General features: G+C 41.3%; 8 protein-coding genes across 29 annotated transcripts; 5 read left to right on the top strand and 3 right to left on the bottom strand.

The window, feature by feature from the left end:
• Positions 1–6,974: 6,974 nt before the first annotated feature.
• trip13 (thyroid hormone receptor interactor 13) lies at positions 6,975–14,698 on the bottom strand. Its single transcript, XM_064347553.1, has 13 exons — positions 14,471–14,698; positions 13,454–13,604; positions 12,995–13,121; positions 12,617–12,672; positions 12,410–12,500; positions 11,448–11,520; positions 11,270–11,333; positions 11,099–11,185; positions 9,822–9,928; positions 8,989–9,142; positions 8,524–8,636; positions 8,346–8,415; positions 6,975–8,191 (listed from the first exon to the last, which is right to left on the bottom strand). The coding sequence occupies exons 1-13, from the start codon at positions 14,569–14,571 to the stop codon at positions 8,096–8,098; spliced, it is 1,290 nt and encodes a 429-aa protein (XP_064203623.1). The 5' UTR covers positions 14,572–14,698; the 3' UTR covers positions 6,975–8,095.
• On the top strand, positions 13,898–25,194 carry brd9 (bromodomain containing 9). Of its 6 annotated transcripts, none has more exons than XM_064347515.1 (17): positions 13,898–13,925; positions 15,606–15,826; positions 16,216–16,305; positions 16,890–17,031; positions 17,328–17,385; positions 17,537–17,681; positions 18,030–18,140; positions 19,075–19,244; positions 19,710–19,842; positions 20,813–20,888; positions 21,737–21,832; positions 22,121–22,253; positions 22,528–22,639; positions 22,911–22,967; positions 23,197–23,320; positions 23,744–23,914; positions 24,734–25,194. In XM_064347515.1, the coding sequence occupies exons 1-17, from the start codon at positions 13,913–13,915 to the stop codon at positions 24,832–24,834; spliced, it is 1,953 nt and encodes a 650-aa protein (XP_064203585.1). In that variant the 5' UTR covers positions 13,898–13,912; the 3' UTR covers positions 24,835–25,194. The 6 variants fall into 6 exon arrangements, with proteins under 6 accessions (XP_064203585.1, XP_064203601.1, XP_064203592.1 ...); XM_064347531.1 differs by lacking the exon at positions 13,898–13,925 and adding an exon at positions 14,709–14,898 and having other exon boundaries at positions 19,138–19,244; XM_064347522.1 differs by lacking the exon at positions 13,898–13,925 and adding an exon at positions 14,709–14,898 and having other exon boundaries at positions 19,135–19,244.
• A 2,800-nt stretch (positions 25,195–27,994) lies between these two features.
• On the top strand, positions 27,995–40,404 carry zdhhc11 (zinc finger DHHC-type containing 11). 3 transcript variants are annotated; one of them, XM_064347367.1, is made up of 11 exons: positions 27,995–28,151; positions 33,082–33,303; positions 35,124–35,302; positions 35,529–35,630; positions 35,915–36,039; positions 36,309–36,464; positions 36,796–36,911; positions 36,996–37,054; positions 38,584–38,647; positions 38,805–38,886; positions 39,283–40,404. In XM_064347367.1, exons 2-11 carry the CDS (start codon positions 33,082–33,084, stop codon positions 39,408–39,410), a joined length of 1,233 nt encoding a protein of 410 aa, XP_064203437.1. In that variant the 5' UTR covers positions 27,995–28,151; the 3' UTR covers positions 39,411–40,404. The 3 variants fall into 3 exon arrangements, with proteins under 3 accessions (XP_064203437.1, XP_064203429.1, XP_064203420.1); XM_064347359.1 differs by lacking the exon at positions 27,995–28,151 and adding an exon at positions 28,158–28,467; XM_064347350.1 differs by lacking the exon at positions 27,995–28,151 and adding an exon at positions 31,083–31,390.
• Positions 40,405–41,244: 840 nt separating this feature from the next.
• Positions 41,245–63,004, top strand: LOC135261264 (tubulin polymerization-promoting protein). Of its 4 annotated transcripts, none has more exons than XM_064347401.1 (5): positions 41,245–41,710; positions 50,138–50,218; positions 51,514–51,840; positions 56,737–56,890; positions 57,679–63,004. In XM_064347401.1, exons 3-5 carry the CDS (start codon positions 51,518–51,520, stop codon positions 57,871–57,873), a joined length of 672 nt encoding a protein of 223 aa, XP_064203471.1. In that variant the 5' UTR covers positions 41,245–41,710; positions 50,138–50,218; positions 51,514–51,517; the 3' UTR covers positions 57,874–63,004. The 4 variants fall into 4 exon arrangements, with proteins under 4 accessions (XP_064203471.1, XP_064203461.1, XP_064203480.1 ...); XM_064347391.1 differs by having other exon boundaries at positions 41,246–41,710; positions 50,135–50,218; XM_064347410.1 differs by lacking the exon at positions 41,245–41,710 and adding an exon at positions 48,357–48,698 and having other exon boundaries at positions 50,135–50,218.
• A 674-nt stretch (positions 63,005–63,678) lies between these two features.
• Positions 63,679–72,448, bottom strand: cep72 (centrosomal protein 72). Of its 5 annotated transcripts, none has more exons than XM_064347304.1 (14): positions 72,239–72,448; positions 71,574–71,701; positions 71,043–71,235; positions 70,528–70,642; positions 69,883–70,061; positions 69,566–69,618; positions 69,276–69,321; positions 67,960–68,148; positions 67,660–67,871; positions 67,316–67,424; positions 66,907–67,085; positions 66,208–66,334; positions 65,502–65,634; positions 63,679–64,607 (listed from the first exon to the last, which is right to left on the bottom strand). In XM_064347304.1, the coding sequence occupies exons 1-14, from the start codon at positions 72,327–72,329 to the stop codon at positions 64,415–64,417; spliced, it is 1,947 nt and encodes a 648-aa protein (XP_064203374.1). In that variant the 5' UTR covers positions 72,330–72,448; the 3' UTR covers positions 63,679–64,414. The 5 variants fall into 5 exon arrangements, with proteins under 5 accessions (XP_064203374.1, XP_064203382.1, XP_064203390.1 ...); XM_064347312.1 differs by having other exon boundaries at positions 71,574–71,745; positions 72,239–72,423; XM_064347320.1 differs by having other exon boundaries at positions 72,264–72,423.
• LOC135261283 (uncharacterized) lies at positions 72,382–75,862 on the top strand. 8 transcript variants are annotated; one of them, XM_064347428.1, is made up of 4 exons: positions 72,382–72,522; positions 73,158–73,207; positions 73,452–73,557; positions 73,886–75,862. In XM_064347428.1, exons 3-4 carry the CDS (start codon positions 73,468–73,470, stop codon positions 74,411–74,413), a joined length of 618 nt encoding a protein of 205 aa, XP_064203498.1. In that variant the 5' UTR covers positions 72,382–72,522; positions 73,158–73,207; positions 73,452–73,467; the 3' UTR covers positions 74,414–75,862. The 8 variants fall into 8 exon arrangements, with proteins under 8 accessions (XP_064203498.1, XP_064203517.1, XP_064203526.1 ...); XM_064347447.1 differs by having other exon boundaries at positions 73,158–73,211; XM_064347456.1 differs by having other exon boundaries at positions 73,158–73,215.
• A 127-nt stretch (positions 75,863–75,989) lies between these two features.
• Positions 75,990–93,525, top strand: si:ch211-257p13.3 (kinesin-like protein KIFC3). Its single transcript, XM_064347279.1, has 19 exons — positions 75,990–77,522; positions 77,919–78,018; positions 78,174–78,337; positions 78,766–79,018; positions 82,593–82,765; positions 83,145–83,210; positions 83,465–83,602; positions 84,850–85,047; positions 85,949–86,122; positions 86,299–86,446; positions 86,771–86,901; positions 87,112–87,223; positions 87,522–87,703; positions 88,196–88,300; positions 88,437–88,567; positions 88,675–88,795; positions 89,419–89,548; positions 89,887–90,116; positions 90,718–93,525. The coding sequence occupies exons 1-19, from the start codon at positions 77,421–77,423 to the stop codon at positions 90,847–90,849; spliced, it is 2,790 nt and encodes a 929-aa protein (XP_064203349.1). The 5' UTR covers positions 75,990–77,420; the 3' UTR covers positions 90,850–93,525.
• On the bottom strand, positions 93,451–103,474 carry ccdc12 (coiled-coil domain containing 12). Its single transcript, XM_064347292.1, has 7 exons — positions 103,270–103,474; positions 100,392–100,465; positions 97,097–97,176; positions 96,362–96,423; positions 95,959–95,993; positions 95,512–95,588; positions 93,451–93,957 (listed from the first exon to the last, which is right to left on the bottom strand). The coding sequence occupies exons 1-7, from the start codon at positions 103,351–103,353 to the stop codon at positions 93,878–93,880; spliced, it is 492 nt and encodes a 163-aa protein (XP_064203362.1). The 5' UTR covers positions 103,354–103,474; the 3' UTR covers positions 93,451–93,877.
• Between the last annotated feature and the right edge of the window lie 5,336 nt (positions 103,475–108,810).

Here is a 108,810-nt window from a genome sequence, read left to right as displayed (position 1 = left end):
AGTACCATATTTCCATCTCCTACTCTTTACCTCTCAGGTTTCTTTCCCATGCATGGTTCAGATCTAAAAGGCTTTTTAAAGACATGGTAAATATGCAGGACGTGAAGCAGTAAGCAATCTAAGGCAAACAGTAACAGCAGCTGTTTCATCCAGGGAACACATGTGCAATTTAAAATAGCAACGAAACAGGGTCTGAGGCTTCATAGAGATGAAATACTAACTGGAGTATCAAAGCAGATGCTGTGCAGTAGATGACAGGTAAAAGCAGCACAACTGCTGGTGGAGATTCAGACACTAATCCTTTCTCTGGCTGAGAATGGGATGGGAAATTGAGCCGTCAGACTCACTTTGTATTAGAACGCATATTCAGTATAAGTGCAATACGTTTTGAACTTTACTCTAAGCAAAAGCTATATTTTCTTTATTTATGTCTCATACAAGCATCTCACATTCAACAGTCACCAAATTCAACAAAAAATGTTGAGAAATAATTAAAACGACATTTTAAAATATGTGTTACTAAAATCAAGCAAGGTGTGGTTAAATTGAAAAGAGGTCAACAGCAAGTTGCAGTTACAATGTATACATGTTACATAGTACTGGTCATGGTTATTTCTGTTTGCAACTTGTCAGATTAAATATACTTTTAAGTCAGCAGTTTATGGAAGTAACCAGTTTAGGTTACCATTAATTACAATTGTATCGATCACAGGAATAGCCTGCTAGAATTGCCTGTGAAATGTGCAACCTTTAGCAAAAAGATAATAACCCTGTATTTATTGAAAATATTACATAGTAGTTAAAAAAGCTTTTGAGATACTTCATGCAGGGTAGTTCTAATTAACTCTATAACATTCTGTACAGTCACATAAAACCATTTACAGAGACAAAGGGCTTTTAAGGCCAGTGTGCACAGCCTTCTGGGCATTTAGCATTCCAAAGAAAATTGAGGTTTTTGGTGCATACCTGCCTGTTTGTTGTTGACACACTGTGACCCTGAGAATGACAGCATCACAGACCAGCCAGACCAAAAAGTCTTGTGAATAAAAAAAACAAACAATTGTTACTGTGTAAAATACTGACACAAATATACAAATATTCTGATAACAGAAGACAATGTTGCAGGCAACAAGTAACTCGTGGTTTTCTTGTATCAAGAACATGTCATTACAGTATTTAAATTAACATACTGTACATGTTGTGCAGTTGCTATCACAACTTAAGTGTACGATAAACCAAACATTTATTTATATTAACACGTTGTACATGTTGTGCAGTTGCTATTCCAATTTAAGTATACAATAAACCCATTAATACAATAATCAATCTGATTAAATTAACACCGACCCATTCTTTGATTTAAATGTCATACACGGTAATTACAGCTACCAGGACAGTTAGTTCTATGACTTCTTAAGACAAAATAGAAAATGTAGCTTAGACACAACACACAGAACTTCTTTCTACATGGCAGATTGTGTAGACATATCACCCAGGCACCTAAGTCCACTGTATGACCGTTCCGAAGTGTTACTTCAACATGCGTAGTGGAAGCACCACACCACAGTTTTATGATCCATACAGAAAATAAGATAGATTACTTATGACAGATGAGAAAATCTGAAGCATTACGCAATTAGACAGGTTAATGTCTCAATGTTGAAATAATGAATGTGCCTACTTGAAATGAAAAATGGCTTCAGTCAAACATTTTCAGGCCAGACATTTTGTGCTGCAGGGCAAGCCAACATTGTTACCTTCCCGCACATTTGTTTCAGTGTGTAGACCAATCTGTCAGGGATGTAGGCTCTCAATGCTCCTTTTGTAAGACTTTAGATTATGTAACATTTTAAACAAAGAGGGATTCATTTTTGCGAAATCTTCTATGTCTCAGAAAACCTCAGTTGAATGTCATATGCTGTATAATTTACATTCAATGTGCCCAAAATATGATTTCCCTGGCCATTAAATCCAATTTTGGCTTGCATTTGGCATAAACATTGTTGCTCTATTTCTGCAGGACATGTACCTGAAAAGGTGAGGAAATGATAAATGCCACACTGTTTGCTTTGTTAAAGGTTATTTTACTAATAACTCTGAATGGTGATGGTAGAGCTCTGCAACAATGAGGCTTTTCAGTTATTTTTTATTTTATTTCTTTCGCTGATTGGCGCCTAATTTAGGACGAAACGGAAAAGGGCCTCCAGACATGATAATTACGCCTCTATTTATCAAAGCTAATTTCTGCTCCAGACACCGCTCCCCGTGTCCTCTATTCCTCCTCTTCCTCTGACAGTTTCTTTTAACCGTTAATCAAATTAGTGGAGAGGAGTGCTGATATGCAGATGGTTTGCAGGTGTTTACTTACAATTGCAGCTACACTCTCCAGCAGAAACACAACAGTAACGGAAAACACTTGGGGCCAAGGACGGAATTTGAGATAATTGCTGTTATTTGTACTGGAACAAGATTAATGTCTTTTGATACGCCTCCATCCACTCCTTAGCTTTTTTACATTGTGCATTTGGAGCACCAACTTTTGCTTAAAGGATATGTAATTATACATATTTATATTTGAAAATCAAAATATAGAACCAATAATTCAGCTTGTATTTTTGCTGTTATTATGTACATGACCATTGAGCAGAAAACAAAAAGGGTGAGAAGAATGTACAGAAACTGAGATGACACAGTGAGAAACAGAGAGAGAGAGAGAGAGAGGAGAAGGAAAGAGCAGAAAGGGGAGGCCAGCAGACAATGGATAAGCAGAGACAACAGACATACAAACATTCATATACAGCATTTTACATAATAATTTCATTTAAAAAAACATTTCCATTCGTTTAACTCTTCCTGTTAAATAACACATTGAAAAACATGAATCAATTTATCCATCAATGTTGCATAATATTTTTGTTAACCAGAAATAGCCCAGTGAGGGGGAAAAAAACATTTTTGTTTAAGTTGCAAATGTAAAAATTCCTGATTGATAGTCAGTGGTCATTGGAGGATAAACTGGGGGTGCAGAAAACTCATCCTTTGCCTGTTTTGATCGTTTTATATAAATGCTATAAATTAATTTGAATTTTGAGTTGGAATGGAGTCAGACTCACCCATTACCACATAACTGCATATAATGGTGGTACTCTGCCTTTTTGTGCTTCAAATGTACCATTTCATGAGTAACCACAAAGTAGCTATAAAGCTAAAGATGGTTTCCGTTATCTTTGTGTAACAGAAAACATATCTGAAGTACAGAGCACATTAGGAACAATTAGGTGAAAGGAAACAAGGAAATCAACTCTCCCTGGATGATCCTTCGTCAAGAAAAATTGCTGAGCTTGTCAATCACGAAAAACAGGTTTTGAATCCTTATCGGTTTAAAGACAAGTTTTTTGCTTCAATGACAGCTCACTGGGCACTACTGTTGGTTAGTTTCATTTTTATAGAGGCAAAGACAAATTGATTGCAGTACAGCAGCTGTCCTATAAGCAAAAGGAAATCTGTATATGAGGAAAAGCGAAAGCTGGTACACAGTGCCCAAACTAGAAATGAGGCTAGTTTGAGTGGAACCCTAAAACTGGAGTAATTTCTTTTTCTTACTGGTACTCCACACGTATCTTGGATGGTAGGATAATCAGTAGAGTAGTACAAGGCAGTGTTTTCATTCACACTTCAAATTAGTGCAGGTCTGATTGAGGTCTTGGAATTTGATCTCTATAATTCTTGTGCGAAAAACATATGTTCTTAATAGTGTTTATACTGTTATCGCCCTCTACCATCTGTACCACCCTGTATCTTCACCCTTACCTATATAATTCTCCAACAGACTGGCATCCCTGTTAAGCAATCCAAAATCCTGATTAGTATTCAGTTAACACCTTAATTAAACCAAATAAATCCTGTGAATCTGAGATTCTGATTATTAAAGCTTTGCGTTCCAGAAGACTAACGGCAAAACTGTAGATTTACCTTCCAAAAAATCTCCCCCAGAAAAGTATTTTCTCCAACAAAGGCAGAACAACACGTGCATATTCTATTTTCCATTACGAAATAGAAAGATTACACAAGTTGTACATTTTCCAGATGTGGGTTATATTTAATGTGAAATTGCAAACAGGAGAGACATGAGGAAGTGTGCAGCACACAGGCTGGGCTTTTGAGGATGACAGTCTGAAGGCATGTAGGGGCGGTGTTGCTGAGTGTATACTGTCTGTAGGTTTTGAAATATGCAAGCTGAAACCGGCAGCTAGTGACATGATATGAGGAGAGATGTGGAACAAGAGGAGGGAGGAAGCCAGTGGGGCAGGAGAACTGTGGATCACTTGGAGGGACCAGTTGCCTAAACCTTTATGCAAGTATTATATCTGTTGTTGAAGGGAACACTTTCACTAGAACTTTGCGGAGCTATAATGAAACTTTTTCATCAAAATTGAATGCATTGATTTCATTACGCATTTTGATTAGGAGAATGACGGACATTTGAGTGTAAACGTACCAGTGGAATTACTCTGATCAACCCTCTCAGAACACCCACTTTGCTGTTACACTGGCTTTATGCTCCCATGTACTGCAGTCACACAAGATAAACACCCACCGCTTCCAAAGGAGTCACAGCAGGCATGTACACACTACCAAAAAATAATGGTCGACACTACACCCAACATGCTTTTTTTATAGAATTGTGAAAGTTATATCACCTCTAATTGGTAATTAGGGTATCTACATCCATCCCATCCATCCATTATCTATACCCGCTTATCCAGGGCAGGGTTTGCAAGTGACACGTTAAATTCAGTTGGATTACTTAGTACTGTGGACTGCAGCATTTTTAAATGTTGTACTGGGGCATAGTAGGTTTTGTTAGAAGCAGTGGGAAATGGCCACATTAAAAATGAGAGCAGTAATATGACATTTACTTCAAAAGATTAATGAACTAAATATATGATTCAATTACCTAATCATGGTCTTCAATCAAGACTGTAAGTAGAATCAGGTGCTGGGCTAAAACAAAAATCTGCACCCACACCGGCCATTTTCGCATAAGATTGGACACCCCTGCTTTATATTAATGCATTTCTCTTTTCGCTGCAGTAATTCTTAATCCTGGTCCTGGAGAGCCACAGAGTCTGAAGGTTTTCATTTTTTCCTTAAGATCAGCAATTCAGATGCAAGAAACCAGATGACCTGAGTTTACTGTGTAATCAACAGTATTTTTAAAATATATACACATCAATGTATGTCCTTGTTTAAAAGGTAGAACACAATCATTTAAATTTCTATTATGACTATTGTTACCACGCATATGGTATGGGGAACAGAAATTGCGTATTAAAAGACACCTATTCAAATAGCATTTTCATTTAGTTTATAAAACTCCATAAAAAAGCTACTTTTCATAATAATGAAAGGTACATGTTCCTTTTCATTTTACTGACTAAATGTGTGCAGTTGGGGAACATAAACACTAAACAAGTTTGCTATAGCCTAACCAATTGCTGATAAGATTCCTGCTTTTACAGAAACAAAGGCTATGTTTACACCACAGGTCTTCATACCCAGTTCCGATCTTTTTGCCTATATCTTATTTTTTTCACCGCCTGTTTACATCTACTTCTAAAAGTGACCATTATCAGATACCTGCTCTCACAGTTTACACTGGAAACAACCCGTATACGTACACGAGGGTTTGGTTACCGATGCGAAAGTAAACCACACCGCCACGGTCATAACACCATCTGCAATGGACACAAAACGAGACGAGCTTGAAATAATAATTCAAGCCTTTTGAAGCATCTTAGGTCCGCAACGAACATCGCCTGTATTTTGGCCTATCCCGATGCTTCGCCCACGTAGCCTACTTAAAAGGCACACAACCTGGGTATTCGACACTGGATTTACCATTAAACTTATTTCTCCGTTATAGGTGGAGTGGTTGCGCATGTAATATACGTTACGCGTTATTCAAATGCGAAAAAAGTATGAGAATATCGCATTTTGAATGACTTGCGAATCGCAATGAGCGGGAAATTCCGATCAATGAGTTAAGATGACAGTCGCATTGGCAGATATCCGATTCCTATCGGATTTATTTTCACATGAATGTGGCCCAAAACGGATCTGAAAATATCCGATTCCATGCGTTCTTTTTCCTGTTTATTTCATGGTGCAAAGGTAACCAAAACGTCAGTTTGGTAGAGAAACGTTTTGATTCGCGACTGTTCTTATTTAAAATTCTTCATGTCAATATCTCCGGTCTACCTCCACTCAAGACTGCAGTAGTATTTCGTGGAATGAGGTGTGCGCGTATTCTGCATTACTACGACATCTAGCGGTGAAGTATTTTTAATAACGGTCTACAGTGTTGTTCTTTGCACTCTTTTCCTCACATACACCATATCTGTCAACACACACTAAAATTTCATCATTAATATTTCAATATTTCATACTGACTCACTCTCAGCCTGAGACAAGCCCTCTTTTACAGAAAAACAGTTTTATCTGTAAAAAGTCATGCATCAGTACTAATCAAAATGAGAAAGTGCGAATTCAGTATAAGCTCTTGCTGACAGAGGCATTCAAATTGATTAAAGTTTTTTTTTCCTTCATGGAAAGAGCAGAGGATTGCAAATACCAATACAATGGCTCAAAATGAGGCTGGCTCATTCTATTATTTCATGCCAACTTCTGCTATTAAGGATTTAAATAGTACAATAATTAATTTGATCTGACTATTTACATAAAGTCACAAGCAACGGCTGCAGACATTCCACTGGTGAAAATACTTTTACTGTGGTCCAACACAGGAATAAACCACAACTTAAAAAAATTAGGTCAGAATAATTGGTTACACCTGTCCCGCTCGACTGGATTCATGCACTCTGGTTAGAAGGCATTAACATACATAGGACTATGTATTAGTGCAGACCACTTTACAAAAACAAGAAAGAAAAAAACAATCAGTCAATCCCAAATATATGACTGCATTTCATTTTTCAAATCCAACATTTTATATAAACACAAAGACCAATGGTACACAGCAACATCCTGAGTAATGCCTACATGAAGGACTGAGTGTTCATATAATATTCCAAAAAGGTTCACATATGGAATAAACAGAAAACCACAAAATTCATGTGAGATATAAATAGAATTTCTTCTGAAATAAGACAGATACCTCCATTTTACATTTTCTCATCCCTCTTCCTGTAATATGTATTTGGGATGCATTTAACCTTGGCAAAATATTAAACTATCACAACATTGATGACATTCAAATAATTTTACAATTACACAGAAAACCTATATGCACATCCTGACAATTACGACTGCAACATTTTCAGTTGCAACCTGACAAACCTGGATTTTAAATGTATATTAACACTGAATGAGGAAACAGCCTTGTAGTGGAGGCTTTCTCTTCCTGAACATGGGTGTAAGAAAATCACAGCACAACATGCACAAGGAAGAGCAAAAAGACCAGACAAATGCTATGGATTCATGAAAACCTGACAGTAAACAAACAGCAATCACCAAAAATTATGGAATGCCAGTTAAACAAATTAAGAGTTGTGATCTACGCAATTTGAAGGAGCTGACCAAAACAGCAAAAGCCATGAAAAGCACATACCGTTCAAAAGAGTGGCCTTTGTGTTCTCAGATAGCTCCGAGTCCTATGGCCAGAATGACAGGAGGGAGTGGGAGGCATTTAGCTCCATTATTTACCATGATTAGAAAAGAAAACACAAATATTGTGCCATTGGAGTGCTTTGTGCTAGATGGTACATAGCTGGTGTAAAGGTCCCTATGATCTGCCAGGCCGTCTGGAACCACCGTGGTCAACGGTAGGTTACATTTTAACCACTTTTGGATAAAACTGGTATGAGCGTCAACTGGAGAATCAGGTTGATGTTCATTCACTTCCAGCAGGTCCGTGGCCCTAGAGGTGCCGTTCAACCGTGTGGTTCAAACCAGCAGATCTCCGGTGGACACGAGCATCGTAGAGCAGCGGTGGCAGGACGCAGCCCACTGGCCGATGGGCAGGGCGTGGAGGGGAGGGGAGTGGCGGGGCAGGGCAGTACTGGGTCAAATCTCCTCACACACAGTTAACCAGGTGAGCATTGTCAGAGATCTGTTTGTCAACTGCTTGGTCCATAGCCTCCATAAACCTCTCAAGGGTCACCGTTGGGGTCTGGGGACAGAAGGAACACTGGCGTCAGGCAGACAAAACAAGGCAACACTGTTTAAAAAATGTTTAAAAAAACAAAGGGCTAAACAAAAAAGCATATCAAATGAGCTTTTGGTCTGTGTCAACAATCAGTCGACCATCCCTGAGTGGAGCCTACCTTGACAAAGAGGGCGTGGGCCAAAAATGGCAGTTTCCTCAGTGCTCTACCACTGAAGCCTTTGCTCTTCCTGTAAAACAAAATCTGCTGTTATGCATGAAGCACATGCTGTCACTACTCCACAAGGTTGTGGCCTTGTTGGTGATGTGGAGGCAGGGCCTGACTGACGGACACTCACACTGCGATGTCCCTGAGCGCAAGGCTGAGCTCAGAGACGTTGCTCTCCAGGAAGCCCATGGTCTGCAGTTCAAACATGGTCAGCAGCTGTTGTCGAGGGTAGATAATCTGGCACTAAGCAGAGAAAGAATGACAATGGCAGTAAGACCTGATATCCATGTTGAAAATTCACCCAAACAGACCAAAAAAAAAGCTAAGATTAAATTAATTATATTTCATAATATTCAACTACAGTATGTCTGCCATAGATTTTGTACAGCTGGTGCAAGTGTAAGTAGCATGACTGTTTCCCCCAATGCATTCAACTTCATTTAGCTGGTGTTACTGTTAAAGACCCATTTGGGTGTCAGGAAGATATGAGAGAATTACATTACTGCGTGTGCATTTGCTCAGAACTCCTATGAAGCCACTGACTTGGCATTTGAGGCATAAACACAGCTGTGCTTCTCCCCAGAGCAGGCCAAACCTTCATCAGCTCCTCCAGACAGGAATGGTAGATGTTAAAGATGGCTTCGGTGGAGGGAGGGCCAATGTACTGCTTTATATCAGCCCTGTCCACAAACGCCAAGTCAATCTTCTCCGTCACGTTGGAGGTGGTGAGGATCACCACGTTCGGGTGCCTGGGGACATTGGAGAAGAGGAGATAAGCCAACAAGCAAACCATCACAGTCCGAAAAAACATGAGTGCGGACCTGAGAAATGATTTTTGAAAGAAATATGATTGATAATAAGCATCAAATAATTCTATGAATAAGCATGAAACACCAGGTTTTGTAAACACAGAGCCTGACTCTATGAAATAACCTGACCTTACACCAGCCAGTTTTTCATTATACGTCAGGAAAAAAACCATGCTGGAAAAAGTTGCTTTCAGTGGATAAGCAACACATTTCAAAGCAATCGGTGGACATATTAATGTGCAGTTTGTCCACTGGGACAATTTCAGTTAAGAAATTTAAAGCTACACATCTTAAGGAGTAAAAAGAAACGAGGAAGGAGATGAGAGGTCAACTTTATAGATCTTGATATGCATTATGACTAATCAAATCATGATGTTTGAACCTACAAGACTGGTAATAATTATTTTTTTAAAAAGCCAATGAGCATACTGCACCTCTTTTGGGAAAACTACTTGAAACAAAGAAACTCCCAGAATCATAGCCATCACTTATAAATAATCAGCATTTTAAAATATGCTTAATCTGCTATTGACAGAAGAACAGAGCAATGATTGTCTGAAGCCACGCTTTACAATTTTAGATTTTTAAAAAATAATAAAAATTGGAGGGTTTCGCTAACCGTTTGATCTGGTCGAGCTGTGTGAGGACCGAGTTGACGACTCGGATGGCGTCCGACGGCTCGGTGCCTGCCTGGGCAGCATTCCGGGCTGCCGTGAGACTCTCCACCTAGGGGGAACACCAACGCCAAAGGCAAACATGATGCCATAGAACACAGCACAAAATGAAATGCAGTAAAATGCATTACACTTAATGCAAGTCATGCACCAATCAACTCAAAGTGCATTAATAATTTCAGTACGAACTATCATTACCACATTGCCATTTATTGGTCTAGTCCAGTGCCGTAAACTGGGAAATTCTAAAGACGAGGTCCTTTTTTCTGCCATTTTGCTGCATTTCCACATTTGTAAACTCTGTTTAATTAATTCTGACAGCGCAGAGAACCTAAGCTTTTTAGGAATCAGATCATTTACACAGATCATAAAGGTTATGGAAAATTTGTTTGAGTAGGACTGCCACACAGCATACTAACAAACAGAAAGAGTAATGTAATCCAATCTACGAATTACACAACCAGAATGAAGAATTCCGCAACATAGCAAACCTAATTTATCTTCCTTATTCCTTTGTAATACTTTCTTGTGTTGCAGAAAGTTACAAGATTTTTAAGTGTTTTAACGAAACCAAATCTGACATAGCAATCATTTCTGAGACTTGGTTTAGTAACACTTCATATGACAGTCTTTAAGGCCATTCGACAACATACTGCTCTGTGGACTTCAACAATCAGCACAAGTTAACCACAAGTGACCACAGATTTCAGTAAAGCTTTTGATTGTATCTGCCATACCAGATGGTTACAGCTTGGGTCATACACCTTGAATATACCTTACAAGGTCTAAATTAGTCCCGGACAAATCCTAATTCCTTTTAGTAATGACTTTAAAGGTAGACCCTGGGACATGACATAGAACCAAAATGAGCGGGAAAACTATGCCAGAGATTTTATGCATTTTGCGATAGATTTGTATTGTGTGCAGCATCCCTTTTGTTTTATGCTGTGCTCTTTAAGCGAAAGACTACTTCCCTTTGTACAGTTTAATTCATGCATTAGCTAGTTATTATCATTGTAAATTCAGTAAATGCAACTACGGCTTGCTACCAAGCTAGTTCAAAATTGAAATGAAAATGCTTATTATAGCCAGCTTGTTATTTCTTTGTTGACATTTACAAACAATTCAGCATTGGTGCTGCAATTTGTACACTGCTGTCCTGAGAAATAACTAATAATTTGCTCTACACTACAAAAAAAGGGTAAAAATGTATATTCATTACCTCATCAATCAGAACAAAAACCAGAGCTTCTTTATCATCGATCAACTGCTGGATCTTCTGGAACATCTTGGTGACAAGTTTACCGCTCTGCAACAAAATATGCAAATCTACTTTAAGTACGATAATGCATCCCTAGATAAAAAGCATAAAGGTAAATCAAATCAAATTTACCTCTGAAAACCACTTGGAGAACAAACTATGGCTATTGATCTCCACAAACTGGCCATACGTGTACCTACAAAAAGAGTGACAGATTGTCTACGTTATTAGGAGGGAGAGGGGAGAATTTGGTAGGCACTTATTTCCTAATCCAGTGTCTCAACCGATCTTGGTCAAAGCACACACTCACCTGTTTGAAAGTCTGATGGAAAGTTTCTGGGCCAAAGCCTTACACAGAGAGGTCTTCCCAGTGCCCGGGGGCCCTGCATGGGACAGATTATAATAAAATTCACACTCCTTTTCTAATATGATTTGAAATAAAAATGTTTAACTCAATGTTGCCAAATAAGACATCATTCATATCTGAATTACTTTTTTCCAAGTGTTTATTTCAATGTTTTAAAATTAAGGTCTAAATACACAGCCAAAGAAAAACATCAGGCCCTTCATTACAAATTCAAATGACTCAATGCATACTATGCAGGATTTTTAAGCATGAAAATATAATAAAATAACCATGCTAAGGCATATCTATGATGCACTGGTAACCTCTGTCTTTACACACGTTTGTGGAATTCCCATACCTTTACCTGCAATTATTATTCTAAAATGTGTTTGGGGTGTTTCTAAGTGTGGTACTGTTTTCTCTGTGGGGAGGGGTGGGTGTAGCTGCAGAGCTAGCTAGCGAAGAAGTCCAGGTACAGGGAAGCAAAAAGACAAACTTACAGGGCTTGTTCAAGAACTACAGTTAACCTTGGAATTGCTTTTCAGCTGAAGTTCGCCAAGGGGATTTAAAGTGTTCTGTTGGACCTGCAAGTAATGTTATCGGCAGTCTGAAGGTAGCAACAATAAGGACTTTCAAGAGGGTCTGAAATTTTCGAATTTTAAGGTCCAACGATAAAACCACTATTCAATGTAATGGAAGTACTTAATCGAATCTGCCTTTTTACTGTTGCTCATGGTCGCTCATTTCACGATATTAACGTCCCTTCCAGCTATTCGGCTAGCTGCTTTAGTTTGGGTAACTTAATTGGTGTGAGAGGGTAGGGTCCAAGAGGGAGGAGAAGACTTATTTTCTTGTAAACACAGGCTAAGAAATCCTGCACAGTATGCCTTTAAACAGCTTCACACCAGTCATGTTCTGGCCCTCACCATGAAGCAGGACAACCCGGTTCCATGATATCAGGTTGCTGTTCACGCTCTTGTCCGAGAAGAATATCGTTGTTGAAACATAATCCAAGAGCTGCAAAATAATATTTTAAGGTTCATAAAATTCACAAAAAACAAAGACATGACTGAATCCAAACATTCATTATAAACAACAAAACTGGAGTCTATGAAACAATTGAGAAGTTTTACTTGAGTTTTAACTCCATCCTCGTAGACCAAGCTTTCCCAAATGCCATGAAATTCAGCTGTGAAAAGAACAGAAAACCATTAACAAGCAATCTGGCACACTGGCTAATGCGCTTGGCTGGCACATGCGCTGACATTCTTAAACAAGGTACGAAACTTCAACTGGTTAGTAAATATCCAGCTGTGTATGTGGATAGTACACAAAATTGCTGCTCTACAAGATATGCTGGATCAAGGCTGTCTAATAAGAAGGTTTTGATACTTCTGTTCATGATTGTGAGGAGCTCACCCCACCACTGAGGAGTAATAGATAGAAAAAAGCAATAGCTGTAGAATACACAAATAATTGCTCTGCATGGTACAAAGTCCTGTTCCACCCACCTGCTGGTAACAGCCAGTGATTGGCAGCAGATAGGTCCTCCTCCTCCTCCAGGTTTAGGGTGCTGGGCCCCTCATCATTGAGGGAGAAGATATGAATGGATAGACAGCAGCTTTTCAGATCAATGGGCTGAGGGGAAAACAGGATCACTGCCACTGAATTTTCCATCACAATTACAATCTATCAGGTTGTTTTTGTATGAACACATTCAGTAGCCAGGAAAACAGTATATTTTCCATTAAACATTGTGAATTTGACTCTTCCCACTTACTTAAAACAATGGTAGTCTTCTCACTTAGTTTAAATGAAACCACCAGTCAATATATTATCTTATGAGACCCACAACAAAGAAAACAATACAACCATAACTGGGGTAAGTGAACATTACAGTTGAACAACCACATTTAATTTTGTTGCAGTAAGTGATAAGTGATACGGATTCTGGAGTCGACTGTTTTTACCTGTCGCTCTGCATCCACAATGGCCACCGATTCCACGTGTTTGATTAGGAAGTCTTCATCGAACTCGACCCACTTGTAATCCCCGAACACCACGCGGTGACGGTTGAGCAGTGCCAGCACGTGCACCTTAATGTCATCTCTTCTCGCAGTGCTGTAATGAACGAATCCTAAGGTTAGAATAGCATTAAATAGCATTTATTTTATATTTGATTTAACCAGAAAGGCCAGATTAATAAGTACTTTAATCAATTTAAAGAGTGGCGCCTTTTACAGCATAATGTCTTTCACAACACAGTTGGCGATTTCGTCCGGCCTGGAGTGTGCCCTTACAGACTCGCGTTATTGACCCATAAGCACCACTTCCACTAAAGCAACAACCCGATTTTTCCAAGAAGAGGTAACGTTAACGTTATCCCACCGAAGTACTAACAGAGCCTCGCTTAATGAACTAGCAGATGGATGGAAGTATCCTGTGAGTCATTGTGTTGTCTTTGCCAAATTAAATGTATGTTGTGTTCCTGAAGTTCAACCAGTTTCAGTCAATAAAAATATAAACGTAGTGCATCTACTTTAATTAGCAAGCTTCTAACTATTCTAAAAACTGTAATGTTAAGTTACACCAAATCAAATGTAATGGAACAGTTGATCCGTATTAGCTTTAAAATCAACTGTCATTCTGGTCTTTGACATTTAACGCTAACATTTAATGTAGCTAGATAACTAGTCTCAACAGTTATTGCAAATTGTAACATCAATTCAATTGACAATTGGTAGAATACCTGCTTGACGTTACCGGTAACCTTAACCAGCAACACGACTTCGAAAATCGTTTTAGTCTATTCAAACTGGAAAAACTGTTATATTAGCTAGCTTGTCAACTGCAGTTCGCTAGATATCAGCTATCGTAGATAGGTTATTGATAATGCTTGGCTTGCCAAGGTAACCAGCTAGTTCAGCGTTTGGCAGTCAACCAAAACAGACACAGTAGCTAAAGTTATTACCCAACTAGCAAAATACCTGTGAGATTTAACGTGAACTTCAACATGCACATTGGTGGCACTTATGTCATTTGGAGCATGCTTGAGATCCCCAACCACGTCCATTTTGTCGCCGTCCATGGTGCCAATCGTTAATGTTTAAGATAGCTAAATATACTATAGCTAACTATTAGCAAATCACACAAATGTACAAGAGATTGAACTTGGCGCGCAGCTTTAAGTCACCCGGAAGTAAACATTATTATTTGGGAGGTTCGAAATAAACACTTCCGGTATAACCTGGTTTTATTGAACACTGGAATACAATATCGCAGCTAGCCTACTAGCTCCCTATATAGCCATTTTGAAGACAATGGAGTAGACGTTGTAATTATACAGTTCTAAAGATATTTTTAAATATGGGAAAAAAACACAAAAAGCATAAGCCGGAATGGAGAACTGTTGACGGTGAGGCAGCAAAATCGTCCTGGAGAGACGGCTTGGGAGACTGGAGCTTGATACCTGCTTCCCACCGTCTGTTTTGATTCGCAATACCTGGTTGTTGATTGGACGAAATAGTTGTAACAGAATGGATTGTCTTGAGTTTCCGATGTTTTTTCTGGCCAACTGTATTTTCAGTGCATCATATGTATATTCGCATTCACGTTTTAAATGCATGTTTCTATTAACCTACTATGTAACTTCACATCGATTTGTTTGCCAGCTTAAGCTAGAACCGCTAGATAGATCCGTTTTTTACACGAGGAATCTAAATCTGAGTAACCTAAGCGATTTACTAAATGTGCATTTAACATAGCAGAATACCACCAGGTCTATATACGGATAAACCTACACTGAAAATAGTTATACGATCACACACGCGCATATGTGGTCATGCGCATACATGTAACTATATGTTGTAAATTGTTCAGGTGTGTGGGGATTCATGGCTGGGTCTGACCGAGGAGGAGAGAGAAGGAACAAGAATATTTTAAATTTGTAGGATCTCTGCTCATTCATGCTCAGCTTTCACTGTCACATAATGCATGACAAGGATCGGTGTGATTTTGGAATGTCAGTTCCGTTTAATCACTATACTCTACTGCTGCTGTGTTTCACGGTTGTATATGGAAATCCGGTGCGTAAGACGTTTGACTGTGTTTGTGTGTTTTCAGGCTATGAGGACAAACCTCTTGAAAAGCCCCTGAAGCTGGTACTGAAAGTGGGAGGAAATGAAGTGACAGAACGGTCAGGCTCTGGGCATGACTCAAGTTACTATGACGAGAGGTCCGACCATGAGCGTGAGCGCCACAAGGAAAAGAAGAAGAAGAAAAAGAAGAAATCAGAGAAGGAGAAGGATAAGCATGGAGATGATGAGGAGAGGAGGAGAAGGAAGGTGAGTGAGCTGAATTACACCCAAGCTGAGAAGAGATGGTGATGGGGACTGGGTTTATAGACCGAAGGCTGTGGCATTGTGTGGTAAAATATCTAGGGTAATAAACTGGTAATTTGGTAAATGCAAGCCATTCATTTAGTTTCTTTCAGAGAGTCTACAAAACAGATAATGGGTAATATAAACTATTGCATGACCATGACTGTCGTACTGCACTAGCTACAACTAGGTTGTGGGTTTTACTACCAGGTTGGGCACTGCTGTTGTATTCTTGAGCAAAGTACTTACCAAAAATTGCTTCAGTAGATATCCTGCTGTAAATATTGTCTGTGAAGGACGTAAATGAGTTGCTCTGGATAAGAGTGTCTACTAAATGTAACCATCTCTTTTAGGAGGAGAAGAAGAAGAAGCGAGAAAGGGAGCTGTGTGAAAGTGAGGCTGCAGTTCCAGTAGAGCCTTTCTCTTTACCAAAAAATGTGGAGGTGAGCTTCTCATGACAGCTACATAGAATGGTTCTTTTGGAGTGATCCAAACCATATGCTTTGCATAGATTAACTCAAGGAAAGGTTATCAAACTGCCTGAATATTGGGTTCCTGTTGATGGACTTGCTTGGCATTAGGTGAGAGAAGTACCAGCCAGCCAGGTGCTGAAGAAGTTTTTATTTAACTTGGTGTGAAAGAGGAGGCCTGTGTTACTTTGCATAGGTTAAAGGGTTTAGAAGCCAGGGTTCAATCAGTCTGCCGCATGCAAAGCGCAGTGTGACTCTGGCACAGTGCATGAGACCATGGCTTATGTTTCCACGACATCAGATGCGCGTGCATTCAAGCGGCGCCTGTTTCCATTGAGCCTGTTGTTATTTTTCCTCATTAATTCTTGAGAGGCCATTCTGCCTCTTGAAACAAAGCCATAGAGTAACAGGTCCCACATGAGCCGTAGGTGAGACTCTCCTCCTAAGTAACATCTAGGTTTGGCTGTAGATAATCTGAAGAGGGCAGACAAGTGTGTTTTGGGGGATGTTGAGGGAGAGCGGACGTGGGTAGAAGGCCGTGTATGTGCCTGTTTCAGCCGCTGGAGGAGAAGAAAAGGAAGCGGGAGAAGGTGGCTGAGACGGAAGCAGAAACGGAGGAGTTCCACCCCAGGGTGAAGGTGGAGGTGGAGCAGCAGCAGCTGGCAGACAGACCCATCCGGGCCTGCAGGACCCAGCAGGGTAGGGGACCCCACGGGCCACTCAGTGTCCACTCTGGACTGGGTGATTAGTTATTATTCAGTTTTTGTTGCTTCTTCATAAGCAGGAATTCAATTTGAAGGAATTGTAAGATCTGTTGGCAGTGAATGGGTGACCCTATATAGTCTTACATGCTGTGTGTGTGTGTGTGTGTATGCGTGTGCGTGCGTGCGTGCGTGTGTGTGTGTGCGTGTGCGTGTGCGTGCGTGTGTCTGCGTGTGTGTGTCTGCGTGCGTGTGCACGTGCACGTGCATGTGTCTATGCTTTTAATTCTTCAGAGAATGAGTGCACGCCAAGGCAGCAGCTCCTAGAACACTTCCTGCGACAGCTACAAAGGTGAGACATTAGCATAATGAACCCAGAAGTGTGGCTGTGTGGACAGTGTATTGCCCTCTGAGTGTGAGTGTCCTGGGCAAGGTAAGTAATGAGTGAAATTCAGTACTACATTGCCTTTATTTACACTGGCAGCTGGTCTGTCATTTTGTAGGAAGGATCCTAATGGCTTCTTCGCATGGCCAGTCACGGACGCCATTGCTCCTGGCTACTCCATGATTATCAAACACCCCATGGACTTCAGCACCATGAAAGACAAGATCACAACCAACGAGTATAAAACTGTCACCGAATTCAAGGTAATACATTTACCTTCCGGGGGGGGGTTATCTCTTTGTGGTTTTGTGTTACTGATTACAAGCCAGACATCTGTGGCCTCAATTGTCAATTTTAAGATGATCAGCAAACTGTGAGAATGATGCACATTTGCCTACATGTTGGGAGTCTGTTGTGTGGTTTAGCTGCTGTTATAGAAGAGATAGCATTCCTTACGAAGAAACTATAATCTCAATAAGAGTATTTACAATGGAAGGAGATATATTATGTAGAACATGTAGTTTACTCTGGCAAGCTTTCCTTTTTTAAAAAGTGTCTGTGTAGAGGAGGCGCTTTTCTTACGTGTGTTTTTTTCTCTGTGTGCCTCACAGGCAGACTTCAAGCTGATGTGTGACAATGCCATGGTCTACAACCGTCCGGAGACGGTCTACTACAAGGCAGCTAAGAAACTGCTCCACACTGGGTTTAAGATGATGAGCAAAGTAAGGATCTTCTCATGCAAAGAACACAGGAAACTCTAATTCATCTGCTGCTGCTGTTTTTTTTATTAGTTTACACAGTCCACTCTTTCATTAGTATTTCTAATGTGGTCCAGAGCTGTGTTGAGGGCTGGTGGAATGTAAAGTCTAAACCAAAGGTTTTTTCCCCTCCATCTCTGGACTTCAACTCCCAGCATTCACAAAATGATTTGATAGAATGATTTGTTTCTCTCAGCTAGTTGTGCTAGAACGCTTTGTGCACAGTGTTTCAGTTACAGAGACATTTACTCCAGTGGTGCATGTCTTCCTCCTGTGCTTGCTGAGGAGCCCCATACTATATGAACTACTCACATTAGGGCTCAGAAAACTATTTATTTCAATTTGATGGGCATGTCTTTTAAACTTACGCCAAGTTGAGAAATTGTAGTAATTTGTCAAAATATAAGTTGATATGCCACTCGAGCGAAGATTACGAGCTGGTCTTTGTCTGGCAGCTGTGATTAGGGATTTAGTCTTGTAACTAAAGGGTTGCAAGCTCAAAAATCCTAGATGCAGTACTGCTGATGTACACCTGGGATAGGTACGTAACCTTAATTGACCCTTTAAATAACGTGCTGGATATCATTCTGCATCCAATTGTAGTGTGGGTGCAGGAAGGCTCCCTTGGATTATTAATAATAGTAATAATAAGAATATGATAATACGTGATGACAATAAGGAAAATGAGTAAATTATAAATCTGCTGGCAAGTACTTATAAGTACTAATTTCTCCAATAATTAATTGCATGATTGTGATATTTTGACCACTTAATTCCAGCACCATCTCCACCCCCATCCCATCCCATCCCATCCCATTGGCTGTCATGGTGACTCCTGCTTGTTTGCAGGAAGCGTTAAGTGCCCACTTTGGGGCTCTTATCTCTGCTCTGTTTGCAGGAGCGGCTGTTAGCTCTGAAGCGCAGCATGTCTTTCATGCAGGACATGGATTTTTCTCAGCAGGCGGCCATTTTGGGTGACGAGGACATTGCCTCTGAAGAGCCCCCTCCTGAGGTCATACCTGTACCAGTCGAGTCTGCCAAAAAGTCCAAAAAACAGCCCCCCATCAGGTAAATGGGATTATCAACCTGGATCTGGACCTCGGGTTCTAAACTAGTCAAGTCATTAGTGGTTTAAGTGCAGGTTATTTGAAGATTATGGTTTGCATTACTCTCCAGACATGAAGGATGGCTTAATCAAGAGGGGAATGATGCTTATTGAACTTCATGATGGTTGGAGCTGTAATGGACTGTTAACTTGCTGAATTGTACCAATAATTACTTTGCTACAAAGATCTGTTTTTTTATTTTTATGATGATGCTGATTTAATTCCATTTGCTCCGGAATCATGAAGCACAGTTTTTCTGGCAGGCTCATGAGTTGGTCTGTGATTACTAGCCTAAAATTAGTGCACCCTAGTTTTGGAAATAGCCGAGTAGTGGAATGAGTTGACGTTTGAAGTTTGCTTTTAATATCCTGAAAGCAACAAAACTGCACTACAGATGTGAGTGACTGTCTCTCTGGTGCTTCCACAGTGACCCGTATGAGCCCGAGGGGAACGCCTGCAGCCTCACTGACAGCACGGCAGAGGAGCACGTCCTGGCCTTGGTGGAGCACGCCGCCGACGAGGCCCGCGATCGCATCAGCCGCTTCATGCCCAGCTCCAAAGTACTCCTCCTGCCTGGAGCATTCCATCCCCTCACAGCTCTGTTTTATTATGAATAAGGGAGGCCATTTTATTTTTTATAACATTTAAGCGGCCAAAATGCTTTTTAGGAGTGAAGCCCAGGGCTTCCTTGTTCTTTGAGATCTACTGTCATGTAGGTTTTCATTTCAACCCTAATTTGGCACACCTGATTCTACTAATTAGCATCTCTATCTTGTTGAACTTCTAATTGAATGAGGTGTGCTTTGTTAGGGTTGAACTGAAAACCTTCAGGAGGATATATCTACAGGAGCAGGGCTGGGCAATTCTGAGCTTGGCTTTTTTTTGTTCCTCTTGTAAAAATTATTTCACTCATTTTTTGGGGTATTGGAATTGCATTAGGATTATCTGTAGCATGGGGACTTGGGGAAAATATTGCCATTCTTAATAATCGTGTTGAGACTGACATTTTTCTGCAGCAGAATGATGAGTATGAATGGCAGTGTTTCCAGAGAGTTTATCACCTGCAGTGTGCACTTCTGTAACATTACCGTAATGAGTGAAAAGGTGTCATTAACCCACAGCAGAGTCTCTGCTTACAGCTCATGACACATGACATGCTTTATGCCAGTCACTCAGATATGACATTTCATAGGCAGGAAATTTGTCAGAAACAAGAATTCTGGCACCAGCCACACATGTACACTCAACTGAAGCAATAATAGACCTCAGAAAATAGTTCCTCCTAACACATTTGCCCTTTTCCCTGTGAGGCCTGCCTCCATATCAAATTCAGCATACAGATTTATAGGTTTAATTAACCTTGAAGTACAGACTAAATATTATCTTTGGTTTTCGTGATATGATTTATAAGTGAAACCCAATTTATTTATTTTTTTTAAGAATTACATTTGTCCTCATTGTACTCACACGGTCAACATGGCTGCCTTGGTGCAGGGGTTTCCCTGAGAGTTTGTGTCTGTGTTTTGTCAGATAGGGTACCTGAGAAAGGAGACCGATGGCTCTCTGGTCTACACTGTGGTGAATCAGCAGGACCCAGATGCAGAAGGTAGGCTTAAAATGAAAATGATGAACTAACTTTACTTTGATCATCTTTCATCCCTTGAAGGAGCTTAAAATGTTTTACAATGTCAGGGGGAACTGCATATTTTAACCACATTTACACCATGTGTAGAACCCACAGACGCCATTTCTCTTTTGAGCTCTGTGCTGAGAGTCAGCAGGGCTAGCATCGTTCTCTGGGAAATTAATCAGACTTTAATAGGCAATTGCCATTTAACAGATATATCTGTTTGGCACTTGAAAGTAGTTGTGCTGCACCAAGTGTACATAAAGAATTGCACAGGAAAGCAGTTTTTGAAATTTGATTTGGAAGTCTGAGTAAAAGGTCTCCTTTGGTTGTATTTTCTCATACAACTATTCTGTTCTGTTTAAGACCTTAGCCAGTTGTCTGGGTTTAAAGTTTTGTTTTGGGGTGTCCATATTTTGTTGCATTTTGTCACAGCTGTATGTTCTACCAAAAGTACAACTGAAATTTAAAAAAAGAGCAGACAGGAAATGGTGTAAATTCCATACAAACATATCTCTGCATATAAGAAGTGCCTGAAAATGTATTCTTCCTGCTGTTCATGAGAGATATTCATATTCCTCTAATTCTTAGGAGCTTATCACTTTTTCACTTCCCCCAAAATATCTGTGCTGGCTGTAGATATTCATTTACATTTCCCATCACGGACCCCAGCACCGTCATCATCAAAGCTTCTGTTTGAAAACAAATGGATGCGTTCGCTCTTCTGTTGTCACGGCATTGCCTGTAGCTGTGCTAGTTTCCATTCATTTTCCACTGTTAAGCTTATGTGGAATGAAGCTCACTCATTCATATCTTATGTGAAACAGAGGAGGAAACTCACCCAGTGGATCTGAGCACTCTGTCTACTAAGCTCTTGCCTGGTCTAACTACCCTGGGCTTCAAAGATGACCGAAGGAATAAAGGTAGGAAGTGTACATAATTTGTGCACCTTCAGTTGGGCCATGGTACAAACTGGCATGTCTTTTTAAATATTTTATTTGAGGCATAGATTTATATTAAACCCCAGTCTAAAATGGTGAAGCATATGTAATGTGTAGAGTAGGCAGGTTCAAAGACGATAAATGGGTCAGTTTGCATTTGAAAGAATAGTCATCACTAATTTGAGTTTAGATGCTGTTAATAATTGTATTGGTCATATTTGTTTGCGTTTGAATAGCGGTCATGAATGTTTTCTTTCTCTCCTGTTGTAGTGACATTCCTCAACAGTGCATATAACACACAGACCCTCCAGAACAACACAGTGTACCCAGACCTGCTCCCTGAGGAGATGGAGTTGCTTTATTCTGCTTATGGGGATGAGACTGGGGTCCAGTGTGCACTCAGGTAAGGGAGTCAGACAGAGACACTGTTTACTTATGTGATGTAGAGTGTTCTAAAGTATGTGGTGCAGCTTGGGGAAGTGGGTGTGGGGCTGGAGTGTGGACTAAAGTGAAAGGAAGGGTATTTTTCAGGGTTTGTCTTTTCAGGTGTAATACTAAAATACATACAAGTGATTTAGTATTAGCTGAGATGTGTCATCCACTTCGGTCCGTTTGTATTTAGTGGCCAGCATTGTTTCCTGTAGGTCGTTTGTAATCCAGGCTTGTGTGTCTTCCAGTCTGCAGGAGTTTGTAAAGGGCTGTGGGGGCTTCACCAAGACGCTGGTGGACGGACTGCTGGACAAAATGACAGGAGGCGATCACTCCAAATCCGTCTTCCAAATTCGACAGGTAGCGTGTTTGTGCGTCTGTGTTGAGTGTTGTGTGTGGTGTGTTGTGTGCTGTGTGTGTATGCGTGTGTTTGTGTTTCTGTGTGTGTCTGTGTGTGTGGCTGGAAGATTTATATGAAGACAAACAAAAATTCTTTCAGCTGATGAGAAACTTTTGCCCAGCATAATTCTTATCAGTGGTTAGTTTAAATTTAAGTTCATTTTATAGTAGACAGATTGCACTTGGAGAAATGTTGTAAAATAAATAAATAGAAAACTTCCCTTTTCTTCAGAAAAGAAACATGGTGATCAAACCTGATGAGATCAAGTCCAGTCTGTGTGACATGCAGGTAAACTACATTTTTTCCAGACACTCTAGTTTGTTGAAAGTCTTCTTTAACTTGATTTTAAAATTATTTGTTTTAAGTTTCACTTTTATAGTAAGTCACTGTGGATAAGATCGTCTGCGCAATGGCAGTAATGTAACATAATGTAATTGTCAATGTGGTTATGGTTTAGTGGTGCTTTGTAGTGAAGTTTACAGCAGTCTGCATTGTGCACATGCATTTACTGACCCAGCTCCTGGACTCTCAGGTGGGAGATGGGAGTGGCATGTCAGGAGAGAACAGTTCTGTTCTGGATTTCATGTCCATAAAGACCTACTCAGACATGTCCCTGGATATGTCACTGTTGAACAATCTGGGTAAGGCTTTTTGTCCATAAACGTATGTCATACACAACGTTTTAATGAAATGAAATGTCTTGCATTTTAAGATTATTGATCATCAGATCGTTATGTTAAAGCATAATGTCAGTATCTCCCTTATGATGAAAAATTACTTGCACTATTTCACAATTTTTCTGCCAAAATACAAATTCCTATAGATGAGTAATCTTGTGCTGGAGAACTGTGTATTCTACAATGTAAAAGCAGCAGTTATCCTATACACTTATTTTTATGGTAAATAAATGTGATCTGCAGAAATTAGAATATATTTTTAGTGTGGCCTCTTGCTGAGATGATACAAATCTGTTTATAGCGCAGGTTTTTATCTGTGTACGTATCTCCTGTCAGCTAAGCCAGTATTATCAGCAGGCTCACCGGTAGCGTTGTGATCATCTCCAGGTAAAACGGTAAAGAAGGAGTCGGAGCACGACGACGGGCACCTGCACTTCGACGAGACCGCAAAACTGCTGCAGGACCTCCAGGAGGCGCAGGCGGACAGGGTGGGGTCGCGACCCTCCTCCAATCTCTCCTCGCTGTCCAATGCATCGGAGAGAGACCAGCACCATCTGGGTGAGGACCGAAAAACTTTGACTGCCCCTCGCAGCTCATGGCAGAACCGTTGCAGGCCCTGAACAATGACTGATCTTATCAAACGGCAATTATCTTTAGAGGACCTTTACTGGAAGAAGTGTGCAGCCAGTACTCTCCATGCATTCTGTGGAACTGTTGGCCTGAATCCATAATGGTCTTTTTTCCAGCTGTATCAGATCTTAGAATAATAGTCTAATGGGGTACTTAATTGTACTATGTATTAGTAATAATGATTTCATTTAGATGTAAGGCATTTAAGGACATTTTATGCCCTCCCAAATGTTTGTTCATGCTGTTTTAGGCTCACTGAAATGCAATGTCATTTTCAAGACATAACATAACCTGGCTTTTCCTACTTACAAACGAAATAAAAATGCTAGGTGTTTTTTAAATGATATTTTTATATGCAAGAAGGTACTGAGATTAAATCTCAGTCAAGGGCCTTTCTGAATTTACATGTTCTCCACGTGGCTGAGTGGGTTTCCTCCCACAGGCCAAAGACATGTACTGTAGGTTAGCTCACTGTAATTGGAGTCTGAATTGCCCTTGGGGTATGAGTGTTTGAGTGTGTGCGCCCTGTGGTTGATTGGTAACCTGTCCAAGTTGTATTTTCTATTTTTTTTTCTGTTCTATATAAAACCAACTCCAAAATCGGTGCCCTAAGGAACATTTTTAGGAACTAACCGAAGGCATTTGTCTGAACTGTTACTTTGTAAATGCTGAGGGTTATGGTAATATGTCATTAGTGTGTCAATAAATCATAGGTTGATGCACCCATTTCTTGTTTTGTCCTTCCAGGGAGCCCATCCCATCTGGGTGTTGGGGACCAGGCTGAAATGGTTCATGACCCATATGAGTTTCTTCAGTCTCCAGAACCCGGGTCCACAGCCAACAGCTGATTCTCTCCCATGAGAGCCCCCTCCCCTTGTAGTAGTGAGAGCAGGAGGTTTCATGAACCCCATGTGTGGAACTGATAGTTCCCAACTCAAACCAGATCTAATGTGGTATTTTTTTACTTTATTTTTAATGTATATCATTGTTTCTGCCACGTCACACATCTCCCGCCATTTTGGGATTCTTAAAGCCTTGAAACCCCACCGCCAGTCAAGAAACTAGACCTGTAATGTACGTGTCATTTATAGGGAGGAAACTTCACTATGTTCTTGGTGTGAAAGCTGATTATGTGTTCAGCTAACTGTGATTGTTCTGTCAAGTTTTTGAGAATAAATGTCTCCAAGATCGTTGGTTTTTATACATTGCCAGTGTTTCTGTGGGTTTCTTTTTCTCTTCTTCGGACTTTCAAGTGTAGTCAGACCACATTCGCTGGTCTTTATTTGCATCTTCGTAGCATTCAGCTGCCAACTATAAACCTTGAAAAAGCTGTTTACTGAAGTAGTTGCCTGATAAAGTTGTGATGTATCTCCCTCCTCCCATTCCTAAACCCTGGCAGCTGTACTTGCTTACTAGCTAATTGCCTGCCCTGAACATTTTGTATCAACCTTTCTACAAACTGGGTTAATGTATACAGGAAGGCTGAGCAGTCGAAAGCAGTGCGACTTTCTCCCAGTCAATCTGTGTGCTGTAGTCTTCTCTCATCTCTTAAAGGCCATGTGAGTAATGAATAATACTCCTTTCAGTGGTCCAAGCATACACTTTATCTCAGGTAAGTGGTTTTTACTGAACTATAACTGAAGCTCTAAACAATACAAGACGGTTGTCTGATTACAAAATAGAGGGTCTGTTGTACAAAGCTAACTTATCTGAACACCAGTGCTGTTGTTACCTCATTGATCAGAGCTATAGTATAGGGACAGTCTGTCATTCTTTTTTAGCATTATTTTTTAGAACAGATGGTTGCCTGCCCTACGGACTCAATTTGGGTTTTTTGCTCAGGTCCAGATGAACTCCAGTGAACCCAGCAGTTCTGCTAATTAGGAAGTATGACAACATTAACCCATTAAAAAGAATGTGTAAATAGCAAAACTACTGGCATTGCAACACAGATTAGTTTCACTTTAGGTAGAATTAGTTGTAAACACTCCCAGTTGCCCTTTTAAAATGTGGTCTCAGTGATTTTCACAGCAACCAGTTCAGACCTGTTTCAAGTTACTGTAGTGTGAAGTGAGCATAATATGTCCATCCTAAGCAGGCTTAAAGTAATATGCCCTTAAAACCTAGGGTGACCGGTTTAATTTGGTACACCTCTGCTCTGTAAATCCTTGTAAATGCTTTCCTTAAGGCTTGTGTTCAAGTGCATGTTGTTCCCCAAGAAAAACTGGAAGTTAATTTAATTGATGATAGGTAAGTGACTATGTTCAAAGACAACTGTTGGTTCCCTATGAAAGCATGTGTGTGATCACTGAAGGTGAGATGTGTCAAGCATACTACACCATCAGCAATCACCAATCCCCCCCCCGACACACGCACACATGCACACACACACACACACACACTCACACACCACACACCACACAAACACATTCAGTGATGACATAAAAGTAAACATTTGGAATGGGCCAGTATCCTGGCCGGTATTTCACTCTCTGGCCTTCTGCAAAGGATTGGTCACATTTGCAATGAGAACCTCAAAGGCCCTTGACACTCTGTGGGGCGTTTACTACAACAATAGGCACCATGTTTACAACAGCTGTCTTGTGTTTACCAGAATATCACAAGTGTACACTCATTTAAGCCCAGATTGCCCTGTGAAAGGCAGGCTAGATAAATCCATGTTTGTATTACTCCCCAACACCAAGCACAGTTCTGTAAACTGGCTGGCTCAGTCAGAGCCCTAGGGACAAGCCAAAAGGAAACAAAGTAAATGTAAATATTGTTAAATAATCTTAAATGAAGTGTGAATTGTATCTGTAATATACTGTATAACATGTATGCATTGCTATATAGTAGCAATATGAAAAGTGAGGTGGCATTGGAAAAAAGCTATGCACTTTCTTCCTGTAACAGACATTTCACAATATGTGTACATGCTAAATTTATGGCTAAGCGAGGTAAACAAAATATAATGTGGAATGCTCTATTTCCACAGGTGCACAGTCAAAAACAGGTAACTAAAGGCCAGGGAATGCATCTTTTGAAAGAAACAATTGAAATGATTGAAAGCATTTCCCTTCCTCCTATCCATTAACTGTAGTTCAGGCTTCTATTCTTTATTAAATTATATCCTGACATTATAACCATTTGAGGACACATAACTGAAGTTGCATAGAATGCACAAATATAGATGTCAGAACTGTTCATTTTTTAACAGGTCATTTTTCCTTGTTTTCTAGAAATTTGCTGAACCTAACTGAGTGTGACATCCTGTTTGAACCTAGCCAGGTCAGTGACTTTCTCAATTTCCTCTGACCAGAAATATTCTGAAGGCTGTCCAGGACGAGACCAGAAATGTGTAGCGACCTTTGTGCACCAAAGGAATGGGGGTCACAGCAGAGATGTGTGAGCTTGGATCAGTGCTATGAGCAGTAGGTGCAAGGCTGGTTTATTCTCAGCCTGCTGGTTCACAAACAGCTTGTTTACGGTTCTGTGTCCTCCAGGTGTAAGCATGCCTTTCCCCTGTGAGGGACAGGATTTTCAGTGCTCAGCAAGAGTTGTTCTGCCTAATTTATCAGGTGCCATTTGCTTTTGTTATGTTTTCCATATCCATCTCAAATCATGACAACAGTCAGCTGACCTTACAGAGCAGCCTGTCTGATGAGCTCTACATGTGTCAAAAGGGCCCAGGAATACATTTAAAATGAGAGTGCTATTTAGTATTTCAGATTTCAAGTTGTTGTTGTGCTATTGTGTCAAATTGTGCTTGTTGTCCTATAACAAAAGCCTCCACGCACGCACACACGCGCGCGCACACACCCACGCTGTCTAACCGGTTCAAAAGCATGAAATGTCAAACTACATCCCTTTATACGCTGTTCCTCCTATGCTAAATTTACAGAGATCATGCACCATCCATAAGTGGACATAAAGTACCATCCTAATAGTTACATGAGCTGTTGACCTGCGTATTGTGATATTGTTTTTATTTAGCCTATATTACTCCATGAAAGAACATGGAGAAATGTTATAATGTTTTCATTTGATGAGGTTCGCAATGCCGATTAATGCAGGTGCATGCTGAACATATAAGCTCAAGTAAACCAGTTGGATACGGGAAAAGACGCGCTCTAAGACCTTGGGGACTAACTGCGGTTTTCCCAAGGTCAGTTTCCATAGCAGTGCTGCACGAGATAAGTTCTAACTGATCATCGGACGGGCGTGAAACAAGTTCTCAGTTGTACACCATAGTAATGGTGTGCATTTCTTTTTTAAACTTTGACTGAAAGTATACGTTAGTTTTACGGACAGAATGCCTTACGGCTGGTCTTTCTTTTACAGCTTAGGCCTATATGTGTGTTGGTTTTCACTAATCTTATTTCAGTTCTGAATGGCCCCTTGGCTGAAAAATTCACCTGCAGAACTGATTAGGTAGTTATAGGAAACTCTTTTTGTAGCAGGGACGGCATGACAAAGTGAATGTAAGTAGTCTCTTATTATAAGATCAGATGTGTTTGTAACAGGCCTGTTGAATTTTAGATTACTGTGTGGACGTGAATTCACTTTGTCGCTCCGATAGACAGCTAACTTTTTTTTTCATTTTATAAATAGGCTATTACTTAGCAGTGGACATCTGTTTGTAATGGTTTAACTATAAATGGGAGTCAAATTTCAGAGTACTTTTAGATGACATTATTAAATGTTCGTGTTGAATTCATTTAATGTAGACCAGTTAGTTTACGATTAAATATTTTTTTAAGTTACCGAAACGAATTCGCTTCCAAGCTATACTTAACCAATTGTAGCCTACTGCGAATATTTTGCACAGACTATTGTTCAGTATTAATGATTACGTGTCATCATGCAGAACTTGAAAGAACATAATACGGATCTGTATATTTCATATCTATAGTTGTGGAAACCATGGCAGCATTATTTGTTAAACAAAACAGAACGCGCGATGAACTCATTTGTCAGATAGGAGCGCAAATAAGAAACCTGGGATTCATGAATTATTTTGCTAGGCAACCGGTTTTCACTCACTGTCATTTCAACAAGAGACGCACAGGAGTGTGTGTATAGTCGAGGAAACATAGTAGGTAATCATTGTACTGTACAGCATGCAATGATTAGCTACTACCAACAAAACAAACGCGAATAAAGGATGACAATTTGGTACGGCGGCTGAGATGTCAAAATCTTTCTTTCTGTTTGTAAAAAGTGACCTACGTATTAAGTTTCGTACTAAGCTGAAACAGTCCATGCAGTCTGTATTTATGCTTCAGGTCAGTGCTTCTGTTCTCTTTTTAAGCAGATTATTATGTATGTTGAAATATGCATGTTGATATTTTACAAATGTATAAAAATGTTTTAACCAGAACTGAAATGGGAAAACTCTTAATATGACTCCCCAAAGACAATACATATCAATTTTAAGTAATTGTGGTGGGTTGATTTAAGTTTGTGTTGTAGTTCTGTCAGCCTTAGGATGACTCTCTTATCTTTCCCCTGGGGGCAGACTTGAGTCAATTTAAACAGAGATGAGATATGTAAGATACTGAGAATTGTGGTTTGGTGACTCCTGGAAGTGTCTGAAAATGATCTGACCAACAGAACTGTTAACCAGAGCTTGTGTGTTCAGGAAAGTGACACAAAGGAAGGTTCCTTGCTCCATGGCTTTGTGGTGATGTCATCATCAATAAGGAGGTGGGAGGGAAAGACACAGAGGAAAAAATCAGACAATGAAACGTTGTTCTGCTCTCCAGCAAAGGCCAGTGTGTTCTGTGTGAAGAATCACCTACATAGTGTGTTGTTGTTGATCTTATGGGTAAAATATAATGGCTGGTTTGCCCTCGCTAGCTTGTGGCCCGAGCCGGCTCCACCCAATAAGCGATATAAGCTGCCACTTAGGACCCCTGCGACTGCCGGGGTCTCCCTGATTATTCTAATATATACATTTTTATATATTTTTTTGTCGTTTCCTTAATTTGACCTATCCCATAGCAATGAAGTGCAGCTATACTCAGCAATAAGTTTTTAAATGCATAACTTTGCTTTGTAATGTAGCAGAAAGTCACAGGTGAATGTAAGGCCATTTCAGAAGAAATGGTGCTTGGGGAAGACTTTGTCAATAACAACTGGTTTGATGTCAGCTTCCCCACCCCTGATTGTAAATCATTGTAGCAGCAATGATCGCGCTGATCTTCTGTAGCACTTCTGGGTACCCTAAACCCATAATTGCAGCTCTGGTACATCTCCTCCTCTTCAGTGAATGTACAACTTTGTAAATGTATATGTAATGCCTGCATGAGCAAGTCTGCCAAAGTGAATCAAAACAATAATATGAAATTTATTGTACAGATGGATTTAACCTTGAGTTGTCAAGCTCATAGTACTTAAGGTACTCTCATAATTCCACATCACTCAGCCAATGATCTGTTTCGCTGATACATGTTTCACATTGTGGCCCTCCTCTGACAGATGGGCCTCTTTGCACCGTCTCCACTCCTGTAGCCCGTATCAGTGTGTACACTAGACCATTATGGGCACTGACATCACCTCCCAGTGTCATTTTAAACAGTTCGTATTAAACATAGATTTGTTCCCAGTGTCATGACCTCAAGCCAGTAAACTTGTTATGTTGCAGTTTGGGAAGATATTCTGTATGGTTGTGTAAGTGGCATGTGTGAACCATGCTTGGACCACACAGTGTCTGTTCCTTTCCATCCCATAGATATGGACGGAGAAACTGTACATTACTAGAGTGTTATTTCTGCAAAGGTAGTAACAGAGGGCTAGGTAGATTGTAGAGATATTGGCAGTTTTTTTTTTTAAACGATCAAATAACATTAATTACGAGATTGCTTTTTGGCTAACCAAAGCTGGAGATAATAGATATATACAACGGCATGATATGAAATAGTTGAATTACGAAAGCTTTTTATGAAAGCTTTTTATGAAAAGAGAAAACTGTTGTCCTGAATAGTCATGTGTCGCAAGATGAGGTAGGAACCAGCCCAGTTCGCTCTAAACCACATCCTCCTCTTCGTAGCTTCTGCTTTCCCCGGTGCTTGAGTCTGGAGAAAAGGAAGTGGCTTTATTTGTGATCTGTACCACGGAGTAAAAAAGAAAGAAAGAGGCCTCTGGGTATTTGTCTACAACATGGCGTCTCTGTGGAGTATTCACTTCGACTGCAGTTAGGCTGAGTTTCTAAAGGTCAACGTAATGGTTTGGGACCCTCCAGACATGTCTGTGTCACAGTCCTCCACGTGTTTCAGCAATAATAGTGGTGCCGGCAGCCGGCAGTATACCTTCTCGAAGGGGCGTAGGGTCTACTCCACACAACACTATGAGGAGAGCAAGCAGCCACAATACGTCCAGTGCTGCTGTGCGGTGCTACACTGGGTGAGTGTCATAGCAGAATGAAAGTTTGGTTTGCTTCAGTGTTATTATGTTAGTAGGACTGATCTCTATGTGTATTTGATGGGCACAAATGCACATACTGTATAATAGAGGACAGATATGTATATTTTGTTTGCCATGTGTTCTTCTGTATCTGATGTTGCTGCTTATATGTGGCAGTTGTAGTTACTTTGAGCAAAGATGAGATCGTCACAATTAAGAGTTTGCCTCAGCAATCAGCTGAAAAAAATGCTAACTAGGCTAATAAAAATGGCTTGATGGCTATCACACTGACTAGTTATGTTTATCTGCGTCGTACCATGATTCCTGTGGAATTTACTTAAGCTTGCTAAATTTAATGAATGGAGCACGCCAAGACTAGTGCTATTTTTTGGATTCATTAGTTATGGTTGTGCTTTCCTGCAGAGAGAACTTGAATGCACTCCAGTTACGTTTTGTGCAACAGTCACCATGAAACCAGACCTTGTACCTTTTTATTAAAGCATTTTGATCCTATATCAATGGAATTCTGAGCTGTTTGTTGGCAAGCAACCAAACTAGCAGTTGCTCTTGGAAAGTTCCTTCTTTCTCTGTCGTCATGCATTTTCAGTTACAGCAGTTAGTTGCGCAGTAAAACTGCAAATGGCTGAAACTTGGCTAACATTAGTAAATTGAGTATTTTAAATATAGAACCATCACTTCTGTCTTCCCTACACAAAAGATAAAATTTCTGCGATTTGGTCGAACTCCCCAGGGATCCAATAAGCAATGGAGCTAGCACATAGACAGTTTGAAATGTTTAATATATTTAAGTTTGTGCTGGCCCAGTGCCATTGTTATTTTTACCTCTCAGAGCCTGCTCTAGCACATTAATGCCAAGTTAACAGACTACCCAGCAGCCCCACAGGAGAGCATATCATTGACTTAAGTGTTGCTCAGGAAGGGTGCATGCTGTCTGCCTGTACCAACTGCACATGCAATGTGCCCATCCAGTGCAATCAACCAGCTGACTGCACACCTCACCTGGTGGACTGTGGGGTAATGGGAGCTGGCAGCATATGTGCTTTTCTATGCGTAAATTGACAGAAATTCCTCACCTTGTGTGGAAGTCTTGGGCTTTTCCTTCAACTGCATTGAGGCTGAGAGGGGACTGACATTTCTGCATTTACACCTTTTGCAGTACATCAAGGAGGAAGTAGAAGGCAACAAGCTTGGTATTTTTCTTTGTGTTTTCATCGTGTATACCATAAAATGTACAAATGTTTTGTATTGAAATGGACTCATTTTGGTATGGTTAACCACTGAGCCAAAATTCCACATTATAAATCATTTGGGGTGAGTCTAATTGAAATATTGTCTTCTGATTCTTACATTGTCAACAAGATGTATGTAGGTGAATGGGCCTGAATATAGAGGCTTCAGGCTTGTATTGTGTTGAAATACTTTGCTGTTCTTTGTTTTCTCCCTTGCGTTTGTGAGAGGGTAGCACTAGGGCTGCTGTGGGTGTTAGGAGTGTTACACAGCACAGCTGAGGAGTCCTTCATGCTGGCTCATTTTACTGTCAAATAGACTTATCTGCTGTATGTGGATCTATACTGATAGTCAGGTATGTCTGAAAGCTGGTTTTCAGCTGTGTGTGAGGTCTTAACTCCATTTGTCACACCCCTCCCTTCCTCTGTCACCTATATTTCCAGATGAACTGCTTTCAGAGGCAACTGCGACGCACAGCCCCCATGCGAGGGGGCAGCCGGAATGAGCTGGTGACCCCCCCGCTTCGCTCAAGGGTAAACGGGTGGTCCATTCCTCTTCATGCCTTTCAGCTGGTCGGCTGGCTGATCTACAGCTACATGGCTGTGGTTGGCTTTGGCGTCTACATTCCACTTCTGCCCCCTCCATGGAGTTATGCTGCATACTGTGTATCCTTTGTATGTATGTATGTATGTATGTATGTGTGCGTGTGTGTGTGTGTGGGTGTGTGAGAACGAGAGAGAGAGAGAGAGAAAATAACGACTCAACGCACGCAGACCACCGAAATATAAAAAGAGTGTAAAGGTTTTTATGGTCATTGGGATGACAAAGAGTAATCTCTTAATGCCTTTAATGCAATGATAAATTCACATTCACCAGTTAGAGTAACACTCAAATGTGGTCTGTGGGAAATGGAGTTGTGAAGCAGCTGTCTTATGACTTTTGCCAGTTAAATGCACACATGACTTCCAAAGAAATATATTATAATACATTATGACACACCCAGCTAGCAGGTTTGGTATTTTAATGCACATAATGAAAGGTAGTGGCTGCCGGCAACACATGCAAGGTGACAAAAACTTGTCTGTTCTCTCTTGTGATGGAGACTACAGTTATCAGCACTGGTTATTGATAGTTTTAAATGAATCTAAATCTAAAGGAAATTAGTATGGGGGACAGTGCTAGATCACAGCCTGCTCTTAGGGACACAAAGTGTGATGTTGGTGCACATTGGGTCTCTTCTTTTACCACCAACCTCATAATAACCTGCACTTTGCTTTTTTTTCCAAGCAAACCTTTACTGTGTTTCTCCTGTGATGCTGGTTTTTATGATGATTTTACAGTGGCTGTAATGGAGAGGAGTGTGGTGACAAGCAAGAGCCTTTAAGTATGACTCTGCACGCTAGCGTGTCGGGATTGATGTGCTGCGTAGTCTCAAGCACACGTACTCTCCCGGGCCACCCCCACCACTGCGCTGTGTTGAATCCGTTGCTGCGTAACGTCAGTGCTCACCCATTCCAGAAGGTTAATGACACTGACATAAAGGGTTGATTTATAGAGGTCTGATACTCCTCGCCTTGCTAAGAGGCATTTATAGATAGCAGCAGTACTCTTCAGAGGCCTGTTTCCCTGTCGCATGGCTCCTTTTGTTTATAAACCAACCTGAAAATGTCTAAAAGGAATTTTGGGCCCTGTTCCACAATCATTTGTCATAGCCACATTCAAAATGGAGAAACGTCTCTTTGCTCCCTATTGTGTGAACACACAGTGACTGTTCCTAGGGGTTCTGTAAAGTGAGTTTACTGCATGTTTTTTGACACTTTGCATTCCAAAGGGAATGTTGCTATGTACAGAAGATGGTCTAAATCCTTGATTGGTTATCTGTACTTCCAATACCATTGCTCCCAGTGGCCCTAAAAGAAATGTATGACTGTCCGTGTTCTGCAATGGCTTCTGCTTTCAGAAGGATGCACACTAGTATGCTTGCTTTCAGCCGGCACATCTTCTCACTGAAATCCACCTGCTGAGCTGTTCAGTTATTGCCAGGATAACTGTACAGCTGGTGCAGGTAGACCATTGGAACTTCTACAGATTCATTCCATTTGTGCAGCAAACCTGCATAATGGTAGTGTCCATGCATTTTAAATGTCTTTTTATCATTTAGTCTTCCTCAGACCTTCTTTAGATTTTCTTTAATAGCAGTGCTTGTGGGTTTAGATAGGAAGACCTTATATTGAGTCACACATGCACTGCATCGATTGTATTTGCCTTAATGAATGTGTTGGAAATTCTTAGACTGTAAAATCCATCATATCTACAACATGTGTTTCCATTAAGTTGAGGCACATATTTTCAGTTCTGTCAGATAAGCTGTGTCAACAATTGTAGTGGTATTTAATGTCAGCATCCACAGTGCTGTGTCTCTGTGATGCCCTGGGTAGGGTGCCAACCTGTACTGTTTTGGCCCTTGACCCTGGCACCCATGCAGGTGATCGGCACAGTGTTCCTATTGCACATGGTTGCCCATCTGGCAGCTGTGTCTATTGACCCAGCTGACTTGAGTGTCCTTGCAAGGAAGAACTACTCCAACCCCATGCCTGTCCTGGACAAGAAGAAACATCCGCATGTCATCCACAACTTGCACTGCTACCTCTGTGAGGTTGATGTGTATGTCCCTATTTTTAGACCAAATTGCAGATAATGCCAGGTTGCTACGCTATATTTTTCATGGTAATTCAGCAAGTCTTTGACTGAAAGTATTTATTTTTAAATGGACCTTCATACTTTCTTGTGTACTTCCTGTCTAAAGCCTGCATTCAGTTTCTTTCTTTCTCATTACTTTCTCACCTTACACTTTCACAAGCTGTCCCTCTATATATTTATCTGTCATCAGGGGCCCCAAAGTGAAACACTGCAGTAGCTGCAATAAGTGCATTGCAGACTTTGACCACCACTGCAAATGGCTCAACAACTGTGTGGGTGGGAGGAACTACTGGTAAGAGAGAACTCATAGTGGGATGGACCTGTACCTTTTACTTTCTGTCATTGAATTGGTGCTTTCCAGCATGAGTTGTTTCAGGCCACTGCAGAATATGTAGGTTATTTGTCCATTGATTGCTTTTACATTACCCCTAGGAAGCTCAGATGCTTTTGCTCCTATAACTAGGTCATTCCGTCAGTTATAGAAAAACACCTAAATGAAAGAGTATAAATATGAGGTAAAAATAGAAACATTTTAGTTTGCATAAATTAGTTGACTTTCCTGTTTTGTTTTTGCAGGTTTTTCTTTGTCACTGTTGTGTCTGCTGTCCTGGGAGTTTTGCTGCTTGTTTTCATCATCCTCTTTGTCTTCATTGAGCACTTTTTGAACCCCAGCGTTCTGCGAACTGCACCACAGTTTCAGAGTAAGAGGTTAAAAAACAGCACTCCTGCAAATAGACACATTCAGTGGTCATTATTTTCCTCATATATATCCTACATACATGGCTGTGCCTTACTGCAGTCATCTTTGTTCTTGTTTCGTGCATGTGCATGTTTGGGCGGTTTGTTTGTGTGGCTACATATATTAATTAAATCTTGCCTGATTCCACTGTGAATGCCAGTACATGAAGTTTACATTGCATTTGCCTTTGGTCCCCTCCTGTCCTTCATCTTGATTGACATGTCTGCACAGGTGTGCGAGAGAATGGGACGTGGCTGGCCTTCCTGCCGCTGGCGCCCATGGAGATGAGCTCGGCCGGGATCCTCACCCTCGCCTTCATCACCGTCATGCTGGGCGTGGCCTCCCTGCTGCTACTCAGCCACCTGCTGGGCTTCCATATCTACCTGTGTGAGTTCTCATCGCGTGCGGCGGTCCCTTGAAGCTAATGATCCAAGAAACCCAGCTGAGGGAATTAATTGCTTTGATCTCCCCTCCCCATACAGTACATGAACCTAACTTAACTGGGGACTGTAATCAGATCCTGCCAACATCTGCTTTCCTAGTGCCCAGTCTATTTTACAATTTCAATATTGGAATATGGAAATGTGTCACTTGCATTATTATATAGCTTTATAATAACTGCATAATGAATATGTTTTATATTACATGACAGAAGCATTGCTAAATGTTCACAATGACAGTCCGCTCTTCCTTTGGCTTGTGCATTGCCTGCACACAGTGATGAAGAAGATGAGCACATATGAGTACGTTGTGAGACAGCGTCACGTGCAAAGCGTTCGAGAACTGGAGGGAGGGGCCAAACAGTCCGTCACCACCAATGGAACGTCCTCACAGGTAACATTGCGCTGCTTTACGGGTAACACCCCTTGTTTTAAATGTAAAAAATTGTTTTTTAAAATGATGTTGCTTTGTTTGTAGAACATGCCCTCTGTGGAGACATCTGTTGAATGTGATGCACCACTGTCTGGAAGGTCAAGGTAAGAGCCAGCCACAGGCTTGGAATTGTCATGTCACCACCTTGCCTTAAGGGGTATACTACGAAAGAAGCTTAACATACCCAGGGTTTCTTTGTGTTAACTGGCTTCACAAAACCTAACAAGCACAATCGGGCTTAAACAATATCACAAATTTCTAATGCTTTGCTTGTCTGGAACATGAAGGTGGTTTTCAGCTTGCTGAGTGAATACATGCTTTGTTAATCAAGCTTTGTGCGCGTTCCCATAATAGTGGCAGTGTCTGCAAAAATGAGCCAGTAGCGGAACAGCATGGACTGTGCTCGAGCAGTGCATTTCTCACCTGAGGAAAAAAGATTGATATGAACAGACATGATGGACAGATATGAAGAACATAAAACAATCATGTCAAAGAGTAACACCATTGCTGCCAACAAAATCACACAGTAAAATGTCCAGTTTTAATTCAACTCTAACAGTGTTAATTAAACTCTGACCAATAACTTTTGAATTCTTAGGTTTGTAATTTATCCAGTGAAGGATCTTTTAGAAAAATTCTATCTTTGAACAACTGAATATGTCTTTGAGAAGGGAAAATAAGAGACTCTCCTGCTCCACAATAAGATAACTTTGTTTTAGATTGGACAGCTACATAAACCTTCATAAAAGGTTATACATTCCGTTCCATGCCAACCCATCCCGCTTCTTTCAGTGTTTATGAGGGATTACTTTTCTACAGGATGTAAAAGTGTTGTCCTCTAACAGTAGTGCTGAATACTGAATAAATACTGCAGCACTGTTAATTCAAATGAAAGATGTTTTAAAGTGTCCAAACTGAAATGGGTTCCATGCTGTATTTGTGGTACTCAGTGTGTGGTACATTTTGTTTGGCATGGAGTTCAAAGTGGTATCCAGACTACCCAGTGTGTGAGAATGGGCTGTACTCTAGTACTGTATGAAGCCAAATAACCTCCTTTCCGGGTACTACCTGCTGCACTTTGAGTGTTTTGAAGATGGTCAGAGGAAAACAGATGAAAAGAATGTCAAAAATGTAGAATAAATTAGCGCATTCCACATGATTAAGAATAGTTTTTGATTTGTAATCAACAGTAGTAAATTAAACTTGAAATATTTTACATGCCAGTGTTGCCAAATGAGAAAATTCCATGTAAGCCCAGTTTTGCAGAGGGTGTATATGCAGCACTGTTACAGATATATAAATATAATTACAGTACTTTGTCTTCAGGAATATCTCTGCCTCGACTTGCAGGCAGTCACCCCACTCTGAGCAGACTTCCTCATTCAGTGTGTATGTCATGTGTGAACTGTATGTGGTGCAATGAAAAAGCAATAATTATCTTCTCTGACTCCTGCTATACTGCTGTACAGTGAAAACAGGGTATATGGATGTGGGTTCTTTTCAAGATTAGTTTGTTGTTGGATTAAGATATAAAAATGACACACACAATTTTTTTTTTTAATTATATGAAACCTTAAATAAAATGTTGGTTCCACTGGCTGATGCCAATCTGTTATGTCCTCTTGAACCACAGTGCCTTAAAGTATCAGGACAGAGGACAAATCGGCAGTCGACTCTCTGGAGCCATCTGTACGGAGGTGACCATCTACAATTATGTTCACATCATCATCATCAGATCATCATCATGCTTTACCACAATCGTTTCTTGAAATCTTACTAAAAAGGATTTGGCTTCTGACTTGCATGTTAACTTCAAACACAGGCACAATTTGAAAGGAAATGTTTTCTTTTCAGATGGACAGTTTTAAACAAACAACTGGCGATGCAGAGGAAAATCTATACTATGAGTCAAAAGTGCCAAAACCGACACTACCTGGTGAGCTTACTGTCTGTTTTATTTCATATAAAATTAAAGAAAACATTGACATCCAATTTAAACCACCAAAATGTAGTCTTCAAGCTCATTCTAAGGCCATTTGCATGTACTGTCATGATCTGAAACTTAGTGGCTTCATTATGTGCTATGACGTATTATTAAGGAACAGGAAAGAGGGTTGGCTGTTGGATACCCAGTTTGGATGTGACTATTATATCCTTAAACCAGGTACTTATCCTGAATTGATAACCAGCTGTATCCATGGATGGTATACACAGTAAAACATCACCTATATCATTTGCCGAATAATGAGAAAATACCTGAGTACTGAGCTTTACTTTTATTTTGTTACTTCAACCACTGCTTATGGTAACTGACATTGGTGTCCTTTTAAAGATGAAGCTGTAATGGCCGACCCAGCAGGGGGAGGGGAGAAGGCTCCCAACACGTCTGCAGAGGGCGTCCCCATCGCCCAGAACCAGCTTGGGAGCTCCGTCACCTCACTCACGGTCCAGCGTCCATAGATGTCCTTTCAGAGCACACGGGGGGTATCCCCAAACGCTCTCCAGCAGTCAGAGGCTCCAGTGGGACCCCGCTGAAGACAGCCAGTGAGCGGGAGCTCCTGCCGTGGGTGACTGCGGCCCAGTCCTACAGCGTGGAACTCGGAACCCTCTGTGGGGGAACTTGAATGCGCTGTGATTTTGTCTCCTCACACAGCAGCTCCTCTAACCTCTGGATCAAAATGTGTTCAGTGAGCGTAAAGAGGAGTCCTTTAGTGTGCAGGAGGCCACTGACTTATCATTATGCGCTGAACTCAGTCTCCTCCTCACACCTGCTGGTTGACTGTGATCTTAACAGAAGCGGCAGTGAAGAAATTTGTCAGAACATTCTTTATTGCCATATTTTTACCACTTGTATTTTATATTGTTTAAAAATATGAATGTCACAAACCGAAGGGAATGACATCACAAAATGTACAGTAGGCTGTTTTTTCACTGTATGTTTTACTGATATTTATGTTCTTTTCAGTGTTTTATCATGAGGCTCATTGGATATCTTTTAGGTTTTGTAATAAAATACCCAAAATGAGTGAAACACGTTTACGATAAAATGTTTACGATTTTGATGTGCAATGAACACTGTTCGCCACTGGGAGGAGATATCGAGACTCTACTGTACATTATGAATGCGTTTACTTTATAATGTTGATTTTGGTCAACAGTTTGAGACCACCATTCATTATCAGAGCATGACTATTGTCCTTCGGAGTTAAACTGAAATCGGCACTTTTCTTCTTCTTACGGCTCGCTACTATTATACTTAATAAGTGCAAGCGCTGTCAAATTACCGTGGTCGCTTTATTATAATGTCCGTGACAAATTAGCCTACTACCTCCCACAGAGGTTGTGTAGCACAATGCTTCTCTGTTCTGAACGTCAGTGTCCAGAGGAGACAAAGTAAAGGTTGTAAGTCAATAAATATTATTTATTGCTTTAAGAACTGCACATTCAAACTAAATGTCGTATGCATTTTTATACACTGTTGTGTATCTGCTTCAGAAAACGTTTCTATCTAGAATGATCCCTTCAAAATCTTTTATGGTGAAACTGTAATGAAAAAATGCAAAGGGGCTTATTATTGAGGTGGCAATCTTATTACCCCCATTGTAGGCTAACCAGTTAATGACTTTAGGTTTGAAGACACATGTTCTGAACTGATCTTGAAAATTGAAAGTCTCGTCAATCCTTATAGTCCATGTAACTCCAAATATTTCCGGTTTATAGAGTCGGACCTTTAATTAGTCTTAATCTGTCTTTAAGCCAAAATGAGAATTCTCAAGAGAAAGAGACCAGTACTGACCGAGCCGGAGAACACATCCTGTTCTCAGAACAGAGCCAGATTGCATTTCCTTTCAAATTTTGATTCACAAACTGCTTGTTTGTCTTTTTAAAAGTCTGTTTATAAGTCGTCTATGTTCCGTTTCAGTGCGCACTATTAAAAACGAGTAGCCTTATACACATCGCGTTACCAACTCCAGAAATTTTTGTTGCCAACATCATGCAGCTGATTTATACCAGCGCAGGGTAAAATAGCAAAAACAACAAACTACTGTAAATTAAATAAAATAAAATACGCGATGATGACCAAACAAAAAGACGGAACACGTTTTTATAACATTGCAAATCGATTACAGGTAGAGTAATGGATTTAACGGTTGCCTTAATACAATGAACATATTGTAAATAAACTACGGTGCTTAATAGGTTAGTGTGTATTCTCCGCAGGTCGGGTGCCTATACAGTACAGGTATGGAAAGATTTGCATTCGTTGTGATAGATCTAATCTAAAAATAATAATCTAACCTCGTGTGTAAAACAACTGTTTATTAGTGGTAGCTCACTCAACATACACGCTAAAGGTTTCGGAATGCACAAACCGTTAACTTGAAGACTTGCAAATGCTTCTGTTTCATGAGGAGGGAGTAAGGAAAGAAACAGACGCGACACCAAATAGAATTTCAATCCGTTTGGCGGTAAACGAAAATATTGTGTCTGGTCGTGCAAACGTTACATCATTAGCCTACACATTAGAACATGTAGCCTGCAGTCACTGCTCACCCATCATCAACTGACAAGACCACAGCCAATGAGAGCGCGAAATGTCTTTGGGCATCTTCCAGGGGTTTCCATCCTACCGTCAGACTCGAATTCTAGCAGCGCGACCAAAGTGAACGTTAACGACGTGTCTCTGATGCGCTGCACTGTGCGCTGTTATTCACGTTGATTCTGGATTGATTTAAGGCGACACAGTGAGCAAAAAACAGGTAATCAAATAATCTGTCATGTTTCAGGAATTTGTCATGTTTTATATTTGTGGCGGTTGTATTGCTGTCTACATGCGCTATTTATAGGGCCTGTTGCGAATGTTTTTGTTTATTTGTGTTTTGGCATGTCGTGGTAGTGTTTTATGTACTTGTGCGTTTCGCTTTCACTTGGCGCTAAAATATCAGGAAGCAGCTTTTTCAGTGTCAAATTCGATTATTTGTTGTCCTTTCTTTGCTTTGCATTGTCTGTTAACACCCATCTGGTTATATACAAGTGAATCTTTTTTCTTGTTTTGGTATTGATCAGGTTTTCCTTTCTTCAAAACGCAGTCATTTTCTGCCCACGCTCCCCTACAAAACGCGCTGAATACAGTGCTTCGATGAAACACCATTGGAGCGCTGGCCTCTGTAGCCGAAACGCGTTGAACAATAACAATGATCACGTGGACTCATTTTCCTCATCGTTCGGACAGATTCATTGCAATAGTCCAGTTTACGTAACTGGTCTTGCTCTGTTGTCTAACAGTCGCTTAACAACACGTTTCTGTGCGTTCCGTTTCGTGACAGAGGGCTTGTTTTAAACTACAGACAGAGAAAATAATCAATGACTCATTTTATTGTAATCGTTCCCTGGGTTATGTATACGTGCATGCATATTGCGTCTGACAGCGGAATGATTTCACCTGGAATACAGTGGTACTGAGATACAGTGGTCATGTATAGCCTATCGTATTCTCAAGCTCAGCGCAGCTGTGCAGTAAACATGGGTTGGTGCATGGAGTTAGTGTTTTTGGAAGATGCAGTTGCCTAGTGAAGATCCCTGGACTTGGGCCAAAACAAAGAGCAGCAGGTCTGCATTTCGAAGGAGTCTAAAAGTATCGCCCTCAACAAGTATCTGTTTCCTTTGCCCTGTGCTAAGCTAATGTCACATATGATGTGTGTGTGTGTGAGTGTATGTGTGTGTGTGTGTGTGTGCGTATGCGTGTGAGTGTGTGTGTGTTCGTCGTGCATGCACATAGTTATTTTCTGTGTTTAGTAATGGGGCGATATAGCTCAGGAGGTAAGCCCGATTGTCTGGCAGTCGGAGGGTTGCCGGTTCAAACCCTGCCCTGGGCATGTCGAAGTGTCCTTGAGCAAGACACCTAACCTCTAACTGCTCTGGTGAATGAGAGGCATCAATTGTAAAGCGCTTTAGATAAAAGCGCTATATAAATGCAGTCCATTTACCATTTAGTAATGGCATAGAAGCTACAGTACATGTCTTCTATACAGTTAATTATTTTTGGGTTCATTTTTAGACCTGGCTCTGTAAATGAATGCATGTGTATGTTCAATGCATTGGTTGACTAATATGTGGGGCTGGAGAACAATACTTGGATACTATCTGTCTTTATATCTTTTCTTTCTGTATCACCATGCCTCTTATACTCTGTAACACATTACTCACTAGGAAATTAAAATATCGAGTATTCATTGAATACTGAAGTACCCCCTGGGAAAATGTATTCTATTTTACTGATAAGTTCTGAAATATTTGTTGCATAATACATTTCTGAGAGGACTCTGTGCCAGGGAGGCAAGAGCTACCAATGGCCTAAAATCAGTTAGGCCAGCTCTGTCATTGATACAGGAAGTATTGTCTGATACTTTGATACTCCCCAGTTTTTCGTCATTATTTTCATGAGGAGTCCAGGCATATTCTAAAAGGCGCGCTACTTACACATGTGTTGTCAAGTATGATGGCCTCGAATGAATGTCAGTAGGACATTAGGGCAAGGGCTTCTGGTAAAAGTCAATGGGATAGTATCTACAGTAGTTAGGGGAAGGGTTGAATTCCTATGGATCATTACATTATCATTGTTGGCAGTGGACACACTTACTTGGGAAAAAGTCTCCAGTGTTGGAATACTGGAATGGAATACTGCTGCCCCCAGACATGATATTTTTGGGATTTTACTGTTATTTTTCTTTTAACTCTTGAGGAAGAGAGAGAGGTGAGGACATGTCTGAGTAGTTATAATAATTTAGATTCCCCCCATATGTTCATATTAAATTAGTTACACATGAAAAGAGAATGCAGTTACTCACTGAATTTGCCCCAGATTTCTTTGAGCCGGTGCAGAAGCCACTGGCTCCTGTCATGACCGATTACGCTCAGGATGTAAATTAGTGTATTTTGCCCATTCTTACTATAATATGCAAGTGCGGGTGCTTTTATCTGACCTACAACTAAAAGGTTACTTCTGACTTCAAAAGGTACCTTGGCTTCTATCTATTAACCAGAGGAAATTCAGTGATATCATGACCTGGGGCCCTGGAGCAAAGACACGGTATATGAATGGAAAGAAAAAGCTGTGTAGTAAAATGATAGACAGTCAGGTCACTCTGCAGAATTTGCAATGTCCTTTTCATGGGAAGTTACTTTTAAGATTAAAACTACAATAACACCTGCTTTTGATAATTTAACATGCTGCATTCTCCAAGAAATCAGCAAATCACCAAGACTTGCTGGATAGTTGGTACATTCTGATAGCTCCAGGTTGTGAATAACTACGTCCACAGTGAACAACAAGTTTTGATTTTATGTACAACTGACAAGAACAAAACAAATATAGGTTTGGTTAGTAGTAGTTAGGCGTATTCTTGTCCACGGTATGTCAAATTTACCTGCTGATGAACGTGGTATTGGTAAGCCAGTAGAGGATTCTCTGCTTTCTGAACCAAGTTTACCAAATCTCTTGTGTGCCATCTTTCACATGGCATGTTAAATGTACATCCTGACTTATTATACAGCATTTACTGTGTCCTGGTTAATCTGGCTCTCTGATATACTCCCTTCCAAGGACACATGTATAGGTTACTGAGAGGGGTATTTTAAGCATTGTACATTTCCCACAGAGGAAACAAGGCCCTGAGTGGAATTAGTTCAGATACGTGATACAACCAGTGTGGAAGGATAAGGAGCTGGTCCAGGGAACTCCAAAGACTAAAACTGTAGTGATGACATTGTTTTACTTGTGCAGTAGTTAGATTTGAAGGAAAAGGCATGTTACCATTGATGGATTTGTAAGTCATTAACTGTGTTAGGATCTGGCAAGAAAATGAATGAATTAACTAAAGAAAAATGGATTAACTGAATTAGGGAGTTATTTTTGGAAGTCAGATTAGGTGCATTGCAAAGTATGTAGCCTATCTGCTGATGAGCAACTGGAAGTAACAACCATCAACGGCCATACATAACCTGTATGTTGATGTGTCTGTGAAGCTTTGTAACATGCTCCCCTTTTACTGGAGCCCTGCGTGGTTTTTGAACATACGGAAGGATCTGTGAGTGTGAGCCAGTTTAAAATGTTCATGCTGCAGTTGATGTGTAAGTATTCCACATGTACCTGGGCCCCTGTATCAGCCTCCTTTGACATTAAAAAACTTTGCTTGCAGAGGCTGCTCCCAGGAGACGGGTCTTGTACTGCATGCATTCTTGCCTTAATTGAGGCGCAGTGTAGTGAATGCCTTAAGATCCTGTTGCCTGCTTACCATTTCTTTGGAAAACAAAAATGGAGAAAAAAAGGTGGAGAGCAGATTGTGTGAGTGAATATGTTCCAGCCTTCCAATATTTGGAACAGAAAGCTCATCCAAAGGTGGGCTGATGGGCTAAGTACACTGCAAGAAAGTCTGTTTTTATGAGTGTTTTTGTCTTGTAGTGAGACTTAAAATCTTATTTCTTTTACTCAAGTAGAAAATATTAGCATGTTTGAAGTTACGTGAAATTGTATTACCCCATTTACAAGTTTTGTAATGAGCCAAACTGTCTCACCTGTGCTTTATCCTCTCTGCAAAAATGTCAGAGAGCTCAAGTACAAAGTAGGGTTTCACATCCCATTGACTGTTTTCTAACATTCAATCCTGGAAGCCACTGAATATTTGAATGCCAAATTTTGAAAAATGACACTTCATTTCAAAATCCATGGCGCTCAAATACATAATAATAGCTACACTGTGTATGACATACTATAGGGGCTGTGGATTACGTAAGGCACTGTGGATTCCGCTGAGCTAGCAGTGTGATGCAATATGAGGAGATAGTGTGGAAGTGATCAGGAGATGACTTGAGGATAGCCTGTTACAGCACGCCCTTCTCAGCAGTGTGTGAACTGTTCTTCTGCTAGACCACAGACGGGCATGCTCTGGCATAGAGAGCCTGTAGTCCTGTTGGTATGACTGTGGCAGAAGTAAGTGGTATGTGTGAAAGCTGGGTACTGTAGTGAAGTTTACCACTCTTTACGCTGTTCTCTCTCACTGTGAAAGACCCTGGAGACTAATTTATGCTGCCACATTATATTGCTGCTCAGCAGATGCCTGTTTCCAAGGCTACTGTGGTAACAATTTTTTCCATGCCCTCCACTTACACTGCGGGATACAGTTACAACTTAAGTGCCTTGTATAAGAGTACACCAGCAGTCCATGCAAACTATGCATGTAGTGTGCTCAAGAGAATCACACCAAGCAGGGATTTGAACCCACTGGGGCCATAAGGAGTGCATGAGTGATGATGTCATCAGAGCTGCATAGGGAGCGGGGGGTGGGGCCTGATGGTTCTGGTGCTGCAAGATTGAGCATTTATGGCCTGAAGGCAGGAAGGCATTCCTGCACAAGGCCCGAGACGTCAGACAGGACCATGGAGAGAGCTGGGAACAGATGGGCGCACTGTATGCCAAGGGATCCTGGCACTGTGGGATGGGATTCATTCTCCGAGAGCTTCCCTGACCGTCGTGGGGTTTGGTTCTCACCCAGTCTTCTGCAATATTCAGCGTCAGTCTTGTTATTATTTGTACCTTGTGCTCGTGTATTCTAAAGGACGCATACGGCGTCGAATACTTCAGATCTAAAAATAAAATGAGTGGAAAGTAGGCCGATTATTATCCAAGCGCTGGACGGCACCGCACGTTTCCGCCCCCCAGGCAAAACATGCAAACATGCACTCATCTGCTCAGTTTGTTCTCCTGAGACTCACAAATCACTTCTCCTTCCTCCGCAGCTTATAAAACAGGCTCAGTGAACTAAACAAAACAGCAGAGCAATTTGTGCAAAAGCAGAGGATCTGCCAATATTATTCTTTTTTTATTCATGGAGAGGAAATAAAAAATGCATCAAATAATTTTAACTGCAAAATGAAATCATACATATGTATTTTAAATGTAATATATACAAAAATAATTTATTGTAATATAAATATATTACATATGCAAATATCAGAGTACACATGTAGTTTGATACAGTATACTCTGAAACCATAATCCTGGAGTCACTGATTATTAGTGAACATGAGAAAATATGGCAATGACATTATCAAGGTTCCAGGTGTTTTCTGAGAGGTTTGATTGAAGACTGTATGGATACTGAACATTCTATAGTCAATCATGGGGGGTAATGTTCGGCTGCAGCATGTGTCAGTCAAGGTAAACATGGTCTGGTTTTGGATTTGGTGTGAGTTGTACTGAATGCTTGTAACAGTTCCTGGGGCACTAAGGCAATGATTAGAGAGAGCATTGGAGTGCTTGACTGTAAAACAATGACTATGAAGAGAGGCCTTTGTCCTGGACAAAGGACAGAGGCTGTGCACTCTCCAGAACACAAAGGACTCCAAAGACGCCCCTTTTAAAGAGACAAGGGTGTCACAGTAAATAAACACAGCATTACAGAAACCTCCCCTGCATACTAAAGAGACACACATCTTCTGTATTTCACAAGAGCTTTCAATATTTTGATGCTTTGGTGAAAGAAATGAGCAGCGTGGCATAATTTGACAGAGTGCTTCTAGCATTAGGAAAACAATCACTCCTGTATCTAACTTGAAAAAAGCTGTCTGTTCTGGAATTATGTTTTTATGCCCCTTTACAGTCCTTTATATGGTTGTTCATGATAATTGAGAAAAATTTCAGAAAAATGAACATGAACATTACATCTTGTCAGTGAAAGCCTTCAGTTCTGTAGTTGCTTGTGAGTAACTAGCAAAGATTGTGGTTAGCAGAAAACCATGAAACATTTTAACTAGCTTACATTTTCAAGATGCCCAAAAATGTTAATAATTGATTTAAGGACATGAGACATCTCTCTTCTGTTAAAAAAAGAATACATTATCTTACTCTGACCCCTGTGTTGTAGTTGTAGTAATTCTGTGTGTAAGCCACAGCAGCCCTTGCACAGCATGTGACCTACTTCCTGATTCATGCTCTTACTCATAATGTGGTGTAGCCTGTGTGCATGATGTCAGCTTTGGGCTTGATTGCCTTTATAAGCCGTACATATTCTCCGGCTTTTTTTGTGACAGCTGCCATTCCTGCCTCTATGAATTCATCATGTTCGAATGCGCACCCCCCCCCCCCCCCTCCCTATGGTGACACTCTGCGATGTCACACTGCGCTGTTTGGGGGAACGGAGGGGACACCAGACAAAGCTGACACTTCACCGCACAATAGGGTCCCTGTGTCCCCACTCCTGAATGGGTATATTGACAGTGATTTATTATCTTTTGTTTGTTTTTGAATGAGAAACAATATATAAGTGTGTTCAATGAGTGACCACGTGTGTGCTTTTGTGTGCCCCATTCAGGGGTTCTGACAATAATGCCTGAAATTGATTCTTCTTTCTAAAATGGGAAATGTCCTATTGCTAACTCGAGTTCCACCCAAGTAGAGAGCGAAGGGGTGGGCTGTGTTTGCTGAATAAAAAAGATTGTCACAGATAAGAAAGCATGGGCCTCATTTGTACAAGAGAATGAGGGAAATAGTTTGCCTTACGGTGGTGTTGTGACAGCACTATTTCTGGTGTGAGCTTCATCAGTGAATCTGAGGTCAGTGGAGGTCTTGGTCTCGGTCTTTGGCACATGGACGGCTGCAGTCCAGCGGCAGGACAGAAGACTTCACGGCAGAAGGGGGAACTGCCCTTAGGCAGCCAGCTGGCTCTGACTGGAAGCCAGTGACTGAGACTTGTAAGTTTTACCATGGCAACACCGGCTCTGTGAGGCTACGGTCACGGTCTGGCCTGTACGATGGGAACGGTTGAAAGGTGAGCTTGGTTGGATTGATGTACGGTTGGAAATCCCACAATAAATTAGCAGGATATTTTGTTGCTCGTGGTTTGCTGTGTTGAGTATTGAGCGTGGGGAAGTGGGTTCAGTGAAGGGATCTTGCTGGCTCATCTCTCCTACATGGGTAGGGGGACATTGTTGGTATACCTAAAGGCAAAGTATTCAACCTATTTTATAACTGAGCTTCAAAAACACTTTCTGGAATGGGTATCTTCATTGAGTACCAATCAAAATATGAGTATATTAGCAAGTAGTGAAAATGCTTATTTGGGAATCAGTATACGGAAATGAAATGGTCTGTAGAATCTGTAACTCAGTGTGGAGTTGTGGTCGGAACTGGACCTGTTGTCTGAAGGTTACTGCTGTGACTCGGGTGAAGTGCTGCTTTTGTACCCTTATGGTTCCTCAGAAAGCATCCAGCTGTGTATAAACTATCTGGCAATGTTGACTATGTAAGTCACCATCGATATGAATAATATCATGTGCTACCAAGTGGCTTCTCAAAACCTGAACAGGCCTAAAGTAGGGTTCTATGAAGTAAGTTTGTTACATGAATATACAGTAGCCTATGTCTTGATATGCACTTCCTGTACTGTACGTTGCTTTGAAATAAAGGCACCTGCTAAGTGACTAAAATGTACTGTAAATATATCCTGTCTGCACAGCAATGTCCAACAGGAAGCAGAAGTCTTTTTATGGGGTTGTTGTCACAAATATTGCCTGTTACTAAAAGTTTTTGTATATAAGCTGCAGATCTATTTGGAATTTCATACAACTAAGATGATAAACAGCAGCCTTATTACTTCTCCATATAATAAAGGCCCCATTCATTGCATGCAGTACGTGAGTAGCCAAAGCCCGCTCCAGTGCTTACCAACTGCATGTGTATTAATTTATAGCTTAATTTGTTGGCAGGTCCATTTGTAACTAAAAGGGCAAGCCCTCAGTATTCTCAGGACTTGTTCTTGCAAATGCAGCACAGTTCCTTAACTTGGAAATTTATTCTGAAGTCTCTAACATGGCTGATAATTGAAGTCAGTTCAGGCCACTGCAGGTTTAGTGCTTGGGCTATGTGCCAGGCAGATAGAGACACCTGTATCAACGCATAAATAATGTGTCATAAATATTGTGATGTTGCAGTAGGGGAGGTATGAGTAGGATTATTTAAGTGAAAGTGAGAATACCAGATACTTTGTACTTTGGTTTCAGTGCATGCACATTCTCTCACTCACCCTCTGCCTTTCATTTTCTCTGTAACCTCTTACTTTCTCTCACATTCACAGACACGTGCTCACCTGTCTTCTCACGCTTATTACGGTTTGTCTCCGTTTCTTCAGCAGTGCAACGAGAAAGTGTAAAAGACCAGCAGTGAACAGTGAGGTGGGACAAACAGACGGCTGGACGGACACGGCGGGGCCACAGTGAGTATGCTAGTTGTGGTTATGCTGTATAGTAGTAGCACAGTGTCATTTTGTTAAGAGGTGCACAGTGAGTATGCTAGTTGTGGTTATGCTGTATAGTAGTAGTAGCACAGTGTCGTTTTGTTAAGAGGGCCACAGTGAGTATGCTGTTTGTGGCTATGCTGTATAGTAGTAGCACAGTGTCATTTTGTTAAGAGGTGCACAGTGAGTATGCTAGTTGTGGTTATGCTTTGTAGAAGTAGCAGCACATTGTGTCATTGTGTTAAGTGGGCCACACATGAGCATGGTGTTTACAAGTAGTAATGAATTGTAGTACAGTGTGATGGGTTGTGTTGATAAGGGAGTATCTGTAGTAGAACTGTATAGTAGTACAGCGTAGACTGTTGGTAAGTTATTATGGTGTCTACATTGGTGTAGCCTATTGATAAAGGGGCCACATTGAGTACAGTGTCTACAGTAGTGCTATATACCGTACATTATTCAGCATATAATGTTGTTAATTAACTGGGTTTGTAAGTACTGCTGTTAAACCTTTCAGTAAATAGATAATATTTCAGTGAATGGGTGCTGAAAAGATGATAAGTAACTTGCCTTGGATAAGTGTGTCTGCATTCTGACTATGACTCTGGAAAGAACCTGGCAGTTCATTCAAGTGCAGTTCTCACGTGGTTTCTCTTTCTGTCTGTCTCAACTCAGTACAGTTATTCAGAGCAGATCAGAGCTTAAGACAAGCACATTGCCGCTGGAGGTATCTGGTTCTTGGGATCTGCTCACACTAAAGAGTTCTACATAAAGAGATAGATTGGCAGAACAGTTTATACAGCATTTCTCTGTGTTCTGTGTGTGAAAGCAGCTAGAGAGAGGCAGCTAGAGAGAGCTGGAACTTCCTGGGGTCAGGGTAACCTGCTGTTTGTGCTGTCTTGGGCTGCTCTTTGCAGATGAGCCTGAGTTGGAGTTTGAGCTATAATCAAGAACGAAGTTATCCACAATAATTAGTCCTGTGTATCAATCACATACGAGAATGGAGAATGGGAATTTCTGGAATTACCGATCTGTTAACACAAGCTTTCTTTATGTATTTATGTTGTTATCTTCTTATGATCCAGGACAGCATAGTGTATGTTCCAGTTGAGAGTATATCTGTGCTAGTCTGGGTTTTATTTGCACTCATTAGTCAGGGTGGGTCCTTATAACAGATCAGGATTTTTGTCTAAAACACAGTTCACACTAGCTAAGTCAGACTGCATTGTTTCCTGGCGTGCGATATCACACTCTGCTGTTGTTTCTCCTCCCAGCGAAATGGCGGAGTTTAAAGTCCAAATGGCGAAACACCCCCAGCAGTCACCCCTCCGGGCCCCCAGCGAGCACTCCAGGGACCGGTCGACGAAGAGGCTCTCCTCCGAGTCCAACGGGACCAGCGAGGGCGGGGCGGGGGCTGCCACGCCCGTGGAGCTGACGGCGCTGGAGGAATCCTTCCGCCGCTTCGCCATCCACGGGGACACGCGCGCCACCGGCAAGGAGCTGCACGGCAAGAACTGGTCCAAGCTGTGCAAGGACTGCGGCGTCATCGACGGGAAATCCATCACGCTCACCGACGTCGACATCGTCTTCACCAAAGTGAAGTATGCCCGCTCGTCTTTACTTCCTGTTGGTTTAGGAGGAGCCAGGAGGGTGTAGTGAATGGGAAGCTAAGCTTCTGTTAAGGCCGTGATACACGGGCAGTATTATAGATGGTCAATATTACGTGTAAGAAGGACTGAGATAAGCACAAAAGTCAAAGAGGATAACATAGCAGGCACCAAGAAATTCACTTATGGTGAAAAAATACTATTGGTCACTGTTGGTGCTCAATATCTGTCATTATCAATATTTGATACTGACATTTAACGAAAACCTGTTCTATTAATGAAGTGATAATTGCAAATGGAGTACATGAATCAGTGTTTCCCATATTTCCCAATTTACTCAGTATAAGAAACCAGAGGTGACCTCACAAGGCTCAGAACAGTGTTTGTAGTATTGGGTTCTGTGACAACATGATATTAATTCACAATAACCAACAATTGCGTTTAATAGTGCACATTGCATGAATTATTTTGGGAGATCCATGTTTTTTGTAATGGGACAAGCTGTCACCTCTTGTATTATGGGGGATGTGCTCTGGTTGCAGGAACAGTTTAAACATATCTCAGCTTCTCTAAAACTGATCCAAGGTTAGTGTGTTTAAATACAAATGGTAGAGAGCTAATAGAACATTAATGAATAAGCAACTGTCAGTGGTTACTTTAAGAACAGCAGTGAGTTGTGATCTTCTTTGTCTTGTGTATTTTTACACACTGCCTCCGCTCAGGTCTATAAAGCAGCAGTGAAACACATAGATTTGTTTCTTCCCTGGCTGAGCTTTAAATAAAGATTATTCTGCATGACGGCATCAGAACAGCGAGGCCTGGAGAGAAAGGTCAGGCCTTTTGCTCTGGGCCAGTGACTGCGGCTTATTGCACTCGGGGAGATTATTTAATGCATATTAATTTATGTGAAGAAATTAACTTGAAATACTGCTTGGATGTCAAAGAAAGGTTCTGAATTGGCATGCATTCCTTGTCTACGAGGCCCTCGCTTTCCCACACAGCCTCCAAACTGAAGTTCCTCTGTGGATGTTTTACTTAAGATAGCTGTGATTGGCATATACAGTAATGTGGTCGTACCTGAATTACAGAGCCCATGCAGTGTCACTGTGGGCTGATCAATAAGTACTGAAGGGATTTCTTTGACAGTGGAGTCAAATTCACCAAGAAACTGGAGGAAAATATAATCAAACTGAGGAGGGTATTAGCAAACAGTGTGGGATGGTGTGGGAGATGGCACTTATTATAAAGGTATGCAAACAGGGTTGTTGGTGGTACACCCACCTAAATCATTCTCATTGGGGCAGAGGGCTTCCCTTTTCAAGAGAAACAGGTAACACTTCCTTTTATTGTCTCCTAAGTACTAGGTATTTACCAGGGAAATATATGGTAAGGATAGCACATAATTTGGTAATTAGCTTTGGTAAAAAAAAAAAAAAAAGGTTAATTTTTTCAAACTCTAAAAAATGCTGCCTTTCCATGGAATGCAAATCTGCATCGACTGGGACACAATATTTCAATGGAAGTCATGTGACCTCACTATGTCAAGAAAGAGCATTAAAGAGCCCACAGGCCCAAGGTCTATTTTTGATTTACATATTTGGCAGACATCCTAATCCAAAGGCACATTGAGAGCCTGTCTTACATTGCTTTCATTTCATGTTCTCCCTCTCCTATTCTGTGCCTTTATTAATTATAACAGATGTAGTTTTGCATTTATTCATCAGTAATTGTGTGTCAACAGGGATTTCAACCCATGCCCTTAAGGCACAAATCCATTGACCTACTGCTTTGAGTTTCTTCCTTTCGCACCCAAGCATTGTGAGGTTATTTCTCTGGGCAGTAGGACAGTAGGATCCTAACAAAGCCATGTACGTTACAGAGCCGGGATTCAGAGAGAGGCAGGATTCTTGTGGGGGAGGGGAGGCGCTATAAACTGTTTCTTTTGCTGAGCGTGAGCAGTAGAGTGGGCGGCATTGTAGACTTTCAAATATGCTCCTTCTTTTAAATCAGAGTTTTAGATCTACACATTTTCATTGCCAAAATGAATGTCCGTCTAGGTGAGGCAGCAGTGTTGATTTTACCTCTGCTACGTATATAAGCCTTGTGCTTTTTGGGATACAGATGCGTACCCTTGAAATGCTTGCCCTGTGCTGTTTTTTCTGGCATCACATTTTTTGATGTGATTGCCATGTTTTTTAATGAATCAATGTATTGTACGATAATACAATAAACAAATTCATTAGTGAAGGATGTATAACAATTCTCTTGACTACATTACAGTTACCTTGAAAAATGTGATCATTTAATAGTCCAATATAGGAAGATTCATTTGGAGGATTCACCTGATTGATACTCATATAATGACATTTTATTAGTGGATGACAGTGTGCTGCAACAGTTGTGGAACTGAGCATGCCTAATCATCCATAGATTGTTAAATGTAAAAATAATGATGTCTTCATAATATTTATTTTTAAATTTTATTGTACAGTATATTTCAGTAGAAAGAGTATAGAATACTCATACTGTGAATGTGGCTTCACCCATTTAAGGGTTCATGAAGCCTCTGTACCATCATTTCTCTGCATCTTCGACTCCATGTCTGACTGCATACGTGGTACTCTACTCAGACAAAAGGGACAAGGGCAGAAGATGATGCTGCTTCTTAAATGAGAACTTTCTAAACTGTCTTACATGCTATATCATAAGCAGTGTCCGTATACTGTTAACTCTACTGCATTTAAATGTCAAATGTGTGTTTTTGCACTTCAATGTGTAAGTGAATTTGTGCACAGAACTGCGCTAAAGCACACAGCTGGTCACGTCCAGCTGAGCCCTCTTCATTGTGCAGGTTCACTCATCCTTATATTATATGGATGTATTACATGGAGAGCCTGCCTTCCCAATCCAGACTATCCAGATGATATAATAATCTTCAGACCTGCACAGCGCCTGGTCTGAAGGACAGCATGTGAAAAAGCAGATAAAATCTCCACCATCGTATCTCAAAAATGGAGAATGAGCTGCTGGGTGGCTCATCCTGTTAATACACAGGTCCACTATGGATTCAGCTCCAGACTGTGCCAGTGCTGACTGTGTCTCACATTATTGCACCGCGTAGTTGCAAATAGTATCACCCAGGGAGGGTGGGTTTAAGTGAGAGGAGTTGTCTCTGTCTGATCACAGACCAGCAACCTCAGAAACCCTCTGATCAGTCGGGTGCCTGCAGTCTGCCTGCACCAGATGAGCAGGAAGTGCCACTTTCTGACACAGTGTGTGGTTGGCTCAAATGGTGGACTGTGGAACGAGGAGATAACTTGCTTTTCAGCAAACTCCAAAGATTTACTGGAGTTTGCAGTTATGAGATCAAGAAGTACAACTGTGTTAGGGTTAAAATGTGATTCCTGTTTTTTTTAATGAATCAATGTAGTGCATAAGTGAGTGAGTAATAAGTGAGTAAATTATAAAATATAGACACAATAAATGAGAGATTTGAAGATAAGATATTACAGAACATTACACATAGGTAGAGGTGAGCAATTGCATTCTTCTGCTGGGGAGAGATAGTATTGGTAAAACCAGTCTGGAGTCTAGGTTCTCTGTATTTCTGGATATCATCCCTGTGAGTGTTCACTCTTTCAATTATACTGCAATGATTCTCAGGATTTTGAATGCCACTGGCTCGCAGTAGAACTGGGGGATACCACTCCAGACCAAACTGGACAGTAAACATTTTTTTTTTTTAGGGACTGTCTGGTCTGTCTAGCTTTCGTGCAATAAAACAATAAAGGCAAATCAACTGCAGAACCTGCAGTAAAATTGTATTTGGAGATTGTGTTTGCTTTTAGAATGATCATGGTCGTCCATGATGTTTGATTCGTAAATAGTTGTGATGCCTTGGCATTCACCTCAGAATGCAATTTAAGGAAGCGGATTTACAGTAGAGGCAAACACGTCCTGATATCCAGCTTGCCAGCTGAAAGTATTAGAATTTCACATCTGACACTGCACAGTGTGGAACAGAGCAAGAGGAGTGCGCCTCTAAAGGGTTCAACACCAAGCGATCGCCCAAACAAAACCAGTCACTGAAGAAGTCAAATTAATAATAAACCCAAACAGGCGTGTTTACCACGGCGTGTTGCTATGACAGCCGGTAACCCAGGGTAACAGCAGGCGCAGTGGACTTTTGTTTAGGTGATTTATCTCCACGGCAATGGCTGTTTGTATTTGTGTTACTATGCGATTTTTTAAACATAGACATGAAGTGTCGCACAGACAGACTCAATAGATTTATGTCCCCTTGATGTGAGAAATGTCTTTGATTGGAGTGTGGCTGAACTTTAAGCCGAAGAGGCATTGGGGAGAACAGCAGGACACAGAATACAGAGCGCTGGCAGTCATTTACCCCAGCAGGACAGGCTTAAGAAATAAAGTACTGATGAGCACAGTCACCTTTTAAAACAACTGTCCATACAACATTCCAGCAATGGCTGAATCCCAATGCTGAATATGAGCAAACGATTGTTTTTTCGGACTTAAATATGCTTTTGAGGAGTTTGTCAGATCACACATGGGCACGAGTACAATACAGTCAGTGCTCACAAACATCGCTGGGAAAGTCAGCTCTTATGAGAAGCTGCTCTGAAGTGGCCTATTGGCTAATTCTAAACCAAATAGGTCATAGTGTGGTTTTGATGTTTGTGTTCTGCCTGAAAGGTTTTGTGATAAGGTTTGAGAGTAAATATAAAAAAGTAAAAAATTCATATTTTTGTTCCAATCAAGCCCATAACATTTGTGTATGCAATGGCGTGTAAAGTGTACCATGTTGACTTGGCTTTTGTTTGCGTCCTTGTTAATCCTATCTAATCTCTGGTCCTTGTCACTTTTCAGGAATAAATCCTGTCGCACCATTACTTATGACCAGTTCAAGGAGGCGCTTGCGGAGCTGGCCAGGAAACGATTTAAGGACAAGACTGGAGAGGAGGCTGCTGAGGAGGTCTTCAAGATGGTGGAGGGGAAATCGCCCATTATAGCAGGAGTCACGGTAAAGTCCTGTACCTTATTTCATCATATTAGATTTACATAGTATACTTAGTCGTTCTTTTATTGATTTTGCAATTAAGTCTTTTCTATGCATCCTTAATATATTATTGGTAAAATATATTACAGGAAAATACATCAAGCTTTGCATCAGATTATGGAGCTGAGACTTACATCTAGAGACTATGGTTGCACTTCCAACAATTCTGATTAGCTACAGTATCTGACTACAATTGGTGATTACATTTATTTTAATGTCTATGAAGACAGGCTATTTATTATGTATATTCCAAATGCATGTTTTTAGAATATGGCTGACCCATAATGGTCAGAATGCCCTGATTCAGTGCAGTGATGGGAATATTGCTTCCACCATGTGGTGAGCATTACGACTTGATCAGATCTTCACTAGAATGGTTATTCTGTAGCTTGAATGCTAGCATGTTGTAGCATGTTGAAAGTTTGCATAAGATAGTACTTCCCTGTTATATTTTTGTGACGGTCGCCAACTATAGTGGGTGTAACAAATGCCACGGGTAGGGTGGAACACTTATGAGCAGTTTGGCTGTGAGATATATTTCTTACTCAATGTTAAAAAGGTTTGTTATAAATGAGAATGAAAAGCATAAAAGGAATTTTGGTAGTCATGTGTTTAAGACCATGGTGTTAGCTGTGGAATATGGCCATATGGATGTCTTCAGTGAAATGGTAGGGCATTGCAGTGAACACACTACAGAAGTCAGGGTAAGGTTCCCAGCACTACATCTTCCTTTCTTGTCTCTTCCTAACCAGAGAGCTGTTGCTTCACCGACTGTGTCGCGTCTGACAGACACCACCAAGTTCACCGGCTCCCACAAGGAGCGTTTTGACAAGACGGGGAGGGGAAAGGGCAAGGCGGGCCGAGTGGAGCTGGTGGACACATCCGGATATGTCTCTGGATACAAACACGCCGGTTCGTATGAGAAGAAAGTTAAATCCCCCAAATAAGCCGACGTGAGGGGGAAAGATGGAAGGCAGCAGATAAACAAAACAGCCATTGTAATTGTTTTCTAAAAACTTGGTGAAAGCACAGAAAAGGGACCGGATGTCATATTTTCACTTCGTCTACCTGTTTTCTGTTATTGGTGAGTGAGACTTTGTGAGCATCTTTGCTCCTCTGATATGTGAGAACTGGAATATCATTTACATTCGCTCTAACAAAGACACCACCGGCCACTACATTCCTTACAAGCAGCATATTACTGGCAAGCTTTCATTGAGCCACCAAGGTCCATGAAAATGCAGACAGAGTACATTAAAGTGATATTATCATTTGGGGAAATAGAAATGTTAACAAGCTATAAATAGCATTATGCCGAGTGAAAATTAGATAAAGACAAAATATAGTCTTCTGACTGAGAAGGTTAGCTGTGTAAAGACTGCACTTTTGCTTTGTTTTTGATAATGGCTTTTTTCATTTATTCATAAATTGTCCTCGTTTCATTTATTTTACATAAAGGAGATCTTTAACAGCAGACATTGAAGAGCACACAATGTGATACCCTTTCTGATTATTTTTTCTTATTTGTTTCTTAACACTTGTGTCTTCCTAGTGTAGTAGATGTAGGGTATCTTGAGACCAATATTTTACATTTTTCTCAACTGTGTCTCCCTTTGAGATAGTGAAGTGTACTGTATTTGTCATATAAATTATAAATATTGTCCTTTTCTAATATCAAACTCTCTATGAATATTCCAAATTGTGGATGCATTTTTTGCCCTCAATCTACTTTACCAATTTTGAACTACTACATTTAAATATTGATTGAATATTCAGATACAGAAGTGTACATTTCTTTAATCTGTGCTAATTGGAATGATTTACGTTATAATTATCTTTATGTAAAAAAAAAAAAACATAACTGTGTTAGCGTTATGTCTTAAGCTTCTCTTTTTTATTAGCAGAACTTTTAATTGTTATGCCAGCTTATTTTGGTGCTGTATAGCCTATTGATTTGTGTATAGTGGCAATGTGGAAAAAAGAAAATTAATGTATCCTATTTGTATACCCCCTTTTTATACTCCGTTCATATTTTTTCAGTAAACCAGCTGAACAAGTTTTTATGTTATGTAAACAGGTTATATAATAACACGAATCTCGCCAATATTCTACACACAGAGGACGATGTTAACAGGACTTTTCTGTATGGCAGAAAACAGTAAAATAGTAATGAAAGTGATGTCAAGTAGTATAGTGTCAAAACTTGTCAACACTTAGCAACAATATCATGCCATTATATGTAGTACATATATAGAGGGCCATGCAGACACCTTTTGAGGGACAGGTACTCAAAGTGAGAAAATGGCACACCAACCTAGAAAACACACAGTTAGTGTACAGAATATATTTTACCAAAATGAATGAATTAAAATTAATGACAGCAACAATAATCATACAAATATTATATTTTTATCTAATCAAAAGGGCACATTGGCCACTTGGGGCAAAAAGAGCAGGTGCTTGGGACCTCTGAGATACTTGACTCACTGGTCAACTAAACAAGGTATGAACCATGGATAGTAAAAAAGGGATAGGAAACGTGTGGAGACCTGAGAGGAGCTCCACCAATCATAGAGCATGTTTATTATGGAAGGGATCCCAGAAGTACAGCTGGAAAGAATCCACCAATTACTGCTGCCATTGGTCTGTACTGTGTTATCAACATTCTCTGTGACTGGTGGACCTGAAACGGACTTTCCAAAGTCAAAATACTATCAAAACCGATATAAAGAAAGGTCAGAACAAAGTAAAACAGTTTGCAGAAGAGGGTGAAGAGACTGAAATTGGGATGTATCATTTTGAAACTCATGATGTACAAAATGATTATGAATATTGTAATCATGCCACAATTACTTAGCTGATTATTTGAATTAATTGCGTTACTAGTCTTCAGTAATTATTCTTGGTCCTTAAAGTTTTCACATCACAGTTGTGAACATTTCAACCTCCATTCCTGATGTCCTTGTATCTTGGGGGTTTTAGAAAGACATGGAATTATATATGCATATGTACATGAGCTGAGGTGTTCACTTGATTGTACTTAATTCTCCTTTTCTTGATATCTGATTGGCTTACTCCTTAATATATTGATGGTACAATATATTGCTAGAACAAAAATGCTTTATATGTGGTAGAATTTTAAAAGAAGCAAAACACGGACTGCTCTTACTGGTATTCGTGTTTGTTCTGTGTGCATCATATGTGTTGTATTACGTGATAAAGATGTGTTCTGTATATGCACCTTATGTGGTTTAGTGTAAACAAAATCTTCTGAGGATGATGAGATCTTAGTGCCAAAACTACGTGATGGTCTTGGAGAACAGACCGAATCTGCTTTATCACACTGAAAAGGTCACATCTTGGTGATTGCATCAGCCTTACATCAACTGTGAAGTATCATCAAAAGCAGAATGTCACAAACCCTTACACCGGGAATTTTGGGTAGTGAAGTCCAAAGCTTGAGATATTGCACTTTGTTTTGCAAGCTTCAGGCTCCACTGCCAGTGAAAATGTTTTATGGTATTCTGCACTATAAACGCACCCACAGGTCTCTGAGGAAGAAAATTTTGAGAGGGAATGATGTGGTTGATTGGTTTATTTATTTTATCCAGCTTGTCTTACCTGGTTTGGCTGTACCTTCTGCCAATCTAGGTCTGGCTTTTCCTTTCGTGCAGAACTGTGCCACGCAATGCTGAGGGCACGACTGATATTGCTTTCCTTAATATTTTTTCATTTGCTATTTTTCCTCAGAAAATGGTATCCAGCTGTTTATGGATACTAATTATGCACATAAGCAGTACTGAACATAGGTTGAAGAAATAGAGAAATGTTTTTGTTTGAAAACAATCTTTTACCAGGCTTTTACAACTGCCACCACTACACATTATATATACAGCAAATTTTACCAGCACATACTTTAAAATGAAACATATCACAAACCACAATGTCTTATGAAATCCAAATTCCGTGATTAAGTTTTGTAAGTTTAAATGAAAACCCAAGGTTGGTTTACATTCAGGCATATAGAGTAAATAATTATTCCCTTTTCAGGCAAGTAATAGTTATGCAGTGTGGTTCTACCTTTTGTGACTGAAATTGGTCCATAAATAATGAGATCTTTAGAGAGGTGCTAGACTTCAATCAAAACACCTGAATGGTGAATTGCTCAGTATTTCGATCACATGGTCACATGCGTTTATTTAGCATAAGTAATCCCATTATGTAAGTAAAAACTGAATTGGAATAAAGATCTCAGTGGCACTGGGGTTGCAGTGTTTGCGTTGGTTTGGGAAATACCAGAATATGACCTAACATATTATTGATTAAATGCCTCTTTAAATTGTCATGCAACCTAACTTTGCCAGCTTTCATAATCTAGATTTATGTTCTAATTTTTGCAAGATTTTAAATAAAATGGTTGTAATAGTGGGCTAATGGTTCAGGTGATCGGTGAAGTTGATGGTTGGTGCTGTGATTCTCAGATGAGGCAATGTCTTTGTTTACCTGAGTACAGTACTGCCCTGAGTACCAGAATTGCATCAGCAAATAGCAAATGTACAATATTTGCTATACTTAAATTCTGCACGTTGCTCTGGTAATGTACCTTTCCTCACAGCAGCCCTTGGAAATTTTTGGGGTTCTGAATTCTCTCAGGATTTGATTATTACCAAAATTGTGACCACAAGATTTTTTTAATGCATGTACTCTCCTCCGAAGCAGATGGTTTTGGCCAATGCTTCTTATCACGAGGCTACTCAGTCTGGCACAGACTTGAGTAGGAGGAAGGCACTTCACATGCAGCTCAGCAAGTAGACTTGTGGACACTCAGTCGACCAGCAAGAAGCTGTCGTCCCTCAGATCCCTCAGCATCCCTTTGAGCCGCTAGCACAAACTGTCCACCATCCTGAAGGTGGCTGGTCCAGATTCAAAATATATGTTTTAAATGATCAGATGTTTCACGGTTTCATTCAAAATCAAAAACACCATATTTGTGATCTGGAGATAACCATATTGGCATTTGCAGATCCTGAAATAATTATATTGTGATCACAAGATAGCAAACTAAAAATGTTAATTTACCAAGGGCTCAATGAGCCATCAAGTGGAAATACTCATAAATGAATAACATAATACTGTGAGTAACTCATTTTATGTGTATGAAATTAACATTGACAGACCAATGTCTTACTGAAGCTCTTTGCCATATTCTAATTAGCAGCATCAGAAAATGTATAAATGAATAATTAGAAACAGATTTGGAGTGCCCTCAAAACAAGGAAATTAAAGTTTTACATTAAAATAAAAAGCACAATTTGTTCTCAAATAGTGTATTAAATGAATTATTGTAATTACAAGTGAAATATGATTAAATGAAATATACAGCTCCATTTCCTTCACTTTCAAAACTGAAGTGTAGTTGAATGACTATGGTGCTGTTACTTCTATAGGTGGAAGTAAACATCTGGATCCTACCTAGAGTTATAGCAGGGTAAAATGTTAGACTGTTACAGCATTTATATGGGTATACAAGGAGTTCAAAGACTAAGATAGCTGAGAGAGGTTATACTTTTATAGGAAATATATTTTTCAAAATTTCCGTGACAAACCTTTTCGTACTTAAACATTCTGTCCAGATTTGTTAAAGAGATAGTTCCATTTCTGAAGATGTTTCATGTGACTTTGGTTTTAGTGTAGATTTTCAATTGGCCCAGACAGTATTTGTGTGCGATGAAGGATACTTTAGATTCTAAGGTCCAATTGAAAAACACACAAAAACCAAAATAATGTAAAAATAAATTTAAATTTTCATCTCCAAAAAACTGAACTATTCCATTCCATTCGTGAAATTTATTTTTAATGACATCATCCCAAACAAGCAACCATCTTGTGCAGTATTTGTTTCAGTATTTCAAGTATAATTTGATGTTACCCGTGTGCTTAATGCCGAATACTGTGTAAATTTTATTTGGAGTAATATTGTCTTTTATTACAAAATTTCCTTTTATGCTGTCGTGCCCTGGTGCATGCAAAGTGTTTTTGACATTGTCCTTTGCAATAAAGTTAGATCTTTAATATCTATGCCTATTTCTGTCTTGTGGTGTTTTTAAAATGGCAACTGCAACTCATTTTATGAAATGCTTGCTTGTCAGTCTCCAATAGCAGTAATCAGCTGATTTGACAGAATTACTTTTGAGAATCTGGGTACATTGAGGGTCCTGTAAAACTGGATTGTAGAGTTTAGGTTTGATTGTCTGTCACAACAGATCATTTACTCCCAGTAGGTTACTGACCATGAGCCTGCTTGTGAGGACGCTGGACTGGTTTTCCCATAGAGGTGTGAAGAGTGAAAGCACCTTTCAGTTTCCAATCGTCTTCTCTATGGTGCTTTTCATAGAGGGACCAGGTCATCATAGCAGAGAACGTGAGGGATCACACAGCCAATGAGTCTCAGGAAGGCCCATTAGGTTCTCAGACAGAATTTGGTAAAGATCACAATGCATCCAGACCAAGTCACAACTGTTCCCCCAAATGCGTGAGGAAATGGGCTCTATCCCCTTCGGCACCAAAGCAGAATAACCAGGGCAAATCCAGCCAGATTTAAAGGCACACAGTGCCGTGAAAATGTATTTGCTCCTTCCTCGTTTCCTCTATTATTGCATATTTGTCACACTGAATGGTTTCAGATCTTCAGACAAAATGTAATACTAGACAAAGGGAACCCGAGTAAACACAAAACACAGGATCCCATAGCATTCGTGTAACAATTTATTAAGTTAAAGCTACATAAACCCAGTATCTCAAACAGGGTTAACATGATTTGCCTTACAGGGACAGCTGTACTTACTGTAGCACACACAAGCAGTCCACAACACAAGATGGTGTGCTTCTGTTATGAATAGCCACAATAACACTGGCTAAAGGTCACACTCACCCTCGGGACCGGATGCAATACAACTTCTCAAACCGGAGAAGACACTGAGGGTTTGCAGTTAAAACAGACACTAGTCTTTCTGAATGGGAGAATTGTTTCAGCTTACTTCTAACACTCAAAACAGTCTGCATATTTGTTAATGCATATCTACCATGCCTACAATAATAAATAAAATTTAAACAATGTATATCAATTTATGCAAGTACACAATATAAAGTTTTAAATATTAAAACAGATGTTGTACACCCAAGAACAAATAAATATACGCATGGACACCAAGCGATAGGAAAGCGAAGCTTCATGATCGGCAAACTCATTGATGGTCATGTGTTTAAACTACAGCGACTAGCTTATGTGAACCATTCACAGTGCTTTTCACAAGTAACAGGGTTTTTATTTGTTGAGGGTTTTGATTGGTCAATTGGTTAATTTCAGTAATCGATTGCATGTGATGGATCTACCCATTTTTGGATTCATGAATCTTCACTTTCCTGTCACTTAAGCTCAGTTTAAATAACTAAGTAAAACTACATAAAAAAATAACAAGCCTGAGTTCTTCAGCTGTCCTCTGGTCTTGTCTTGTTAATGTCTGACATCAGGCTGAGGGTCCTGCTCAGCTCACTGAAGCTGAAGTGAAGCTTCTCCACCTCGGCCTTGTGCCGGGCCTGGTTCTCCTCCACCTCCACCCTGTGACGAGCCCGGCACTCCTCCAGCTCCGCTAGCAGACGCTCGTTAGTGGACACCAGTGATCTGGAACCACAGACACGAATACAGAAAACAGAAGCACAGAATGAATGATGGTATTACCTCACTATGTGTGTGGTGTCCGTATGAAGGCATGTCTATTCAAAGTGGGCACGGATTTAACTGTGAGGCGATAAAAACTATTGCCATACAGCCGTTTGTAGCTTCTGTGTGGCCATTTAAAAGGGTACTCTATTAGATACTTTGTAAAGAACTCCATAATGGGAGGGATCTGGCTATGGCAACAAATGCAGTGAACTGTGAGGGGGGTTTAAAAGGGCAAAACAATAACTTACAAACTCTTTATGGCAAGCGACTTGTCTCATTGGTCCCCAGTTTGAACGATAAACATAAGTTAATTTAATACTACACAATAAAGAAGCTTTAAACAAAGCTTAATTGTATTGTATTTTATTAACCAATCACCTGAGTATGTGCCCTGAGTAAGTGCCCAGTTAAACTTACTGAATTGTAAACCATTGCAGGAGACATGTTTTTACATCATTACACACACAGATTTGCGCCAGTGTAATTCAAGCTACGTAGCATAAGGGAATTTAAAGGTACCCTGGTTCCAGCCAGATTTTGGATTGTGTAGCCTCCCCTAAGGTGAAATTCATGCTTGCTGTGTGATCTGGGTTTAATGTGTTCATGGCTATGGATAACTGTTACACAATGAGTATTGTTCTTTATGTACAATAAGAACCTGTGTTATGCAGTTGTTCCAATGACCTTCAGTATGCACTTATTGTACGCTGCTTTGGATAAAAGCGTCTGTCAAATGAATGTAATGTAATGTAATGTGCATGATTGGAAAGAGCCTTTGTTTCCAGGTCAGACAGGCAGGCAGGGATCAGTGAGTGAATGGGGGCCTGCTGACTGGGCAGTGGTGCTGTTCACCTGTGGCTCTCCTGCAGCATGTCAGCCAGCCCCTGCACCTTCTCCGCCTGCTTCACCCGCGCCCTCAGCTGCTCCACCTCCTCCTGCATCTGCTCCACCTCCCCCTTCAGCTCCTCAGCGGCGGCCTGCCTCCCTGGGAGCGATAAGAGGTCGCGACGTCAGACTGCATAAACAAACCGAGCGATACAGAAACGCGCTGTACTCGCACAACCCACAGTGCACAAGAAAAACAGACGCTGCGCCAACACAAAGCACACTGGGCCAGCCCAGCCTACAGCTGACACCTGGCCAACACTAACCACACTCTACGCCCAGGTCACCACTGCAAAAGAGAACTGTGTTCACTGTTGACCTGTTAAAAATGACCCAAACAGCAAAACACACACACTGCTGTACGGTACACTATCAAAAATAATCATAATACTAACCATACTTATCACGCACTAGAACAATCCATGCAGTTATTAATGCAGTTGAAATAACCTAGTGGGCCTCCAACTGCAGTGGTTCTAACCAGGCAGGTTTAAAACCACCGCAACTCACTGTCAACATCAAGCTGACCGAGTTCTGTGAGTTAAAGCACGTCCTCCCAAGCCAAAGGAAACAGATGTGCTCCTGTCCTGATCCACATGAGGTCAATTACAGCAAAAGGCTGATCCAAGCTCAGCTGCACTCTGTACAACAACATCCACGTACTGCCACCCACCAGTGAGCTCAGGGTCCTGCGTGCCGTTTCTCCCACTGGCCAGTAGTCTCTGCTCCACTCGGATCAGCTGCTTCTGCAGGGAAACGTTCTCTTCCAGAGCACATCTCAGCTGCTGGTCCAGATCCTCCTGAACCACGGCAGCGAAATGTTAAACAATGCACATTACATTACATTACATTACATTATAGGTTCTTAGCAGACGCTCTTATCCAGAGCGACTTGCACAAATACTCACTGCATGTGTGTGGTGCAAATGTCCTTTAAAATTCACAAGAAATAAACGGACAGCGGGGCTATGAAAAAGCAGTAACACGAGCGAGATGAGACTACTGAAACGACTGTCTTGCATTTCAGAACATAACATAACATAACGACCAGTTACTCCGCCATTGTGCAACTTGAAAATAAAGAGACAAAAACATAACCTGACCAATTAACATAAAAAGTAAAAACCCTCTCCAAAAGAAACCCAAAAAAACTCCATGATACCCTGCACTCTTGAGTGACATCAGTCAACTTTACAGACTTAGGTGCACAGGCCAAATGAATGTGTAGATTCTATTGCTGAACCTGAATTTTTATAATTCATTTTGGCCATGAGACAAAGAACTGGAGTTATATCCTGACACAGGAACATGTATAATTGCATAATAATAACATGCACACGTATCTGTGAGCGGTATGTATATGAAGTCTTACTATAGAGCAGTGAGCGTTTTTCAGCTGTTCAGACAGTCTTTCAATCTCTGCTCGGTGTTCCTTCTGTAGCCTATTTCTTTCAGATTTCATGACCTCCTTGTTCACTCTCTGGCTGTTTGCCTCTACTTCTCCATTCGAGTCATCTTGCTTCATTGTGGAGAGTATCTCAATGGCCTGAGCTGTGGATTGAAAAGAGAATTATGTCTAGCAGGGGAGTAACAAATCCCTCACTCTCCACCTATGCTGATGTTTGGTAACTGTGGGCACAAAATGGCCGCCACTCAAAACTGGCATGACCATTTTACACTGTAAGCAGCATCTGAACATTTCTACTGGAACATTTCTACTCTAATGTTCAAGTAGAGTTTACACAAGATGGATTCATTGTCAATTACATTTGGGGACTTACAGAGAAATTTATGGTTGTGTTGGAGAGATCTCTTGCCATCCCAGTGCCTGTCTACTAGGCCAAGCAACAACTCTAGCGGTCTTCTGTAGGATTCCCTGGGGCCAGAATTCTGAATAGAATTTGTACAAATCAACACAATTGACACCTAAACCGATAATAAAAGCTACGTTATGTTATGAATACAGCTTTCCTTTTAACTGCAATTTTAAATAAATGAAGAAACATTTTGAGTACCCATTCAAGTAAATCAATCAGCATGGTCAAACGCAAATAATCAGTAGCATGTATAAAAAGACCAGTTTTCGTGGCAGTGGAAGTATCATTAGTAATAAAATGATTCAGACCTGGTCATTTGATGGGGGCTTTCTCATCAATTCCTTCTTGGTGGAGTTCTCAGTCAGTGGGACAGCCCTTTCAGTGAGGGGGCTGTGCGGGGACAGTCTTGTAGAAGAGGGAAGGGGCGGGGCATCCTGGATACTGCGGGCAGTGGTGCCAGGGCTGGGAGGATGGCTTGTTAAAGTGGAACCATGGGGAGCAGGTGGGGAACGAGGGCCGCCTAATGGATAAAGAACACAATGCTGCATATGCGTCATTTGGATGCATTTAAAGTTAGCATGGCCGATTCACTTCATCCTTCTGCTCACCTGGGTTTGGGGTGAAGTTCCCCCTGGCAGGGAATCTGCCGAGCCTCTCAATCTCAGACCCAGAGCGGGGTCTGATCTTCTTGGCATCGACGAACGTGACCCTAAGGCCCTCGCTGACTCTCACTGAGCCATTGCCCTTATTTAAGGCCACACCCTTTGGAGGCTGGACACTGGACTGTGGCTGATGCTCTGGAAAATAAAACAGCGCAACACTGAACACAAAATCACAGTAGCATGAACAGACTGATCAGAAAGGTGCAAATAATCCCACATTTTATGCTTCAAGCACACTCACGGCCGTGTGTATTAGTTTAAGAAATAAAAATCACCACGATGTTGTGAAAACTCCCTGTGTTCTGTGTGATAGCGAGTGTGTGCATCTCATAGACCCCCCTCTCCTGCCCTCCACTGAAAGAAACGTCCTGATGTGAACTAAAAGATGTCCTGCTCTGGGCATATAGGAAAACATCAAGGAAAACCAGTGGTCATGTTAACGCAGGATTATGTGATTCACTATTTTTTATGCAGAAAAAGAGCCAAAATGCAGGGGAAAAAAATCTGATGCGTTCTACAAAACTCAGATATTGCCAGGTCATTTTTAGAAATTAGGCCCACAAAAGCTGATGACTCAGACTTGAACCACAACAAAATACTTACTCCATACTTATAACAAAAAAACTTACTCAAAATACTTATGCCAAAACATTATTCATACCTTATTTAATCCCGCTAATCTCACTGTTCAATCCAACTTTAGCTAACTACTTAGCTTGCAGTGCTATAACTTCTTTAGCCAGCAGGCTAATAAAGGCTAAGAATGTCCTACGCAGGTCCCATGTGAATAAGCAGACATGTGACAGCGTTGTATCCAATAAAGGGTCGATACTTCAAAACGGCACCAGAAAACAGAGGGATGTAGCCAGCGTCGTGACACCGGCACCACAGGAATTCATTTTGCTCTGTCGCATAGCCTACTGTCTGTCAGTGTCAACCAGAGTGTCAACTATTGGTCAGCGAAATGGGACGGGTGCTCAATTGGCTCAATCCAAGTAATGTGACAAACGAAGACAAAAAAACTAAACTTTCTTCCCCCTTTGATACCAAAGGTAAATGACTTCTGTTCATCCCAAATGCTTCTTAATTGTCCCTGGGACATTGGGACGCCGTTAGTCTCGAGCCCTGCTGTGTTGTACCAGCGTAATAAATGCCAAGACAAGTAGACATACATTTAGCCTTGCACAGCTGTCTATGTACTACAAACAGACAAATCAGATATTTTTTTTATAAGTATATTATTGGTAAAAAAATACACTCACTGTCTCTGATGTTTTCAGGATGCCTCAGGATGGATTTATTCATATCCTGAAGGACAAATGTGAAAATAAAAAAAGTTGTAACTTGTGCTAACATATGGCTGCACCAACGATGATTTGGATATAACTTACAGTATATATATATATATATATATATATATATATATATATATATATATATATACTTATACACACACACATACATTTATATGAATATAAATATAAATGAATCGCTAGAATAGAAGAGCTTCAACCTGCCCAGCCAAAGTGAAAGTAAAGTCAGACGCGCTCACCTGCATTGGAGACGGTGCACCTTCAGACCTGTATTCACCTTTCCCAAGGTTATCTGCAAAGCAAACACAAAACAAAAAACTTGTTTGTTTCCACACAAAACGAAAAATGAAAAATGACCAAAAGAAATACTAAATCTGAACAACAGCTACTCCAAACAGAACATAAACATGGCAAACTGAGGAATGGAACCTTAGAAGCAATCAAAGGAGACTAATGTGGATGTTAATGGAGAAATTTCTTCTTGCTGTTGCTGGGAATGACAGGCAGTCTACCAGCAGGTGAGGCATATAGACAGCCAAAACCCCGCCCACCTTACCCTGTAAGGGATACAGCTTTGATTCTGGCTGCTTATTGGTGGAGCCAGTGAGGGCTGGCGGTTTGCTCAAATCCCAGTTGCTCTTTGCAACCATGTTTAAGATTTCATCATCAGAGTGGTCAAGGATAGAGGGCTTCCAGGTCAGGCGGTTCACTGAGGTCATCCTGGGCTGACTGCTCCTGCAAGGTATATAGTCTACTTCATCACCCTGTAAGCCACTGGGAAACCAACACTGAATGGACAACCTATTTTATGGTCTTCAAATATTGCATAACCACAAAAAACAGCATTGCTGCCTGCTAGCACTAAATGATAAGCAGGAGTATACCCCACACCCAGTAACAGAACAATTCAAAAAGGGATGAACATGAAACAAGAATTCACACTGAAATTAAACACATCTATTTTCCCAGCTAGGGTTTCATCAGAATTTAGTTTGAAGAATGCAGACAAAAAATATCCAAAACTGTGTTCACTGTACGTGGAAATCCTGTTATAAAGATACACTTTGTTTCTGTTAGTGTCCACACCTACCCTGCGAGGGAAGCTAAGAAGCATGTGTTTTTGCCTCAGTAATGACTATTAGGCTACAGTGTCATATAAAAGGGCTCATTTAATCCAGAACTGTGTTTCAGAGCAACGCACCTCTGATTTGCCGTGTCTGAAACCGAACAGGCCACCTGTTGACATTCAACCACTGTCTGACCGGAAAACTGCTGTAGGGATGCCTTCCTCTCACCATCTCGGACGGGGCAGTCATCTTGCATAGGGTGGAGTGGGAGCAACGGTACTTAAAGGGGTAAAACTAAACTCACAACAATCACAATCAGCCAATCAAATGTTTACCAATCTTCAGTGGAACTTTCACAAAACAGTTAAGAGAAGCAATGCAGCATTTTTACAGGCATGAGCTGACATGGACAAAGGTTATGTATAATGGTAATGACAAAGATGTTTTAAATGTAATAGATCCTGTATAGATGGTTTCTTCGTGAAGACTATCAGGAAAATCTGAGATTTTTTGTCCAGATTCATAAAAAATGTCACCGTAGAGCAGTATGTTCTACCTGGGAGCCCATAAAAATGACCTGTTACAGAGCAATGCATTAAATTAAAAATACTCTTGAGCTGCTATATATGTGTGTGACGTGACCATGTACCAAGCATGCGCAGATTAGCCAGCGTATACACAAGATGGAGACGGTAGTCAACACAGTTCTTCACCACGGGATTAAGCCGGAGGTCCAGCTCTTTCAGTGCCTTCAGCTTACGCAGCAGTAGGACTTCCCTAAGGGAAGCTATTTTGTTGTAGTAAAGGTTCAGATGCTCCAGCATATTCAGGTGCAGGAGACCCTGTAGAAGGGCAGGGACATGTTGGGTTCTTAACATAAAAAGATAGCAGTAATATTAATACAGGGTTTGCTACTGAGAGTGTAAGGTACTTGTTTAGGGCCTGGATGGATCTGCCCATTCTAGGTCCTATTGATATACTGTAACCACTAAACAAAAATCAAAATACAGCCTTAACATTTCACTAATAAAGTGTTTTACAGACAGACGGTTGCTTAGAAGGTTGTAGACCTGTGTAGCAAGAATCTTATACAAAATATACACTCCTGTTTTACAGTAATATAATCTGTTGGACATCAAGCCAACGGGAAAAGTTATTGTTGCTTGACAAGAACTCTCACCTCTACAGAGAACAGAGCATTGTGAGAAAGGTCCAAGACTTTCAGGCGGACAAAGTTCTTCAGAGAGTTCCCTAGGTGACGTATATTCCCCTCATATGATCCAGGGAGAGACAGGGATTTGACGTCCACTGAAAATTTACACCAATGCCAGTTCAAAAATGTGGATTCAAATCTAAAGAGAATAAGCATTATCATGGCCAACTTAATATGGCCCTCGAATGTACCTAACGTTTTCACCCTAGCTGGTCAAAAATCAATGTAAACGTTACTTGAAAGTAGCTGAAGGCTACGGTTAGCTCATAAGGTAACCGGAGAAAGCACCACGACAGGTGTATGTCACAAGTATCATAGGTAGCTAAGCTACAGTTAACATTATACATTCACCTCTTGTGAATACGTTTGATGTCATTATTGTCAGTGTTCTTTTTAAATTCTGTAACGTATTGCTAGCCGACATTAGCCAGCAAGTTACATACCTTCCTTACGTTTAGTTTGTCATCTAACGTTTAGCTGTACTAACATAACGTTACCGCAGGTGGCTAGCATAACTAACTTTAGCTAGCTAAATCAAGCATTTATTCCAAGAATAAAAATAATGGACGTTTAAGTAAACATACCATTTTAACCTTATATTCGTATTTCATATTTGATCGCTATTAATTTACCCAAGCAAGTATGTTGAAGTCGAACCTTCTCGCGTATCCATTGCTCAGTTATAGTCAACTGCTCAGTTCCTAGCAAATGCTCCGCCGCCATATTTTCAAAACAAATGAGACGTTTAAGGCTTGAGCAAGCATGCGCACACCGAGTTACAGCCGCGAGCACGTCGGAAGCTCATCGGGAGGCACGTAAAGCTGCAAGAGAGAATGGCCAACATGTTCTGTTAGATTATGTCGACTTATTCGCAAGCAGTTAAAACACGGTTTTCAGGGACGCTACACAAGTTCATGTAAGAAGTTAGAATTTAATCGATAATGTAACATATCAATACCTACTTACAAGCTCGGCTATCATTAATTGACAACTGCAAATCGATGCATTGATTGGGCGTGCTTGGACCAGACTCATTTTACGTTTGCTAAATGGCTATCTTATTTGACAGCTTTTAACTTCATCGGGCGAAAATCGGCGTTGGTTTGTCTAACGAATCTCACTTTCCATTCTTAAAGTTTTGTTCGTAGATTATATGCATCGATAGTGGTCTCGATTAACGGACCTTTTGAATAAATTCGAATTACACGAATATCGATGTCTGGTTAGTCTAATGTTAATTTACGCACGGCGGACAGCCGAGGGCGATCGTAAATTACCTGTTGTTAGGTGCTGCCTGTCCGGTGAAGTTCCTGCTGCTTTGTTGTTGCCATAACTTGACTCTTATCGTGAGTAATGTTGGTAGCAAATTGTGGGTAATTCCATGGGGGAAACGGCTGCTTTTCAATCTTAAGTTAACCTCTTATATATTAATTTGGAATGACCATTTAATATAGGCTACTTTTGAGAAAAAAGCACAAGCCATGATTAGGAAAAGTATCAATTTTCACTTTTTGCTTACTTTGACTTGATTATTTGCATTGATTTATTCAGAATTGAAAGTTGCTGGATGGATGGATGGATGGATATTTGACTTATAAGATGTATGTATGTATGTATGTATTTTCCTTCAATATCATTTAATTTCTAACATCAGTATTAATTTCATGTTGACTGGTAGTTAAATGCTGCATATGAATCATGTTTGGTGCTGTTTTACATATTTTCTCATTAGATCATACACGTACATATTGCATACTTCACAGATAGGCTACTTTATAGGGAATTTATATTGTTTATTACATTAATAAAATGTTCCTGGTACTGAATTTGATCATTTTTACTCAGCTGAAGCTTATACCTGATGGCTGTCACTCTAAACCAGTGGATTGCTGAATTATCTAACATCACCCTATCACTTTCTGCGTTGTATACAGCTTTTCAGCTTTTCAAGGTAATTTTTAAATTATTGTCAGAAATGTCTTGTTTTGTAGTTGAGGCTGATTGCAATCATAAATTGTTATATCTGCTGTGGGCATGGCTGTGTATGGTTATGTAATCAAAGTATTTTGAAAATTACACTGAGTCTCACAAATTCAGCTTCTGTATCACTGCCTCAATTCTTTTGGCTGCCACCATTTATACTGTGGAGGCACATTGCCTAACGGCTGTGACATGCATCTAGATCTGGTAACAGTGCATATTTTATCATCTGTCTCTCTCTCTCTCTCTCTCTCTCTCACTCTCTATCTCTCTGTCTCTGTCTCTCTATCCCTCTGTAGGACCACAGGGCTCCAGCAGTGGGCTTCTTCCTGTTGGGCAGTTCTGCAGTTCTCTGCTCTCTGCCCCTCTCCAGCCCCGCTGTGATTGGTGTCCAGGGTGAATTGGAGTGGGCAGGAGGAGTCCTGGGCCCGGCCCTGGTGTCCTTCGGCTTCCTGTGGCTGAGCCAGGACCACTCCACCGCCCACGTGCTACTGGTGGGCTCTGCAGCTCTCCTGGGGCTTCGCAATTGGTTGTCGCCGGAAACCCTGGTGGTGATGTCACGCTGTTTGGTGCTTTCGTCCTTGTGCTGCTCACTAACTGTCTGTGTGTTCACCGCCAATGTGGCCGGAGCCTTGGGGAGTGTGGCCCTCAGCCTGCCGGCTCTTGTGGCCCCTGTGCCTGGGGCCAAGGCTTTCACTTCTCTGGTGGCTCCTGGGGATGCGGAACACGTTCTGAAGTGTCTGCTGAAAGGACTGACGGCGATTGGGTGTCTGTCCATAAAGAAAGCACTGGACAGGCACCTGCTGGACCTTCAGAGCTTGGACTGAACTGGTGCCACTTCACTCAAATTAATCCCTTTGATGCCCCCTGGTGGATACTCATGGTATGCACACTGACTACAATTGCAATGCAAGTGCAACCTGTTCTGTGCAGAAACCTACATCACTTCCCCTGTTTATACATTGACCCAAGTAAACATTTTAAGTGGCATTTGAATGAGGAGGCACACAACAGCTGCAGTGTACCAAATGGAAATTGAAATGCACGATGGTGACATAGAACTCTTGGCATAAAATGAGGGTTGAGTGAAAGGCTTTGTTTCCGAACAAATTTCTACATAAGCAAGCTATTGTTCTAAGAAAGAGGCACATGATCCTGGGGTCTTCCTCCTCTAGGCTGGCAATGTGAAAATACAATTTATTCAAACCCCTTCAATGTATGGTACTGCTGTGATTTAGAAAACAGTAGCTGTTTAGTTATTTCTAATGTCAGCATTTACATGTTATGGCTCAGCACTTACATGCACAGCACTGAGACCAATTAGTACAGACTCGGTGATCATACAGGAAAAAGCTTGTGAAGTATACTGCTGATCAGATCGCACTATTTCCAACTGGGTTACAAGCCCACTATCTCAGTTTCTGCAGTGCCTAGTGCTTGGAACACATAATCCACATTGCTCATGGGTAGTGACAGATTGTGACCCTGAAGTCATTCACATGACCATAGCAGTGTTATCCAGACCATGGCAAGGCTGCTGGTAGCATTAGATTCACGATGAATGGAATTTTTTTTGGTTGCTTGGTTAGATCTTGATGTACCTTAGACAAATACAAAAAGATGTCAAATAACACACAAAATATTGCATATTACTATTAAAACATTGATTCCAAGATTATTTGTTTTAAGATTATAATTGAGATGCAACCGATATTTGCTGTTTTTAGGTTTTAGATCTTCTCAAAGGGACTTCTTGGTCTAGCCAACACAGTATGCATTTATATAGTGCTTTTCTCAAAACGCCTCACAGAGAAGCTGGGAAGCTCACTACAACCACCATCAATGTGTAGCACCCACCTGGTAGAGGAACAGCAGCCATTTTGCACTAGCTATCTCACTGCATGTTAGCTTCGGTGCAGTGGGAGGAAGTTATTCAGCAGTAAAATTAAACGGTAAAAAATGAAACCGTATGTACTGTATGTAAAGCCGATTTGAAATGGTTCATGGTAAAATCATCACTGGTTCTTACGGCCTGTGCTGCAACAGAGCCTCTGTGCATTGGTCTGTCCCATGTGGCCTGGCAGGGAGGGGACAATGCGGACTCAAGCTTCTGTTCGGCTGCACAAGGAAAGGGGTTGTGCAGGGGTCAGCACTCGTGTCTGTAGTCACTGTGGGCTGCTTTGACCAGTCTCCACTTCAGGACAGAATTCAATACATTGTTACGGTTTTCTAATTGTATATAGGTTTGACATTTCCATTTTATGGCAAAATATGTAGCAGAAAATATGCTGTAAATGTAACGTTTGTCTGAATGTAACTACGATTTAGATACATTTCATTAAAATCTCATGTTCTTGCTTAATCAACAGGTTTATTTCTAGTATTCCTCAACTTGGCTCATTCAGTTAGTTGAAGAATGGGTCCTGACTCTGTTTTTGATTACTGTTGAAAGTGAAAAGATGCTTTTAAAAGCTCTGCTTTTCAACTGCGCGGTTAGACGTGTTGCGCAGTGATAGAAATGACTAAGATTTATTTGAAAACTACTTTAACAGGTTTCAGTGTTCTGTGTATTGTTAATCCTCTCCAATCTACATTAGGGTTGTGAGGAGAATTTTCAGTCTGAAACAAGAATACTATTTTCTGTATTCAATAGAATAGCTTTTTAAAAGCCCTATGGTGTTTTTGAAATGGTTATTAAATAAATGTATTTAGCCAATTACTTGATCAGTTCTTGACCAAACACAAATAGCATTTTCTGTGAGTGAATTGTGTAATTTCTGCATCATGCTGCCATACATATTTTGAAAAATGTAATCATCTCACCTGCTTACCTCAGCGATTGGTTTGATGTCAGCCTCAGTGGCTGTCGCGGAAGATGAGAGTGCTTAGCTTTTCTGCTGTCTCCCTCAGTCACAGCATCAAACTCTGGCTGTGCTAGGCTGTGCAGCGCCCGTGAGCATCGGGGCTATAAAAGCAATAGTAAATTATAAAAGAATCAAATTGGCCATGGCTTCAGGTCAGGGCTCACAGACACTGCCTGAGATGGCTGTGTCCTGTTTGTCTCTGGCCAAAACCCTGTGCCAAGACAGGACACCTGACAGCATGGAGCTGGAATCTCATCAATCTCCATCGCTGCCTCTGGCACTGCGGAGGAGAGGGGAGATGCACTGAGCATGCTCCGTGCAGCTGCAGCCTGTGTATGGAGCATGGAGCAAGGAGGGAGGGAGAGAGAGTGAGGGGAAGGGGGGGGGGGGCTGCCTTGTATTAGCCAAAGCTGTTGGTGACACAGTGCAGGGATGCTGCTGCAGCTGAGAAGAGGTTTGTGGGACCGCTGGTATCGAGGTGTGGAGATGGTTCTGGTATTGAGGATGTGATAGAGAGAGAGGTGGCCTGGAGTTGAAGACCAGCCATCGGGGAAGATATTTTGGCACACCTGCGCAAGAGGTTTGGTGGGGTGTCGAGGAAAAGGAGCACTGAAATCTGATCAGTGTCATTTTTCCCCTGATGAGAAGGGGGAAGGGGGAAAGAACAAAGGGATGACCTTCGCAAAGATCGGCTGAACCAGCAAAATGCAGATTGGACAGGCCGTCATGGAGGTATCGATCTGTGCCTGGTCCGTTTAAGGGAGAAAGGGTGATTTCGTAGCTGGCACCCCTGGCAGACTCCCCTGTTTTTGAGAAAAGGAACTGAGGAATCTGGGAAAGAGCTTTGTCAGCCCCCCCCCGGTCTCAGCAATCCTGCTCTCAGTGCGTCCTGCTTCAGTACGTATCTGGCTGTGGCAGACTGGTGTGTTTATTCGTACCGTCTCTTCAGAGGATCTGAGCGTGCGTGGAGATGTATGCCTTCTATTCCCTGCTGGTCTACATCTTCTACTCCGTCTTCAAGAAGGAGGAGGCAGCGCTGGAGGAGGAGGGCCCAGACGGAGCCACCGCTGGGGTATGTACGCAGAGTATGTGCACTGAAAACAAACTGATAACCTCGCCGTCCTCCTCGCGCAACTCGTGTGTCATTGATGTCTCTGAAGAGATCTATTGGCTAGCTGAGGTCAGTCGAATCTCTGAGTTTAACCCAAATGTTGCTGTCAAGCAGAATAGGGGGGAACTGGTCTGGTTATGGAAGGCAGAAAAAGAGGAGTGCACTGCACACAGCTGGAATACTGAAGGAAAATGCAGCCATGTTTTTTTTTTTGTAAACATCGGTTTATTTTACGTTAAATTGTATTATTGTAGATGCTGCTTCTGCAGGTGATTTTAGCACACAGCCAGCTGGTGCCTGGATTGTCTTTTTTATTAACTCACCAGTCTCTCTCCCTCCCTCTCTTGGAATGATCAGGAATCTGGGCATGTTTCCATGGAAACAGGGAGCAGGAAGAGAAATGGCCACACCCCCAGTTTGAGAAGGAGGGGATGTGGGAGGCAGTCTGACTCTGGCAGTATGTGTTATTCATTATATACTTTATCAACTTACTTAATACTGTCCTGTTTATACTGTGTTTTCATCCTGTTCATACAATAATATTGACAACAACAACAATGATGACGATGATGATAATAATAATAATAATAATAATAATAATTTTCCATTCAGGTAGTAGCAGTGATAGTGATGGTCTGTCACTCAGTGAAGAAGATGAGGGGGAAGATGAAGAACCTGGGGTGGTAGCCAGCACCCCGTTGTCTGCCTTCCTGTCCTTTAAGCAGGAGGCTGAAAAGAGGAGGCTTTCTCATGTTCCACTGGAAACAGGAGGAAAGGTACAGTCTTGTGTTGTATGATGTGAGAGTCATGGTGCATGAGCCACAAGCAGTTACTCACTCTTTTACACCAAGTATTTTGACATCAGAGCACAGCCTTGTATGGTTTCAATGATTGACAGCAAACAGAAGCCACGCTCATTATGGGTCTTATAAAGCTTAACTCACCCATTGCTAGTATAAGAAATAATGGCAACCTCTACAATTGGGTAATAATGTGGTGCTGACTTTCCTGAACCAGGATCTGAAAGCTACGAGTCTGTCTCAGGTTGGGTTAGAGCCATTTAGGACAGTTTACATTTGTATGTAGCTCATAAATGAGTAACTGTTGCTGGAGATAACGTAACGCTCACTGAGTTTTAGAGCTGATGGCTTTTAAAGACGAGCTGTTGAGTTTTGAGGGTGAGGATCACCTTGCCCTACCCCAGGTTGCTGAGTCCCCGCTGGTGGCGGTCATGTCTCACCTGCTGAGCTTCTTGGAGCAGTACTCCCACCTGCAGCAGATGCAGCAGCAGGCCGAGCAGTACCGGGTCCAGCTGCGGCGCCACCGGGTCCAGCACCGGCGCCAGGTCAAGGCCCTGCGCGCCTCCTACCGCCAGCGCCTGAGGGACAAGAGCACCGTCATCAACAGCCTGGAGGAGGCCATCGCCCAGCAGCAGAGCCCCCTGCTGGAGACCGAGGGTAAGAGCAGGGTAAAGACGGGCAGAGTGAGGGACAGTCTGCAGGCACAGGAGACAGATGAAGGGTATTGGGGAAGGAAACAGGGGAGGGAGAATGAACATTGGTGTCTTTCTTTTATTAATTTTCTTTTTTCTTTTCATATACTTTTATACATTTACATAATCAGACATTTTATATCCCTGGAATAATTACAATTCCTGATCATTTGAAGTACTGTTTGTTATGAACTTACTGACATTTGTAGCATTTGTGATAAGAAAAGTGGATCATTGATTTGGTCTCTTAGACTGAAGGGGTATGTGTTAGTATTGAAAAGAACAGAAAGGATTTATGTGTGTCATTTTGAGGAGAGGGGCATGTAAACCACATGTGAATCGAGGGATGATGCCAGTTCCTTGAACTTGCATTGATGTTGTGTTTTTGTTGATGTTGAAGTATTTGCCTGGAAAAAAATTCAGAAATCTGACTAGCAAACAGAGAAGGGTGAATATCTGGGACGCGTATGTACTTGTTGGATAAGCCGGTTTTGGGGAGTTTTTTGCTTTTGAACAACATTTGGAATTGTCCCAATCCTCCAAACTTGCATATAAAAACAGACAGGGTGAAAATGTGACTAGAAGTCCTGCTGCATAATTAGATGGCATGGATAAATTATTTATTGCTTAAATTTGAGAAGTCATTTGGAGAGATCATGGTGTATTTACAGATTAACCTCAGACCATGTAAAATATCAGTGCTATAACTGACCTTAAAGCTGTGATGGGCATCTGTGTTCTGTAGGAAATCTATCTGGAGAGGTTTTGTGTGCTTTAAGCAGTACAACAATACTCACCAGCCACTCCTCACCTCATCCTTCTGAGTGTGAAGGGTCACCTAGGGCTCAAAGTGGATAATCACCGTTTACCTAGTCATAGTAGCAGTAATAATAATAATAATAATAATAAGAAGAAGAAGAAATATGTAGTGCTTTCTAAGAATATGGGTTGGGGAAGCTTACCTTACAATTTATATTCACATTGCATAACCATGACTAATATGTTACAAAATGCCTATTGACATATTTAGTATCTATTCATGTTATCTTCCCCCACGTGTGTGATTCATCACAGCCATTTTGCTCAAAAAACTCCTCATAAATCAGTATACCAGAAGCAGAGACCCAAAGATTAGAAAGCTTAATTGAGAAAGAGCCAGATTTCAAAGATACTCACAAGACTGAAGAATGCAGAACTCGTTGAGATAAGAGTTCTCAGTTCCAAAAATTGTGAGTCAGGGATGTTATGTAAAAAATTGTTTTACAGAAATATCTAACAATAAAATCATAATCTATAAAATAAGGAGAACTACAGCAGATTCATGTTAGCAGGTTGAATATTTGCACCTTTCAGATAAATGAGTGAAGTATAGCTAATGCAGTGTGATAGGGCAGAAAGGGACATTGCAGTGGAGGAGCTTCAACAACCACTACTGTGCACCCCCCACCTCACTCTCTCTCTTTCTCCCCATCTCTTTCCTTCTCTCCTTCCCTCTATTTTTAAGAGTTGTAAAAATATCTGAGTAATAACTGCCCGTGGCTCTCCCATAGACTCAGGGTGACTCAGTAGCTTTGGTTATGAATAAGTCATGCATCCTTCAGTGAGTGCCTTGTGTCTTCCATTGGAAATGCACGTGCTCGCCCATTCACATGGCCAGGCCCTTCTAGGATATAAATAGCCCGTGTACACCAGAGAGCTTGTGCTAATGTTGTTGGAGATTGATTGTGAGATGTTGAGAAGCGCTGCTGGTCGGCTGTATGATGGCTGTTTTAAAATGCGTTCAAATGCCTCAAAGGCTTGTTTCTGTTAATAACTATGCACTCCATCAGTAATCAGAGATTAATCAACTCAGGTTTATAGCCTTTGCACTAAGGGTATACATGACAGGTCTTCATAGTGTGATGAAACCTCCCATATCTCTGCACTGCATGTTTTTTTATCTGCATGTTTTTATGAGCTTTTTGCAAGTATATCCGTACCAAACCTGTCTGTGCAGATGCCATCCTTGGTAGCTGCTTGCTTTGCAAATAGCAAATATAAGAAGTGTTACATCTCACCATTCCTATCAATCTGTAGCAGTACTCTGAGCATAAAACAGAAAATACTGACCGTTTTTTCAAGTGGAACTAATTCAATTATCAGTTCCTCGGTGTATAACTCAGGGCTGGCTGAATTCCACCATTATCACTCTTTGATCTCACCTCCTGACCTTTGACCTGCTGCTCCTGGGGTCTGTTTCACTACTTTTTAATCATGTTTTAGTTTTGTTCCTTGGATACAGTGAATCTATAAGAAATAATAACTACCATTTATTAATATAATGTGAATGAATAATGAATACTTTTGAATGCTCCAATTCAGTAAAGCTTTAAACATGTTTTCAAGATTTCAGTATGCTTTTTGAAATAATTGAAACCAAAAGGTTTAGTTAAATTGAGTTGGTTGAGAAATAAGGTATTTTTCATTGGAATCATTTTATAATATGATTGTAATTCATACTTCATACAACACATCTTGCTAGAAACCAATGACAGGACAACTGCACATACATTTCATAGTGAACTTCACAGAATATTATATTAAACGAGTGGGGTAGTTGTTTATCCTAGATATAAGATATACTATCATTGTCCTTTAGGTCAGTTGAGTTTATTTAGCCCTTAAAACACTTTACAACACTGCAAAGCTAGAATGACTCCCCTTTGTGTCTGGTGTGCAGCCCGTGAAATAAAAACAACTTGACAGCAGACATAAATCATTAAAGGAGAGAATTTATTAAACGTGTTACCAGAGATAGACCCAGCAAAGGAGAAAAACTTCTCAGTCTCAGCTTTTCTGAGTCTTCATTGACCCCTCTGCTATGTTACACATCACCCCTGAGTTAGAAGACAGTCTTTTATTAAGTGATATTGATTGCTAAAATTATTCTTCCCACTCTCTTCAAAATAGATCTCTTCCAGAGAGATCGTTTTGGTTAAAAAAAGGTTGCACTGATGGTAAAGGTTTGGTGATGAGGATGATGATACAGATGAAGATAATGGTCATATGATGTGGTTAGTAAAGACAATGCCAGACTCAGTGTTATGGAGCTGATAGCAGTATGGTGTTGATGACTGGTGATGACATTTTGTGGTCAGTTATGATAAGTACAGACTCAGTGTTATGGAGCTGATGGTAGTAATGGTGTTGATGATTGGTGTTGAAGTGATATGGTCAGTTATGATCAGAATCAGAATCAGAATCAATCAGATCGGTATTGCAAGTGGTTACATACAAGGATTTGTTTGGTGTGGTGCGTAGTGACATAATAAGATAATAGATAGAATAATAAATCAAGCTCAGTGTTATGGAGTTGGCAGCAGTGATGGTGTTGATGATTGATGATGAAATGATGCGGTATGTTATGATAAATCTATGCTCAGTGTTACGGAGCAGACAGCAGTGATGGTGTTGATGATTGGTGTTGAAGTGATGTGGTCAGTTATGATAAATCTGAGCTCAGTGTTACGAAGCTGACAGCAGTATTTCTATTCTTGCAGGTGAGTGTGGCGCTACCTCAGGGGCCCAGGGGGGGCTGCATAAGCTGGTGGAGTCTCTGTGTGGCCTGCAGGGGGAGAGGAGTCAGCTGAAGGGGGAGCTGCGCTCTCTACACACCCAGCTGGAACAGAAAGACCAGGACCGACACTCCCGTGTGCTGGCCTTTCAGCAACAGGTGCGGTACCAACACTTGCATGCACACACACACACACACACACATACACACTCATTAACAAACACACACGCTCACAGACATAAACACAAGACACATATAAAGACGCGAACGCACACGGGCATACACACACGTGAACACACACACAAGCACACATATACACACACACCTTTAGCAGACTTTTACAGCACACTCACCTTACCATCACCAGGTAGAGCACACATTCATCCATCACTCTACAGGTACTGTACCTCTCACGTTCATCTGTCCATATTACACATACAGACAAAGCTCAAAAGTTCAGATACAGACAGAACACAAACACAATCAGACCTGTACAGTTTTGAGAAAGTAACCTCATTTCCAACTTTGCTGTCTGCAGATTGATGAGTTGAAGCACTGCATCAAGGAGAGAGAGGACGAGCTGGCCAGACTGAGAGCTGAATCTGTATGTCACACCAAGAAGTAGAGTGCTTACCTTCAACAAAACTAAAGCAGTGATATCACAGAATATACATGTCCCTGTTAATATTTCCTGTTGGGAATAGGAATAATTTGCAATCAACAAAACCTTGCTAGAGTGAGACAGTTTTGTGATTTTTATTTCAGTGAATTGAATGGGACTTTTGAGCATTTGGGAATATTTATTTTTTTCTTTGTTTTTAGAGCTGTAGTTTGACCTGTAGTGTTCTTCCTCCCCAGGGAGTGACGGACTCTGAGAAGCGAGTGCTTTGCTTGTCAGCTGAGAATGAGAGTCTGAAGCAGAGCCTGAGTGTGACCCAGGGCCTCCTGCAGCAGCTCTCTGTCATTCCGTCCCAGTCCAGCTCCATGCTCATCAAGGTCAGGCGCCTGCAGCACCGCTGCTTCTGTCATCATGAGTTCTGCTTCTGTCTCCTGAATTTCTGTTTTTGTTCACACAATAATTCAGCAGCCAATGCATTTAATAAAAAAATTTTAGCATGAAATTCAGGTGCACGTGTTTGGGAAGTGTGTTCTGGCATTTTATTGTGATGGTTTTGCATGTATTGATCTTACATGCTTAGTAAATCTGACCCCTGACTTCTCCAGAGATGCAGTATCCACAAGATTATAATGACACAAACAGCAAAAAGAGTTAAATATTAACCATGGTAAGAGCTATTAAGCCAAAATATGATGTTTTAAGATTTGATAGAATTTGATAATTTGTATATAACACACAAATCCATCCAGACTTGTAAGTATGTAGGCTTAGGCTTGTATGCATTTCTCAACAATTCACTATATTGTGATGACTGGAAATACATGGGTCTTACAGAATTATCCCCTTGATAGAACAGACTCCAGTGTGTTTTACATTGATAGGATGGATATCATCTCTTTGGGTTTAACTGAGAGTTTTGGCTGTGTTTGGTATTGAGAATGATTCCAGCTGCTGTGTTCCTGCCCCAGAGAGTAACTCAGGCTGCTGTGTTCCTGCCCCAGAGAGTAACTCAGGCTGCTGTGTTCCTGCCCCAGAGAGTAACTCAGGCTGCTGTGTTCCTGCCCCAGAGAGTAACTCAGGCTGCTGTGTTCCTGCCAAAACCAGGGGAGAGAGTAACTCAGGCTGCTGTCTGTGTTCGCTGCCCCAGAGAGTAACTCAGGCTGCTGTGTTCCTGCCCCAGAGAGTAACTCAGGCTGCTGTGTTCCTGCCCCAGAGAGTAACTCAGGCTGCTGTGTTCCTGCCCCAGAGAGTAACTCAGGCTGCTGTGTTCCTGCCCCAGAGAGTAACTCAGGCTGCTGTGTTCTGCCCAGAGAGTAACTCGGCCTGTGTTCCTGCCAGAGAACTCAGTGCTGGTCTGCCAAGAGTAACTCAGGCTGCTGTGTTCCTGCCCCAGAGAGTAACTCAGGCTGCTGTGTTCCTGCCCCAGAGAGTAACTCAGGCTGCTGTGTTCCTGCCCCAGAGAGGGAACTCAGGCTGCTGTGTTCCTGCCCCAGAGAGTAACTCAGGCTGCTGTGTTCCTGCCCCAGAGAGTAACTCAGGCTGCTGTGTTCCTGCCCCAGAGAGTAACTCAGGCTGCTGTGTTCCTGCCCCAGAGAGTAACTCAGGCTGCTGTGTTCCTGCCCAGGAGAATGAGACCCTGCGGAGCCGCGTTCAGCAGCTTGAGAGCTCCCTGCAGCAGCGTGGGGAGCAGCTGTCCCTTCTGGAGCGCAGGAGCGACCAGGCCGAGTGGAGGCGCACGGAGGAGCTCAGGAGGAGGGAGGAGAGACTGAGGGAGCTGCAACTGGAGCTGGACAAGGAGCGTGGCAAGGAGCCACTGGTCAAGGTAAGACATTTGGGTGGTGAAATGTCCAATAAAAATGCAGCTAACATGTCTTCTACACAACTGAGTTACTGTACATGCCAGAGAGAGGAATCCATCCATAGCCTTGCTGACCCACCCATGACCCCACACGCAAACACATGAGCCATTCTGATTGTTATGCAATGTGACAATTATAGCTTCTATTGTAAATCAATTTACAGAGGTTTAGACTGTAAAGTTGGCTAGATAAGCATGTCTACCAGGTGGGTAGATTTGCCGCAGTGTAAAAGCAGGCCAGGCCAAAAAAACCTAGTATAATTCTGTGTCAGTGCAGCTGTATCCAGATGGCCAATTAGATCATTAAACTCAGCTTTGTAAGGGAAGTAAGTTTTCAATTATATTGAGTGTTCTCTGTGTTGTCAAAAAGTGTTTTTACTGTGGTAATGAAAATGAATGTTTTATTGTCGCAATTGTGTATGGTTGACTGTTAATGCTCAGATGCGTGATGTAAAACTGTTCAGCATGTGCAGTGAGCTGCATAATGTTTGGGTCAAAAGATATTTTATGATTTGGCTCTGTCCTCTACCATTTTAGATTTGTAATCAAACAACTCTCATGTGGTTAAATTGCAGATTGTCAGCTTTTATTGAAGCATGTTTTTATATGAATTAGTTCCACAACATAGGAATTACAGCATTTTTTGAACATGATGGAGCTCATGGTAAGTAATGATGGGCCTGACCCTGATGAATAGAAATGACCAGAATCAGAACCTTCCCCACAAGCATTATTCACACACAAAACCACAAATATGTTTTTGTGATTCTCTATCGCAGTTGTATGGAAATAAGGATTGTTTTTGAACCATAATCATGTTGGATTTTTTAAATCACTGCTGATGCTCTGGCTCTTTCCCCCTCAGTATGTCACTCAGACAGTAGAGGTGGAGTCACCCTCAACACTGAGGCAACTGGCAGAGGCCAAAGAGAGGAATGAACGATTGGCTGAGAAGCTGTCCAATCAGAATGAGAAGTGCCGGGAATTGGAGGACCTTCTCAGGCATTCAGACAAGGTCACGGCTAACCTGAAGCATAAGGTACACTAAATAAAATCCAAGTACTTTTCCACCATGCATAAATATCCACAATGTTAGATACAAAAATAAATATGATTAAAAAGGCAGATAATATATTTGTGACCAGAAAAAATGCAGCAAATGCAATGAAATTGAAAACATTGATTGCATTTGATATAAATGCTGTGCATGTGCAGATTGCTGCTTATGAGGTGGAGATTGGGAAACTTCGGGAGGAGCTGCTAAAGGAGATTGGCCACCTGGAAGAGCGTAAGGATGAAGCTGTGAAGGCTGCATCTGAGTGCTCTGAGCAGCACCTGCACAATCTGCAGGCACAGTTTACAGGTGAGCCTACTCCTCTACCAGCACAGAGTCTTAGCCACTGTTAGCACACAGGTGAGTTTACCTCTCTGCAAATGCATGCAGTAGATGAGTCTACTTCTCCCACCTATGAACAGGTGAATCCCACACTACTGTACATTGAGAAACCTGAGGGGTCAGATCACATGGGAGACATGCTTCTGCATCATTCTGTACAGAGATCATTCTGTACAGCAGCACGGCTCAGGTGTGCATAGATTGTTTGTGTCATGCCAAACTGGGCCACATGCGTCTTTAATGTCCCCTACACTCTCCGACGTCTCCATGAGCACCTCTGTCCCTGTGTAGGCCTGCAGCAGCGCCTGGCTGCCCTGCCCCCCACCCTGCGCTCCATGAAGACGGATTACGCCAGCCTGCGCAGCCAAGTCCGCAACTTCTCCGACTTCTACGGAGCCGCCGTCAGCGAGGCCCGGAAACAGGTAGGCGGGGTTTCAGCCGTCTGCCATCAGTTCTGTCTGTCATAGCAGTAAAGCGCATCTTTATCTACACCTACTCCATAGAGGCTTAGCGTTGAACATTTACAAATTATGAATTTATATTGCTGGGCATTTCCATGTGGTTTTCAGGTTATATTCAGTGCCCATGGCTACATTGGTATACACATGAAATACTAATTTTGTTCTTTGTAGCTTACAGCTGTGATCAGTGAGATGTCAGAGGCCAACAAGGATCTGCTGGAGAAATACAGGAAGGAAGTGGCTTTACGCAGGAAGTACCATGAGCAGCTGGTGGAGCTCAAAGGTACAGCAGGGCCTGAGGAGGGGTGGGGTATCGACTGACACATTATACAAAGTCTGTTTTCAATTTTTCAATGTATGCCAATGGAAGAAAATGACAGTGAGCTATGATATACCTTCTTTATTAATCATAGACAACAATTTTACTGGTGTATAAAAACCTGTCACTTGACAGGCATCACTCATAGATTCTGTGGAGAAATATAAACCCAACTCATTTTTCTTGTGACGGGTTGTTTTGCTATGTGAAATCCATGTATCCTGTTACTAGGGTACATCTGTGTGATGTGTCTTGTTGCCAGGTAACATCCGTGTGCTCTGTCGTGTGAAGCCTGTTCTGAAGGAGGACCAGCATGATGAGGGGCAGGCAGTTGTTGTGACAACAGACCCAAATAACGAATCAGCTGTCACAGTGATGAGCAAGGGCAAAGGCCGCACATTTGAACTGGACAAAGTCTTCCACCCACAGGCTACACAAGAGGAGGTACTGACTGGTCCAGAAGATTAAGCGCATGCATTTCTTACACCATGTAGGAGATAATAACAAGCGCTATTAAAGTGCACATACTAGAAGTTGTCAGTTTGTTGAATCATGACTTATCCCAGGCTTATCAATTTTAATATCAGTTAGTCTGTGCTGTGTTGAGGGATGAACCTTATAATCTTCTGTGTAAATCTGGCCTCTATACTGTAGAAATGGAATCAGAATCACATTTATTGGCATAATAAGTTTGCACATACAAGGAATTTGTCTCGGTTTCATTCACACACGCAGTAAGCAATACACAACAGCAAGAGAAACAAGTACAACGGGAGGGATATGAATGGCAGAGGAGTACATTTGTAAAAAATGGGTAGAGTAGAAACCATGGCAGATATGTGAGTATTAGCAGTCCTCCAGTGATCTCATGCAAGTGTGAGGTGGCTGTGCAATGTGCTTTGATATCTCGCCTGAATATCATTTATACCCTCTTAGGTTTTCCAAGAGATTGAGCCTCTGGTGACGTCCTGCATCGATGGATATCATGTCTGCATTTTCGCTTATGGGCAAACGGGATCTGGCAAAACCTACACTATGGAGGTATCCAGGGTGTTCTGTACACTGTTTTATGTGTTAGAATGCCGTCAAATTAGCGAAATACTTTCTTTGCAGGATCAGGGTTGCAGAGACACCTGTGACATAGACACATGTACATACAGTCCTGTTGTGTTTACAGGGCAGTGTGGAGAATCCAGGCATTAACCAACGAGCCCTGAAACACCTCTTCAGTGAGATAGAGGACAGGAAGGACATGTGGAGCTACTCCCTCAGTGTCAGCTCTGTGGAAATCTACAACGAGGTCCTCAGGTATCTACCTCCTCAAGCACAGAAAGAGAATACAGGTAGAGTAGTTGCTGGTGCCTCACACAGTGAGTATTGTGTGTGCACATCTTGTATCTGTGTGTGATCCACAGAGACCTGCTCAGTAAGGATGGTGAGAAGCTGGACATCAAGTTAAATCCAGATGGGACCGGCCAGCTGCACGTCCCTGGCCTCAGGGTCATTGAGGTCAGGAGTTTCCAGCACATTAAAAAGGTCAGTCCCCCAGCTCCCTCAGACAAACACAAACACACACTCAGGCATGACGCTCGCTGTTGTTGATATACTAGCTATTGTTATTTTAGACTTGAATGTTGCATTTGACACCGTTAACCATGGAATACTAATGCCATGAAAATTGTGTTGGCTTTTCTGGCACTGTGCTCAATTGGTTTAAATCATTTAACTGGAAGACAGTTCTATGGGAACCTAGACAATCATATATCCAGGAAGGCTGAAATTGCATGAGGAGCTCCCCTGGGATCAGTTCTTGGGCTTCAGCTCTTTACTCCCTTTAGGTAAAAAAATAAAATAAAATTTTATGGACACTATCTTTCTCTCATAGTTTATTGCTTTTTATCACTGTGTTAGTTTTTTGTATTTGTTTTTATATTTTATTATCCACTCTGGATTGGAAAAAGTTAAATGAAAACTTGAATATGAATTTATTTATTTAATGCAGTACATCATACTCACAAACAATGGCTTTCACTCCCACCAGCAGTGTTGTAAAATGTTGCTCAGCATTTGCCAGAAGAACTTGCTTATCACCACCGTATAACACCTTCGATCAAAGGCATATTTACCAAAACATTTAATCCATCACCTATCTTGTGCAGATCCTGGCCATTGCCCGAAGGAATCGTATTACGTTTGGCACCCAGATGAACCAGCATAGCTCTCGCTCCCATGCCCTGCTCACCATCACCGTACTGGGCACTGACCTTGCCAGTGGTGCCAAAACCACCGGTGAGTCAATCTCAGCTCAAACAGTCTCCCAGTACCAGCTTCCTGGTTTTAATGAGTAATGAACCAATGTGTGTACTTCTCAATACTATTTATTTACCAGATATTCAGATATGACCTCCATCTGTGCAGCTATGTCTAGGAGGTTCTGCTTAGTAACAGGATGTTGTAGTTCCATCTGCTTGTTGTGGTTCCTCCTTTGACCGTGCCCCTCTGTGAATATTAACCAGCATATCACAGCACAGCAAAATACAACCTGTGTGTTATTACTCAGTAGAACAGAACCATCATGTAGATGACAGGAATAGTCAGACGAAACACTCCTACCTGCCCAACTGCAGGTAAGCTGAACCTGGTGGACCTGGCTGGCTCGGAGCGGGTGTGGAAGTCGGGGGCAGAGGGGGAGCGCCTGAAGGAGGCCCAGAACATCAACCGCTCCCTGCTGGCCCTGGGGGACGTGATCCAGGCCCTGAGGGGCCGTCAGACACACATCCCTTTCAGAAACTCCAGGCTCACCTACCTGCTGCAGGACTCTCTCGGCAAAGGCAACAAGACAGCCATGGTGGTCCAGGTAAGATGTCACAATCTGATGCTTTTTAAATTACTACTCAATGCATGCATCGTACAATACAGTACAACATCGTGAATTAGGACATCTATATATCGAGTAGGATTTAACATAACTGCCAGGATTAATGCTAAATGTAAAAACTGACTCGATTGTATGGATTAGGTCAAGGGTGGGTAATTTGGGTCCTGGAGGGCCATTGTGTATGCAGGTTTTTGTTTCCACCAATTATCCTGGTGAAATGAGCTAAATTGGCTGTATACACCAACACTGGTTCACTCATGGATTAGATCACACTACAGCCTTTCATATAGGGACACAAAAACTTTGGTTGTCATTCATGTGCTTATCAAGCAACGTAGCAAAAATATCAGATTGCATAAAAATTAGGGCTAATTAAGTAAGGCCAGAAGTTGGCATGAACACCAGAAACAGATACGGACTAGGTGCAGATACAGACTAGGTGCTACATCAGACCAACAGTCACACTATTACACTAGACCACATTGTTACCAACAGAATGTGAATGACTATCCTGAAGGGCCATCACTTCTCCCAGCAGCCAGTAAGAGCATTATGGTTTTACTCTCCCTGTGTCCTTTAGATTTCTTCTCTGGAGAGGAACGTGGGTGAGACTCTGTGCTCGCTGAAGTTCGCCCAACGGGTGTGTAAGGTAGAGCTGGGACCTGCTGCTCGGAAGATTGAAACTGCAGGCCAGTGTGAAAACTTCTCTTAAACCACCATCACCATCCACCCAACGGCCAACCAAAAACCTCCTGGAAAAATCCAGACGCTGAACTGTAGGTCCTGACTTCCTGCTTAAGGGCTACAACTGTGATGGTTGAAATGAGACATTTGGGTTGTGTGAATAGGTATGTGGGTTTGGGTGGGCATAAAGAAGAAATAGAGGGAGAATGCCTGCTATGGTGCTTGGAAACAGCTTTTTCACTGAATCAAGTTGCATGCAAACCTACAGCACTTCCCGTAGTGAAACAGCACACCCTCAGTGCCAAAACAACCTCTGCCTCACTGACCTCTTCATTGGGTGCAACCTACATGCTCGGTGCTGTCATGTCATATTATTAAGCAGGAATGGTGTTCCTCTGACCTGACAGTTGTAGAGTAGTGCTCCACAGACATTATTGCAGGACAAGGATTTGAGTTCAGCAACAAAAATGTCCAGGCATTGCCAATTGCTATGTTATGTGCTTTTACAATATAATCGAAATATAGCCTGACAATTTATATATATTACTGATTAAATTCTAATTTATAGGTTAAGGTTGGTTACAGTTATTAGCCTATATTGTTACTGTGATTAGAAGCTATAAAGTATTTTGTGGGGAGGGTTGTGGGCTAAGAATATTGGAATTTTTACAAGGATTTCTCAGAATAACAACCTTGTGCAATTCATGTTGTGCTGAAATTCTTTTCCCTGAAAATGGTGTTTCCATAAGTGTCTTCTCATGTAGAACTCCATTAGCCTAATTTCTATAGAAACAAAAAATTGGTGAATCAAGTTTAAAATAGCAGGGCTTACCCTGAGCCTCATTTCATTACTACAAATTTAAAACATTTCCTAAATGAATAAAACTTGGTGAGAATTTAAATGCATAATAGCACTTTATGGAAACATCAATGGCTATTTAGGGGTGGGATCACCATTTTTATGAAAAGAAAATATTTTCTGCTTTTCAGATAGAAATAAGTAGGTGCTTTATGTATGTGACAACTTGCAGTAAATGTTATGCCAAAAAATAGCTTTGTTGTAGTTTTACAGGTGAGTTTCTACTAATACCTAGCTAGCCATTGCAGTACAGTTGACTGAGCTGTCAGATGAAAATGTTTATATAACTTTGACAACTTAGAAGATAACTATGATGTTCCTCTTCAAGGGCTTTTCACAATAGCCGAAATCAGAAAAGAGTGGGTTTTTAGACTATGCCAATCAAGGAAAATTAGGAATTGGTGCATTTACAATGTGCAAATATTTTACACGCAATCACGCTGCAAAAAGTAACAGCTGTATATCTCAAGCAGTGCATGTGTGTTTTTGATTGGCAGATTGCACATATCACACACAAAAACTGTCTAGGCCAATTGAAAACATGCACAAAAACGGAAATACCTTTTTTTTTAATGCCAATAAGTTAACTTATCCCTTTCAGGCATTTTTACCACACCACTTATTTTTGCTAGTATAAACAGCACCTTTATCATTTTACTGTTGTGTCAGGTAGAGCAATGGATTAAACTATGTGCAACTGTCTACTGGGTGTTGAATTTTAAAAATCTGACCCAGCAAATTATAAAGCCAGCATATGTAGCAGACTTTACTTTTGGATTGTGTCATACACCTTCTTGAAAGGAAAACAACCTTAAACATCAGTTGTATTAAAATCTGGTTTTGCTGATGGGACAACATTTTTGGTGTAATTCCAGCAAAAAAGTACTCTCAACACAAAGGCTAAAGTAACAGGTAACCTTCCTTCTCACGTAATCCATGACCTGTGGGGAAAGGCAACCTTTTTACTGTTGTGCATTTTTCAACAAATTCTTAGACACACACACTATTGGTATACCAGAAATGATAAAGAGCCCCCTTATTTAGTCTAGAGAACAAAGTACCGCTATACTGTAACATGGTACTGATAGTAGTACTGTATTTAACTGCACTTTATCGGTGTAATAAATCCACACGTGATGTGATGGAATGTGACTTAGATTGAGTTTATGTGCCCAGGTGATAATGGTAAGGTCAGTACATCTGTATTGTGCAAAGAATATTTTTTCAATTATACCCTGCTGAATAATTTCAGTTCCATGCTGTCAACAAAATGAGATTCGTACAGTTCTGTTAATACCAGTAGCGGCTTGAGAACTTGAAAAAGTGGTGGCAGAAATCGTACCTTTGCTGACTAATTCTCAACCAAATTAAATTTTACTTGGTTATCAGGCACAGCAATTATGTGAACAATCAATTGGAATTCCAAAGTTATCCAACCGCAGCACACAGTATAGGGTAATTTCCTTCACATCAAGTAGAAGAAAGTCTACGATAAATAGTGAACTCAACCGAATAATTATAAAGATTATTCAACGTGATTCGAAGTACAGCCCTACCCACCTGTTGGTATGGATTATTTGGCTCATGAAATTGCTAATCAAGGAGAATGAACAGAGAGCCATGAAATGTGAGATTTCTGCCACTTTCTCTTTCTATTTTACCAGCTGCACCTGATACGCATTTTGAGTGTCCCTCTGGTCTGGACAGTGAAAGCATGAATCCCAAAGGTATTGATTTTTCTACAAAGACACAATAATGTACACCTTCACCTCAAAAAATCTACTATTTTACTGGAAAAAGATATTTACAAAAGTGGATGTAAAAATAAAAGGCGTACACAAACAACACTGGACTGCTTGACTGCTTCAGATCTTCGGATCGACTGTGCACTGCTGAGGGACAGGTGGCCACGCAGCTGCTCTGAAATGGCCTCTTCTGGCATGCAGGCACAACCGCGCACTTAAACAGAGGATTATACAGCAACAAAAACCAGCGAATTAGCACCGCCAAATAGCCTCTCACTGAATTACATTTGGCAGCCAGTGGTCTCAGCTGGCTCTCCAGCACACAGTCTCTCTACATTAAGCGAATCCAGGCAGCCACAGGTGAGCAGCTGTGGGGAAATTTGCCGATTTCTCAGCGGGGGGGGGGTTGCGAGTTCCAGTCCGAGCGTGCGCTGCTGCGGTCCCATCTGGTCTCAGTCAGAGTCTCCCTCCTCCGCGTTTACGGCTCCCACCGCCCCCGCCAGCTCCGCCTCGCTGCCCTTCAGACGCTCCCCTGACAGACAGACACACACCGTTACACACTCGCCACTCACACTGACAGGCAGCTGGCACCAGCAGCCTCCTCACAGGCAGCACAGAAGAGCCACGGTGTGTGGCCAGTTGATTAACTGAATGTACAGTCAACATCCTACATTATAAGCCAGACTAGGATTTACATTTTACGAATAAGCCAGGCTAACATTTGTTACATTCCAGCTCTGCTGTCAAAATACCATTTCATTTGTGCGAGTGTCAGCAAGTTCGTGTTTCAAGGCGCACACTTTCATTAATGGGAGAAATGAAAATCAGTATGCGCCCCATGTACTTGATTTCAGACACATTCTACTTTCTGCTGGGCCCCAAGCAGAAAGGATGCATCTGCATGAGGCAGCATTTTAGCCATCTGCTTTAAGTCATATGCCATGTGCCCTAATAAGGGGTCTTAATTGAATCCAATCTGAAAGATACACCATGTATCCTTCTCAGGGCAGGGCTGAGCAGTCTTGTGTTCGATGTTCTTCAGTGGCCGTGACAGGGAGCAAAAGCCGAGTAACTGGTATGATAGGGAATCTGTGCATAATTCATGCGGGTAATTTGACCAGCAGCTATCCAGTTACATATGTGTCATAGCACAGCAGGGCAAGGGAACAGAAGAGAACCTACCTGCCAATTCATTTTGTAGATTAGGTTGATATCAGACAGCTGGCTGGGTAGCCATCTACTACTGCGTAAGGCGAACTTGAACTACTTTATAACGCTGACCTGACTTCTGGTGTGTCCCAAATGCAATTCCTTTAAAGAATCGTCTAGTTCCCGCTGCCTGTGTAGCATTATACCTACAGTATGAAGGAAGCAGGCAGCAGTGCCCTTCCATTCAGGACACGGCCTGTATCTTCTGTGTTCCGTCTTGGGAAAATGGGTGACGTCATCGCAAACTGTTCCACAATATGCCCTCTCCCCACAGCAGTCAGCCATCACAGGCCGACCGGTGCATGAAAAGCCAGAGCCAGTCAGAACAAATGATCTGCTGCCAGTCTCGGTCAGAGCCCGTCTCAGCGTGACCGTGGGCTGTTATAGCAGAGAGATGATCAAAACTGACCTGCTGAGACCAGATCCCATTCCTCTCTAGGCACGACGCAGACAGATCTAATTAGCGGCCATTCGAGGTCGAAAAACTCAAATTGGTGGTGGCACCGAATCTCCCTGGCATCTTAGGAAACCTCAGAGCAATTAGCTTGAACCCCGCAGACTCTTCTAATTTAGTTCAGGGGGACAGCTTCTCCCTTTCTAGTTGCTGAAGGTGGTGGGGCGTAGGGAAGTGGAGTAATTAAAAAGCTGGAATTGACAGTGGCTCCCAGGTGAGGTTAAGCACAGCAACTTTATAACTGAGTGAGGTACTTCAACCTCAATGGCTTCAGTAAATATGCAGCTGCACAAACAAATCTGGAGCCATTCATTTCACCCTGGATAAGGGTGTCTGCTATGCAAGTAACTGTAGTCAGTGGAATTCTACCAGTGAAAGTCAGGCTCGGGGGTAACAGGGGTCTGCCCCACAGTGCGGACTTACGGATGAGTTCAGCTATCGCCCTTTGAGTTCTCTTCTCCAGCTTCTCCAGCTTCTTAGCCACATCTCTCTTCAGGTCCCTAAAACAAGGCAGACATGAGGATAAGAACATTACTTCACTGTCTATGATTCCGATCACATATTAGAGCCAAGATGACCAGTGAAATACAGAATTCTTTATAATAAATATAACAGCAGAGGCACTAAGTCTTTTTGATGCTGTTCTGGTTTATACTGTAGGTACAGGGCAATATTCATCTGGTACAGGACAAAACAACACCATGTTGCAGTGCATAGGCAAAAAAAACCTAGGAATTAGTAACTATATTTGCTAGATCTGCAGTACATTAAATCTCATTCACCAATATGTAAAAATCCCTGTTCAGAGTTGATGGAGAAATATGTATCTGCTGAGTAAATTAATCTTTAGCCATCTGAAAAGCTTCTTACCAGTCAGGCTTCCTGGGTGCAAGGTTAGCCAGATCCTGTCACATGTTCAGAGTAAAAAAAACACAACAGTACACACATCAATAAACAGTGCCATCTTCATGAGATGACTCTAGTCGAAGGAATACTTCAACTTCAGATTGCATGTGATCGTTGCCATTTATAAATACAAGAAACATCCTAGTAATCATATATAGGTGAAAACCAAGTTGATGAATAACCCTGTGATAATACTGTATGGTTTAACTGCAACTAAACAAGGGTGTCTGCATTTCACTCCCTAAAGACATAGATGGGATTCCTGTGCCACAGGTTACAAAACCCTGGCTGCAACTTGCTGACTTGCAAATATGTTGTTTTCAATCTCATCACTGCTGACAAAGTTACAGGATATGACATCACTTACCACTTCCTCAATGATAGGCTCTGGGTTGGCAGCTTCCAGCTGGTCTTTTACCTTCTCCTCCACTGAAATCACAGCATAGGAATGCAGAATTAGCTTACAATCAATTACATTTAACTACTGATGGGAAAGTAGGCTTTATGGACACATGGGTGTGGTTACCATACGCACTCAATCACTGACTACATCAGATTATCAGAAATAGAAAATATGACTGTTATGAAAATACAGACTAATACATGACTTTACATGAAAGCAATGGATCAGATGTGCTGCCATGTGAAGGCCTGTTGATGAGTCGTCAATGGCGTGATACAGCTGCGATAGGTCTTTCAAGGTGGAGAGGAGACCTTACTATTCCACTATCTACTGAGTCAATGCACCAAATGAACCTGTTACATTCTGATATTTAAACCTGCAGTGCGAGTGCTTTTATTCACAGTATTATCTAAAAGAATGCCAATGAGCAAGCGGACAATTTTCAGTTCAAAGAAAATGATCACACGCACAGTCTTGAGTGTAAAAGAACATGTTCTGACAACCGTGCAAACCTGACAATGTAGGTAATACACAGAGTAACACAACGTGTGGCTGAAACCATGCGAATCCCAGTCTACTCTCATGTAAGGCTTGTGAAAACTGCCGTCTCTTCACACAGCTTTCTGCTGGTCCTATGGCCAGCTTTCTTTGGACAAAGTATGAGGGGCAGCCGTGGCCCACGGAGGCAGGCGCTCTCACCTGACGCAGGCTTAGCCTTCGGCACCTGTCTCTCCTTCAGCTCCTCATCCTCAGGGGTGTAGTTCCTCAGCTTCAGCTCCCTGCGAACAGACACAAACACGCACGTTCAGGGGCGAGCGTGCCAACTACACAGAGACACATACTGACACACAGATGGGTGAGGTGAAGGCAGCAAAACATACAGCATAGTCACAGAGACTAGGGCAGTATGTGACAATCACGCTGCAATTAGACATGACACAAGTGTAACTGCACAGCCAGAGTAACTAGGGGCGAGAACGCCGTTCTGGAAATGAAAACAATCGGATTTGTCCTGGCGTACTCCTACAAAACAAAAACACTTGAAGGCTGTTCCACAGCGGGAGAACCGATTAAAGGCGTCACAGGGCATTTTTCCTGGCGTAGGCTAGCCTGCGCTAAAACGCTCTCTGATAAGATAAAAGCTTGTTTTGAACCGTTACCAGGCCACGCTAGCCTTTCTGCCACCCAGACCGGGAGGGGGTGGGAACACTACGTGCAACACGTAGGCTATATATGCTATGACCCTTTACAAATGCCAGTTCTTTTTGAAAGATGAAAATACCTGTACCTTTCAAAAACTGGCAAGTACTTATTTACCAGGATCTCTGGACTTCCCTAAAAGCTTCTCTCTGCAAAATGTTATGAAGTATGGCACCAACAGCAATTCCAAAATCTAACGGCGTCAAAAGATACCAGAAGGGGGCAGCATACAATCATGTTTTTTCCCTGGTAAGGTTCACCAAATTCTACACTGAACTGCATCACAGGAAGCAGTATATGCTGTTTTCTATAATCTTGGAATGTTACAACCATATCGGTGGAATTAGCATTTACATATTTATAGTAAAAAAATGCATGCATTTAAATGTATATTTCCAATATTTTTACATTGTACTCTGAAAAGTTGGTTCCAATTCAAACATTTAGCTAAATTTTAAAGACAAAATATAGCATAATTACCAAAGTTTGGAGAGGTTTCATAACATCCTGCTTATTGCACTGTGAACAGTTGTGACTCACTTTCTGAGACAGTTAACTGAGCTCCTGACTGCTGTGGACATTACAGGTCCCGTGGCACTTCACAAAGGGAAAAGGGAGTTCCCCTGTGTCCTGGCACAATTCCCAAACTAGCTTTCGCAACCTACCCGCAGAATCGTTCCCTAGTTTGCCCGTCTCAATTATTTCCTCCCTCGCCACCTAAGCTAATGTGTGCTAAGTGCTATGGCGCAAAATGGCTGCTGTGCAGTACCCAGGTGGGTACTACAGATAGCTGATGGTTCATAGCTGATGGTTTCCCCGCTCTACTGAAGCAGTTCAAGATCGTGTGAAGAAAAGTGCCATAAAAATGCAACCAATAATAATTTTTCTGCATATTATTATTCATCACTTATATTCCGAATCAGGTCTGACACACAAGGCTGACTTCAGGAAACACAGCCGCTACACAGCAGCAGTTTCACAGGGGGGCGGGGCTGTACCTCGTATGCAGATGACTGCTGCGCACAGACGGCTGCATTTATACATCACCAGCACAGCTGCGCCCTCCACTTGCGCAGGATCCAACTGCCAGCGCCGCGCGAATGAATAGGCCAAGCGCCTCCCTGTGCCACAGCACAGCTCCAGCACCATGCAGCCGCGACTCAAAAACCAGCGGTACTTTGTCAAGTCCTTTGTTTGAAGGTGCCTTTCATAAAAACCTCAGTCCAGTGATACTGTTAAAAAGCCGGACTGAGATGCACGTAGTCACTGCATCAGCACACCACCCCAGGAAGCCAATGGACAGGCTGTGCTCACACAGTAGAAAAATTCCTGAGAGAGCAAGCTGGCACAGATTCAGCAATATACAATCTCTCTGTTTGGGAGAGACTGAGAGGGGGCAAGCGTGTAGGGGGTCTGTCTAATGCTGGGAGGCCCCTGCCTTTGTAAGGGTAGAAAGGTATTATGGGTAAGTCCTGGAATGCCTGTCATCAGACTCACCCTGCATCAACACTGCGTTCCAGGAAAATCTTCATTACCCACAAATCACTGCAGCGTGGGCACGGCCGTCTCAGACGGACGGCTCCGTTCCCCACCTATCTCAATATGAGCATCTTGGAATGCACGACACTTAAAAAACAGCGGGTGCCAAAGTAAACAGGGGAGTACGATCACAAGGTGATGACAGCCAAGCACACACAGCTCTCCCCTACATACCAGCTGTGCCTAGTCACAGGATCACTCGATGCTGTCTTCGCTGCTTAATATAAAGCCCCAGTCTTCCTAAAACTAAACCGCAATTATTTAACATACATTTAACAGAACACTACCTATATGAAATAGCTAATAAAAACAAAACCTTAATACCAAACCTTTGGTACCTACAAATACAAATCCACACAATAATGCCAAGAGCACCAGCCACCTCCGCAGGGCGACGGCTCTGATCAAACCCTGCAGCCCTCTGGGCAGGGGGATGGCGTGCCAGCGCTCTTCCGTCAACAGTGGAAAAAGGCCTCATGTGGAAGTGAGATGGATGCTCCTTCCCGGAGCCTGAAATGGGGTCCTTCAGAGCCGCAGGATATCTGAGCAGCTATTACACGCGAAGGCCCGGCTGAGTGTAAACAGGGGCTGGAGACCACGCAGGGAAGCGCCGTTTCTGACCCGGGATTAAGAGGCTGGGGATGGCTGCAATCCTTAAGCTCTACTTCAGCTTGTTTAAAACAGCTAAATTTATAACAAGTATCCTTCCTACCATTTTCCAGGGGTTAGGCCAGCTACATCAGTATGGAATGTACATTAAAAGACCTCTTCACCTTTCCACAGAAAGCCGGTCCACCTTTTCCTCGCAGAAAACTGTGCTAGAATACTGAGTGTGTGTGTGTGTGTGTGCGTCTCTGGAAGTGTGTGTGAGTGTGCGTGCAGGCGTGCGTGCCTGTGTGAGTGTGTGTGCGTCTCTGGAAGTGCATCTGTGTCTGTGTGTGCGTTTCGTCTGTGTGTGTGTGCACGTGTGTGTGTGTGTGTGTGTGTACACATCAGTGTGTGTGTGTGTGTGCACGTGAGTGTGTGCGTATGATTCGCTGAGTTTCTTTGGTTGTGCTCTGTTTTAGGGCATGACTGTGCCACCGATCAGCTGAGCCTTGCTCTGAGGTTTCTTTGCATCAGCAGTGCTCAGCTGACCTGTGTTTCTGTGTGTCAGACATCTAAACGCGCTTAATGTGAGAAATGTGAACGTGTGATTGCATGTGTATGAATACGCATGCACGAATGAGCACGGGTGCACGTGTGATGAGCTGACCTGTGCTTCATCTCTGACTCTGTCTCCTCCAGTGCTCTTTTACTCTCTGGCTCTCCATCTTCTGGAACTCTCCCCTGCAAAGAGATAAAACCCTGTTAACTGTGGACTGTCAGAAACACACGGGGACTGGTGGCGAGCCCGGGGCTTGTTTAAATGGACAACAGAGCGTTTTCTGAGCGCCTCTGGTCTGTGCAACCTCCCTGCAGCCTTCTGGAGTGCAAATAAAATGTTCATTTGAAATGAAGCAGAGGCTTTGAGGGCTGTGGGAAAAGCAACCCCCTGGTGAAGTTCTGAACACTGCAGAAGGGACGCCTCCCAGCCCTGCTTTTTCCTGCAGAGACTTCCTGTTCACCTGCTAGAACAATACAGAAACAGGGCCATTCTTCAAATACAGTACTGCACCAGAAACAATCAAAGGCCCCAGGAATGTGAGCGGCTGGACGCACATATCAAAACCCCTGCCCTCCCCCACAAGCATTCTGAGCAACACCAGCCAAGCCTCTGCTATTTATGACCTTGGAGGTTTATGTAGCTATCCACACACTAGAGGCAAGAGATATAAAATGTGTAACAACACACTGGCATATAGATATACACATAAAAAAATAAATACAGAAGATTCTATAAAATAAATTTAAACTATTTAAAACTGGAAAGTATAAATTGTGGATATTTTAAGAACTGAACTACAACTTGTCTGCTCTCCTTTAAACAAAACAGAATCCTTACACCTGATCCTTAAGGCCTTAACTGGTTGCTGACTGAGATTTTGCCATGCCAAGTAAAATACTTCAATAAGCCTGAATTTATTGAATACACTTATTGCTAGTGCTGTTTTAAAATAATTCTAACCAATTGGTGTGGTTCAATGTTTGTATTTGGTTTAATTTATCTTCCTTCAAGAAATGTATTGGTGTCAGCAGTTCTATTCAGAGTTTGTAATTTACAAACACCATTGCAGTATCCCATTTGTCACATGCATCTATTATGCTGTACATGCGATGAGGAGAAATGTTATAGGTAACTGGTGTAGCTTTTGGAGGTTAAAAAAACTGGCTGAATAACACCTAAATACATACACATACAGATATGTTCCAGTTAACTGACAATACAGTAAAACATTTTCAAAACAGTTCAGAAACACTGGCATATTTTATCATCAGATAAAATTTCACTTTACACACTTAAATTGCATCCATATTAAGACAATAGAAAACAGTGGCCAGTTACCAGCTATGGTTATGTTAAAGTTCAGATAATTTCAGTGTTCAAACAGCATCTGTGCACTTATCCCACATACACCCAGTCTGGAGGCCATTAATGCCTCCTTGTTTTCAGTATGTTTCAGCACCAGTGTTTCATTTGCTGAAGAGTCCTCACACCCTGGCCAGACGTGTGGAGCAGTCACTACAGCGGCGGACTCTGAAGCCATATGCAAAACCTTCTCAACCGCCACCCCATATCTATCCCTTACCCTCTCTCTGCTTTGCTTGTCTGAATAAAAACCAAAAAAACCTAAAAGGAGTGTGGCTTGTCTACTCTCCTTTAAAAAAACAGAATCCTTACACTGGGTCCTTAGGGCCGTAACTGGTTGCTGACTGGCAATGTACAATTTACATTTGGTAGATGCTTTCAGCCAAAGTGACTGACAAAATTTGTAAGGTAAGCAAATGCCTCTAAAGCTACACAAAGGTACAATCAAAAGTGCCAGTGTCAAAGTGCGTGCCTCAAGACCTACGAGACAATGGGAAAGATGGGTTTATTTTTAATTAAACAGAAACATGAAGGTGTAGTCTGAAAAGGTGTGTTTGCAGAAAACAGCTGACGGCAGGTCATTCCACCACTGGGAGATGAGGGATGAGAAGAGCTGGGGCCATGGCACCTCTGTGCTAATGCAAGGGAAGACCAGGCTGGACAGGAGACAGGCATAGCCTCACTGGTCAGACCAGGGTCACACCCACAATGCCGAGTGGCCAGGAGGATATTTCACCCAGCAGGATCACCAGGTTAGCTGGATAACTGCACTGAGTAAAACCCAGAAAGCTCCAAAATCTGGAACATGGACGGAAGTAAAAAGAGCTGTTCTGGGTTTTACTCAGCTCAGTTATCCACTAAACCCAGAAAACCTGCTTCACGAAATACAACACTGATCTCTGATTGACTGCTCTAGCCAGCATCTACAGCAAGGGAACGCAAACCTGGTCTGTGTACGCTGGTTTTCATTCCAACCGCTATTGCAATCGAATTTTTATCAGTGAGATACTTGTAATGAACACGTGCGGAACAGTTTACCATCTTAATCAGTAAGATCAATTAGGCTAATGATTCAGTTTTCTCTAATGTGCTAAATGGCAAAGGATCTCTTCATAAAATGGTTTAATTGATATTGAAAGGTGAAATCAACGGGGTCCCAAGTGCGGACACCTGGTCACCGTCGAAAGTGCTGCGACGAAAACGGCACGGATTCACGTTGCAGTCAGATCTATGATGCAAACAAGCTAGGGATTCTTCATTCACAGTAAGAAGAAATTTTACGACGACGTTAATAAGTAATAGTCCAGTCGTTAGCTAATAAATAGCTAACCTAGGGAACAAGAACAGATTATTCACCATGTAAAGTAACGGTAGTAATTTCATGTTACAATTCTTTAATGTCAACATACAAACACTTAGTATTATACCGTTAACGTTAAAGTGAATGTTCAAATTAAACTGGCTGATACGATACGGCTAGCTTAGCTAGGCTTAAACTACAGTAGGTTAGCTAACTTAGCCAGTTAGCTCTCGTGTCAGGCTCAGGCCATGTTCGCTCCCCAGATATAACCGTGTCGCAACTGCACATTAATTGTAGTTCTAATGTAATAATAAAGTTGCTTACTTGAAGCTGTCTGTCTCTCAACGCCTTCAATCTTTCCTTTCTCTTCAAAGCGTGTTCTTGCAATGCTCCGACTGTTTTCTCCATTTCTTCTGTTTCACGTTGTCCCTGCCGCGTCAGGCCACACTGTCGATACAGACACGAAACAGAGTGCAGAGCTCATCGATATAAACGCGAATTTAAATCGAAATCTACCTCGTGAATTCATTTACAGCAAATGTCTTTATCCCTCGTTTTATGCATGTCATTTGGCTACTACGTCAAAGTCAAAGTATAGTCTGTGGTGAAGGTATAATGAAACTGGCAGGTTTTTAAATAAAAATGGGGGGAAACCAAAACAACAATTTAAAAGAAATGTTAACACATGCTTCACCGAAGACCGTAGTAGTAGCAACTTGGAAATAAATAGGCCCACATTTAATATGATTTTGATTAGACTTTTCATGAAGCTAACCAAATAAATTATGTACTGTATGAATTTGCATGAATCCTTAACAGTATTAAACAATCCTTTCTTTACTTTGCTGATTATATAGCTTAGCTTAGGCTAATGTTAGAAACCAAATTCCTGAACTAATATAAAATCTCATCTCAACGACTTCTGTTTCATTCATAGTGCATTCATCCCAGGAGGATGGGGTTCATGTCTTGAGTGTCTAGAGTCAAGACTAGGCCTGCAGCAACAGATGAAATACTGAGCTGCACATACCATAGGTCAGACAGTTGTGTTCCCTCCTATTATTTGTGCTCTATTGCCCACCACAGAACACATGCACACACAGACACATACACCACACATATGCTGTTCCCCCTCACAGGCGAACGTATGTACACATACTGTACATGCTTAACCTCATGGATGCAAAGACACAAACATATTCACAGGGGCCCACTCAGCAGTGGTCTGGTCCTGGTGTGGAATGGAATGTAGGGCATTGCCATGGCAATACAGCTGCCTGGTGGTCCTCTCTGTATGTCCTCCCATTGACCAACACAGCTCTGAAACAAAACAGACTTGTGTTTGAGACTCGGCCATCAAAAATGGCATGGTGCTGTGAGACAAGGGTGTCACTCAAACACCAGTTCTGACTAGGACCCGTAGCCTCCGCTGCAGACGGTCACTCTACAGAATACAGATCAGACACTTATTACCACCTGCTTGTTTCTGATGCTGGAGCTGAAGCCGTCTACTGGCAGGCACACAATTAGCATCCTGTAGAACACAGAGCACACTGTTCTTTTAGAAGAGGGAAAGGATTGGCATACAGTAGGACAAATCTAATGTTTTTAAACATACCATGTTACCAGCTAATTAATGTTTTCATAGTGTTATGTCTTCAAGGTTAAACTGTAAAAGAAAAGTTGATATTCTAAAAAAGTGTGCTGCTGCTAAGGTGTTTTCATGCTTCTCTGAGTATTTCTCATTTTGTTGACCAAAAGCCAGCTATATTCAATAGAAGCTAGGATGGCCCCAGTACTTAAAAGTGGAGTGGAGATGTTTAACATTTAATGTGTACAATAGTTCAGATTAATATAAATGTAAGTTTCCCCTCATGCATAGTTAATTTGGTTTCCCAACTAAAATCTAGAGATCTGGTGGAACCAGAATAATTTAAATTAAGATTATATCCTGATTATTATCTAGTGTATCTAACTGCAATATAATATGGGAACGTTGTGCCCTCAAATGAGTTCCCAAGTTCAGAAAGTTGTCCTTGGTGCATTAAACACTGGTTTAACAGGACTGTTTATCGTGGACAATAGACCACTTACTTGATTCAGAATCAATTGTTCTACAAAGGCGAGGTCATTGTAGGGCTAGGCCACTATCCAGCATGTTAATGCTGTTATATAAAAGGAAATTATACATAATGTAGCTAACAAAATTCTTAAAAGCACTGTCTGACCTATGTCTACTACAGACTCATGGTTTGGGTGTCCCGACATTATGCTCTGCATCAGAGAAAGATTAATTTTTTTACAGTTAAGAAACAAATACATTTTTTTGGTTTAAGCCTTAGTTAAGGTTATCATGGCATAAAAGTAAAATTTCCTGGTGTCTGTGTTGATTTATGCTTCATGAAATAAATTCATTCATTCAATTTAATTAATTGATTTCAATTTAATTGAAGTTTAAGAAAATTCAGCAACTCTTTAAAAGAAAATATCAAAAAAGATTTGTCTCTGCAAAGCCAACTCTGGGGTAGTTACTCCAACAAATATAGGAAAGGTTGAACATATTCAACCATGATAAAACGTGACATTAATTTGTGAATGTTCAATGATATCCATTAATAAAATGCATTTCATTTCAACATTTATACATTCAATATGTATAGTATTTTAAAACTGGTTGCGGTAGTGCGTATCAAAAAATGATAAATATTTGCTCCAATATAATGTTACTTTGACCACTTTTGTTATGTATCTGGGTGTTTTTGTGATGCAATGCAGTCTCTTAACATAACATAGCATAACATAATGTAAGATGAGAACAGGCCATTCAGCCCAACACTGCTCATCTATTCCTACCACTAAACTGTACTTAATGCTTAGTTTACCTAAAAGCTAAATAGTATCTAACACTTGTTTTATTCAAGTTGTTTGTTTGTATGATGGGCATGAAAAATACAAGCTCTCTCTCTCTCTCTCTACATGTCAGGGTCAGAAATCATTTGAATTGTTGTAACAAATGCAAATCTTCATTCAGAAAAGGAGGTGGATGTAAATCAGGCCAGCTGTGCACAGCCAGCTTTGTATTTGGATCTTCGTAAAAGATCCAACTTTGGATCTTTTATTCACAAATCCATTGGTGCTAGACGCAGCAGTGCAAACTTCAGTTTGCCAGTCAAAGGAATAATGACAAAATAACGACATTAGCTATTATTATTATTGTTATTATTACTCACTTTTTCCTTGTTCCATTCAGCTTTTAAGGCTAGTGTGGCATGATGCATTACTTTAATGTCACAGGGACAACAAAGAATATATACAGTATGATTACAGTAGATAGATATCAAGCTACAGAATTGTGCTAGAATAATAGCATATAGCAAAAAACATAGTACTTAAATTAGCACAAAGAGCGCTCTAATACCACACAAAGGAGTACAGAGCCTTATGAAGATCTGGAAATGCAACATTACTTTGTTGGTCTTCTTGTATCTTCCTTATCTGAGAATGCAGTGTTGATGTAAAAACCTGCATGTTAAGTCACAAAACACTTATATCTTTTTGGCACACGTGAACTGTAACCGACACAACAGCATGCCACAAGTATCTACTTATCTAGAAGGTTTTAAAGTCGATAACTTATGTGAATTCATCATGAATAATGGGAATAGCAAAATGTTGTGAAACAAGCTGCGCAAATCTGTGAACCCCCTCTGGTCCCGCAATTGTACTGGAAGATAATAAAGACATTTATTCTAAGCTTACATTATCGTCATGCAATAGTTGATGTGCCTTCTTTCTCTCTGGCTCCAGAAGACTCACAGACCAGTTGACTTCTGTGTAGCAGAACTTCTAGCCAACATTTATATGAGACCTCACATGACTCTCCCGGCTTTGTACCCTGCCTTCTTATGTGTTCTCTGTAGCTGTGTGGTTCCTTTTTACAGCTCATGTTCGAACACTGGCAAGGGCAGATGTAAACACCCTTGTGTAAGTTTACAGTGCAAAGCCTGATGGTTAAGGTGAAACACAGGGTGGAAATGACAAATGTGAAGCATATGGAGATAACAGACCTTTGTGGACAACAGCTCCACGGCTCCACCACTCACCAAACACGAACGTCAGCTGCTCCAAGTGCCTTTTAGATTTACAGGCATATTTTACAAAACATTTCTGCGCACTGTGTGCTCATCTGAAGCTGGGAGCTGCCGCTTAAAAGATTTACAGCTCATTTCTATTTAGATTGGAGTGAAATGTTTACAGATTTGGGAGGCTTTGTTGTAATCTGTTTGACCTTATCAGTGATTGCATTTTTGTTTAAGGTTAAAGGCATGCTATGTGGACAGAAATATGGGCCTGCACTCTTCTGTATTTGTAGGCCAATATTCATAAGTTTTATGAAGGTTTTCAACCTTTTCTGATGCAGAGACCCCCTCCCCCCATCCAGACTCAAATACATATATATATATATATATATATATATATATATATTTTTTTTTTTTTTTTTTTAAAGGTTTTATATTTTGAAATGTTTTCCAAAATCTATATGTAGCTATTGCATATCAAGTCTGGGTAGGGACCCCCTACAATACATTTAAGGACATCCAGTTGAAAGCCCAGGTCAATGTACTGCATGTTTCATCAGAGCTTCAGAGAAATTATTGTAATGTTGCTAGCATGCTAGTGAAGTCATTTACCCTAAAATAAGGCAGGTGGAAAGCAATCACTCTCTCCCAGTAGCATTTTCAATTTTCTCTTCCCATAGCCAGTTTGCCTCTAGCACCATAACAATAACACCCATTCCATCAAAAGGAGTGTATGTACCACTTTGAGGTATTCGACTGGAGCCAATGTCATTTTTACAGCACAGGCCACACAGTACTGCAGGACAGTCAGCACTGATTGGAGAATTTCCTAATCACTAGAATGTTTCACATTACTCGAAAGTCTGATGTGTTGTTTGGAGGAAATAATGTAGTGGAAGCTGAAGGAACTCTGGCTGGCTTCATTAAACCAACCTTTCCACTGTTACCTACTTGGTATTCTGCCACTGCAGATATTGGCCATACTCAGCTAATGATGTACCCAAGTCTTGACCTTATAGGAATACGGCTCAGCCACTGTTCATGGTGACACTCTTACTGACTGAACCATTTGGTAACTGCACTTTACAATTCATTTCAATGTTGTCTTTCTCTCCTACATTGTTGTTTAAATAACCACAATTAGCACACCACACCATCCCATGCCAACCAATCTGGACAGGTGCTGCCTCAGCCACACACTTATACATTCTCTTTCCCTTACAAATTAGCACCTGAGAGAACAAAGAGCATTAAACATAATTTTACTCTAAATTTACCTTTGGCCATTTACTGTATTTTTCATATCCTATTGATGCATTATTGAGCTGCAATTGATAGCAGCAAATATACACTGACAGTAATAACCAAATATGAAATCTTATACATACTTCAAATGGAATGTTCTGCATTTCCATTGGCGATCAGTTATTTACTTTCTTCAAAGAATTAAACAGCAGCCAGGGTTCATTTTCTTGACCAGAAAGCAACAAAATGTCAGTGTCCTTATATACAATAGTAGAATACAATAGTGGTACTGTAATTTCATATAAAAAGGGAAAAAGTAGAATTGGTCCATGCACCCTTTGATGTTTTAGGAAAATGTTTTATTTGCTTTATTTTTATGAGAGAAATGTGACTAGTAAAGTGGAAAGTGGCTTAACGTGATACATCTAAGAGTTTGACTTTCATAAACACAGGTAGGCCTACTAATAAGTTTAATAAGTTTGTTAAAACAGTGCCTTCATGAAAAGTAAATACTATAGATGTACAGTTAGGCTTTCTTGAA

This window comes from Anguilla rostrata, chromosome 1, assembly GCF_018555375.3.
Source record: "Anguilla rostrata isolate EN2019 chromosome 1, ASM1855537v3, whole genome shotgun sequence".
In the NCBI taxonomy this organism is placed as follows: domain Eukaryota; kingdom Metazoa; phylum Chordata; class Actinopteri; order Anguilliformes; family Anguillidae; genus Anguilla; species Anguilla rostrata.
The sequence above is the reverse complement of the archived record's forward strand: the minus strand, read 5'-3'. Positions and strand labels throughout refer to the sequence as shown.

Coding starts and splice junctions, on each gene's coding strand:
- ccdc12 (XM_064347292.1), bottom strand. CDS start 103,353: ATGGAGAAAACAGTCGGAGCATTGCAAGAACACGCTTTGAAGAGAAAG. Junction 95,994..96,361: donor AGCCTATCATTGAGGAAGTG/GTAAGTGATGTC, acceptor AACATGTGACAG/GATCTGGCTAACCTTGCACC. Junction 93,958..95,511: donor GGCGATAGCTGAACTCATCC/GTAAGTCCGCAC, acceptor TCTGTCTGTCAG/GGGAGCGTCTGAAGGGCAGC.
- si:ch211-257p13.3 (XM_064347279.1), top strand. CDS start 77,421: ATGTATGCCTTCTATTCCCTGCTGGTCTACATCTTCTACTCCGTCTTC. Junction 77,523..77,918: donor CAGACGGAGCCACCGCTGGG/GTATGTACGCAG, acceptor TGGAATGATCAG/GAATCTGGGCATGTTTCCAT. Junction 79,019..82,592: donor CCCCCTGCTGGAGACCGAGG/GTAAGAGCAGGG, acceptor CTATTCTTGCAG/GTGAGTGTGGCGCTACCTCA.
- zdhhc11 (XM_064347350.1), top strand. CDS start 31,211: ATGGTTTGGGACCCTCCAGACATGTCTGTGTCACAGTCCTCCACGTGT. Junction 36,465..36,795: donor GGGCTTCCATATCTACCTGT/GTGAGTTCTCAT, acceptor GCCTGCACACAG/TGATGAAGAAGATGAGCACA. Junction 36,912..36,995: donor CCAATGGAACGTCCTCACAG/GTAACATTGCGC, acceptor CTTTGTTTGTAG/AACATGCCCTCTGTGGAGAC.
- brd9 (XM_064347498.1), top strand. CDS start 14,850: ATGGGAAAAAAACACAAAAAGCATAAGCCGGAATGGAGAACTGTTGAC. Junction 17,682..18,029: donor AAACTGTCACCGAATTCAAG/GTAATACATTTA, acceptor TGTGCCTCACAG/GCAGACTTCAAGCTGATGTG. Junction 23,321..23,743: donor GTCACTGTTGAACAATCTGG/GTAAGGCTTTTT, acceptor GATCATCTCCAG/GTAAAACGGTAAAGAAGGAG.
- LOC135261264 (XM_064347382.1), top strand. Junction 51,841..56,736: donor ATCGTCTTCACCAAAGTGAA/GTATGCCCGCTC, acceptor GTCACTTTTCAG/GAATAAATCCTGTCGCACCA. Junction 56,891..57,678: donor CCATTATAGCAGGAGTCACG/GTAAAGTCCTGT, acceptor CTTCCTAACCAG/AGAGCTGTTGCTTCACCGAC.
- LOC135261283 (XM_064347422.1), top strand. CDS start 73,468: ATGGCTGTCACTCTAAACCAGTGGATTGCTGAATTATCTAACATCACC. Junction 73,558..73,885: donor CAGCTTTTCAGCTTTTCAAG/GTAATTTTTAAA, acceptor ATCCCTCTGTAG/GACCACAGGGCTCCAGCAGT.
- cep72 (XM_064347304.1), bottom strand. CDS start 72,329: ATGGCGGCGGAGCATTTGCTAGGAACTGAGCAGTTGACTATAACTGAG. Junction 67,872..67,959: donor GAACTTCACCCCAAACCCAG/GTGAGCAGAAGG, acceptor TTTATCCATTAG/GCGGCCCTCGTTCCCCACCT. Junction 66,335..66,906: donor AAAACGCTCACTGCTCTATA/GTAAGACTTCAT, acceptor GCCGTGGTTCAG/GAGGATCTGGACCAGCAGCT.
- trip13 (XM_064347553.1), bottom strand. CDS start 14,571: ATGGACGGCGACAAAATGGACGTGGTTGGGGATCTCAAGCATGCTCCA. Junction 9,929..11,098: donor TTTTTGTTCTGATTGATGAG/GTAATGAATATA, acceptor TGTTCCCCCTAG/GTGGAGAGTCTCACGGCAGC. Junction 8,192..8,345: donor CCCACGCCCTCTTTGTCAAG/GTAGGCTCCACT, acceptor TTCTGTCCCCAG/ACCCCAACGGTGACCCTTGA.